Below are 136,403 nucleotides of genomic sequence, written 5' to 3'. Positions count from 1 at the left end.
CTGGTTGAATCACACTAAGTGGATGGGTGTTATTTCAAAATTAATAGGGAGCTTATTTTAAACCCCTTTGGCATCCCTAACAGATTTCTCAGAATCAAGGTTCTAAATTTTTTCACTTTGAGATTTCCAGCAGGAATCCTTGATGTTTCAAAGGATATATCCTATCTTGTAGAGGTAATACCTGATTATGCAATTTAGATTGTACATAAAAGACTGTCATGAAATTATGCTCGATTTTAAATTATATTAATATAGATATACCATTGATATAAATTTCCTAAAAGTTATTTAAGTTTTAAAATCTGGTAGTCCTGTTGTGCTGTATTCAGTCATGATGGTTATCTTGATAAAAAGGAGACCCAGAGGCCTAAGGGGGACAATAGGTTTGTAAAATCATTCAGTTTCTTTCTTTCCTTTTTAAAGATTTATCTATTTATTTGAAAGACAGAATTCCAGAGAAGAGACAGAGAGAGGGAGAGAGATCTTCTCTTGGTTCACACCCCAAAGGGCCACAATGGCCATGGATGGGCCAGGCTTCGGTGATCATGTCTGCTTTATTAACAACCATGTATTCTTTTTAAAGGGCAGGCAGAGGGAGCATAACTAATTCAGGGCAATACAAATTCTATCGGATGAAGCTGACATTGGCACTGCTATGCTTCTCCATTCAGCTTATAGAGTAGATTTCCAGGTGGGCCTGGGCCACACCCAGGAGCAATTTACCTGATTGGTGGTAGTTGGGGGAAATGTGCCCATGGATCCCATTGCCTGCCAGTAGTGAGGCCATGGGGTCCCTCCCGGGAGGCATGGAGCACCATGCCCTTTCAACCTCCTGCATGGGCAAGGCAGGCAGTCTGACGGGATCACCCATATCTCCCAAATGGGTGCAGGAGCCCAAACACTTGGCCATTTTCTGCTGCTTTCCCAGGTGCATTAGCAGGGAGCTGGATCAGAGTGGAGCAACCAGGACTCGCAGTATAACCCATACGGGATGCCGGCATCATAGGTGGCAGCTTAACATGCTATGCCACAATGCTGGCTCCCTCTATAGTTGCTTTGTAACATGCTGTATGAAATGAACGTAAGTGGCTATGTCAATTAATCAATTTCATAATTTTAACCATGTATATTTAAAGACTTGTGCCATCCATAATTTTGTATTCTCTAAAAACACTTGAAATCAGTTTAATAGAAAATATTCTTAAATACAGATCTTGGGCTACTTTAGACAATAATTTCCAGAACTCTGAGGGAAAGAAAAAACTAAAAACCCCATTAAACTGCTAGTAGAGGGGCCAGTGCTGTGGCACAGTGGGTTAAAGACCTGGCTTGAAGCTCCAGCATTCCATATGGGCACCAGTTTGAGTCCTGGGAGCTCCACTGTTGATCTAGCTCCCTATTAATGTTCCTGAGAAAGCAACAGCGGATGGCTCAGGTCCTTGGGCCTCTACATCCACATGGAAGACCCAGAAGAAGCTCCTGGATCCTAGCTTCAGATCAGCTCAGCTCCAACTGTTTCAGCCATTTGGGGAGTGAACTAACAAATGGAAGTGCTTTCTCTCTGTCTCTGTCTCTCTCTGTAACCGTCTCTCAAATAAATAAAATAATTCTTTTAAAAAACCTGCTAGTGGAATTTAAACAAGAATTAGTTAAATGAGATTGATTTAATCACATTTATGGATTTCTATGCTTTTATTTAAAAATTTTTTGTTCTGCATTTCAGTGTTTCATCTAGATTCAGGAACATTTTTATAATTTCCATTGGTTACTATACTTTAGTATAGTTTTGTAAACAGATGGAAGTGTTTACCTTTCCACATACTTAATTCCTCTAAAATGCAAAACTTTTATGATTTCTTGTGGCAACGTTATTATATGAGCTCAGTAAGAATCCATTATAAGGGCTGGCACAGTGGCACAGCAGGCAAAGTCGCTACCTGCAGTACTGGCATGCATATGGGCAATGATTCAGGTCCTGGCTGCTCCACTTCTGATCTGGCTCTCTGGTATGGCCTGGGAAAGCAATGGAAGGTGGCCTAAGCCCTGGGGCCCCTGCACCAGTGTGGGAGAACCAGAAGAAGCTTCTGGCTTCAGATCAGCCCAGCTCTGGCCATTGTGGCCATTTGGGGAGTGAACAAGTGGATGGAAAACATCTTTCTCTCCCTCTCTGCCTCTGCATCTTTGTAACTCTGGCTTTCAAGTAAAAATAAATAAATTAAAAAAGAATCTACTATCATTATACCACAATATCCTTGAAAACACTAGCATACACAAAAATTATGCACAGAATATCTGGCATCATGAACTCCTAGCCTTGCAATTAGTGAATAGTGTTGTCACTGCTTAGTGAACCCCAAAACTTGAAAATACCAGACACTGCAGTTAAAAAAGAAAATATAAGCCTGTCTTGGATTCGATTTTTAACTTTCAGAATTTTTGGATCAGATATTATACATATTTAATGTAAGTAGTTAGCAAACTGCAATACCTCTTCTTTCAGATCACAACTCTCTTCATTGTTTTTGTTTTATTTTAAGGATTTAGCTTTTCATTTATTTGAAAGGCAGAATTACAGACAAAGAGGGAGAGACAGAGAAAGAGAGGTCTTCCATCCATGGTATACTCCACAAATGGCTGCAATATATGAAATGGGACAAGGCTGAAGCCAGGAATCAGGAACTTCATCTGAGTCTTCCCTATGGGTGACAGGGGTCCAAGCACTTATATCATCTTCTACTGCTTTCCCAGGTCCATTAGCAGGGAGTCAAATCAGAAGTGACTCAAATTGGCACTCATATGGGATGTAGGCATCAAAGATGGCAACTTAACCACTGGGCCACAATACCACCCCATGTTCATGGGCCTGAAAACTTTCACTGAGGTTAATAGTCATTTCTTGTGTAGTTATATGATGTTAATTATGGTATTCTGCTATTCACCTGTAGCCTTGTTCATTGTTTTAATATGTAACTTCTGCACAGCTTATATGCATAGATGTAACTCAATTTGTAAAATTTGTAATCATCTTGTTGGTTTTCTTTTTGGTAATTTTTATTTAATGAATATAAATTTCCAAAGTACAGCTTATAGAGTACAATGGCTTCCCCCCCATAACTTCCATCCCACCTGCAACCCTCCCCTTTCCTGCTTCCTCTCCCCTTCCATTGACATCAAGATTCATTTTCAATTCTCTTTATATACAGAAGATCAGTTTAGCATATATTAAGGAAAGATTTCAACAGTTTGCACCCACACAGAAACACAAAGTGAAGAATACTGTTTGAGTACTAGTTATAGCATTAAATCATACTGTACAGCACATTAAGGACAGAGATCCTACATGAGGAGTAAGTGCACAGTGACTCCTGTTGTTGACTTAACAAATTGACACTCTTGTTTATGGCATCAGTAATCACCCTAGGCTCTTGTCATGAGTTGCCAAGGCTATGGAAGCCTTTTGAGTTCACTGACTCTGATCATATTTAGACAAGGTTGTAGTCAGAATGGAAGTTCTCTCCTCAATTCAGAAAAAGGTACCTCCTTCTTTGATGACCTGTTATTTCCACTGGGATCTCACTTGCGGAAATATTTCATTTAGGTCATTTTTTTTTTTTTGCCAGAGTGTCTTGGCTTTCCATGCCTGAAATACTCTCATGGGCTTTTCAGCTGGATCCACATGCCTTAAGGGCTGATTCTGAGGCCAGAGTGCTGTTTAGGACATCTGCCATTCTATGAGCCTGCTGTGTATCTCACTTCCCATGTTGGATCATTCTCTCCCTTTTTTATTCTATCAGTTAGTATTTGCAGACACTAGTCTTGTTTATGTGCTCCCTTTGGTTCTTAGTCCTATCATTATGTTCAATTGTGAACAGAAATTGATCACTGGGACTAGTGAGATGGCATCAGTACATGCCACTTTGATGGGATTGAATTGGAATACCCTGGTATGTTTCTAACTCTACCGTTTGGGGCAAGTCAGCTTGAGCATGTCCCGAATTGCACATTTCTTCCCTCTCTTATTCCCACTCGGATTTAACAGGAATCACTTTTCAGTTAAGTTTCAGCACTTAAGAAGAATTGTGTATTGATTACAGTATTCAACCAAAAGTATTAAGTAGAACAAACAAACAAAAATACTAAAAGGGATAACGTATTAAGTTGTTCATCAACAGTCAGGGTAAGGGCTGATTAAGTCATCGTTTCTCATAGTGTTCATTTCACTTTAACAGGTTTCCTTTTTGGTGCTCAGTTAGTTGTCACCGATCAGGGAGAACATATGATATTTGTCCCTTTGGGACTGGCTTATTTCACTCAGCATAATGTTTTCCAAATTCCTAACAGGTATCACTTTTCAGTTGAAATTTAAACACCTAAGAATAATTGTGTGTTAATTACAGAGTTCAACCAATAGTACTAGAACAAAAAAATATTAATATGGATAAAGTATTACATTGTACATCAACAGTCAGGACAACAGCTGATCAAGTCACTGTTTCTCATAGTGTCCATTTCACTTCAACAGGTTTCCCCTTTGTTGCTCAGTTAGTTGTCGCTGATCAGGGAGACCATATAATATTTGTCCCTTTGGGACTGGCTTAATTCACTCAGCATGATGTTTTCCAGACCCCTCCATCTTGTTGCAAATGACTGGATTTCATTGTTTTTGACTGCTGTGTAGTATTCTATAGAGTACATGTCCCATAATTTCTTTATCCAGTCTACCGTTGATGGGCATTTGGGTTGGTTCCAGGTCTTAGCTATTGTGAATTGAGCTGCAATAAACATTAAGGTGCAGACAGCTTATGTGTTTGCCAATTTAATTTCCTTTGGGTAAATTCCAAGGAGTGGGATGGCTGGGTTGAATGGTAGGGTTATATTCAGGTTTCTGAGGAGTCTCCAGACTGACCTCCATAGTGGCTTAACCACTTTGCATTCCCACCAACAGTGGGTTAATGTCCCTTTTTCCCCACATCCTCGCCAGCATCTGTTGTTGATAGATTTCTGTATGTGAGCCATTCTAACCGGGGTGAGGTGAAACCTCATTGTGCTTTTGATTTGCATTTCCCTGATTGCTAGTGATCTTGAACATTTTTTCATGTGCCTGTCAGCCATTTGGATTTCCTCTTTTGAAAAATGTCTATTGAAGTCCTTGGCCCATCTCTTAAGTGGGTTGTTTGTTTTGATGTTGTGGATTTTCTTGATCTCATTGTAGTTTCTGGTTATCAACCCTTTATCTGTTGCATAGTTTGCAAATATTTTTTCCCATTCTGTCGGTTGTCTCTTCACTCTCCTTACTGTTTCTTTTGAAGTACAGAAACCTCAGTTTGATGCAATCCCAAATGATAATTTTGGCTCTGACTGCCTGTGCTTTTGGGGTATTTTCCAAGAAGTCTTTGCCAGTACATATATCTTGCAGGCTTTCTCCAATGCTCTCTAATAATTTGATGGTGTCAGGTCATAGATTTAAGTCTTTAATCCATTTTGAGTGAATTTTTGTGTAAGGTGAAAGGTAGGGGTCTTGCTTCATGATTCTGCACATGGAAATCCAATTTTCCCAGCACCATTAATTGAGTAGACTGTCCTTACTCCAGGGTTGGTTTTGGATTCTTGATCAAATATAAGTTGGCTGTAGATGTTTGGATTGATTTCTGGTGCTTCTATTCTGTTCCATTGGTCTATCCATCTATTTCTGTACCAGTACCATGCTGTTTTGATTTCTTATACACTTTTCTTTTGAATGTTGGGCCTATTGAATGGCATATGTCTATGAAGTACAATTCCCAGCAAAATAATCCTGGCTAGGTACTTTGGGATGGACTTCTGTATATGGAACAGATAGATCTAAGTTTAACAATGGACTACAGATAAATTTAGCCTGAAGACCACTCCTAAATCTACATTGTTAATCAATTGTGACTAAAAACATTTACACTGACATCTTCTCATCAAATGTTTCTATCTTGACATGGGTCTTCAGGAAAACCAGGTCAAATACAACTTTGCATCAAGACACAGATGGAACATGATTGATCAGCTGTGATTTCAGAAATAGATCTTGATCACAAGGAAGAAACAAAAGTCAAGATGTGGTGAGTCACTGATGTGAACTCTAAACCAAATTAGATAAAGCAAAGAAATTATAAATAAAGATTTTTAATGAATGATTGATAGTAACTGCCACAAAAAGACTCTGCTAGCACTATAATCTCTAGAGTACTCTCCCATTTTGAAAAAGAGATGGGTACTGGATATGATACTTAATAATCTCACACTTAATGCTAGAATCTATATGTTATTTAAAACAATTGTTATTCGGGGCTGGCGCCATGGCTCACTTGGTTAATCCTCTGCCTGCAGCACTGGCATCCAATATGGGCACCAGGTTCTAGTCCTGGTTGCTCCTCTTCCAATCCAGTTCTCTGCTGTGGCCCAGGAAGGCAGTGGAGGATGGCCCAAGTGCTTGGGCCCCTGCACCACATGGGAGACCAGGAAGAAATACCTGGCTCCTGGCTTCAGATCGGCATAGTGCCAGCCGTAGCAGCCATTGGGGGGGGGGTGGTGAACCAATGGAAGGAAGACCTTTTTCTCTATCTCTCTCTCTCACTAACTCTGTCAAATAAATAAAAATAAAAATAAAACAATTGTCATTCTATGAGTCTGCTGTATGGACTTCTTCCAAACTCAACATGTCTTAAAATGCAATGTCTGGCCTCATTCTAAGTCTTGTTTATTTTTGCTAAATATTTATTTATTTATTTATTTGAAAGATAGCATTACAAAGAGAGAGAGGGAGAGACAAAGAGATCTTCCATCTGCTGGTTCACTCCCCAAATTCCTTCAACAGCCAGAGATAGGCCCATCCAAAGTCAAGAGCCAAGAGCTTGCCAGCACCATGGCTCAATAGGCTAATCCTCCACCTGTGGTGCCGGCACACCATATTATAGTCTTAGTCGGAGAGCTGGATTCTGTCCTCATCACTCTTCTTTCTGTCCAGCTCTCTGCTGTGGCCCGGGAGTGCAGTGGGCCCTGCACTCTCATGGGAGTCTGTCTTTCTCTCTTTCTCTCTCTCACTATCCACTCTGCCTGTCAAAATAAATAAATAAATAAAGACTTTGTGTGCATGGGGCTTCCACATAGATAAAGCCACTGCTTGCCTCGGCAGCATCATATGCACATGGGTTTGAGTCCCAGCTGCTCTACTTCTGATCCATCTTTCTGATAATGCACCTGGGAAATGAGTAGAGGATGGCCCAATCATTGGACTCCTGCAACCACTTGGGAGACCTGGAAGAAGCTCTTCACTCTTTTTTTTTTTTTTTTTTTGACAGGCAGAATGGACAGTGAGAGAGACAGAGAGCAAGGTCTTCCTTTTCTGTTGGTTCACCCCGCAGTGGCCACTGCGGCTGGCACGCTGTGGCTGGTGCACCACGCTGATCCGAAGGCAGGAGCCAGGTTCTTCTCCTGGTTTCCCATGGGGTGCAGGGCCCAAGCACTTGGGCCATCCTCCACTGCCTTCCCTGGCCACAGCAGAAAGCTGGCCTGGAAGAGGGGCAACCGGGAAAGAAGGGAAAGAATCCGGCATCCCGACCAGGACTTGAACCCAGTGTGCCGGTGCCGCCAGGTGGAGGATTAGCCTATTGAGCCGTGGCGCTGGCCACACACAAAGTCTTAATCAGTGACTATTAATGGTTTTAAAATGAAAGTTTTCTGGCAGAAAAATCACTAATTTCTCTGGTTTCATTTGAGGTACAGAAATATTAGCATGTTGCTTTTATTACTGCTGTAGAATGTTGATGCACCTGCAAGATAAAGCTATGCAGGAACTGGCTGTGTAAACTTTCTATTTATGAAGATCACTACAGCTAAACTCAGAACTAGGAAGTTTCTTCTTTTTTTTCTGCCAGGCAGAGTTAGACAGTGAAAGAGAGAGACACAGAGAGAGTTCCAGACAGTGAGAGAGAGACAGAGAGAAAGGTCTTCCTTCCATTGGTTCTTTCTCCTAATGGCCGCCACAGCTGGCACTGCACTGATCTGAAGCCAGGAGCCAGGTGCTTCCTCCCAGTCTCCCATGCAGGTGCAGGGACCCAAGCACTTGGGCCATCCTCCTCTGCCCTCCCAGGCCACAGCAGAGAGCTGTACTGTAAAAGGAGCAACCAGGAACTGTACCTGGTGCCCCAACCGGGACTAGAACCCGGGGTGCTGGCACTTCAGGTGGAGGATGAAGGAAGTTTCTTCTTAAACAAATACCTACAGCAGCTGCTGTTATGGCGTAATAGGTAAAACTGCCAACTATGACTCCAGCATCCCATATGAGTATTGGTTTGATGACCCAAGTACTTGTGCCCCAGTCACCCATGCAGGAGACCATGAAGAAGCTCCTGGCTCCTGGATTTGGCATGATCAAGCCCTGGCTGATGCAGCTATCTGGGGAAGTGAAACAGCAGGTGGAAGATGTCTGTGTGTGTGTGTGTGTGTGTGTGTTAATTAATAAGTAAGCAAATAAAGAAATGCCTACAACCTCCTCTCCTTTCATCCTTAAAATACCCCCATATTACCCTATAAATTTCATGAAACACTCTAGGCTCTCTCTCTCTCTTTCTTTCTTTTTTTTTTTTTTTGACAGGCAGAGTGGACAGTGAGAGACAGAGACAGAGAGAAAGGTCTTCCTTTTCTGTTGGTTCACCCTCCAATGGCTGTTGCAGCCAGTGCGCTGCATCTGGCGCAAGGCACTGATGCAAAGCCAGGAGCCAGGTTCTTCTCCTGGTTTCCCATGGGGTGCAGGGCCCAAGCACTTGGGCCATCCTCCACTGCACTCCCGGGCCACAGCAGAGAGCTGGCCTGGAAGAGGGGCAACCGGGACAGAATCTGGCACCCTGAACAGGACTAGAACCCGGTGTGCCGGTGCCACAAGGCGGAGGATTAGCCTAGTGAGCCATGGTGCTGGCCTCTAGGCTCTCTTGATGTTATCTGGATAATTTCTCTTCAAATGAAAAAAGAATTGTTTGACTTTTCCAAACATCTTATGTTGAAGAGACTACTCTTAATCATTATATAGTGTCCCTCTTTGTCTCTCTTAACAGTTTTTGTATTAAAGTTTATTTTGTCTGATGTTAATATGGCTACACCTGCTTTTTTTTGGTTTCTGTTGGCATGGAATATCTTTTTGCAACCTTTCACTTTCAGTCTGCATTGGCCACTATATAATGATTAAGGGTTCAATTCAACCGGAAGATGTAACTATTATAAATGTATATGCACCTAATTACAGGGCACCGGTCTATTTAAAAGATATGTTAAGGGACTTAAAGGGAGATTTAGATTCCAATACAATAGTACTGGGGGACTTCAATACTCCACTCTCAGAAATAGACAGATCATCCGGACAGAAGATCAACAAGGAAACAGCAGATTTAATTGACACTATTGCCCAAATGGATCTAACAGATATCTACAGAACTTTCAACCCTACATCTACAGACTTCACATTCTTCTCAGCAGTGCATGGAACCTTCTCTAGGATTGATCACATACTAGGCCATAAAGCAAGTCTCAGCAAATTTTAAAGAATTAGAATCATACCATGCAGCTTCTCAGACCACAGCAGAATGAAGCTGGAAATTAGCAACTCAGGAAACCCCAGAAAGTATGCAAACACATGGAGACTGAACAACATGCTCCTGAATGAACACTGGGTTATTCAAGAAATCAAAAGAGAAATCAAAAAATTTCTGGAAGTAAATGAAGACAACAACACAACATATCAAAACTTATGGGATACAGCAAAAGCAGTATTGAGAGGCAAAGTTATAGCAATAGGTGCCTATATCAAGAAATTGGAAAGGTACCAAATAAATGAGCTTTCAGCGCACCTCAAGGACCTAGAAAAACTGCAGCAAACCAAACCCAAATCTAGTAGGAGAAGAGAAATAATTAAAACCAGAGAAGAAATTAACAGGATCGAATCCAAAAAAACATTACAAAAAATCAGCCAAGCGAGAAGCTGGTTTTTTGAAAAAATAAACAAAATTGACACCCCATTGGCCCAACTAACTAAAAAAAGAAGAGAAAAGAACCAAATCAATAAAATCAGAGATGAAAAAGGAAACGTAACAACAGACACCACAGAAATAAAAAGAATCATCAGAAATTACTACAAGGACCTGTATGCCAGCAAACAGGAAAACCTATCAGAAATGGATAGATTCCTGGACACATGCAATCTACCAAAATTGAACCATGAAGACATAGAAAACCTAAATAGACCCATAACTGAAACAGAAATTGAAACAGTAATTAAGGCCCTCCCAACAAAGAAAAGCCCAGGACCAGATGGATTCACTGCTGAATTCTACCAGACATTTAAAGAAGAACTAATCCCATTTCTTCTCAAACTATTCAGAACAATCGAAAAAGAGGGAATCCTCCCAAATTCTTTCTATGAAGCCAGCATCACCTTAATCCCTAAGCCAGAGAAAGATGCAGCACTGAAAGAAAATTACAGACCAATATCCCTGATGAACATAGACGCAAAAATCCTCAATAAAATTCTGGCCAACAGAGTACAACAACACATCAGGAAAATCATCCACCCAGACCACGTGGGATTCATCCCTGGTATGCAGGGATGGTTCAACATTCGCAAATCAATCAATGTGATTCACCACATTAACAGACTGCAAAAGAAAAACCATATGATTATCTCAATTGATGCAGAGAAAGCATTTGATAAAATTCAACACCCTTTCATGATGAAAACTCTAAGCAAATTGGGTATAGAAGGAACATTCCTCAATATAATCAAAGCAATTAATTAAAAAACCACAGCCAGCATCCTATTGAATGGGGAAAAGTTGGAAGCATTTCCACTGAAATCTGGCACCAGGCAGGGATGCCCACTCTCACCACTGCCATTTAACATAGTTCTGGAAGTTTTAGCCAGAGCCATCAGACAAGAAAAAGAAATCAAAGGAATACAAATCAAGAAGGAAGAAGTCAAACTATCCCTCTTTGCAGACGATATGATTCTGTACTTAGAGGATCCAAAGAACTCTACTAAGAGACTATTGGAACTCATAGAAGAGTTTGGCAAAGTGGCAGGATATAAAATCAATGCACAAAAATCAACAGCCTTTGTATACACAAGCAATGCCATGACTGAGAAAGAACTGCTAAGATCAATCCCATTCACAATAGCTACAAAAATAATCAAATACCTTGGAATAAACTTAACCAAGGACGTTAAAGATCTCTACGATGAGAATTACAAAACCTTCAAGAAAGAAATAGAAGAGGATACCAAGAAATGGAAAAATCTTCCATGCTCATGGATTGGAAGAATCAACATCATCAAAATGTCCATTCTCCCAAAAGCAATTTATAGATTCAATGCAATCCCAATCAAGATACCAAAGACATTCTTCGCAGATCTAGAAAAAATGATGCTGAAATTTATATGGAGGCACAAGAGACCTTGAATAGCTAAAGCAATCTTGTACAACAAAAACAAAGCCGGAGGCATCACAATACCAGATTTCAGGACATACTACAGGGCAGTTGTAATCAAAACAGCATGGTACTGGTACAGAAACAGATGGATAGACCAATGGAACAGAATTGAAACACCAGAAATCAACCCACACATCTACAGCCAACTTATATTTGATCAAGGATCTAAAACCAATTCCTGGAGCAAGGACAGTCTATTCAATAAATGGTGCTGGGAAAACTGGATTTCCACGTGCAGAAGCATGAAGCAAGACCCATACCTTACACCTTACACAAAAATCCACTCAACGTGGATTAAAGACCTAAATCTACTTCCTGACACCATTAAGTTATTAGAGAACATTGGAGAAACCCTTCAAGATATTGGCACAGGCAAAGAATTTCTGGAAAAGACCCGGGAGGCACAGACAGTCAAAGCCAAAATCAACTATTGGGATTGCATCAAATAGAGAAGTTTCTGTACTGCAAAAGAAACAGTCAGGAGAGTGAAGAGACAACCGACAGAATGGGAAAAAATATTTGCAAACTATGCAACAGATAAAGGGTTAATAACCAGAATCTACAAAGAGATCAAGAAACTCCACAAAAACAAAACCAACAACCCACTTAAGAGATGGGCCAAGGACTTCAATAGACATTTTTCAAAAGAGGAAATCCAAATGGCCAACAGGCACATGAAAAAATGTTCAAGGTCACTAGCAATCAGGGAAATGCAAATCAAAACCACAATGAGGTTTCACCTCACCCCGGTTAGAATGGCTCACATACAGAAATCTACCAACAACAGATGCTGGCAAGGATGTGGGGAAAAAGGGACACTAACCCACTGTTGGTGGGAATGCAAACTGGTCAAGCCACTATGGAAATCAGTCTGGAGATTCCTCAGAAACCTGAAGATAACCCTACCGTTCGACCCAGCCATCCCACTCCTTGGAATTTACCCAAAGGAATTTAAATTGGCAAACAAAAAAGCGGTCTGCACCCTAATGTTTATTGCAGCACAATTCACAATAGCCAAGACCTGGAACCAACCTAAATGCCCATCAACGGTAGACTGGATAAAGAAATTATTGGATATGTATTCTTTAGAATACTATACCGCAGTAAGAAACAATGAAATCCAGTCATTTGCAACAAAATGGAGGAATCTGGAACACATCATGCTGAGTGAATTAAGCCAGTCCCAAAGGGACAAATACCATATGTTCTCCCTGATCGGTGACAACTGACTGAACACCAAAAAGGAAACCTCCTGAAGTGAAATGGACAGTATGAGAAATGGTGACTTGATCAGCATAGCCCTGACTGTTAATGGACAACTTAATACATTATCCCTCTTAATATTTTTTTTTGTCTGTTCTACTTAATATGACTGGTTTAATTCTGTAATTATCACACGGTTATTCTTAAGTGTTGAAAATTAACTGAAATGTGATCCCTGTTAAACATAAGAGTGGGAATAAGAGGGAAGAGATGTATAATTTGGGGCATGCTCGGGCTGACTTGCCCCAATTGGTAGAGTTGGAAACATACCAGGGGATTCCAGTTCAATCCCATCAAGGTGGCATGTACCAATGCCATCTCACTATTCCAAGTGATCAATTTCAGTTCACAATTGATCATAATGAAAGGACTAAGAGTCAAAGGGAGCACATAAACAAGTCTAGTACCTGCTAACACTAACCGATAGAATAAATAAAGGGGAGAGTGATCCAACATGGGAAGTGAGATACTCATAGAATGGCGGATGTCCTAAATAGCACTCTGACCTCAGAATCAGCCCTAAAGGCACTCGGATCTGGCTGAAAAGCCCATGAGAGTATTTCAGGCATGGAAAGCCAAGACACTCTGGCAAAAAGATCTCTGTGAGTGAGATCCCAGTGGAAAGAACAGGTCTTCAAAGAGGGAGGTGCCTTTCTCTGAAGGGAGGAGAGAACCTCCACTTTGACTATGACCGTGTCTAAACAAGATAAGAGTCGGAGAACTCAAGGGGCTTCCATAGCCTTGGAAACTCATGACTGGTGCATAGGGAGATTACTGATGCCATAAACAGGAGTGTCAATTTGTTAAGTCAACAACAGGAGTCACTGTGCACTTACTCCTCATGTAGGATCTCTGTCCTTAATGTGCTGTACATTGAGGCTTAATGCTATAACGAGTACTCAAACAGTATATTTCACTTTGTGTTTCTATGGGGGTGCAAACGATTGAAATCTTTACTTAATGTACACTAAACTGATCTTCTGTAAAAAAAAAAAAAAAAGAAAAGAAAAGAAATTATCAATTCCCAACTTGACTCTCACTGGGATTAAACATGACAATAGTTCTGATCTGATTTCATCATGATTTAAAAAAAAATCATCTATTATTTTTCACTTTATGTTTCTGTGTGGGAGCAAACTGTTGAAATCCTTACTTAAGGTATACTAAGCTGATCTTCTGTATATTAAGATAATCGAAAATGAATCTTGATGTGAATGGAAGGGGAGAGGGAGTGGGAAAGGGGAGGGTTGTGGGTGGGAGGGACGGTATGGGGGGGGGAAGCCATTGTAACCCATGAGTCGTACTTTGGAAATTTATATTCATTAAATAAAAGATTAAAAAAAAAGGAAGAGACTACTCATTTTTCATCATCTGTTCTAGACACCATAAAAATCAATTGATTATAGGTTAATGACTTGTTCTCTATTCTGCCCCATTGGTTAATGTATCTGGTTTAATGCCAGTGATATGCTATTTTGATTACTATAGCTTTGTAAAATATATTAAGTAGTGTGACCACTCCGGCATTCTTCTTTTACTTCAAAATTGACTTGACTGTTTATTATCCTTTACAGTTCTGTACAATTTCTGGGATTTTAAAATATTTTGTTAATGAGGGGCTGGCTGGCACTCTGGTTTAGTAGGTAGAACCACCATCTGCAGTACCAGCATCCCATAAGGGTGCCAGTTCAAGTCCTTGGAGACCTGGAAGAAATCCTGTTTCCTGGCTTTGGATCAGCAACCTCCCCCCCAGCCTTTGTGGCCATCTGGGGAGTGAACCAGTGGATGGAACCCTTCATTCTCTGTCTCTCTCTGCAATTCTTTTAAATAAATAAATCTTAAAAAATATTTCATTAAAGAATAACATATCTTAATACTATTCTATTTTTTTTTTTTTTTTTGACAGGCAGAGTTAGACAGTGAGAGAGAGAGACATAGAGAAAGGTCTTCCTTCCATTGGTTCATCCCCAAATGGCCACTACGGTCTGGTGCGCTGTGCCGATCCAAAGCCAGGAGCCAGGTGCTTCCTCCTGGTCTCCCATAAGAGTTCAGGGCCCAAGCACTTGGGCCATCCTCCACTTCCTTCCTGGACCACAGCAGAGAGCTGGACTGGAAAAGGAGCAACTGGGACAGAATCCGGCACCCCAACCGGGACTAGAACCCAGTGTGCCAGTGCCACAGGTGGAGGATTAACCTAGTGAGCCATGGTGCCGGCCAATACTATTCTAATTTATGAACTTGAGTAATGTTTCAATTATTTCTGTTGTATTCAATTTCTTTTATGAACATTATATAATTTTAAGCATTCAGGTAATTATCTTCCTAGATTAAATTCACTCCTATGTATTTATTTTTTCTGCTAGAATTTGTTTTTCAGAAAATTGGTTATATAAATTCTCTTAATTTTGTATTCTATAACAGTTGCAAAAAAAGCATCTGGCAAAAACCAACCCAAAGTCATTATTTAAAAAATTCAAGAGACTGGTCCAGGGGCTGACACTGTGGCACAGCAGGTTAATGCCCTGGCCTGAAGTGCTGGCATCCCATATGGGCACCGGTTCAAGAACCAGTGCCAATCCAGTTCTCTGCTATGGCCTGGGAAAGCAGTAGAAGATGGTCCAAGTCCCTGGGACCTTGCACCCAAGTGGGGACCTGGAAGAAGCTCCTGGCTCCTGGCTTTGACCTAGCCCAACACTCCTGTCAGTTGGGCAGTCATTTGGGGAGTTGAATTAGTGAATGGAAGATCTCTGTCTGTCTCTCCTTCTCTCTGTAATTCTGCCTTGTAAATGAAGTATATAAACTTAAAAAAAAAAGCCTATAAAAACTGCAAGAGAGTCAGCATTGTACAAAGCAGTTAAAACTGCTGCCTGTGATGCCAGAATCCCACATGGTGCTGATTCACATCCCAGCTACAACACTTCAGCTATCACCTTCATGGGACACAACAAAGAACCTCCTGGTTTCAGCCTTTAGCCTGGCCTAGCCCTGGCCATTTTGGCCACTGGGGAATGAATCAGTGGAGGAAAGGTTTCTTTTTCTCTCTCTCTATGCTTCTCTCATAACCTTGCCTTTTAAATAATTAAATAAATCATTAAGAAAAGAAAGAAATTAGGTATAGAAAAATATACCTTATTATAATAGAAGCCAGAAATGACAAGGCTAAAGGTAACACTGTACTTGGTGAAAAGTATCCCTCAAAGTTCAAGAACAAGGTAAAGATACACTCTCACAATTGCTGAATCTAACACTTAGATTCACATCAAATCAATTGAATAAGAAAGTAAAACTTGCAAATAAAAGGGCTAATTTTCTGCTTAGTGATAATATGATCTTAAACATATGAAAAATAAAAGGATCATTTACCACAACTTTTATTTATAAAATGCAAGCACATTTCAAGATATACAAATCAATAAGTGTGATGCGGGGCCGGTGCTGTGGCACAGCAGGTTATATCCCTGGCCTGAAGTGTCGGCATCCCATATGGGTGCAGGTTCTAGTCCTGGCTGCTCCTCTACCATTCCAGCTCTCTGCTATGGCCTGGGATAGCAGTGGAAGATGGCCCAAGTCTGTGGGGAATCCCACAGGAGTCTAAAAAAGAGTCACAAATCACCACTTACCTGGAAAGGAGGTGAACTGTGGAAACTCCAGAGTAAAACATTAAGTTAAAAAGTTACCACTAGCCTGCGCCAGCCACAGTGCGCCAGCCGCGCCGGCCATTGGAGGGTGAACCAACGGAAAAGGAAGACCTTTCTCTCTGTCTCTCTCTCTCACTGTCCACTCTGCCTGTCAAAAAATAAAAATAAATAAATAAATAAATAAATAGTTATCACTAGCCACAAAATAAAAAGTAAAGTGGAGTTGTTGATAATAAGTCAGGAGCTGATGCAATACCTAACGACTGTTAGGGAGTCGCTCCTAATCATACCAAGCAGACATCTCTGGTCAGATAACAGTGCGCTACAGGCAATACCCTCCTACCCATGCAGACTGGACTGTTCAAACATAAGTAAGGAGGAAACAGCATTGACTGGACAAGTCGGAGGATGGCAAGCTGGAGGACTGCCAGAAAATGGGGATAAAAGGGGGAGCCCTTGCACTGCTCTCCATCCTTTTAAGGATCATGGCCCGGTATGTGTAAATCACCGGGAGTGGAAGAAAGAAGAGTGGAGCTGAGACTAGCTGCCACTGAAGAGAGCTGACCCGAGCGGGAAGAGCTGGCCTCCCGAGCCGCAGCTTCCTGAGCTGCACCCATTCTAGAGCCATTCCAGCCACAGTTTCCTGAGCGGCCTTAGCCACATGAGCTGCCCTGTTCCTGTCTAGTTCCTGTCTAATAAGAGTTGCTGTAACACTTTCAGCTTTGCTGCCGAACCAAGGGCCCAGTGTGTGTGAACCTGTGGATCTCCCCACATCCAGAGCTGAAGCCAGAGCACAAGCCAACCTGCAGAGCTGTCCCTGAGCCATAACACCCACTGTCTGTGTGTATGGGGGGGGGGGGGGGGCACGGTGCATGTGAACCTCTGGATCTCCTTGCACTTGGAGCCAAAGAGCCAGGCCACTAGCTCTCTTGCTACGCAGCACAAGGCGATGAAGGGATCAAGAGGCCAGTGAGGCTGCTGCATTGCCACCATGCCTGCCCAGTGAAGCCGTCACCTCACTGCCTCACTGCCTCGCCATCTTGCAAGAGTAGCAGAGCTGTCATCGTGTTACCCGAGTCATCGTGCTACCCGAGTCATCGCCTCATCTCACCACCTCACCATCTCATTGCCTACCCATCGCCTCACACTTCCCTGTTTGTCCGAGGACTCCAGGCCTGCTGCCTGTAAGTGACTGATCCAAGATCCTTCCCTGCTGGGATGTTGAACCCTGGACACTGGACACTCCCCACAGGAGAAACACATTTGTGACAGTGATGCAAGCCTAGATATGTAGCAAACCAATGTTATGTATTGAATCGTTTGCTGTGCTTGTGTTGTTCATTGTGATAGTACTTGAGATTACTTTAATAGTGCTTGTTGTGACTTGTGGTATAAGAATATTGATTTTCTGGCCAATAAGTGATATTGTTAAGTTAGGTATATATTAAGATAAGTCGTTATGTTAAGCTAAGTAATTCAGCAAGTGTGTTAAGTCAGCTGTAAGTTATGCTAAGTGATATTATTGATAGTGATATTAGTTATATTGATAAGTGTGTTAAGTAGTTATGTTAACTTAGGTGATCAGGCCAAGTAGTTATGTTAAGTACTTATATTAAGAATGTTAAATGGAAAAATTGATAAGTATAGTGATATAGATGAGTATATTGATTAGTAACTAAGCAGTGGAATAATGTAATAAACCCCAGTGTGTCCCCAGTGTGTAAACAATAAAAATCATTTATACGAAAGGCAATCTTGTGTCAGTGTGTTCCTTTCTTCCCCATGACTGACAGGTCATACATCGCACTTGCTACTGTCGAGCTACGTGACAGTAGGTGCTCATGACAAAGTCCTTGGGCCCCTACATCTGCATGGGAGACCAAGAAGGGGCTTCTGGCTCCTGGCTTCTGATTGGTGCAGCTCTGGCCATTGTGGCTATCTGGAGAGTGAACTAGTGGATGGAAGACCTCTCTCTCTGTATCTACCTCTCTCTGTAACTCTTTCAAATAAATAAATCTTTAAAAAAAGTGATGCAACATGGATGTATTACATCTACATGTGAACTGCATATTGCAAAGTGTTAAAAATTATTAAATCTTGGGGCCAGTTGCCAACTGCAGTGACAGCGTTTCATGTAAGTGCCTGCTGCACCACTTTTGACATAGCTCTCTACTATGGCTTGGGAAAGTAGTAAAAGATGGCCCAACCTCTTGGGCCCCTGCACCTATGTGGGACACCTGGAAGAAGCTCCTGGCTCCTAGTGTTGAATCAGTCCAGCTCTGGCCATTATGGCCATTTGGGGAATGAACCAGTGGATGAAAGATCTCTCTTTTTCTCTCTGCCTCTGCCTCTTGGTAAATCTGATTTTTAAATAAATAAATATTTTTTAAAATTAATTGAAAATAATTCGTAAATGGAAAAAACGTGATCATGCCAATTGATGCAAAAATAGCATTTGATTAAATTCCTGTTTTCATGACAAAAAAAAAAAAACTGTCAAGAGATTAAGTGTACAAGAAATGTATCTCAGGGGCCAGCACAGTGGCACAGCAGGTTAACACCCTGGCCTGAAGCACTGACATCCCATATGGGTACTGGTTGGAGTCCTAGCTGCTCCACTTCCTATCCAGCTCTCTGCTATGGCATATGGGCCCCTGCATCTGTGTGGGAGACCTAGAAGAAGTTCCTGGATGCTGGATTTGGATTGGCACAGCTCAGGCCATTGTGGCCATCTGGGAAGTGAACCAGCGGATGGAAAACCTCTCTCTCTCTTTCTCTCTCTCTGCCTCTCCTCTCTCTGTGTAACTCTGCCTTTCAAATAATAAATAAATATTAAAAAAAGAAATGTATCTCAATAAAATAAAGGCCATAAATGACAAGCTCACAGCTAACACCACAGTCAACAGTGAAAATTTGAAAACTTTTCTTCTCAGGCAGACATTGTGGAATACTGGGTAAAGTCACCATCTATATGCCAACCTCTCATATGGAAGACACCCTCCCTGCCTCTCCTCTTTCTGTGTAACTCTAACTTTGAAATAAATAAATAAATCTTAAAAAAAGAAAATAAAAACATTTCCTATAACAACAAAAAATACAAGGATGTCTACTCTCATCACTTCAATTGTGTATAGGACTGAAACATCTAGTGGGAGCAATTAGTGACAAAAAGAAATAAAACTGGAACTTAGATATTTAGAAACCCTAATGATTCCATGAGAGAAAGCTATTCAGTGTCCTGGATTGTGTAGCATGTCAAGCCATTGTTTGTGTTGTCAGCTTTCCATTTCAGAGCACCAGCTCTAATCCCAGCTGCTTTGTTTCTGATCCAGTTTCTTGCTAATATGCCTGGGAAAGCAGCAGAGGATGGTCCAAGCCTTATGTGCTTGATACCCAATGTAAGAGACAATGATGTATTTTCTGGCTGCTGGCTTCAGCCTGCCCCAGATCTGGCTGTTGTAACCATTTAAAAAATAAACTCTCTCTCACTCTCACTCTCTCTCCTCATCTGTCTCTGCCTATTTCAGAGTCTCCTGCTTTTAAGACAAACAGGGACCAGCACTGTGGCAGAGGAGGTTACGTGGCCTCCTGGAATGACAGCATCTCATATGGATACCAGTGTGGGTTCCATCTGCTCAGCTTCCATTCCAGTTCTCAGGTAATACACCTGGGTTAAGCAAAGGTCCAAGTGTCTGGGCCCCTGAAACCATGGGAGAGACCTGGAAGAAGCTCCTAGCTCCTGGCTTTGGCCTGTCCCAGCCCTGGTTATTGCAGTTCATGTGAGAAGTGAACCAGCAGATGGAAGAACTGATTCTCTCTCTCTGTAACTGCCTTTCAAATAAATAAATCTTATAGCAAGCAAACATAGCAAACAAATATTTTTCAAGATTTATTTCATTTATTTGAAAGGCAGAATTATAGGGAAATAGAGAGAGAGAGAGATCTTTGATTCTGGTTCAGTGCCCAAATGTCTACAGTGGCATGGCTGGGGAGCCAGAAGTATAGGTTGCAGAGGCCCAAGCACCTGAACCATCTTCCATTGATTTTTCCAGTGCATTAGCAAGAAGCTGAATAGGAAGTAGAGGAGCCAGGACTCTCTAACCAGTGCACACATGGTATGTCCAAATGGCAGGTGGTGGCTGGACTATAATAGATATATCTTTAAAAAGAAAAATAAAAACATTAAATCAAAAAATGAATTCCATAGAGTTGCAGGATACAAAATCAACCAGTAATTCTGCTACATCAAAAATGTTTGAAGCAATGCAGATTTATCTTGGAGAAAGACAGACTGAAAGATTAATGCCTTACTAGTGAATAAATGTGGAATCTGATGTTTCAGAGTAAAAAATGGAAGCATTTGAATGTGTATTATTTCCTAGGCTGCCATAAAAAAATAGGTGACTTAAAATAACAAAAATGGTTTGGGCATTTAGCCAAGCATTTTTCTGCCTCCTACATCAGTGGGACTAGTCTTAAGTCCAGGCTCCACTATCACATCATATCCAACTTCCTGCTGATGTGCATCCCTGGGGGCAGCAAGTGAGGCTGGATCTTGCTACCTATGTGGGAAACCAAGATTGACTTGCAAGCTCGTGGCTTTGACCTGGCCCAGCCATGGCTACTGTGCGTTTAGGGAGTAAATCAGAGGATGGTTTCTCCCTCTCATTCTCTACCCCTCTACCCTTCTCCCTCCCTCCTTTTCCCCTTTCAAAATTAAATAAATATATAAAAATATGGAATAAAAATATATTCTTTTTCTCTTCTGGAGGCCGGAAGTCTGATATCAGGGTGTCAGCAGGGCCATGTTCCTTCTAATGGCTCTGGAGAAGAATGCCTCCTTGCCTCTTTCTAGCTTTTGATGATTGCCTGCAAGCATTGGCATTCAGTGGCTAGAAGCTGTATCTCTCTAATTTCTGCCCCTGTTGTCATTCTCCTTTCTGTGTATCTTCATAGGGCTTTCCTTTTTTTAATATTTTATTTTATTTATTTGATGGGTAGAGTTACAGACAGTGAGAACCAGAGACAGAGAGAAATATCTTCTCTTCCATCTGCTGGTTCACTCCCCAAATGGTGGCAATGCCAGAGCTGGGCTGATTTGAAGCCAGGAGTCAGGAGCTTCCTCCAAGTCTCCCACATGGGTGCAGGGGCCCAAGGACTTGGGCCATCTTCTACTGCTTTCCCAGGCCACCAGCAGAGAGCTGGATTGGAAGAGGAGCAGCCGGGACTAGAACTGGTGCCCCTCTGGGATGCCAGTGCCACAGGTGAAGATTAAACTTCTGTGCCACAGCACTGGCCCCTATATGACCTGCTTAAAAAAACAATACATATTGGGGGCCAGCACTGTGGTGTAGCAGGTAAGGCTCCCACCTGCAGTGCCAGCATCCCTTATGAGCACCACTTCAAGTTCTGGCTGCTCCACTTTTGATCCAGCTCTCTGCTGTGGCCTAGGAAAGCAGTAGAAAATTACCCAGGTCCTTGGGCTCCTGCCCCCATGTGGGAGACCTGGAAGAAGCTCCTGGCTCCTGGCTTTGGATCAGCAGAGTTCTGGCCATTGTGGCCATCTGGGGAGTAAACCAGAAGATGGAAGACCTCTCTCTCTCTCTCCCTCTGTCTCTCTGTAACTGTGCCTTTCTATTAAATAAAAAATATTTTAAAAATACACATTAAATTTAGGGCCCATTCTGATCTTGGATGATCTTGGCTTAGCTACTTACATATGCAAAGATTCTATTTCAGAATAAAATCACATTCTGAAATTCCAGGTATATTTGAGGGAAATAATATTTAACCCAGCAGAGTTTAATTTGCAAATCCAAACAACAAACAAACCAATTTAAGAAACAATAAGAAAGACAACATGACACCCCCAAAAGAACAGCATTTCAGTACTAGATTGTGAAGATGATGAGATGGAAGAAAATCAAGAAATGGAATTCCAAAAATTGATCATAAGATTACACAGAAGTAATCAGAAGCAAATGCTGGTTTTTTGAAAAAATAAACAAAATTGATACACCATTGGACCAACTAACCGAAAAAAAAAAAAAAGAGAAGACTCCAATCACTAAAATTAGAGATGAGAAAGGAATTGTAACAACAGACACACAAAAATAAAAAGAATCATCAGAAATTACTACCAAGAGCTGTATGCCAACAAACTGGGAAACCTTGAAAATGAACAGATTCCTGGACACAACAAACCTACCTAAATTGAGCCATGAAGACATAGAAAACTGAAACAGACCCATAACGAAGACAGAAATTGAATCAGTTATAAAGGCCCTCCCAAAAAAGAAAAGCCCAGGACTGGATGGCTTTGTTGTAGGCAGAGAGAGAGAGAGAGAGAGAGAGAGAGAGAGAGAGAAAGGTCTTCCATCTGCTATTTCACTCCCTAAATGGCCTCAATGGCCAGAGTTGAGTCACTTAGAAGCCAGGAGCCATGAGCTCCTTCAAGCTCTCCCATGTAGGTGCATGTCCCAAGCATTTGGGTCATCTTCCACTATTTTCTCAGGACACAAACAGAGAGTTGGATTAGAAGATAAGCAGTCAGGACACAAATGGGAACCCATATGGGATGCTGGCATAACATGCAGAGACTTAGCCTATGTCACATCACCAACCCCCAAAAGATTTGCATTTTAAGAGCCAAACTCTGGAAGGAGAATAGAGACATAGAGAGGAAGAACTAGAGGAGAATTAAAAAAAGAGACCTGACTATTAACTATTAGACAGAGTAGTAAGAATACTGAACAGAAAAGACAGGAAACAAGAACACAATTCAGTACTAATTGGTTGGGCAAAAGATCAAAAGTAGAGTTCAATTCCATGATGTATGCACAAAAGACTGCGTAGACACTGGCACAGGATATTGAAATTGGGGAAAAAGTCAACAAGAATATGATGAAAAGAAGTGAGACTGAAATTGGACACATTGTGTTTGAAGTCTCTGTTGTTAATTATGTCAGGATCAACAACGGGCAAGTAGAAATGTGAGGTAGAGCTCAGTGTAGAGATCAAAGTAACAGAATTTCAGTGATCAGAGTGAATGAAACATCATAAAGAACAAGATAATATACAGTGGAAAAGGAATGTGAACAGGATCTGAGGAAACTCTGACATCTACGGGTAGGGAAGGACATAATAAGAAAAGGACAGGAAAGAAGGAATTTTAATGTTATTCCAGGGATAATGAAAATCTCAATATTAAAAAATCTGGGGCAGCTATGTGGCATAGTGGGTAAAGCCACTGCCTGCAGTGCCAGCATCTTGTGTGGGTGCTGGTTCAAGTCCCGACTGCTCCACTTCCAATACAGCTCTCTGATCTGCACTGGGAAAGCAGTGGAAGATGGTCAAGTCATTGGGGCCCTGCACCCACATGGGACACCTGGAAGATTTCCTAGCCCCTGAGTTCAGATTGATCCAGGTCTTGCCCTTGTGGACATTTGGGGAGTGAACCAGTGGATGGAAGACTTCCCTTTCCTCTACCTCTGCCTCTCTGTAACTCTTGTGTTTCAAATAAATAAATCTTTTAAAAAAAATTTATTGGGTACCCCGGCCCGTGGGGTAATTAACTAGGACACGAGGAGGGCAGACCTGAATGGAGAGACAAACCAGACACGAGAAGGGAGACCAAGACAGTATTCTGATCAAGGTCCCACTTTATTGGAGAAGGAGGCAGCTTATATAGTACAAGGCAAGGATTGTGGCAGTCGAGGGCAAGCAGGGGTCATTTTACAACATAGTTTGAAGGAATGGTTTTACAGGAGTTTTAAATCAACATCAGCTTGACAAGGGGAGTTACCGTGGGGTTTTACAGCCACCAAATACACTTATCAAGATACAAGAGGTCATGAGGTCAGGGGGCACTGAAGCCAGAAGGCCAAGTGCCAACCATTATCAGTGATCTGTACAAATGGAGCTTTCTAGTGATTTGTAGTTGAAGGTTAATCTAAACAGAGGTGTATACAGGGAAACCAGCACAGTGACTCCCAACATCTTCCCCTTCTTTGTATATAGCAAGGTGAGGTTACATGTCATTAGCGCTATACCGCTACGTTTTTGTGAGCGGTGCTGTTTTTTATTTATAATGAAGCAAACAATGGTGCCTGTCTTAGGTTGTGGGATTTACCAGCACATTCTTACCCATCATCAGAATCCATTGTTATTGATGAATCCCTGTCTTAGGTTGATACGTGCGGCAACCCATTTTACCCGTCATTGACTACCCACCATCTTATCTTCTGAGGGAATTCCAATGCCTAGTCAGAAAATACACAAAACACCTGCCGACAAGACCAGCTGTAAGGAGGTGTATGAGGAAGATTACAATCCCCACAAACAGTTCTTTAAGCCAGGAGAAATTTGGCAGCCAGGATGTAAGCCAATTAAATAAGCTCTCGGACCCTTTGTCTTGAGTAAAGTGAGAAGCAAGTTCTGTGAGTTTTTGGATTTCAACAGCAATACTATGAGAGTTATCAGTAAGATTAAAACAACACATATTTTTAACTTGATTGCATTTTTTGTGATGTAATAAGAGAAGATAATCAATGGCTGCACGATTATCTAGAATACCTTGCTGTAATACTTGTTGTTCTTCGTTTAACAAAGACAAGGCTGTTGAGGTACTATTAATATTTTTTACCATAGTGCATGCAAGTTTTGTAACAGTATTATAAGCACCTAAAGCTAAACCAGGAACCCCTACTAATGAAAAGGCTAGAGCGTCTACTTCTTCCTTTGAGAGCAGATTTACTGCATCATCACAGGATGGATCTAATTGGTGTAAAGATTGACTCTTATGCCGATTACGTGTGGTATTCTTATAGTCTAACATCTCAGGGGAAGGAAGAAAGACAGTTAGTCTGCTAAGGCAACAATGAGTCCCATCAGAAATGTTAGCAGGGATATAATTAAAAGTAAAATTACCGCAGGAGAAAAACCAACCTTCTGGCAACAGAATATGTCCAGTGCCATAAGATATTTTTTGAGTCTTATTACAATGTAATCCATTACCCAATTTTTTACATTTTGTGGTACAATTTTTTATCACTGCACAAGTGTCATTTTTTGACACAGCCACATGAGGCGTCATTAACTGAATTATGTCCTTAGGTAATTTATAAGACGGAGTTCCCCAATTGTATGAGTCTGCATAAGAAACAGTCTTGCTTGGGAATTGTGAGAAGAAGGTAAGATTTTTAATCTCTTCGGCTGGATGACAAACAGGCAGCAGACAGGATCCCAAGATAGCTCCTATGTGCACATCCTGCTGGAGGCAGATATTATCTGATCCTGTGATATCTGCAAGTCGTATCCAAATATTATCATGTTTCAGGGGAACACCACAGATGATCACAAGACTGGAGAGGAAGATTAAGATTTTCATCTTCTCTGAGGTGGACTTAAATGCTATCAGGAAAAATGGCAGAGTCTTCAGGATACCTGAAAAGAGAAGGAGAGTAACCTCAGGAATAAGGGCTTTTCCTGGGTTTATTAGTTAAGATAATTACAGGGTGAGAAACCCATTAGGGTGTAAGAGCATTGTCAGGAAGGTGTTTGTTTTGACAAGGGAAATCTTCAATAGGCCTTATCAAACGTTCAGGCAACCATCAGGCAGCATTTTCTTTGTTGTCAAACACACAAACAGATCCTCTTCCCCATATTAGCACAGGATGGAGCCATTCCATTTTGAAGTGAGAGGATCTTTCCACATGACTGTTGCATATTGATCCACTGACTGCGCATGCCAGAAATGATCAGCTGCAGTCTTGCCCTTATTATCAAGTGTCAAAAAGTTTAATACAAATAACGCATGATGGAGAACATTTTTAGGCATTCCTAAAGTGGGATACAAAGTCTGTGTTTTGAGGTTTTGAAGCATGTTTTTAATTGTTTGATGAGCTCGTTCTACAATGCCTTGTCCCTGGGGGTTATATGGAATTCCTGTAATATGCTTAATTTGGAGCTGTTTATAGAAACATTGAAAATTTTTCCCGGTATAACCTGGGCCATTATCCATTTTAATTGTCTTAGGTTTTCCCATAACTGCCATACAATTGAGTACATGTGCAATAACATTTTCAGAGGCTTTACCAGGGTGGGCTGAAGCAAAAAGAAAATCGCTAAAGGTATCAATAGTAACATGAAGGTATTTAAGCTTACCAAAGGAAGGAATGTGAGTAACATCTATTTGCCATAGCTCATTAGGGACCAGCCCTCATGGATTGATTCCCAAATGAGGCACAGGTAGGAAAGTGACACAGTTTTGGCATTGCTTAACAATCTGTCATGCTTGTTCTCGAGTGATTTTAAAAAGAAGGCGAAGGGTTTGAGCATTAAGGTGATGTAGGGCGTGAGCCTCTTTGGCCCGAGTTAGCGAGTCAGCTTCCGCAAAAAATGTTAGTTGAGTGGCCTGATCTATGATCTCATTGCCCTTGGCTAAAGGGCCAGGGAGACCAGAGTGAGCACAGATGTGACATGCATAAAAAGAGGCAACTCTGGCATGAATATAATGTTGTATTAAAGAAAACAAAGGTGAAGTGTTAGTAGTTGGCTTGATATAAGGTACTGTCTCTAGCAGCGGAATAGATTGAGCAGTATAGGCACTATCAGTGTACAGGTTGAAAGGGGAGGAGGGAAATTGGATGAATACCTGCAGGACAGCAAGCAGTTCCACTAACTGCGCAGAGCGATATGGAGACATTAAAGTAGAAACCTTGCCATTAATGGAAAAGGCAGCTCGTCCATTAGAGGAGCCAACCGTGAAAACAAGGAGGGCATTGGAAAGGGGTTTTAGGGAGGTTCGTACTGGAAAAACAACAGGCTGATATCGTAGAAACTGAAGGAGATTGTCAGCAGGATAATGATTACCCAAGTTTCCCATATACGATATGCAAGAGACTGCCCAGTCATCATCATTTTGAATGAGCCATTGAATCTGTGCAGAGTTATATGGTACAATTATTTTATCTGGGTCCTTACCAAATATTTTTCTACTGTGTTCTCTTCCCATTTTGATAATATTAGCCACCCAGGTGGTATAAGGCATTAAAACTTTAGAGAGAGCAGCAGGTAGATGTACCCAATAAAGAGGTTCTTTTTGCCAAAAAACTCCAGTAGGTGAAAAGCTAGTAGCACATATAACAAACTGTAAAGGCTGATTGTAATCAATAAAGGTGATTTGTTGATTAGAAATAGCTGCTTCAACTTCAGAACGCGCTTCCTGAGCAGGGGCATTTAAAGAGCGCTTGGAAAGGGGATCGGAGTCTCCTGTTAGGATGTCGAACAGAGGTTTAAGCTCACCTGTGGTCAATTTTAAGTAGGGACGGAGCCAATTAATGTCACCCAAAAGTTTTTGGAAGTCATTTAGAGTTTTAAGGTGATCAGTTTTAAGATGAACCTTCTGAGATAATACTTTATCAGTGAATAGCTCAAAACCCAAAAATAAGTATGGAGCCTTCAACTGAATTTTATCTGGTGCTATTTGAAGGCCTGCATCCCTTAGGGCTTTTGAGAGTTGTTGAGAAAAACAAAGAAGGCAATTAGAGTCTGGACCAGCAAGTAGAATATCATCCATATAATGGATTATATATATAGAAGAATCCTTTGATCTGAAGGGATCTATGACTTGGGCAACAAATTTTTGACACAAGGTGGGGCTATTGGCCATCCCTTGAGGCAAGACCTTCCATTGGAATCTGGGCATAGGACCTTTAAAATTTATTACTGGTAGGCTGAATGCAAAATATTGACGATCTTCTGGGTGAAGAGGAATAGTGAAAAAACAATCTTTTAAACCAATGACTATTTTATAATAACCTTTAGGAATAGCAACTGAAGTAGGAAGGCCATTTTGAAGGGCACCCATAGGGATCATAACCTTATTAATTTCTCTAAGATCTTGTAAGAGTCTCCATTTCCCCAATTTTTTCTTTATAACAAAAATTGGGGTATTCCAAGGAGAAGTGGTTGGTTCTATATGACCAGCAGCGAGCTGTTTCTGTACTAACGCTGTAGCTGCGGTCAGTTTTTCAGATGTTAGAGGCCATTGATCAATCCACACAGGCTCTGTTCTCACCCAAGAGATTTTATCTGCATGGCATACAGGCATGTCAATGGCCACTAAGGAAAATTTTTATAACCAATACCGGTGCAATCTGTTTTGATTTTAATTGTAACGGGAGTCACGCATCCTTGAGAGTTTTTTCCTAGTCCTTGGCCTGGGCGGTATCCCTGGTTAAGCATCTGTTGAGTAATTAATTCACTTGGGCTGCACATAAAAAGTTTCATCTGAGAAAGAATACTCTGCCCCATAAATTGACAGGCAGGCCAGCGACCACATAGGGCTGCACTGTGCCTTTGTTTCCCTCTTCATCTTCCCACGAAATTATCTTAGAACTTTGGAGAGGATTAATAGTTTGGCCTATTCCTTTTAAATGGGTTAAGGAAGGATCAAGTGGCCAAGCTGAAGGCCAGTCTTTACCAGAAATAATAGTGGCATCTGTTCCCGTGTCGACTAAACCCTCAAAAGTTTTTCCGTCCAGTTTAAGTTTTAACAATGGCCTTTTTTCGGTTATCTGACGCACCCACTATCAGAGGAACCAAAGCTTTGAGAAGATCTTTGTTTTTTATAACTGGGATTATCATTAAGGAGAGGCAGTAGTATTAATTGAGCTATTCTTTGTGCCAGAAGAATGGTTACAGGTCCCTGAGGAGCAGAGACCACAAGCTTAATTTCTCCAGTATAATCATTGTCAACAACACCTGGAGAGACATGGAGGCCCTGGATAACAGAACTTCCTCATCCTAAAACCAAACATTTTTGGAGGCAGAGGGCCGAAAATTCCAGTAGGCAAAATTTGAGTTCCGGATTCTGGGGTTAATACTGTGCAGGAGGTGGTACAGAGGTCCACTCCTGCACTTCCTGCAGTTGCCTGCATGAGGGAGGCAATATTTGTGGAGTTGGAGGCTGGGGGACAAACCTGACAGCCCCAGGGTTTGATCCCATTGTTGGTTTGGGCCCTGGGGCGGGCCCCTCATCCAGTTTCCCTGTTTCTGGGGCAGTGGGTTGCCTTGGATATCAGTTTTAGACTTATACTCAGATGCCCAATGTTTGCCTCTCTTACAACGAGGGCATAAGGAAGAGGGGACCGGCTTTTCTACTTTTGGGGTGGAACATTCCTTTTGAAAATGTCTGGGTTGTTTACAGTTAAAGCACAACCCTGAGTTTGATTTCCGGGACTGAAGTTGAAATGCGGCCCCAACCGCCAGGCCAATTTGAAGAGATACTGGATCGACATCCGAGCACAAACAAATGTAATCAGAAAGTGATTTACTTTGTCTATGAGGACGTAAAACTGCCTGACACGCAGTATTGGCGTTTTCAAAAGCCAGTTGTCGAACAAGATCACTATCTGTTTCTTTTGGGCCCATAAGTCTCCCAATGGCTTCTGTAAGGCGTCCCACAAAATCACTGAACGGTTCCTGAGCTCCCTGTCTTATTTTGGATATAGAAGAAACAATGAAGCCAGGAGATGGAAGGCCTTGCCAGGCCTGGGTAGCGGCATGTTGAATTTGCAGCAATAATCCTGATGGGAAAGAGCCTGTTTCTCATTAGTGTTAAAGGGATATTTTCCTAGAAGTTTGTCTAAGGTCCAGGTCTTACAATGGCCTCTAGAGGCCGTATTACGATCAGCAAGTCTTGACAGCGTTGTTTACATTCAGCTCTCCAAGACAGATACTGTCCCCTACTTAGGGAGGCGCTAGCCAACAATTCCCAATCATTGATAGTAAGCCAGTCCTCAGTTAGAGATTCCAAAAGTGATAATGTAAATGGTGCAGTCAGGCCATATTGAGAGACAGCACTCTTTAATTCCTTTAGATATTTATTTTTAAGGGTCGATACCCCTGCCCTTTGGTTAACTGTGGCTCTGTTTCCTCATCCTCTTCAGAGGAATCTTTTGCCTGAGAGGAAGGTCGCTCAGTTTGTCCCTCATCTTCATTTTCATTAGCCACATTATCCTCATCCTCGCCATGCCCCTCCTCAATATCTTCAATAGATCTAAGACCACGACCCTTTTGTTCCCTGAGAGATATTTTTATCTTTGACTGTGCTCTGGTTACCGGGAAGGCTTGCAGTGTGGGTCTGTGCGCCTCACCAGCAGATGACTCTTGCAACTCCAAGTCCAACAGTTGCAACTCCTTAATTAAGCTATTTTTCTCCTTTTTTTTGCTTGTAATAACATTCTAAGTTTATTGGCCTCATTTGTAACAGCCATAATAGCCTGACTAGTAACATCAGTAGTGCCAGGAAGAGAAGGTACAGAGGCCATTACAGGGGCAAGTAAAAGGGTGGGTGGTAACGTATTGAGGTGGCAGGACTGGAACAGGTGGCCAGTCTGGATCATGGTATTTAGTGGCTTCTTCTTCTAGGGAAACTTGATCCTCCTGGGGTAAAGGACCCCCTACTTTCTCCAAAGACTTAGAGAGTGCTGGGTAAATATGGGATTTTTGACTGAAGGGCTCCTCAGGTACAGGATTAGAGACTGAAGGGCATGGGGAGCAAGCCTTATTAAGTGAAGTCTGACTGTCCTTAAATTTCCTTTTTAAGAACGATTCTACATCCTCCACTGCCTTAGAGGCATCAGTGCGCAGATGATGGATCTGAAGAATATCGTTTATAAGGTTCCAATAGGAGAAAACCTGCACAGGAATTTTTTCAGGACCAAATGTATGATAATACTCTTTTAAACAACCGCCCACTCTTTGCCATTGTTTCTCATCTATCGTCCCCTCCCTCGGAAACCAAGGACACACGTCCTCTAGGAGTATAAAAAATGCTATAAGGTCTTTCGTTTTAACCCTGGCTCCTCGTGTCTTGAGTGATGCTTTTAACCCCTTCACAAAGAGTTCCTGCTTACTTAGTGTTTGCCCCATAGTTTCGTCGCTCCACTTACCCTCATAGCCCATATCGCAGACGGGTCAGCACGCGGTGGCCACTATGCAGGTCTTTACTCACCTTCTTCAGGCCCGTATCACAGACAAATTGTCAGTGGTGGCTGTTATGAGACAAGGCGGCGACCTAAATGAAACAGCCAGCTCTTCCAGCGACGTTCAGCTCAATTCCCATTCTTTGTGCCCCAAGTTGGGCGCCACTTGACCCAGCCTGCGGGGTAATTAACTAGGACACGAGGAGGGCAGACCTGAATGGAGAGACAAACCAGACACGAGAAGGGAGACCAAGACAGTATTCTGATCAAGGTCCCACTTTATTGGAGAAGGAGGCAGCTTATATAGTACAAGGCAAGGATTGTGGCAGTCGAGGGCAAGCAGGGGTCATTTTACAACATAGTTTGAAGGAATGGTTTTACAGGAGTTTTAAATCAACATCAGCTTGACAAGGGGAGTTACCGTGGGGTTTTACAGCCACCAAATACACTTATCAAGATACAAGAGGTCATGAGGTCAGGGGGCACTGAAGCCAGAAGGCCAAGTGCCAACCATTATCAGTGATCTGGACAAACAGAGCTTTCTAGTGATTTGTAGTTGAAGGTTAATCTAAACAGAGGCCTATACAGAGAAACCAGCACAGTGGCTCCCAACAATTGGGTATGTATGGTTTCAAGATTTCCAGGACCAAAAATAACTCTCATCTCAATTCTATTTCCCAAACATTTATGAAGTACCCCTGTCATATTTAATGATATTCAGAGGTCTACTGAAAAAAAATTCCATGATCATCAACAAAGACATTGAGAAAATATATTTTAAAATATATCTTTGGGCCGGTGCCGTGGCTCAATAGGCTAATCCTCCACCTTGCGGCACTGGCACCCCGGGTTCTAGTCCCAGTTGGGGCACCGGATTCTGTCCTGGTTGGCTCTCTTCCAAGCCAGCTCTCTGCTATGGCCCGGGGGTGCAGTGGAGGATGGCCCAAGTCCTTGGGCCCTGCACCCCATGGGAGACCAGGAAAAGCACCTGGCTCCTGGCTTCAGATCAGCGCGATGCGCTGGCCGCAGCGCACCGGCCACGCCGGCCATTGGAGGGTGAACCAACGGCAAAGGAAGACCTTTCTCTCTGTCTCTCTCTCTCACTGTCCACTCTGCCTGTCAAAATTTAAAAATATATATATATCATTGGCAAAAAATTATTTATTTAATGGAAAGTCAGGATTAGAGAGAGAGGAAGCGAGACACAGAGAGAGGTCTTCCATCTGCCAATTCACTCCCAAAACAGTCGCAAAAGCCAGGGCTGGAACCAACTGAAGCCAGGAGTCAGGAGGCTCTGCTGGGTCTCCCACATGGCTACATGGGCCCAGGGATTTGGACAATCTTCCATTGCCTTCCCAGGTGCATTAGGAGAGCTGGATCAGAAGTGGAGCAGCCAGACTCAAACTGGTACCCATAATGGATTCAGGCTATAGCTTAACCTTTAACTCTTGAAAAAAATTATTATTTGCACACAATTTATACCTGCAAGACTCAATGAAAACTACTATTTGTGTGGTTCAATAAAATAATATTTGAGCCAACATTGTGGTATAGCAGGTTAAGCCACTGCCAGCAACACTGGAATCCCATATAGGTGCCAGTACAAAGCCTCTCTGCATGACTTCCAATCCAGCTCCCTGCTAAGGTACCTCAGAAAGCAGAAGATGAGCCAAGGGTGTGGTCCCCTGTACCCATATAGGAGATATGGAAGATGCAGCCAGAATCCTGGCTTCCAACTGTCATAGCACCAGTCACTGCAGCCGTTTGTGTAATGAATCAGCAGATAGACTCTCTCTCCTCTTTCTGTAACTCTTCCTTTCAAATTAATAAATAAATCATTAAAAAAGATGAAATATGACCACTGCTGGACAAGTAACAAGAGTCAGAGTATTCTTATTTTATATATTATTGTTTAAGTTTGCCTCCTCCAGTTCTTACAAAAAGTACAAGCAATCCTTTGGGAATCAAGAGCAATCTGTCATCTCTAAAATAACTGATAACTGAAGGTTATGACAATGACAACCACTGTTAAATATGTGAATGGATTAAATAGACCCCAAGTAAATGCTTTCAAATGCTCAAAATTGGCCAAAGGAAAGGAGAATGAACTATACATAAAACATGATTGTAAAAAATCAAAAAAGGCAAGATTAAAATATCATGTCTCAAAAAGTTGACCCCATCTAAAATTATGAAAACATATATCTAAGTCCACTTTTTATTTTGTTAGAAGCAATGTTACTGACAAAAAGTATGGAGGGTTTAAGCTGTAAAGAGGCCAAGGGTGATACAGAGGAAACACACGCCTAAGCAATCTAACCCTGAGTCTTTGCCAATGGGTACAGTGTGGATTGCAGAGGAAGGTCACTGCAGAGGGCAGAGATATGTGCAGCAAGGGTGCATAATCAAGGCCTCAGTGAAGAGTGTCTCGTGTGTACTTAGAGTCTCTCCCTACTTCTGCCCCCAAAATGGGCAGATTGCTATGATTCCCCTCCATGCTCTAAGCCTCTACATGGGGTACACAGAAAGCACATAACTTATTTCTCTGTGAGCAGGTCTATGGACCAAGGGTAGCTACCTCTGGGGATAACAAGGGCGCCTGGCATTATTCAAGATTCTGGATTTGAGTGGAATATGGGACATTATGACTATTGAATTACACCATAAAATATGAGTATCATTTGGATTACCATGAGAAAAAAAGGAAAGTTGGGAACCCTATGAATGTCGAAAGAAAACAAAAAAGAGAGGTCTGAAGGTTAAGTTCTACTAAAAACAGTGCCACAATGAGAAATACAGATGAAAAAGATTATGAAGAACTGGTGCTGTGGTGTAGTGGGTAAAGCAGCTGCCTGCAGTGCTAGCATCCCATATGGGCACTGGTTTGGTGAGTCTTGGATGCTCCACTCCCAGTCCACTCTCTGCTATGGCCTGAGAAAGCAGTAGAAGATGGCCCAAGTCCTTGGGCCCCTGCACCCACGTCAGAGACCTGGAAGAGCTCCTGCTCCCTGGTTTCAGATGAGTGTAGCTCTGGCCGTTGTGGCCAATTGGGGAGTGAACCATCGGATGGAAGACTCTCTCTCTCTCTCTCTCTCTCTCTCTCTCTGCTTCTCCTGTGTAACTCTGACTTTCAAATAAATAATAAATAAATCTTTTTTTAAAAGGGAACTTATGGGATATGTACTGCATGGAATACTGACAGAGGTTAAAAAAAATAAAATCATTTAATTTGCGACAAAATGGATAAAACTGGAAAACATCATGCTTAGTGAAATAAGCCAGTCCAAAAAGGACAAATACCATATGTTCTCCCCGATCTGTGATAGCTAATATAACACCTAAGGTAATCTATAAAAATGAAATTTACACTTTGAGAAGCAATGATTGAATAGCCCTTGTCTCAATTATTGAGGAAGAAGTTTTTTTTATATTGAAATCTTTAATTAGTATAGTTAATCATATGTGTATAAAGTTATTTGCAAATAGATCTTAGTGAAAAGTAAGAATGCAAATAGGAGGAGAAAGAGGGGTGTAGGAGTGTGGGTGGGAGGGTGGGTATTGTTGGAAGAATCACTATGTTCTTAAAGTTTTAATTAGGAAATGCATGAAGTTTGTATTCCTTACCTAAAAGGTTTCTGGGAAAAAAAGAAGAGCATTCCAGGAAAATTTTTGTTTTGATTATTTGAGTCAAGGCTACTTGGTAGCAATATTTAAAAAGAAAATAAATTATGTTTTTCATCTTATTTATTTTTAGTGATTAATTGATTTGTTTTGAAAGACATAGTTTTGGGAGAGAGGAGAAGACAGAGAAAGATCTTCCAGCTGTTGCTCTACTCCCCAAATAGCTGTAACAGCCGGAACTGGGCCAGACTGAAACCATGAGCCAGAAGCTTCATCTGGGTCTCAAACATGGGTGGCAGGTGTCGAAGCACTTGGACCATCTTCTGTTGCTTTCACAGGTGCCCAAGCAGGGAGCTGGACTGGAAGTGGAGCAACCAGGAAACAAACCAGAACCCATAGAGGATGCTGGCATCCTAGGCAGCTGTTTAACCCACTATACCACAATGTCACAATGTCAGCCCCAGGTTTTCAATTTAAAATTGTGTGGCATTAGGTACCATTTGGACAGCTACAAAGAAACACTCAACAGGGAGTAGATATAGTGGTAAACATGCTGTGCAAGAAATACAAGCTGGAAGGAAACAGACATGTCAGACCAGATCGGGTCAAACCTATCAAGGTAAATTGTAGAGTGGAATCAAAAGGATACCAGTAAAAAGAGAAGAAACCATCAGTGATGTCATGATACAAACAGGATAGCTTCCAGAAGGCTTTCTAGTAGTTTCAACAATGGCAAGGCAAAAGATTCTAGAAGTGAGGCAGTCATTTAGGCTAGTGCCCTAGTGCTACAATAGCATTTCTGGCTGTCTTTTCAGCACTGGCTCCTAATTCTAGATTTTTGCAAATCTAGACACCAGAAATCAGTGTTGACAACTCAAGCAAGCAGGCTTCTGCAACTCAACTGAGAGGCAAGGACTACATTGGCTCTCAGCTATGACTTTGTTCCAGCCTTGGCTGCTGTGGGCATTTGAAGTGTGAATCAGTGGATTAAAGGTCTCTCTCGCTCTCTCTCTCTCTCTCTCTCTCTCTCTCTGTGGCATAGTAGGGCTAAGACTACACCCATGGTGCCAGCATCCCATATGGGCACCAGTATGTGTTCCTGGATGCTATTCTTCTTCTTTTAAGATTTATTTATTTATTTATAAGAAAGTAGAGTTACAGAGAGGGAGAGACAGAAAGAAAGGTCTTCCATCCACTGATTCACTCCCAAAATGGTCACAAACACTGGAGCTAGGAGTCAGAAGCTTCTTCCAAATCTCCCATGTGGACGCAGGGGCCTGATGACTTTGACCATCATCTACTGCTCTCCCAGGCCATAGAAAAGAGCTGAATCATTAGGGGAGCAGCTGGGACTCAAATCAGTGCCCATATGAGATGCCAGCATTGCAGGCAGAGGTTTAACCTACTAAGCCACAGCACTGGCCCCAGTTGCTCTTCTTCTCATCCAGCTCTCTGTTTATGGCCTGGGAAACCCAGAGGAAGCTCCTAGCTCCTAGCTTTGGATCAGCCCATCTCCAGCAGTTTGGGCCATTTGGAGAGTGGACCAGTGGATGGAAGACTTTTCTGTTTCTCCTCTCCCTGTAACTCTGCCCCTCAAATAAATAAATAAAATCTTTTTTCAAAAAGGTCTCCATATATTTCCATCTACTTCTTGTTCTCTCTCAAGTGTATAAATATTTTAAGATGGCAAAATATTCAAGTAAAGCAAAGACTAGAGAATTGTCTTTGGCTCTGACTATGGTTTATGCCATTGATAAATGTTTCGAAAAATGGAATAATTTGGCCAGCCACCATGGCTCACTAGGCTAATCCTCCACCTACGGCGCTGGCACCCCAGGTTCTAGTCCCAGTTGGGGCACCAGGTTCTGTCCCAGTTGCTCCTCTTCTAGTCCAGCATTCTGCTGTGGCCCAGGAGGGCAGTGCAGGATGGCCCAAGTGCTTGGGCCCTGCACTCATATGGGAGACCAGGAGAAGCACCTGGCTCCTGGCTTCAGATCGGCAGAGTGGGCCGGCCATAGTGGCCATTTTGGGGGTGAACCAAAGGAAGGAAGACCTTTCTCTCTATCTCTCTCTCACTGTCTAACTCTGCCTGTCAAAAAAAATGGAATAATTTACCTGAAAACATAACTTTGAAAGTATGAAATATTCCTAAGTAATCTAACTATGGAGAGTTATTTAAGTATGTGCAATAGATTCTATCCTCCACACAATTTCTGATCTGATCCATGAAACAAGTTCAGCCTCCAAAAAGCTTTTAAGGATACCCTACATTAACAATTCAAAATATAACCATTTTAATTAATTGTTTCTGAGGTAGCAAATTCTGTAAGTTTCAACTCAAACCATGCATGTAAAAAGTCTTGTAGCTATGGCAATAAAAAATTGAGACCAATGTACATTCAGCTCAGATGGCTTTAAATCTGGCAGCCATGCTTACTTTATCTTATATAAATCCTGATTCTGAATTATATTTTTATGCTTTTCCAATTTATTTAACAAAATCTCATAAAGCTCTTAAAGCACAATGTGAAAGAAGCTAAGGAACAAATAAACAACTTGCTGGCAATATATTTATTTTCATTCATTGGACTTGGCCACATGTAGATGTCTCTAGAATCTTATCTGCAAGAGAAATTACTTGCAGGGAGGGGTGAGACAGTCTAGGTTCTTCCTAGATTCTACTGTGCTAGCAAGATATTGAAGGAAATGCATATAGAAAATTGGGCATATTAGCTGGGCAATAAAAATAAAGTACCCTCCCTATGTGGGAATATAGGCTTTACACATGGGAAGAGCAGAAAAGATCCTGAAAGAGCACACACAACTCTACCAATCACTCAGGTTAAACATAGACTATTGTTAGGCTAATTAAAATATTAATTTGTTACCAATTCTGTAAAAAAATAATCAATGCCTGGGCCATCACTGTGTAGTAGTGGGTAAAGCATCAGTTCCAGTACACCTGCTCCACTTCTGATCTAGCTCTCTGCTATGGACTGGGAAAGCAGGGGATGAAGACCCAAGTCCTTGGGCCCCTTGTACCCACATGGGAGACCTAGGAAAATCTCCAAGCTCTTGGCTTCAGATTGGCCCAGCCCCAGCCAATGAGGCCATCTGGGGAGTGATCAGCATGTGGAAGACCTTTCTCTTTGTGCCTCTGTCTCTCTGTAACTCAGCCTTTCAAATAAATAAATCATAAAAACATCAATGTCAATGCATAGAAATAATTTATAATGTTCATCACGATTGTTCTTATAAGTAGCAGTACAAATTATGCTTTCACTAGTATCTATATTACAAAGAAAATTACTCAGGCAATACTGTTTTCCTTACAGTATTTTATGTATCTAAAATTCCATAAAAGTATGCAGCTTGAAAATCAGTTTTTGGCCACAATTATATCTATAGGAAAAACTGACATAATATACTAGTACAGCTTTCTGTAACTGTTCCATGTGACACTCCCCCCTGTATATAAACCTTGATATAATCCTTAACCACAGGGAACCCCCTGACATTTTCCAGTTCACTTGTTCTAGTCCATGAGACAACAGTAAATATGATACCAACATAGTTCAAAAAGTATTTAGCCTTTGGGAGTTTGCCTTCTTGCATAGTAATCATGTGGAGAATCCTGAGACTTGCCTGTTGGACACATGGGGCCTAGGTCTCAGGCTGCACAAACCAGACATTGGAAGGGTAGGCTTTATGGTACAGTAGGTGAAGCCACTTCTCTGGACATACCACATCACATACCAGAGTGCTTGGTGTGTGTCCTGGCTGTTCCGCTCCTCCAACCAAACTTCCTGCAAGTTTGTTTTTAAGATCTATTTATTTATCTAAAACAGAGTTACACAGAGAAAGGAGAGAAAGAGAGACAGAGAGAGGGAGGTCTTTTATCCACTGGTTCACTCCCCAATTGGCAGCAATGGCTGGAGCTGCGCCAATCCAAAGCCAGAAGACAGGAGCTTCTTCCAGGTCTCCCACGTAGGCACAGGGGCCATAGGACATGGATGATCTTCTACTTTCTCAGGCCATAGCAGACAGCTGGATTAGAAGTGGGCAGCCAGGACTCGAACTGATGCCCATGTGGGATTCCAGCACTGCAGGTGGTGACTTTACCCAACACACCACAACACTGCTCCCACGAGTGTCCTTTTGAGTCAATAGCTCATGGCTCAAAAACTTAGTTTCTGCTATCTGTATGGGATACCCACATGGCATTCTTACCTCCCTCGCTGTTGTGGGCTTTTGTAGAGTTATCCAGCAGAAGGAGGGTCTTCTCTCTGCCTTTCAAATGAATAAATTAGTAAAACAGTATTGATATGTGATATGGAACCATGGGTTGCTACCACCACTGGTTAAAACCCTCATTCCGGGCCGGCGCCGTGGCTCACTAGGCTATTCCTCCTCCTAGCAGCGCCAGCACACCGGGTTCTAGTCCTGGTCGGGGCACCGGATTCTGTCCCGGTTGCCCCTCTTCCAGGCCAGCTCTCTGCTGTGGCCAGGGAGTGCAGTGGAGGATGGCCCAAGTGCTTGGGCCCTGCACCCCATGGGAGACCAGGAAAAGCACCTGGCTCCTGGCTCCTGCCATCGGATCAGCGCGGTGCGCCGGCCTCAGCGCGTCGGCCGCGGCGGCCATTGGAGAGTGAACCAACGGCAAAGGAAGACCTTTCTCTCTGTCTCTCTCTCTCTCACTGTCCACTCTGCCTGTCAAAAAAAAAAAAAAAAAAAAAAAAAAAAAAAAAAAAAAAAAAAAAACCAAACCCTCGTTCCTTCAATTCTGATCCAGCTCCCTATTAATACACCTGGGAAAATATCTGAAGGCAGCCCAAGTACTTAGGCCCTTTCTATCCACTTGGGAAACCTGGATGGAGTTCCTGGCTTCTGATTTTGGCCTGGTCCAGTCCTAGCCACATCCTAGCCACTGAAGCCATTTTTTTGGGGGGGGGGGCAGGCAGAGTTAGACAGTGAGAGAGACAGAGATAAAGGTCTTCCTTCCACTGGTTCACCCCCCAAATGGCCGCTATGGCCACCACACTGCACTGACCCGAAGCCAGAACCAGTTGCTTCCAACTGCTCTCCCATGCGGGTGCAGGGCCCTAGCACTTGGGTTATCCTCCATTGCTTTCCCAGGCCACAGCAGAAAGCTGGACTGGAAGAGGAGCAACTGGGACTAGAACCCGGGGTACTGGTGCCGCAGGTGGAGGATTAGTTTAGTGAGCCACGGCACCGGCCACACTGAAGCTTTTGAGGAGTAAACCAGCAGAGAGAAGATCTGTCTCTCCCCATCTCTCTATAACTCTATCTTTCAAATGAACAAATAAATAAATCTTTAAAAAACATATTGGTGTGAGTTAAGCAATCTTGAAGGCAGTAGCCTCAATTAAAGCACTAGATAACTAAAACCTCATTTTTGATCACAGGTACCAGCAGCATATGAACTGCCTAGCTACCCAAAAATGCTTATTAAGAATTACAAGCCAGTGCCGCGGCTCACTAGGCTAATCCTCCGCCTTGCGGTGCCGGCACACCGGGTTCTAGTCCCGGTCAGGGCACCGGATTCTGTCCTGGTTGCCCCTCTTCCAGGCCAGCTCTCTGCTGTGGCCAGGGAGTGCAGTGGAGGATGGCCCAAGTACTTGGGCCCTGCACCCCATGGGAGACCAGGATAAGCACCTGGCTCCTGCCATCGGATCTGCGTGGTGCGCTGGCCGCAGTGCGCCAGCCACGCCGGCCATTGGAGGGTGAACCAACGGCAAAGGAAGACCTTTCTCTCTGTCTCTCTCTCATTGTCCACTCTGCCTGTCAAAAAAAAAAGAATTACAAATAAAATGGATGTATTTCATACCTGTATAATTTCTATTTATTTGCTGAAAGTCAAATGCATATGTGTGTATATATATATATAATGTATGTATGTGTTTTTATGTGTGTGTGTATGTAAGAAATAATTGAGTTTTTTGCTGCTATCAACAGAACTTAATAATCACATACAGATTTCCTGAGCATGAAATATGTCAACTACATTTTTTGTTGTTGTTGCTATTTTTAAGTTTGAAGCCAGAGTTGAAGAAAGAATCTTCTATCCACTGATTCACTGCAAGTGCCCACAATGGTCAGCACTGGGTGAGGCCAAAGCCATTAGGTGCTCCATCTGGGTCTCCATTGTGAATTGCAAGAGCCCAAAAACTTGAACCACCTTCCTGTTTTTCCCAAGATACTAATAGGGGGCTTGATCAGAAGCAGAGCACTCAGGACATTAACTGGTGCCACACAGCATGCCAGGGTCACAGGCAGTGGCTTTATCTGCTACACCTCAACACAGGCTGCAAGACTTTGTTTTAATCTCATACATCTATTTGGGCACTGTATTGTGATTTATTTGTATTTTATCAACCAAAAAGCAGTAAAAGTGTGATTAATTCACATTTTAAATAATAGAAAATAAATTACACTAAATTTTGTACCATGTATTAAGTGTGGAACACTTGTATTCTGCCCATTTATGGATAAACAGTCCACAGAAATTATTAGGGAAAAAAGTGTAAAATATTTGTATTATGTTATTAAGTGTGAAAAACTTGTATTATACCCATTTTTAGATACACGATCCATAGAAATTATTATGGAAAAAGTATAGGCATAGCCAAAGCAAAGTCTTTCAAAAACAGTGTTTAGTCCAAATCAAGTGTGGTTCCTGAAATGGATTGAAAAATAAACATGACGGGGCTGGTGCTGTGGCTCAGTGCATTAACGCTCTGGTCTGAAGTGCAGGCATCCCATATGGGCACTGGTTCAATATCCAGCTTCTCCATTTCTGATCCAGCTCTCTTCTATGGCCTGGGAAAGCAGTAGAAGATGGCCCAAGTCCTTGAACCCCTGCACCCACATGAGAGACTGTTCTCCTGGCTCCTGGCTTCAGATCAGCACAGCTCTGGATGTTGCATTCATCTGGGGAGTGAACCATCTGATGGAAGACCTCTCTCTCTCTCTGCCTCTCTTCTCTCTGTGTAACTCTTTCAAATAAATAAATAAATAAATCTTAAAGAAAAAAAAAGAATGACACTGCTGCCTTGCCATAACAACAACAACAACAAAAAACTTAAACATGACTACATGACTTGTAAATTAACTGTGGTAAATTAAATAACACTACTCAAAATTAAATAAATAAATCAGGATGTGTGACATTTACAAATCATTTGACATGTCAATGTACTTCATCATAGTTCTAGATATTAAACATGACAAACTAGGTTTCAGACTAATTGTAAAACAATAAAATTAAAAAAAAAAATCACAGTAGGCAGGACACATTCTGGTATTTGATGTGAGCATCCCAAATAGCAGTTTAAACTGATGTAGTACAGTTCCTACCCCATCAGCTCCGAGTTTTGATTTAGTGTTTAAGCAACCAGCATATGAAAGCATTGTGTCAGTTTGTGTCTCTGCCTGAAAGAAATAAAATAATAAATAAATTTGGCCCCCTTCTGCTATCTTCTCCCTACTTCCAAACTTGGCAACACAAAGCCACCACAAATGTGCTCCATTAAAATAGATTTGCTTTCTGTGGACATTGTAGGGAGCTTTAAGGGTGAGAAATGCCCCTTGTGATAATGGCATTGCATACTGGAGTACCTTGTCAGAGCCTGGTTATTCCACCTGATCCATCTTCCTGCGAATGTTCATCCTGAGAGATGATGATCCAAGTACTGAGTCCCCTGCCTATCTATGTAGATGCAAATACAGCTTTTGGGTGCCGGCTCTAGCCTTGCCTAGCCATAGCTGCTGCAGGCCCCTGGGCAGTGTGCCCGCAGATGGGAAGGTCTTTCTCTGTCTCTACCTTTCAAAGAAATAAAAATAAATAAGACATTAAAGAAAATGACAGCTAAAATGTTATTTTAATAAATTCAACCATATCAGTTTAAATGTGAATTATCTAAATGCAACAAAAGACAGGAATCGACACAGGAAAAATAAAACCAGACACAACTTTTGTGTGATCCATAAGAAAAAAATTTTTTTTCACATCATACCATTGAAATATTTCATGCTCCATGAAGATAACAAAAATCTAACACTTAAATAATAGAACAGCATTTCTAAGTAAGTTGGCAAAGCATAAGTAAAAGGCAACAAGTGGGGCCAGTGGCTTAAACCTCACTTTGTGATAGCCTCTGATCCCACGTGCTTCACTTCCAATCCAGCTCCTTGCTAATGCACCCAGGAAATTAGAAGAATATGGCCCACATATTTGAATTCTTGTCATGCATCTGGGAGATCCAGGTGGAGTTCCAGGTTTCTTGCTTTAGCATGGCCCAGCTCCAATTTTTGCATTCATTTGGGGAGTAAGCTAGCAGATTAAAGTTCTTTCTCCCTTCTCTCTCTACCTCTGTCTTTCAAATAATAAATATTTTTAAAATAAATAAAAAGCAGCAAGTTTCTACAAATGTATTAGAGAATGAGCTCTGGGTAGCATTCTGCTTAACACGAAGTTCACAAGGGAACCCGTGTAACCATAATAAAGTCATGTTCCTTACCCTTTTCAGATTTTTAGCTTAATGCAGACATTTTCTCTTCTTCTGCTTTTGTGAACATTTGAATTCAGAATGTTGGGAACATACTGAAAGTTGATTTAGAATGTCAGGCTTGGAGCTGGCACTGTGGTGTACCAAGTAAAGCTGCTGCCTTCAGTGCCGGAATCCCATGTGGGTGCCTGTTCAAGACCCGGCTGCTCTCCTTCTGACCCAGCTCTCTGCTATGGCCTGGGAAAGCAGCAGAAGATGGCCCAAGTCCTTGGGCCCCTGCCCCAACATGGAGACCCAGAAGAAGCATCTGGCTCCTGGCTTTGGATCAGCACAGCTCCAGCCATTGAGGCCATCTGGGGAGTGAGCCAGTAGGTGGAAGGCCTCTCTCTCTCTCTTTCTCTGACTCTCCTTCTCTCTGTGTAACTGTGACTTTCAAGTAAAATAAATAAATCTTAAAAAAAAAAGAATGCCAGGCTTTTGATTCAGCTAACAAAGAAGCCCCACTTTAACTGATAATGACCTCCATTTTTAAGAAATACCCAACTGAATGATGTCGTTGAGTTCCTGATGGGACAGAGGGACAATCATCAACAAAGCCTGAAAATTGGCATAATAAATAGACTCATTTTTTTTATTTCTAACCTTACCTTGCATTTATTTAATTTTGAATCCTGAAAACAGTTGCCTTGGCAGGGCAAGACCAAATGATTTTGTAGGACTTACATGTTTTGCACCACGATCACGAATCACAGGCTCAGGGCTCAGTCCCACCACATAGCCCAAAGAATGCACTTGTTTCTCTGGCCACATGTCCCCATTCTGAAGTTATCTAGGGATCCCACCCAAAGCTATCTCTATAGCAAAATCTTGGCTGATGTCTGAAATGGGTGTGCTTTGCAGAATCAGAGTAACTTCTCCCAGTCAGGAAATTTCAAAGTGAAAAGGACAAGGGCTTGCATAGTAGGTTAAGCCTCTGCCTGTGATATTGGCATCCCATGTGGGTGCCGGTTTGAGTCCTGGCTGCTCCACTTCTGATCCAGCTCTCTGCTACGGCTTGGGAAAGCAGTAGAAGATTGTCCAAGGCCTTGGGTCCCTGCACCCATGGGGGAGACCTGGAAGAAGCATCTTGCTCCTTGCTTTGGATGTATAGCCAAACCTTGGTGTGTACCAAATGCATTTGCTTGTCAGATTTGGCAACACTTAGCTAAGGTGGATTTCTCTTGCCTTTGCAAAAGTTTTGTTCCCTACATAAGGAATCCAGGATCAACCCAGCTAACAAGGAAACTTTTCAGCTGATGCACCTGACACAATTCAAATTACAAACAAATGCTTGACTGACACCTTGGGCTGCCCAGTTAATCATCAGAACACAAAGCCTGAAAAATCTGCCAAATTATCAATTAACTAGACTCAAATTTTCTAATCTCACTGTAGCTACTCCTTTTCCATTTTTTTACTAGCTTATTGGGCAGGAAGAGCACATTTTGGATCTTGAGATCTCTTTCCCCAAGACTATTCAGTCCTTGAAATAAATCTTTATCCTCTTGCCAACTCTCTGGGGAATTGGTCTAGTAATAAAAATTATTTGATTAATAAAGAAATTACTTAAATATCTTAATAACAAAACTATCTTTCAACTATTAAATTTAAGTATGGAAACCTAACAAAAAGTAGAGAATGAAGGCACTGGTGCTCCAGCTTAGCAGGTAAAGCCACCGCCTGAAGGGCCAGCATCCCATGTGGGCACCAATTCAAATCCCAGATGCTCCACTTCCAATCCAGCTCTCTGCAGTGGCTTGGGAAAGTAGTAGAAGATGGCTCCAGTCCTTGGTCCCCTGCACCCATGTGGGAGACCTGGAAGAAGCTCCTGGCTCCTGGCTTTGGATTGGCACAGCTCTGGCCATTGCAGCCAATTGGCAAGTGAACCAATGGATGGAAGACCTCTCTCTCCCTGCCTCTCCTTCTCTGTGTGTGTGTAACTCTGACTTTCAAATAAATAAATAAATACATCTTAAAAAACAAAAAAAAAGTAGAGAATGAGATTTGACAAAACATAAAATGTCTTTTCCTCATTTAATAATCAGAAATGTAAAATATTCTCTTGTAGTCTGTTTATTTTAACAAGCTGCTCAACCAGATAACATGAAAATCAAACCTGATGATAAAGTACTAAAATTTAATTAGAAATTAGAATAGTGTTGTTACCAAAGGTTTGGACTCTGTCCCAAGTGCCAATTAAAATAACGAGGACATGGTTTTGGGGTGAATAAAACAGAACAGTTAATCTTTTACAAATGAGGACATAGAAGTCTATCAAATCTTGATGATAGTTACCAAATAATCAGGCCCTTGCTGCTTGCTGCTCAGATGGTCAATTCATAGAGTGTTGGTAAAAGAAAGGTTTAATTTAAAAAACCCAGTAGTCTTGGGGGAAAGAGATCCCCCAATCCAAAATGAGCTCTTTCCCAACAAGCCAACAGGACAGCTGCAGAGTGAGGTTAGAAATAGAACAATGAGTCTATTTGATTAACAATTATGCAGATTTTCATGCTTTGTTCTGATGAGGGTCCTGCCTTGGCAGGGGGGTGCAGCTTGGATCCCTCAGCTGGCAGTTTCTTGATAATGGAGCTCAACATCAGTTGGGAGGAGACTTTCTTTAGCTGGGTCAAAAGTCTGCCATTCCAAATCATCCCCTTTCAGTGGACTCCTGAAATTCTTATGAAAACAATATTCACAAGACTAGCATTAGATTAGATGCCTTCACGAAGGTAAAATGTGGGAAGGGAAGGTGCCTTTATTATTGCTAATAATTCCTCACTGTCAAGTTTTCTGATCCATATGTACGGATGGAATAGGGGAATTGACTCCATTCTGGCTACTTTCTGCTGAATGAAAGTAATGTAGGGGAATTTTTTGGAATGGAAAATTGACATTGTTTTGACCCTTGATTTATCCTTTTGAAGAGAGATAAAGGCAAAAACATTTGTTTAGCTTCTGGCTCATACGTTCATTTGTAAAGTTTCTGTAACATAATGACTTTAAACCCTAAGTAAATTCCCAATAATATTATTAGAATGTTAGTCCTGATTTAAAAATTCCTCCTAAGATAGACCTGGCTCCAGATAGTATCCAGGAAATGAATTTGAATACCAGTCTCTACCTCTTTGGGAAAGGGGAGTCACACAGGTAGTTTCTGCATGTTTTATCATGCAGGTGCCTTATCATTTCACAGTAATAATAAAAGCAACAACATATTAACATTACTCTACCTAAACAGCAAATCATAAAACTGTTAGCAGTTTTCACTAAGAATTTTTAACCTCAAGTAAGTAAAGCCATTGACTAGGGCTCAGTTTGTAGGTCAGACATAGTATTAAACTGGATGAGCATGTTAGAGCTATTAGGATTTTATACAAAATATCTTGTTTTGAAGGAGGCACAAATTTCTTCTTTGGATGGCCATGAGGGTGTTTAAAGCCATTTGGCTTTTGGGGGATTGCCTTCCTCAGTAGGGAAATTTAAGCACAATCATCTCTTCTTCACCATCCAATAGGCACCTGCATAATAAGAAAAAGCATAGTTTCCTACCTCTTTCTCTCTCTGTAACCCTGATGTTCAAATAAAGAAAATCAATCTTTAAAAAAAAATGAATTCCAGATCCGAATTTCTAAGAGGATGTCAATCACATACAGGCTTGCTGGACTACAGTGTTCCAAGCATCCATGCACATGTTCCTCGGAAGGCTTTAGAAGAAAGGTGGCTGACACTCATCATTTTTAGATTAATGAGCAGGTAGTATGACTGTGAGCTGGGAACCTCCCTGTTGTTTATGAGGTTACAATAGTGTGAAGGGCTGTCCAAGGGTGAACTGCTCTGCCTCTCCATAGTACATCATAAGTGGCTGTCATTCTTACATGCATTAGGCAGTCTTGGTTAGCAATGTCCAGGTTTTTAAATATTTAAATTTTCTAGATTTTTGAATGAGTATTCTAAGTCTTATTTCTTGCTTCTTGATTACCAAGAATTCCAAGACCTATCTCAGATCTGAAAACCCCAGTATGGGTGCTGTATATAGATTCTAGCAAAATGTGAGAGTATAAGATGAGAGAACTCCAAACATTGTATTTAGTTAGCATACCTTAGAAATAGTGGCATTCTGTAGAGGTTGCAAATCTACCTACCAGGGTGGTGAGATGTTTAAGGGATTTTAATAATTCCCCAAAATTTATTAAAAGGAAAAATGGCAACATGATAAAGGCTGGTTTCCCACGAGTCCTAACCCTATTCATCTTCCTGCACTACACACCCTCACCCATCCGTGATCCCTGCCCACCATGCATGGCTCGTCTGGGCCGCACCTGAGAGAAATTTGATGGGGAGCTGATGACAAATGCCCTAAACAGCACATTGACATAGGAATCAGCCCTTAAGGCCTTTGGATCTAGCTGAAAAGCCCATGACACCATTTCAGGCATGGAAAGCCAAGACACTGTGGCAAAAAAAAAAAAAAAATGATCTACATGAAGAATCTCTATGAGTGGAACCCCAGTGTAAAGAAGGGGCCATGAAAGGTCGTACCTTTCTCTGAAGGGAGGAGAGAACTTCCACTTTGTTTATGGTCCTGTCTGAATACTGACAGAGTTGGTGGACTCAGAAGGCTTCCATAGCCTTGGCAGCTCATGACAAGAGCCTTGGGTGATCACTAACTTCATAATTAAGAGTGTTAATTGCTAAATCAACAACAGGAGTCACTGTGCACTTGCTTCCCATGTAGGACCTCTGTCCTTAATGAGTTGTACTATGAGAATTAATGGTAAAATTTGTCATCTTCAAAAGTACTTTAGACACTGTGTGTCTGTGTACAAGCAAACTGTTGAAATCTTTACTTAACATAGAGTTAGTCTTCTGTATATAAAGATAATTAAAAATTAAACTTTATGAAGAATGGAATGGGAGAGGGAGTAGAAGGTGGGACAGGGAGGAGTGCGGGTAGAAGGGTGGGTATGGGGGGAAGAACTGCTGTATTCCTAAAACTGTATCTATGAAATTTGTATTCATTAAGTAAAAGCTTTATTTAAAAAAAAGGAAAAGTAAATAAAAGAAAAGAAAAAAAAGAAAAGAAAAGAGCCAAGAATGGGACAAAAATCCCTGAAGCTCCTGCATTTTCTAAATTGACAAGGACTCCTAACCTGTCTCCTTGGGCATCAACAGCCACAGACACAGTTGCTGGATGGTTTAAGGGATTTAAATGCTTACTCCATCCCATTTACCAGATCTCTCACAAAACCTTTACTATTGGAAATCCACTTAACGGGGCTGATGCTGTGGCATCTTCGGTAAAGCAGCCACCCGCAGTGCCAGCATCCCATTTGGGTGCCAGTTAGGGTCGGTCCCCGCTGCTTCAGTTGTGATCCAGCTCTCTGCTGTGGCCTGGGAGAACAGTGGAGGATGGTTCAGGAGCTTGGGCCTGCATCCTGGGTGGAGGGGGTCTGGGAGGTAGCTCCTGACTCCTAGATTCAGATCAGCCCAGCTCTGGCCAATACGGCCACCTGGGAAGTGAACCAGTGGATGGAGTACCTCTCTCTCTCTCTCTCTCTCTCTCTGCCTCTGCTTCTCTGTAACTCTGCCTTTCAAATAAAATAAGCATTTAAAAAATCCACTTAACAGCCACCTTCTCTTAAATTAAACACACACAGAGGCCATGCAGTATTACAATAGAACACCACTTTCTTCTTAGTAATAGGATTGTAACTATAAGCTGTTCAATCAGCCACAATACAACAAGGTGCTTTTGGATGGAAATTAAATTGAACCACTCGTATTTCACCAAATGAGAACTCTTCCAAACCATATCCAAATCTTCCTCACAGAGGGGCTGAGATAAAAATCTTAGAATCTTGTCTCCCACACACCAGTACCATAAAGAATGACCGAAGCCAGGTCCAAATGCCATGAACGCAAAGAGCAGAGACAGAAATTTCAGATACGCTCCTGGTTCAACTTACCCAGACTCAGAGCTGTTTGACTCCGTATACAAATGGAAGCCATTGTGCTAATAGGTAGCTAATGCTGCAGCAGGAAGAGAAAGGAAAGTCCCAGGAAAAAAGTGCTCTCAGCAGCTGCTGGGATGTCCCGAGTCCCAGCCACCATGTTAGCTCACATGCAGCTCTGGGGGTGGAGTACATCGGCCATTGCTCTCCTTGTTAGGAAACTGGCACAGTTTTAGCCAGGTAGCCGAATGGCCCAGATACCTGAGCCAGGCTCCACCCGCATCCTAATGGGATTCGCTGCTTCTGCTTCCCTGCCTGCCCTCAGGCAAAGTTTTAAAAGGGTCTGTTCCTGAACACGCACTCTCTTGGCTCTGCTCTCTGGGCTCTTCTCTCTTGGTTCTGCTCTCTCTCTCAGCTCCTCTCCTCCTCTCATCTCTCTTCTCTCTCCTCTCTGCTCTCCTCTCTCCTCTTCTCTGCTCTATCTTCTCTCCTTGCTAGCTCCTCTCCTCTCTGTTTCTTTCTTATACTCTCTCTCTCTTTCCCTTTGCTGTCCCTTCACTCTGGTCTGTTGGGTGTTCCCCAATAAACCCTTTCCCTTACTCCGGTGTTCAGTGTGTTTTGTGATGGCTAACATTAATATATAACACTCCTTACCAATGTAAGAGGGTCAGGCCACTTGAAGAATATACCCCAGACTTCTGGGCTAGCTCACCAATGTGTTTATTGAGCGAATAATCTGGCTCTTGATGCTCACTGCTTCAATTCACCAATTCACCTGGCCAGAGGAAAAGGTTTGTTGCAGGAAGGCAGCAGCAGCCTTGGGGAAAGAAAAAGAAGTTTCTCTCAATCCAAACAAGTGCTTTTTTACCAAACAACCAAGCACAGAGGATTTTTAAAGAGACAGGGCTAATTGGAGGGTGAATCTTCAAATAAACCAATGAGCCTATTCAATTAACAATTATGCAGATTTTCAGGCTTTGTTCTGAGGAAGGTCCCACTAGCCAGTCCGGGGAGGGGAGTCCAGGGTGTCAGGTGGGAGGTGCTTTCTGCCTCACTTGGGGGGAGGGTTCTTTGTCAGCTGGGGCAAAAGCCTGCCATTCCGAATCATCTCCTTTTTTCAGTAGGCTTCTGAAATTCTTATGCAAATATTATTCACAAGATTACAGCAACAGAGGGTGCCTTCATTAAGGCAAACATTTGAAAAGGAAAAATGCATTTATTGTGGTTACAGGAGTACCATTCTGTTGGAGGAGGATATTTTGGGAGCTTAAATAGAGGTTATAAGGAAGGGCATGCTGATGTGATGACCTAATGGGGAGTCCTTTTAAGAGTGGACAAGACACTTGCTTCTCCCCAGAACCTGTCTATTAGCAAGACAGAAGTGGAGAGCCCACTCCTCTGAGTTTCTAGTTTTATCATGAGAATAGAAAGGAAGTAAGGATCCCACCCTTCTGAGCTCCTAGTTTTACCCTGAGAATAGAAAAAAAAAAATTTGCCTATCTTACTGTTCCCAAGGTTTTTTTCTTTTAATAAGAGCAGGCTAGACAGGATTATGATTCTGGCCTTCTGATGGTTTTTGTCCCTGCCCTCTGATAGATTGTTAGCTGTTATTATTCTGCTCATCTGTGGAGAATCCCACAGGAATCTTAAAAAGAGTCATGGATCACCTACCTGAAAAGGAGATGAACTGTGGAAACTCCACAGTAAAGCATTGAGAAGTTACCACTAGCCACAAAATAAAAGTAAAATGGAGTTATAAGTCAGGAGCTGAGGCAATGCCTAATGGCTGTTAAGGAGACACTGCTAATCATATCAGGCAGACATCTCTGGTCAGTCAGATAACAGTGTGCTATGGACAATACCCTCCTACCCACACTGACTGGACTGTTCAAACATAAGTAAGGCAGGAACAGTACTGACTGGACTGTTCAACTGCAAGCAAGGAGGAAACAGCATTGATTTGACAACAAGTCAGAGATGGCAAGCTGGAGTACTGTCAGAAAATTAGGATAAAATGGGGAGCCCTTGCATCACTTTCCATCCTCTCGGGGATCATGACCTGGTGTGTGTGAACCTCTGGGTCTCCACACACCTGGAGCTGAAGAGGCAGCCTGCTACTCTGCATGGAGTATGAGACCTGAGCCTGGATCAAGGTGCAACTATTTTAAATTAGGCCTCCATCTTGTAACTTGGGCCTGACCAGGCCCTGAACCCTGAGCCAGAAGCTCCTTAAAGTAAATAAATGAACTCCCCTTGTGATAAACTCTCCTAGCAACAGCTGATTGGCAGATAACAGAGAAATACCTAGAGTTCCTGGTGTCTTCTCAGGGCAGATAAGGTGATTGATAGCTACCTGAGACCCTGAAGTTTGGCACGTACACCCCATCAGCTCAGACCCTACGCTTTGGCCAATCAATTCAAAAGGCATCAACCCCAAAGCCATCCAACCACCTTTAGTAGGTCCATTCCCGCCACTGGATGCACTAATCAATTCTAAGAGATGTCCTTTGAATTTCCCGCAGGATGAGATGATTTGCTAAATGGTACCATGATGTATAGAATGTCTCTGAAAACCCTATAAAAACCCTGTTAACTGAAGGGTCGGAGCTTTCAATTCAGACCCACTGTGTCAGTGTTGATCGAGAGACCAGGCCTGGACCTGCAATAAAACTCATGTGCTTTACAGCGGTATCGGCTCCTTGGTGGTCTTTGGGGATGACTGAACTGGGCATAACAGGAGCAGGTAGTGGCACAAGCTGACCTGCAGAGCTGTCCCTGAGCTGTAACCCCACTGTCTGTGTGAGTGTGTGTGTGTGCATGGGCCCAGTGTGTGCAAACCTCTGATCTCCTTGCACTTGGAGCTGAAGTGCCAGCTCACTAGCCCCTTGCTAAGTGACACAAGATGACTACGGGATCAAAACTCCAGCTGAGATGACACCTCACCACTTTGCCTGGAGTCCTTATCAGCCTACTGCCAGGGTTGACCACAGAACCAGACCAGGCCTCTCAGCAGGGGAACTCTCCAACTTCTCTTCACCTTCCACTACAGTTTAGTTCACAGGTACCAGTGCAAAGAAACAACCTGATATGTGTTAAATATCCTCCAAGAACAAATCTGACTGAAACCTACATTTGTTCTCAGGAAAATAGACTTTTCTTCACCTTCCACTGCAGTTTAGTTCACAGGTTCCAAGGCAAATATGGAATAGGAGATAATCATCAAGAACATGAACATAAAACTCACTTGCTGGGACTGGCATTGTGGTACAGCACATTAAACTATCACTTATTATGCCTGCATCCCATATCAGAGTGCCAACTTGAATCCTACCTATGTTCTTTCTGATCCAATCTCCTAACTTGTGCCTAGGAATTAGCAGAAAATGGCCTGATTACTTGACTCCTTGCCACCCACATGAAATACTCAGATGGGGTTCCTAACCCCTGGCTTCAGTCTGGCCCAGGCCCAACTGTTGAAGCCATTTAGGGGAGGGAACCAGTGAATGGAAATCAATCTCTCTCTCTCTCTCTCTCTCTCTCTCTCTCTCTTCCTCCTCTATGTATGTGTATCTTCTTCCCTCTCACTCTGCCTTTCGGCAAAATAAATGAATCTCTAAAAAAATCTCCCTTCAGGATAAAGCATCTGGGGGATACTACACTTTAGGGGGAAATGGATTGATTTGTTCAGAGTACTCAAAGCAGCTTCTTTATATCCCAGTTCTTTCTCTGTTCACACTTACATTTTTATAGCATTTATTATGGCATCAGTGTGAGTTTTCATTCATTTTCTCATATCTAGTGTGTGGCCTATTAAAAAGAAGCCTTCTTGAATGAACAAACTGAACTATTTATTAAATGTTAATGTATAATCAGTCCATTTATAAATTAAGCTCAGACAACTTTGAAATGTTTATATTGTATATAAAATATATATGAATTTGCAATCTGCCTTTGAACTTGGTCATAAGCATCAGCATCCTTGTCTCCTTAATTTGTTGTGGGCAGTAAGAAGAATTCTGTCTGCTCGGTTTAAAGATCCCCATGCTTCTCAGTGTTCAGAGAGCTTTTCTACTGGTGACCTTCCACGTCTACCTGGTTTCTCTTTGTACCAAGCCTGGACTTGAGGATTGTGATTGCAGCTATGGATCCCAGCTCAAAACTCAAAATGCACCCACTGAAATATTTTCTGATTTCCTTTTTAGTTTCCTCTTCAAGCCAATGGATGTTTGACACTGTGTAGATTGACATCCACATATGTGTGACTTTTCCCATTTTTCTGGAATTAATTTCTATTTTTATTCTATTGGAGTTATGAAAGACAATGATATGACTCTGATTTTCTAAAAATTGTTGACACATATTTTCTGAATTAACAGATGATCCCACCTGGAGAATTTTTGACAGCTGTTGAGAAGAACACATGTTCTGCTGCTGTCAGTTAGAATGCTCTCTGTGTAACTATTAGGAAAAGTTAATTTACAGTCTTGTTCAAATCTACCACTCTTGAAAGTGGAGTATTGATATGTTCTGTTTGTTCCATTGCTGTTTATCCCTTCAGAGCTCTCAACATTTGCTTATATATTCTGGTGTTCTGAGGTTGGGTATGCGTGTTGTTCAACTAGAAAAGTACACAGAGGAACACTCAAGAATAGCAATAATATGGGAACAAAATGAGGAATTCAAAAAACACATAGAACAATGAAGAATCAATTTTCAAGATGTAGAAAATGGTGAATAAAAACAAAAAAAAATAGAAAACTTCTACTCCAAACAAACCTAATAAAAAAAAAAATTGTTCTGTAGAAATGGGATTGGACTTGCATGATCCTCAAACTCTGATACTTTTCCCTGGCACAAGTCCATGTCTTCTACTGAGAGTATCATCCCAGGATTTCTTCAGAGAGTGATCCATCCCACCTGTCAGTGCAAGTGGTAAGTGAGGATAGAACTAGCTCCTGCTGCAGGGGCAAGGGTCATGCTTGTTCTTCCTGCTGTGGCAGTGTTGGTGCATGAGGAGTTGGGGCTCAGGTGTGCACATTTTATGAGGGAATGCGCAGGCCCCAGGATTTAGCCCAGGCTGTGGACACAACATCTCTCTGTTCAGCACAAGGTACACCTGCTTCCACCTAGTGTAAGATGCCCAGGGGTGACCAAATTATGTCTCCCTCAAACACAGCCAGGAGGGAGGGAACCCAGGCCACACCCACCTTGAACATGGCTTCTGCACTCTGTCATCAGTGTCTTTAGTGAGAGAGGATGGCATCTGATTCCTATTTCAAAAAAAAATGACATTGCAACTCAACAAAATGGAATCAGGAATGTTATTGTTGTGAAAATGGGCAAATATAAGATACTGTACAAAATTAGTAAGTATTAACTGCACTTCTGAGAAAACATAACATGTTAATTTTTATGAGATGTGTATTTGGCCACTTTTTTCATATCAACTTTTTTTTAAGATCTGTGTTATTTGTTTGAAAGGCAGAGTTAGAAAAAGACAGGTAGAGACAGAGAGAAATCTTCATTGGCTGGTTCACTCCCCAAATGTCCACAATGGGCCAAGCTGGGCCAATCTGTATCCAGGAGCCAGGAGTTTCTTCCAGGTCCCCCATGTGGGTGCAGGGGCCCAAGTATTTGGGCCATCTTCTACTGCTTTCCCAGGCATATTAGCAGAGAGTTGGATGGGAAGTGGAGCACCCAGGACTTGAACCGGCACCCTTGTTGGATGCTGACATTACAGGCCAGGGTTTTAGCCTGCTGTACCACAGCTCTGGACCCTATTTGACCACTTTTAAAATGTACTGTTATTGTGGTCCTGGAAAAACAAAATATAGCTGATGAATTTTATAATCTTAAGCATTTCTAAGTGTATGGCTGAGTAGTGTTGAGTATATGCACATTGCTGTGGGACCAATATTCAGAACTGTTTTTCCTTATGAGACTGAAACTCTCTATCCATTGAATGAAAGCTTTTACAATTCCACCACCACCAACTCCCAGTAACTGCCATTCTACTTGCCATTGCCCAGACTACGGAGCCTTTAGGAAGTACAATGATATTTCAGGGTCACATAACTGAGAGGGTAGAGGGAACTATGTTGGAACTCAGTTCTGTCTCTGCAAAGCTGGGTCTTGATTGTACCTGGGCACTCCCTGGGGTTTTGGATTGAGCTATGTGGCATACATGTGTGTGATTATGGACATGACATGAGGCAGATGGAGGATGAGACTTTGGAGAGGTCTTTTCTGCTGAGGAATCCCATGAAAGAGGATCCCAAGAAATGAAATCAATTTCTTGATGAAAGTCTACAATAGAACCTGGAACTCAGGGTGTGTAAGCTTTCTTTGCTGAAGCCCCACTGGAGAAAGCCATCTGTTCTGCTCTTCTGTCCTGACTTTCCAGCAGCCCAGCCTCAAGAAATCCTGGATGTGAATACTTTATAACTCTGAGATATTGGCTCAGTTCTTGATATTGATACCTCAGGCATTTGGGCGGAAAGGACCCTATGGTGACATGGGTTGTCCCTAAGAAGGAAATTCTAGGCAAGGTCACCACTCTGATCCCACCTGGGCATTGCAACACTATTTCCCCTTTTGTGGGTATTTTTTGGAGCCTCATATAGGGTGATCTATCCCATATAGGAACAATTTATTGGAAGAGTTAAAATCTGGGTCAGCCTGTTAGGTCTACACTCTAGGTCATGTCAGGCAGAATGGGTAGAGGAATGTTGTGATGGCACTCATCTTTTATGTGAATCCTAAGCTAGAGAAATGTTCAGACAGAAATCTGTGCTTGACCTTGCTAACAGAAAGTTACCTGGAACAGAAACAGTATTGATAGCCAGATGGGGTTATGATACCTCCAGACCTGGCTTTAGAACCACTGCAGGGGTTGGTCCTAGGTGTGTAGTGATCTGTTTTGCGAGTGCAGGTCGGGTCTGAGGGGCCGGACATAGTGCGGGAGGAGGGTCAGAAGGTCCAAGGCTGGGCCATGCTGTAGAGTTGACCTGCGCCAGGGGTGTGAAGGAGACCACAGTGCCTGGGTCCCCATTTCGCACTCAGTCCGATGGCGGAGACCGAGTTGAGAGTCCTGGCTCAGGGAGAGCAGAACTGTGAGATTCAGGAGTCAGTGGCGAGAAGCACAAAGGAGCTGAAGGCTGGGAAAGATGAACTCACAAGCACAGAGGTGGGCACAAGCCACTGGCATGGATTTACAAAGGAGAAGCAGAAAGTCAAAATGGAAGAGAGAGAGTAGAACAAGATAAAGGAGCTCACAAGCATGAGGATGGTGTGTGTGGCCCTGGCCTCACAGTGGGGCCTGGGAGAGAGGCAGCTGCTGTGTAGGTGCTGCACGCACCGCTTGTGCCTGTGCAAGACGAGGACCATGGAGCCACTGGCCCAGACCATGAGGCTCAGATTTAGTGTATCAAAGGACAAGAACATGACTCTGTGCAGTCTACTTAAAAATGAGCTTAGAATGTGGGCAGAGCAGTAGCCAAAGTTTTGTCTCATCACACTTATGTTTTTGCTATTTAGCAACTGAGTCATCTTCAAAGGAACGATTGTATTTAGCAAGAGATGCAGGATCCAGAGGAGGCTACAGCAGAAACAAATGGACTTTGGGGATCTTGTTGTGATGTGCAGCTGAGAGTAACTGGAGCAAAATTTAGTGGCCTGGAAAACACTCAGGAGGCAGGTGGTGCTGAGGGAAACCCCCCTGCCCACCCTGTGTAGGTAGAAGACAACTTTACATCCAGCATCATCCAGAAAATACTTCCATCTGAAAGCTGCCATTGTCTGCATGATCCCTCTGGAGAAAAGCACTGTGGAGTAGGCTAAGACCAGCTGGTTGAGAATCAAGTCTGTGGACCTCACCTGATGTCAAGTGAACAGAATGAAGTTATAGAGACAAAGCAGAGCAGAGTTTCCCAAGATTCCAGCTCCCGTCTGAGTAAGGAGGATGCTCCCCATTCCCAAGTAAGCTGAACTCATCACTTCAGTTTCTGGGTGATGCTGATTTTAGCAGCTGTCAGAGAGGTGGGCAGAGGAAGGAAAAAGCAGTACCACGATCATACCTGGTAACTGTGTGGCTAAAGGAAGATGGTTTCGCACCCTCTGTGATATTTGTGCAAATGGGTGAAGGATTAATTAGTGAAGTGCTGTGTTACAGGCAATCTCTTTGTCTCTGTTAATCAGCTAACAGAGACACATCCACATAATGTGCAAAGTTCTTATTCTGATAGACAGTTGTTTTCAGAATTTGTTCATAAGATAAAAACAAAGATGTAAAAAATTGGAAAAATTCCCTTCCCTAAAATTGTAGAACTTTAAATGTGTTTATGTACTTGTTTATGAACAAAGGGGGGCTCATACAAGAAGTTATTAATGTATTTCCCAATAGCAGCTCACAGCAGCAGGAAGGGGAGGAGCAGGATAGAAACTGCACCGCATGAATTAATCCCATGCTGCTATTTTAATATTTCAACAAATGTAAATGTTTTATGTAATTATAAGACAATATTGAATAAAATATTTTAAAATATTAAAAAACCACTGCAGGAAGTTGAAAATGTACTTAATGGAGTCATACACTTCTCCCTGGGTGGTGGGCAATTTCACCACACTGACAATGAAGCCCAATGCTGATTCCCCTTGAGTGCAAGTTGTCGCTCCCCCTCTTCGTGGAGGAACGACACTAAACCCTGCCTAGGTTTCCTATCTGAGTCACGGCACCATTATGTCGCTCCCCCTCTTCATGGGGGAACGACACTAAGCCCTGCCTATCTCGGGCTGGAAATTTCGCCCTACATTCCCTCATTAGATGCCCTTCTCGACCACATCTAAAGCATATTCGTCCCCTCATGTTCTGTCTAAATTGTCGGGTTACAGCTACTGCAGCATGTGATCCAGAAGCTACATCATCCATGACATCCCTACACAAGTGCAGAGGGATGTTCATAACCATGGCCTGGTAATGGCCAATAAGACCTCCTGTTCCTATTCTTTAAAAACAAACAAAAAACCCAATTGCATAATTTGATGAAGATATAAAAATTCTCAGCTACATTTACAGTGTTGCTGGTAAAGTAAAATGATTCAACCACCACTGAAAACAGTTTGTTCTTCATTACATTGAAAATAAAATTTGTATATGATCTGATAATCTCAGTTCTTATTAAATATCTAAAAGCATTGAAAGTCCTATGTAAGTAAAGTATTAGCACTGTTCACCACAGCATATTGCACTGGAGCCGAGACTTCTAGTGTGGCCTGCACGCTCAGTGGAAAGTTAAGCAGGCACAGAAGAAAAGAAAATCCTGTGCCATGGATGAACAGCGAGGTTACTTTCCTAAGTGAAATTAGCCACAAATATCAGTCCCCCAAGGACAAATACTGTAAGATTCCAACTTATGAAGTATGTAGGGGACAGCGCTGTGGTACAGTAGTTTAACGCCTGCAGTGTCAGCAATGCCATATTGGTGCCTATTCGATTCCTGGCTGCTCCACTTCTGACCCAGCTCTCTGTTATGGCCTGGGAAAGCAGTAGAAGATGGCCCAAGTCCTTGTGCCCCTGAACCCATGTGGGAGACCCAGAGGAAGCTCCTGGCTTTTGGCTTTGGACTGGTGTAGTTCCGGCCATTGCAGCCATCTAGGGGGTGAACCATCAGACAGAAGACCTCTCTCTCTCTCTGTCTCTCCTCTCTCTGTGTAACTCTGACTTTCAAATAAAATAAATAAATCTTTAAAAAAATAAAATATGAGAAGCATAAATTAGAAGGGTAGTTATGGATGGTAGGAAGGGTATGCTATTCAGTAGAAATAGAATTTTTAGATGAAAAAAATCTTAGAAATCTTGTGTGTGTGTGTGTGTGTGTGTGTGTGTGTAGACACATGTATATGTCACTTACCTTAGAGTGACAACTGCCCTTGTGAGATACAGTAATCAAAGCTCTCTTCTACCTGACCCTGGATAAGAAAAGGGCTCCCTCTGTTGGTCTTTGGTCACTCTTCAGGTGCTTGTGAGTAGGGCTGGTGGCAGGCTATTCCCAAATGAAGTGGAGCTTCATGACTGGTGTCATCTAGGAATGTTGGGAAAGACCGCAATGCCGTATCTCTTTTCTCTCCCCAGCTTGGTCTCCTTAGTTACCATACTGTATTTCAGTGAGAATACAGGAAGATACAGCAGTCTCTGCTGAGTCTATGACAATGCAATTGTAATTGAATCCTATGAATGGATCCTCCTTTATAAGAAAATGGGCAGCCTCTCATATTGGCCTGAGACTTCTAAATGCATCCAACAATATTAGTTCCAGCTTTACTTATTTTATTTTTTTTAAGATTTATTGATTTATTTGAAAGTCAGAGTTACACAGAGAAAGGAGAGGCAGAGAGAGAGAGGTCTTCCATCTGATGGTTCACCCCCCAATTGGCTGCAATGGCCAGAATTGCGCCCATCCAAAACCAGGAGATAGGTGCTTTCTCCAGGTCTCCCACATGGGTGCAGGGGCACAAGGACTTGGGCCATCTTCTACTGCTTTCCAAGGCCATAGCAGAGGGCTGGATCAGAAGTGGAGCAGCCAGGTCTTGAACTGGCACCCATATGGAATGCTGGTGCTTCAGGCCAGGGCATTAACCCCCTGTGCCACAGTGCTGGTCTCTTCAGCTTTATTTTGGTAGGACCCTTGTCCAGGTATAGCAGGCCAGAGAATAATCAATAATGTCCTTCCAGCTGGTGCCACAGCTCACTAGGTTAATCCTCCCCCTGTGGTGCTGGTACTCCAGATTCTAGTCCTGGTTGGGGTGCCGGATTCTGTCCCAGTTGCTCCTCATCCAGTCTGGCTCTTTGCTGTGGCCTGTGAGGCAGTGGAGGATGGCCCAAGTGCTTGGGCCCTGCACCCACATGGGAGACCAGGAGGAAGTACCTGGCTCCTGGCTTCAGATCGCCACAGTGTGCCAGCCATAGTGGCCATTTGGGTGGTGAACCAATGGAAGGAAGACCTTTCTCTCTGTCTCTCTCCCTCTCACACTGTCTATAACTCTCTCTCTGTCTCCCTCTCACACTGTCTATAACTCTCTCTCTGTCTCTCTCTCTCACTGTCCAACTCTGCCTGGCAAAAAATAATAATAAAATAAAAAATAAATAAATTAATAAATAAAATGATGTCTTTCCAACATTTACATTAACATTTCTTTCTCCATGAAAGGTTTCCCTACAGAGAAGCAACATGAAAGACTTGATTTTTCTCTTCTATATCATGGAGTTGCTAAGGAAATAATTTCCTCATTAACCATTGGAGTGATTGCAGTGAATTTAAGTGAGTGGTGAACACAGGAGATGGAGCTGAGTGAAGGCAGAAGTTCACAGTGCAGTGAGGAGACAGAAACTTCTGCAGTGAGCACAATCAGTGTTAGAGGTACTGGGAGAGGCTGAGCAGCACTGAGTGAGGGATAAATGAGAGGGTTGGATAGAAGAGCAAGAGGAAATTATTAATTTGTGGTCACCATTTTATACTTAAAAATTTTTTTCTGGGATACACTGGAATATTTGGATAAATTATTTTTTTCTCTTTCAATATTTTGCTTATATTTTCAGTTTCTATTCAATGATAATCAATTCCATAAAAAGTTGAGTTACTATGAATCAAAGCACAATTACAAAACACATATATAATCCAAAATAGAAGGACAGTATTTAGATATGAAGCAAAATCACGTTCATTCACACACACAGTGGACTCAGATCTGGTCAACCTGGTTGCTCATAGGAAGGTTTGTAAAGATGGTAAAATGTGACTGTGGAGAATAAGATTTCTGCCAAAGCACCCTTGGAGAAGACATTTTCTTCCTAGTACAGAGTGTGGCTGCAGGGACTAAGTATAGTTTATGGCCCACTAACAAGAAGAGCATTGAGCCTTGTGGGAATGTTGGCTTCCCAAAGACATGCAGCTGCTTCCCTAGACATGTTTATCTAATATGTCTTGCTAAACATGTTTCAGAGAAACCTTAGAGTTAGATGAGCACATGCATGAGCTGTACAATATGCGGCTGTAATCCTTATCAATAAAGAAAACACACTGGTTAGTCCGGCGGCACTTTTCAGAGGAACAGTTCCCATGTCCTGTCTCTCCTTTCACTTGCACACCCCAACATCTGGTGCCCAAACAAGGACCCTTGGCACAACACACAGGGGGTGGCTCACCACACCTGGCAAGGGTACAGAAACATTGCTCATCTCTTCAAGATCCTGGTGAGTCATAAAGATGGAGAATTCCCTGTACTTGGGCAATGGAAATACAAAGCTAGGCTGCTTTATCTCCTTTAGAAAGAGGGACACTCTTTTTTTTTTTATTTCACAGGTAGAGTTATAGACCATGAGAGAGAGAGAGAGAGAGAGAGAGAGAGAGAGAGAGAAATGTCTTCCTTTCATTGGTTCACTCCCCAAATGGCCACCACAGCTGGCGCTGCACCAATCCATAGCCAGGAGCCAGGTGCTTCCTCCTGGTCTCCCATGCAGGTGCAGGGGCCTAGCACTTGGGCCATCCTCCACTTCCCTCCTGGGCCACAGCAGAGAGCTGGACTGGAAGAGGAGCAACCTGGACTAGAACCCAGTGCTCATATTGGATGCTGGCACTGCAGGCAGAGGATTAGCCAAGTGAGCCACGGTGCTGGCTCCAAGAGGGACACTCTTTACCAAAAAGTAATTGGATGCTTGCTGTAAAAAATTAATAGTTGCTATCTTTGGAACCCTGATGAAGGTATTTTAAAAGTAACTGATTGTTGGGTAGGCACTGTGGTGTAATGGGTAAAGCCACCACCTGCAGTGCTAGCATCCTGTATGGGCACTGGTTGAAGTCCTGGTTGCTCCACTTCTGATCCAGCTCTCTGCTATGCCCTGTTATGGCAGTAAGAAGATGGTCCAAGTCCTTGGGCCCCTGCACCCATGTGGGAGACCCGGAAGAAGTTCCTAGCTCCTGGCTTCAAATCAGCACAACTCTGGCCAATTTGTCCAACTGGGGAGTGAACCAGTAGATGGAAGACCTTTTTCTCTTTCTCTCATCTCTCCTTCTCTCTCTGTATAACTCTGACTTTGAAATAAATAAATAAATCTAAAAAAAAGTAACAGAGAAAGTTGGTCAAAAGTAACATCAGGAGCCTTGAGCTCCTCTTCTGTTTTTGCACATGTGATATCTCTGCTGGGATGCCATTAGTAAGGTTACAATTCCCTTGGCCACTGTCCCCGGCCAGGAAGGTCGGTCAATGGGCTTGCCCCACTGTGTCACAGAGAGACCTCTGCACTCTCAGCATCTGCTGTTGTGGTGGTGATATCTGAGTCCCCTTCAGGTGTGTCAGTGTTGCTAGGTACGCTTCTGCAAGCCAAGGAGCAAGGGGAATCACCAGTGTTAACTGTTTGTCCTTTAGCTTGACCCCAAAATGCAGCTCCCTGGCATGAACATCTTCCTTATAATGTTTCTAGAGGGTTAAAAAAGGGTTTAACGGAGTACAAGATACAGAGTTCTTATACAGTGGGCATACTGGAGGGAATTGGAGAAGGATGTGAGATGGTGCCATGGAACTGGAAAACTTTAGTTAAAATCTTGATTACTCCAGCCCAGTACACTGTTTGGGCTCAGGAATACAGAATGGGCTTCTGTACAAGCCATAGATTAACTAAATAACAATGTCCCTGCCACTTTTGAGTAGTTGTGAAGAAAGGATCTTGGTCGACAAGTTGCTTATCCTTGAAGGAAGGTTTATGCAAAAAGTTCTAACATTAATTAAAACCATGGAAAAAGATTCTTGATGATAAAGACCTGTCCACTTCCTTTTCTTCAGTCCATCAGGGGCTGACTGAGGGCTATATGTCCTTTGTGGATAGGCTAGAAAAAGCTATTGGACATCAGGCAGATAATCAGGAAGTGGCAAAATATTACTAAAACAAATGGCTTATGAAAATGAAAATCAGGATTAAAAAATGTTTTAAAAGCTGTTGTCTCCAAAACCTGAAACTACAATGGCAGAAATGATTAAATTATTTCAAAGAGTACAGACTGAAACTTACAAAACTAATTTACTGGTTGCTGCCCTTAAACATCCTGATAAAATAAAAATACTTTGGCTATGGGAAGCAAGGTCATTTTATTATTTCTTTTTCTTTCACTTTTTTAAAAATATTTATTTATTTACTTGAAAGGCAGAGTTACAGAGAGGCAGAGGGAGAGAGAGACAGAGAGAGAGGAAGAGAGAGCTTCCATTTGCTGGTTCATTCCCTAGATGGCTGCAATGGCTGCTGCTGCGCTGATCCAAATCCAGGAGCCAGCAGCTTCTTCTGAGTCTCCCAAGTGGGTGCAGGAGCCCAAGGACTTGGGCCATCCTCTACTGCTTTCCCAGGCCATAGCAGAGAGCTGGACTGGAAGAGGAGCAGCTGGGACTAGAACCAGCACCCTTGGCGCAGCTATGGCCATTGCAGCCATCTGAGGAGTCAATCAGTGGATGGAAGACCTCTTTCTCTCTCGCTCTCCTCTCTCTGTGTAACTCTGACTTTCAAATAAATAAATACCTAAATAAATAAATCTTTTTTAAAAAGTGTAAATAAACCAAAAAGCATATCACTGCACTAATCAGAGCTGCTCAGTTCTCTCATTTTAAACTGAACCATGATTCTACTGAGGTGAAGCTTCACTGAGGCTTTTATAATAAGGAAAGGGAGGGTAATTTCCAGCTTTGCATTCTTTGAATATACACAGGGTAGGGTGAGTGCACTGGTTTGAATTGATGCAGGAACTAGCATGTGATTCAATAGTTCAAGCTGCTCTTCTGACATTGACATCTCATACTGAATTGCAGGTTTGAGTTCTAGCAACTCCTCTTCCAATCTAGATTCTTGCTAGTCTGTAGAGAAGGCAGTGGATATTGGCTCAAGTATTTGGTTCCATGCCAATCATATGAAAGGCCTGGATGAAGCTCCTGGCTCCTGTCTTTCATCTAATTCAGCCCTGATTGTGGAGGGCATTGTGTAGTGAGCCAACAGATGAGTGATTTCTGCTGCTTGTCTTCCTCAGTCTCTCTGACTTTCAAATAAAAAATTAATTAAAAAATTAAGGAGTGGCCATTTGACATAGTGGTTGGACTACTGCTTGGGATGCCTGCATCCCATGTCAGAGAGCCTGGGAAAAATCCCAGATCTGCTTCTGATTCCAGCTCCATGTTTTTGTGCATTCTGTGAGATGGCAATGAGGGTTAAAGGAGCTGAGTCCATGCCACCCTTGTAGAGACCCAGATTGTATTTCAGGTTGCTGGTTTGGGCCTGGTCCTGCCTCAGCTGTGGCATAAAGTTGGGGAGTGAACCAACAGATTTGAGACATACCCTCATCTCTTCTTTTCAAGTACAAAAATAAAATAATTATTTTTAAAGAGCAAGAGAGTTCTCAAAATCTTTAAAATAAAAAGACAAAGCTGTTTCAAAACTATCACAAATGTATTCAGAACAGGAAGCACATTGTTAATATTATTGTATTATTTCTACAGTCCCCATACAGGCACATAGATGCTTAGAGGGGGACCAGTTTTATAACTTTGGCCTAATGGGAATTGGGTAAGGTTTAGCCTTTATAGTATTTGATGCTGTCCCTGTTTTACTAACATGATGTGGATGTTGTCATCTTAAAATCTGGTCATTTTAACAGTTTATTTTGAAATTATTTCAAACTTACAGAAATACTATCAGTGAGTCCCATCCACTGTGAATGCCCAGTTATCCTTTTAGCACTTGCCCCTGACCCAAGATATTTCTGCTAACTACAGGGTGGTCCCCTGATAAATAGCATATGAACCCTAATTTAGGAAACCAACATTAATTCAACACTATAACCCAATCCACAGAACTATCACATCTTTTTCCAACCCTGTTAAAATATCTTTTCTCCCATTGTGATTCAATGTTATTTTTCTGGAATTCTCCTTGACACTTTCTAATATGTAAACCCTCAATAGATATCAAGAGCAGAGATGACCTCAAGCTGGGTCTGTCCAGTGTTCCTCTCTGAGAAAATGTGGGCCCTGTATTCTCATCAGAAGCACCCTGGTTCGATGCTGAGCTCTCCTGTCTTCCATCTGTGCTATGATGGATGATACCAACCTGGTACTTAGTGAATTTCTGCCAGATTGGTTCACATACAACCTTTTAAGGATTTATTTACTTATTTTGAAGGCAGAATGACAATGAGAGAGGGATCTATATCTATGTCTACATCTATATCTTTTTAAATGATTTTTTTTATTTATTTGAAAGTCAGAGTTGCACAAAGGGAGAAGGAGAGGCAGAGAGAGAGAAACAGGTCTTCCATCTGATGGTTAACTCCCAAATTGGCCACAACAGCCAGAGCTGCATTGATCCAAAGCCAGAATCCAGGAGCTTCTTCTGGGTCTCCCATGTGAGTGCAGAGGTCCAAGCCCTTGGGCCATTTTCTACTGCTTTCCCAGGCCATAGCAGAGAGCTTGACCTTTCTCTTTCTCTGCTGGTTCATTTCCAAAAGAGTTGTTTAAAAGTTCTTTGTCAAGCTGAAGCTGGGATGAACAACTATTTCCTGGTCTTCTACATGTGTGGCAGGGCCCAAGGACTTGGGCCATGTTCTGAAGCCTTCCCAAGTGCATTCACAATAATCTTGATCAAAAGCAGGGAAGCTGGGACTTGAAGCAGCACAACAGCACTCTGATGTGGAATGCTGGTGTGGCAGGCAGTGGCAAAACATGCTGCACCACAGCACTCATATATGCTGTGCTATATACAAATTTTTATTCCTTTTTGGAATGTGTGGACTTTTATTAATAATCATTCTAATATTATGCCAGCATCCTATTTCTTATCAAATTTTTATCCAGTACCTTTGATATTCATTATTTTTAAACATCAACACTATATGAAATGCTGGTGTTTTAATTCCCAATATTATTTCTTCCTTTATATTTTGATCTAGCATCAAAGCTAAGGGCTCACTCTTCTGTCCTAGTTAGTGCGTCATTATGTACTATATCGTTATGAGTTCATAGAATCTTATCTTGTTAAAGGTATTATAGTCTGAAATTATGTGTTCTGATGCTCAAGTTATTCCAGATCTTAGAGGAATCCTCTTCAACACACCAAATTAGGGCCTTAATATCTACAGTTGGTGTAAGTACCATCCTAGGAGAAAAGATTCACTAATTCTTATCTCTCTTCCCTGAATTACATTTTCCTTAAAGGTGCCATTTCTTTCATCAAGTCTTGATACTATTAATGAATATTTATAATTCAGCTCTACTCTCCAATGTTTTCTCTGGAGATGTTCTTTAGGACTTAATTAAGAGGCCATTTTACAAACAAAAATCTCAAGTCACACTCCTCTTTCAACCATGTGGATGGTTTCCTACTGACCTTTGAACAGGGACCACAGGCCTTACTGTGGTCTTCAGAAAAGCAATGCTATGGGTTGTACCCTAGTAAGCCTTCTCTACCAGCTGTCTGCTTGCTATTCTCTTCTTACATGCTAGGACTCAGAAGGCTCTCAGTTGTATCACAAACTTTGCAAATTCTTCTCAACCCATCAAAAATTAATAAAAGTTCCAAACTTGAGGCTAAACTCTTTTTTTTTATAAAAAATATTTTATTATTTTATTTGAGAGGTAGAGTTACAGACATAGGGAGAGACAGAGAGAAAGATCTGTGCACTGGTTTACTCCCCAAATAGTCACAACAGACTGAGCAGGGTCAGTCTGAAGCCAGGAGCCAGAAGCCTGGATCTTTACTCTTCTCCCCAACATGGGTATAGGAGCCCAAGCATTTGGGCCATCTTCTACTGCTTTCCCAAGCCAAAGCAGAGAGCTGGATTGGAAGAAGAACAGCTGGAACTCGAACTGGCACCACAGGCAGAGGCTTAGCCCACTATGCCATAGAACTGGACCCTAAGCTCTTTTAAAATAAGATTTACAATATTTGTTTGAAAGGCAGAGATAGAGAGAAGGTTGCAGGGAGAGATAGAGATCTTCCATCTGCTGGTTCATTCCCCAAACAGATGCAGTACAGGGAGATGGATCATAAATGGAGCAGCTGGGACTCAAACCAGTGCTCACATGAGATGTTGGCATTACAGGTAGTCGCTCCATGTGTCAACTACTTCATTTCTTCTTTCAAAGGAGTTCTCATCTCTAAGTGATTCAGAAAGATGTACCAAAGGACCTTTGTGGTGGTTATGATAAATTATCTCTTTTAAACTTTAAATTCCACAGACCACACAGTATAACTGAATTATTTACCAACACAACCTCATTCCTTGATACTTGCCTAACTCAGATGAGATGTGTAATGAATACTTATCTCTGGGTAAAAGGTAATGATAATGTCCATAAAGAAGATTGGATAGCTCAGCTGAACATGCTGATAATAGGCAAAGGATAACAGGAAAAGGATAACATGATACTGTGAGTTAGTCAATAGCAACACCAAAATACAATAAGTGATTATTTAAAATGCATGATATTAAAATAATTTCATCATGACAGCCTCCATTTTGGACTACACCTTCAGCACTATAAGTTTCTACAGCACCAGCAGCAATGTGGACCATGAAAGATTCTTGCTGAGAGAGAGAGAAGACAAGAAGCAACTTTTAGCATCAGTGACTCACACATTAGCAAGACAGAATTGCTGCAAATAATTGAAATCCATAATCATCAGCTTTGTTCAAAACTACATTTTTTTTAACTGTGAAAGTGAAATTAAGGGAAGAGATTTGGGACAGAATCCTTAAAGATACATGAAAGAAGGTTATTGAGTGGTACATAACTTGGCAAACCTGCATCAGTAGGTTTTATATAAGGAACAGATCACCCATCAACAGCTCACTCACACCACCAATGTGCCCAATCTTGTCTTCCTTCTCTTCAGCTTCACCTCCACTATCAGCAATTTTACTCCTGTTTTAGAATTTAGGCTCTCCTTAGTTCAATTTGAAGGTATAATCAGAGGATATCACTTGCTAATACTAGCAAGCAAAAACACAGTGCCCTATTCTGGGTTTGCAGCTGGAAGGAGATGCAGAGGTCCCTGATCCTCTTCATGATGACTTTTACCCAATCAAGACAGTATTCTTAGTCAATCTCACATGGAAGAAAGTGTCTGTATGCCTTGACCTCAGCTGTGGGCTCTTTCAATTATGTTTCCACCAGTGCTGGACTTAAGTATCCTGCAAGTGGAGCAGATTTTCTTCCCCAGAAGAGCAGCTGGAGACAACAGTGGGGAATCTTGCTGGGAGAGACAAGAGGAAACTTTTATCATCAGTGACTCACACATTAGCAAGACAGAATTGCTGCAAATAATTGAAATCCATAACCATGAGGCTTGTTAAAAATTGCATTTTCTGTAACTGTGAAAGTGAAGTTAAGGGAAGATATTTGGGACAGAATCCTTAAAGATACGTGAAAGAAGGTTATTGAGTGGTACATAACTTGGCAAACCTGCAGCAGCAGGTTTTATATAAGGAACAGATCACCCATCAACAGCTCACTCACACCATCAATGTGCCCAATCTTGTCTTCTCCTCAGCTTCACCTCCACTCTCAGCAATTTTACTCCTGTTTTAGAATTTAGGCTCTCTTTAGTTCAATTTGAAGGTATAATCAGAGGATATCACTACTCCCAATCTAGCTAATACTAGCAAGCAAAAACACAGTGTCTTCAGTGTCAAACACCTTTCAGTATTATGCCAAACTTATTAAAGGACAGGATACTGGCATTTTTACAATGATGGAATAATAAAAATCGTTAGGGCAATTTATCAGATTTATAATGCACATCAAGAGAAAGTGCTGGCAGGGCGTGCAGGTATAAAGCACAATGTGCAATTTGTTGAGTATTGTCAGGGAGAAGTGAAAAAATCAATATAAATCATGCTGGGTAACAATATATGGGAACAAGAAGAGTTCAGCAAGCAAGGTTAAGCAGAGAAGCACCACATGGAAGTATGGAATCATTGTTTATTCGTTGGATGCCCTATTCTGGGTTCACAGTTGGGAGGTAGAAATACACTTGGAGATGCAGAGGTCCCTGATCCTCTTCATGATGACTTCTACCCAATCAAGACAGTATTCTTAGTCAATCTCACATGGAAGCAAGTATCTGTATGCCTTGACCTCAGCTGCGGGCTCTTTCAATTATGTTTCCACCAGTGCTGGACTTAAGTATCCTGCAAGTGGAGCAGATTTTCTTCCCCAGAAGAGCAGCTGGAGACAACAGTGGGGAATCAGGTGTCAATGATTGTGAAAATTTCATTGACCCTACAGAGCCCTCTAGTGGTGAATAGTCACATTCAAATGATTCATGACCCATGATATATCCCGATGAGGACCCCAGCAACACTCAGACCTCCCGGAGTTAATTAAACCAAACATGCTGTCCAGTTAGCACACCTTCTCTCGCTTGTTATTGAGAGAGGCACTTGAGGACTTAATCTAGGAGAGTTTCCTTGCCAGATGCTTTGACCCCCAAGAGGAGAGTTCTTGCACATAGTAATCATAAACCTCTCTCCCTGGTCCATGTCCTTGGATGCAATGTGCAAGCTTCATAACACAGGAAAAAAAAAAAAAAAAGAAAGAAAGAAAATTGCATTCTGGTTCAACTTATGGGTTTATTGTAAATTTAGATAAATTGGAGGTCAGTGCAGTGCAACAGTCATTAAGCCTCTGTCTGTGGCACTGGTATCCCATACAGGTGCCAGTTCATGTCTCAGCTGCTCTACTTCCAATCCAGCTCTGTGCTAATGACCTGGAAAAGCAGTGGAAATGGCCCACGTGTTTGGACCCCTGCACCCATGTATGAAGAAGCTCCTGTGGCATAACAGGTAAAGCCACTGCCTGCAGTGCCGGCATCCCATATGGGTGCCGGTTCAAGACCCGACTGCTCCACTTTCGATCCAGCTCTCTGCTATGGCCTGGAAGATGGCCCAAGTCCTTGGGCCCCTGCGTCCAAGTGGGAGATCCAGAGGAAGCTCCTGGCTCCTGGCTTTGGATTGGCACATTGCACCATCTGGGGAGTGAACCATCAGGTGGAAGACCTCTCTCTCTCTGCCTCTCCTCAATCTGTGTCACTATGACTTTCAAGTGAAATAAATAAATCTCTAAAAAAAAAAACCTAAATATACAGCAAAACATTTAAAAAAAAATAAGCTCCTGGTTCGTGGCTTTGGGTTGGCCCAGCTCTGGCCATTGTGGCCATTTGTGGAGTGAACTAGCAAATGGAAGACCCCTCTTTCTGTCTCTCCTCTTGTCTGTGACTGCTTGTCAAAAAAATAAATATTTAAAAATATTAGACAAAGTGAAATTTATCTATGTAATTTTTGTTCTATAAAGTAAATCAGAAATTAGAGACTAAGCATAATTGTTTTTCAAATGTCCTATAAATCAAAAATTTAACTCTTGCAGTAACATGCAATAGAATTTATTTTTCAAAGAGGAACAAGTTTAACAACAGTCTTCAAAGAACTTCCTATGATAAGCCAAATTCATTGTTGCCAGAAAAAAAAATTGTAAATTTTAGGAAGGCTGATTAGAATAAATCAGATATGTTTTCTATACACACGACTTTGTGAGATTAAGAGAGAATGCTTTGTTTCAACTTTTTTCTACTGATAAATATTGTCATTTGAAATTTTTTCTTTTAAAACTAAATACTAATTACCAATAATCAATAATCCAAATAAGTACATGATAATATACATTAATTATTTTTCATTTAGCACATCACAGTGACAAATGTGCAGTAGCAGCACATTTATAATCTGTTCTGGACTCTATTAATTTTTTTATTTGACACATAGAGTTATAGACAGTGAGAGAGAGAGAGACCGAGAAAAAGGTTTTCCTTCTATTGGTTCACTCCCCAAATGGCCATCACAGCTGGCGCTGCACCAATCCGAAGCCAGGAGCCAGGAGATTCTTCCAGGTCTCCCACATGGGTGCAGGGGCCCAAGGACTTGGGCTATTTTCTACTGCTTTCCCAGATTATTAGCAGAGAGCTGGATCAGAAGGAGTAGCCGGGACTTGAACCGGCACCCATATGGGATGCCAGTACTTCAGGCCAGGGCGTTAACCTGCTGCACCACAGTGCTGGCCCTTCTTAATTTCTTTTTTTTTTTTTTAATATTTATTTACTTACTTATCTGAAAGTCAGACTTGCAGTGGAGGGAGAGGATGAGATGGGGGTGGGGAGAGGGAGGGAGAGAGAGAGAGAGAGAGAGAGAGAGAATCTTCCACCTGCTGGTTCACTCCCCAAATGACTACCATGGCTGGGACTGGGCCAGGCAAAAACCACGAGCATGGAACTACAACTGGTTCTTTCATATGGGTGGGAAGTGCCCAAGTACTTTGGCAATGTTCTGCTGCTTTCTTAGGCACATTAGTAGTGAACTGGATCAGAACTGGGACTTGAACCTGAGTTCATATGGGATGCCAGCATTGTGAGCAGCTGCTTAATCTGCACCAAATGCTGACCCTTGTTCTTGATTCTTAAAGGGAGGACACAGTAATGTCTACCTGAAGAGAGCTATGTACCAGACTTGAGTTTTACTATGGACAGATTACAGACACTGTAGATGTAGCTGAGTTTATATCTAAGGAGTATGACTTATTTAATTTTTTTTTTTGACAGGCAGAGTTAGTGAGAGAGAGAGAGAAAGGTCTTCCTTTTTGCATTGGCTCACCACCCCCAAATGGCCGCCACAGCCAGCGTGCTGCGCCAATCCGAAGCCAGGAGCTAGGTGCTTCCTCCTGGTCTCCCATGCAGGTGCAGGGCCCAAGCACTTGGGCTATCCTCCACTGCACTCCCAGGCCACAGCAGAGAGCTGGCCTGGAAGAGGAACAACTGGGAAGAATCTGGCGCCCCAACCAGGACTAAAACCTGGGGTGCTGGTGCTGCAGGCAGAGGATTAGCCAAGTGAGCCGTGGTGCCCGCCCAGTTGTTTTTTTTTTTTTAGATTTTTTTTTTATTTTAAAGTCAAAGTTACACCTAGATAGAAGAGGCAGAGAGAGAGAGAGAGAGAGAGAGAGAGAGAGAGAGAGGTCTTCCATGTGCTGGCTCACTCCCCAACTGGCCTGAACAGCCAGACCTGCGTTGATCTGAAGCCAGGAGCCAGGAGCTTCTTCCAGGTTACCCAAGCCAGTGCAGGGGCCCAAGGACTGAGCCATCCTCCACTGCCTTCCTGGGGCCACAGCAGAGAGCTTCACTGGAAGAGGAGCAACTGGGACAGAACTGGCATCCCAACCGGGACTAGAACCCTGTGTGCCAACGCCACAGGTGGAGGATTAGCCAAGTGAGCTGCAGCACTGGCCAATTTTTTTTTAAAGATATATTTTATTTATTTGAAAGACAGAGTTACAGAGAGAGGTAGAGCCAGAGAGACAGAGAGAGAGGTCTTCCATTCCACTGGTTCACTCCCCAACGACTGCAATGGCCAGAGCTGAGTTGATCCTAGCCAGGAGCCAGGAGCTTCTTCCAATGTCCCATATGGTGCAGGAGTCCAAGGGCTTGGGCCATCTTCCACTGCTTTCCCAGGCCACAGCAGAAAGCTGTATCAAAAGAGGAGCTGCCAAGAATCAAACTGGTGTCCATATGGGATGTCAGTGCTGCAGGCTAGGGATTTAACCTGTTGCATCATAGCAATGCCCCCCATTTCGATTTTTTTAATAAATCCTGGTGTTAGTTTGACTTGTAAATACAGACAATTAATAAATTGCACAATAATCTTGGTAAATAATAGGGATATCTTTTGTTTATTTAGAATAAGACTTTTAAAAGTAATTTTATAAAGAATATAAGGGGTCAGCACTGTGGCTCACTAGGCTAATCCTCCACCTGTGGCACTGGCACTCCAGGTTCTAGTCTCAGTTGGGGTGCAGGATTCTGTCCCAGTTGCCCCTCTTCCAGGCCAGCTCTCTGCTGTGCTCCGGGAGGGCAGTGGAGGATGGCCCAGGTGCTTGGGCCCTGCACCTGCATGGGAGACCAGGAGGAAGCACCTGGCTCCTGCCTTTGGATCAGTGCAGCATGCTGGCTGTGGTGGCCATTTGGTGAGTGAACCAATGGAAGGAAGACCTTTCTCACTGTTTAACTCTGCCTGTCAAAAAAAAAAAAAAAAAAAAGAATATAACAAGGGGCTACCATTTAAGCCACCATTTGTGAGAATGAAGTCCTATATGGGTGCCAGTTCAAGTTCTGGCTGCTACACTTCTGATCCAGCTCCCTGATAATGGCCTGGGAAACATCAGAGAATTGGCCAAGTGCTTGGACTCCTTCATCCACATGGGAGGCCTGGAAGAAGCTCCTGGCTTTGACCTAACTCAACCCCTGCATTTGCAGCCACTTGGATAGTGAACCAGCTGATGGAAGATCTGTCTTTCCCTCTTCTCTGTAACTTTGGCTTTGAAATAAACAAATAAGTCTTTTATAAAAAGAATATAAATAAAAATAAACTCTTTAGAAATAGGTGATTTTAGGAGGTCATCAATGTGGCTGAGGAGGCTATGTCCTATCTGCAATGCTGGCATCCTATATGGGTAGCTGTTCAAGTCCTGGATGCTCCACTTCCTATCCAGCTCACAGCCAATGGCCTGGGAAAGCAGCTGAAACGACACACATGATTGGGTCCCTGCCACCCACATGGAAGACCAGGATGAAGCTTCTTTCTCCTGGCTTTGGTTTTACCCAGCTCTGGCCATTGCATCCATTTGGGGAGTGAAGCAGCAGATGGAAAGTCTCTTCGACTCTGTTTCTCTATCCTTATAAATCTGCCTTTCAAATGAGTACAATACATTTTTAAAAAGAGAAAAAAATAGGTGACTTTATCCAATGTTAAAATGAGTTATTTAGTGTTTCTTCAAAAGCATTTTATTCTTCTGTATTGTAGTTGAAAACATTTAAACCCATATCATAAAGATTTTTTTATTTATTTGAAAGAATTATAGAGATAGCATTAGAGATAGAGATATAGAAAGATACAGAGATAGAGAGATAGAGAAGGAGAGAGGGGGAGAGAGAGAGAGAGAGCGAGAGATGAAAGACCTTCCATTTGTTGGTTCACATCCCAAATGGCCACAATGGCCAGGGCTGGGCTGATCGAAATCCAGAAGCCAGGAGCTCCTTCTGGGATGCCCACAAAGGTGCAGGACCCCAAATACTTGTACCATCTAGGAATTGAACTGGTGGCCGTATGGGGTGCCAGCACCACAGTTGTTGGCTTTACTCACTATTTCCGCAGTGCTGGCCCTCAATTTTATTTTAAAAATAATACAAAATAAGTTGCATATTCTACTTACAATCAAATAGATTAAAAATATGTACATTTGTTTTGGGAACCTCTAACATTTTCAATTATGCCAATTTAAAAATCTTAGTACATCAGCTTGAACAGATATGGAGGTCCAGGTTGGGTAGATTTTTCTCTTCTGTGGAATTAATATACATACTATAATCCTAATGATTTTTAGTTCTTTAACTATGTTTTATATAAAAGCATTCAAAATTTCATGGTTATAAAATTAAATGATAATGTGTATTTCCCATGAACCTTTTGAAATACCTTCTTATGAAATATAGGTTCTGGCACTGTGGCATAGTCACAGCCTGCAGTGCCAGCACCCCATATGGGCACTGGTTTGAGACCCGGCTGCTCACTTCTGGTCCATCTCTCTGCTATGGCCTGGGAAAGCAGTAGAAAATGGCCCAAGTCCTTGGGCCCCTGCACCCACATTGGAGACCTGGAAGAAGCTCCTGACTTCTGGGTTCAGATTGGCACAGCTCTGGTTCATTGAGGCCAGTTGGGGAGTGAAGCAGTGGATGAAAGACCTCTCTCTCTTTCTCTCTGCCTCTCCTTCTCTCTGAGTGTAACTGTGACTTTCAAATAAATGTTTTTTTTTTAAAAAGAAATATTACATACAATTATCACTATGCATCTGTTATTATATGGTGCCACATTGAAGCACACAGCCTGAGTGAGTGTTACTTGCTTAAATCCATTTAGAGATAAAGAGTAATGTTCTCATGATACAGCACTGACTCCTATACCCTTGCACAGAAAAATAGCAGGAACATACAGGTCACAATCTAATACCTCTGAATAGCAGCAAGTGACAGCAAAATACAGAGTGAAGGAGTTTGGAGAAACTAACTTAGCTTCATTTGATATTTCAGGTGAAACTCAGTCCTGTATTAATAATCATTATGAGCTACAACTTCTTGCATGTCATGTTAGTGTGTGAGACTTTTGTAAACTAGTTATGCCCAATAAAAACTGTTAGTAATTAAATATATGGTGTAGATAAATGGTGAGCATGCATCACAATTAGGAGTAAGATTAACTCACTCTTAAAATCATGAAGTTCCCAAAAGAAAAACAATAAAATAAATCAAGGGGCTGGCACTGTGATGTAGCAGATAAAGCCACTGCCTGCATTGCTGGCATCCCATGTGGGCACTGGTTCAAGTCCCAGCTGCTCCCCTTCCAATCCAGCTCTCTGCTATGGCCTGAGAAAGCAGTAGAAAATGGCCCAAGTCCTTGGGCCCCTGCACCTGTAAGAAGCTCCTGGCTCCCGGGTTCAGATTGGCACAGCTCCAGCCATTGCGGCCAATTGGGGAGTGAACCAGCAGATGAAAGACCTCTCTCTCTCTCTCTCTCTCTCTCTCTCTCTCTGCCTCTCCTTCTCTCTCTGTGTAACTCTGAGTTACAACTCTTGTTATAACTCTTGTTATAACTCTTGTTATATTCTTTCTCTGTGTAACTCTCAAATGGATGGCTAAATCTTTAAAAAAAGATACAGACTAGCTGAATGTATTAAAACACAAGACCCAGTCATGACTGGTGCATAGGGAGATTACTGATGCCATAAACAGGGGTGTCAATTTGTAAAGTCAACAACAGGAGTCACTGTACACTTACTCCTCATGTAGGATCTCTGTCCTTAATGTGCTGTACATTGAGACTTAATGCTATAATGAGTACTCAAAGAGTATATTTCACTTTGTGTTCTATGGGGGTGCAAACTGTTGAAATCTTTACTTAATGTATACTAAACTGATCTTCTGTAAAAAAAAAAAAAAAGAAGAAGAAGAAATTATCAATTCCAAACTTGACTCTCACTGGGATTAAACATGACAATAGGTCTGATCTGATTTCATCATCATTTAAAAAATCATCTATTATTTTTCACTTTATGTTTCTGTGTGGGAGCAAACTGTTGAAATCTTTACTTAATGTATGCTAAACTGATCTTCTGTATATAAAGAGAATCGAAAATGAATCTTGATGTGAATGGAAGGGGAGAGGGAGTGGGAAAGGGGAGGGTTGCGGGTGGGAGGGACGTTATGGGGGGGAAGCCATTGTAATCCATAAGCCATACTTTGGAAATTTATATTCATTAAATAAAAGTTAAAAAAAAAGAAAAAAAAAAAGAAGTTAAATGTTTGCTCCAACAAGGGCTTTGAGTAGGTGGGTTTTGCCCTAAGGGAGCATTTGTTTTACTTTAACGGGCAGAATTTCCATACAAGGAAGCAAAAGTTATGTTGCTTTTCATAAAATGTCTTAAGGCTTAGAGATTTTTAAAAAGATAAATAAAATCAAATTACTTTCTTAAAAAAAAAAACCACAAGACCCCTCTTTTACTGCCTATAATAAACATATCTCTGCCACAAAGATACATACAGACTTTGAAAGTTAAAGGATAGAAAATGATATTCCATGCTAACAAAAAGTGAAAAAGAGAAATATTAGACATGATAATATCATGCAAAACAGACTTTAAAACAAAAACTATTAAACAAGACAAAGAAAGGCATTATGTATTAATGAAGGGATCAATCCAACAGAAAGATGTAACTATGGTAAATATATATGTACTCAATGCCAGGTGCATGATTGTTTTACATTTTTTTAAGATTCATTTATTTATTTGAAAAGCAGAGCTACAGAGAGGCAGAGGCTGAGAAGGAGGCGGGGGGTGGAAATAGATAGAGATAGGTCTTCCATTTGCTGGTTCACTCTTCAAATGGCCACAGTGGCCAAAGCTGAGCCAATCAGAAGCCAGGAGGCAGGAGCTTCTTCTGGGTCTCCCACATGGATGCAGGGGCCCAATGACTTGGGCCATCTTCTACTGCTTTCCAAGGCCCCAGCAGAGAACTGGATCAGAAGTGGAACAGTGAGTTCTCAAAGCAGTGCCCACATGGAATGCTTTACCTGTTTTGCCACAGTGCCAACCCCAGTGCCTGATTATTTAAAACAATGGTTAATGAATCTAAACAGAAACATCAACTTCAATACAGCAGTAATGGGCGACAGTAATATCACAGATTCATCAATACACAGGACAACTAGACAAAGAAAAATCAAAGAACACAGCTAATCTACACTATGAACCAAAATGACAGAAGCGACATATACAGAACATTTCATCCCATAGTTGCAGAATACACATTCTTATCACTAGTGCATGGAACTTCTTCTAGGACAAATCATATGTTAGGCCATAAAGCAAATCTCAGCAAATTAAAAGAAAATGAAATCATACCATGTATCTTTTCTGACCACAATGGAATGAATCTGAAAATTAAGAACAGAAGAAACTCTAGAAAGCATGCAAACACGTGGAGTCTGAACAGCCTGCTCCTGAAAGAACAGTGGATCACAGAAGAAATCAAAAAGTAAATCAAAAAATTACAGGAAAGAAATGAAAATGACAACATATATATCAAAACTTATATACAGAAAAAGCAATTCTGAGAGTTAAGTTTATAGCAATTAGTGCTTACCTCAAAATTGGAAAAGGATCAAACAAATGATCTAACAGTCCATTCAAAACCTAGAAAAGCAATAAATCAAATCACAAATTAATATGAGGAAAGAAGTTCTTAAAATTAAAGGAGAAATAAAATTGAAACAAAAAAGAAACAAAAGATCAGTGAAATGAGCAATACTTTTGAAAAAATTAACATTGATACACCACAGACCTAACTAATCAAAAAAAAAAAAAAAAGAGGTAGAGGGGAGATGACACACATTAATAAATTCAGAAATAAAAAAGGAAATGTTAAACAGACACCACAGAAATAAAATTCATCAGAAATTGTGAAAAAAAAGCTATCTGCCAACAAATAGGAAAATTTAGAAGAAATTGATACATTCCTAGATAAGTACAAACTACCAAACATTGATGTATGAAGACACTGAAAACCTAAACAAAACAATAAGCAAGATGGAGACTGAACAAGAAAAAAGACCCTCCCCACATAGAAAAAAGCCCAGGAGTGGATGGTTACACGCTGAGCTCTACCAATCTCATACAGAAAAACTAATTCAAATTCCTCTCAATCTATTTCAAACAACTGAGATGGAGGAAATTCTCCCAAAATCCTTCTATGAGACCAGCATAACCTTAATTTGAAAACCAGAAAAACATACAACAAAGAGAATTATAAACCAGTACCACAGATGAACAAAATATGAGTGTTCACTTGGACCAAGTGGTATCCTTGATATGCAGGAATGGTTCAACATATGCAAATTAACAAATGTGACACATCACAATAACAAATAGAAGAATGAAAATTATTTATTTATCATGAGAGAGTATTGTATTTTATCAAATGGTTTCTGCATCTATTGAGATAACTGTACAATTTTTTTAAAGTTATTCTTTTTTTAAGCTTTATTTTATTTATTTGAAAGACAGAGTTAGAGAGAGGTAGAAACAGAGAGAGATCTTTCATTCGATGGTTCACTCTCCAGATGGCTGCAATGGCTGAAGCTGTGCTGATCTGTGGCACAGCAGTTAAAACTCTGGCCTGAAGTGCTGTCATCCCATATGGGCACCAGTTCGAGTCCCAGCTGCTCCACTTCTGAAGCAGCTCTCTGCTATGGCCTGGGATAGCAGTAGAAGATGGCACAAGTCCTTGGGCCCCTGCACCCATGTGGGAGACCCAGAAGAAGCTCCTGGCTCTTGGCCAGGAAATGCAAATAAAAACCACAATGAGGTTACACCTTACCAGAGTTAGAATGGCTCTCATACAAAAAAAAAAAAAAAATATGAAGCAATAAATGCTGGTGAGGATGTAGGGGGAAAATTTCCCTAGTACACTTTTGGTGGGAATGTAAACTAGCGCAACCTTTACTACAGGCAAAATAGAGATTCCTCTGAAATCTGACAGTATATCTACAATATGACCTAGCCATCCCACACTGTGAATGTACCCAAAAGAAGTTAAATTGTCATATTAAAGCTATCTGTATGACCATGTTTATTACAGTTCAATTCATAACTAAGATATGGAATCAACCCAGATGTCAATCAAGTAATGACTGGATAAAAAATATGGTATCTATGCACTATGGAATACTACTCAGCCACAAAAAAGAATGGAATTCTGTCTTTTGCAATAAAATGGGTGCAACTGGAATCCACCATGCTTAATGAAATAAGTGAGTCTCAAAAAATACAAATATTGTGTATTTTCCTTAATACATGTTACTAATATACGGAGTATAAAAGTTGTAATGTGTAGGAGCAAAATTTACATTTTGAGATTATTGCTTATAACATTTTCTTTACTCTTTGAAGAACAGTGGTTTTCTTCTACTTTCTATTTGTTGAATCCTTCACTTTGTGGAGGGTCAAACATGATTATAACATAAACTTAAAGTATGTCTTGTAAAAATTAAAAGTAAAATCATAATAAAGGAGGGAGAAAGGTTGGGAGCCTGGGCAGGGGAGGGGGTAGGGTAGGAAGTATCACTATGTTCCTAAATCTGAATATAAGAAACACATGAAATTTGTTCACCTTATATAAATAAAAAATTGAAAATAAATAACTAAAAGCAATAAAGAGAACAATTCAATTTCAAAAAGCACCAAAGGTAATAAAATACTTAGGAATAAACTTAACCAAGGAAATAAAAATACCTAAACATTGAAAACTATAAAGGATTATTGAAATGAATTAAAGATCACACAAATAAATGTATGTGTATACTCTGTTCATGGATTATAATACATATATATAATAAATCAATGTTCCTAGTGATCTATAGATTCAAATCATTCTTCATAATATCCCAATAGTTATTTTTACTCAAAAATTTAAAAACTATACAGAAAATTAATATGGAATGTCAAAGTATTTAAATACCCAAATATTCTTGAACATAAGATCAAAGTTAAAGGCCTCCCATTCTCTTAATTCAAAAACAAAAGTAGTGTAAACAGTGTGATATTTGAAGAAAACCAGACATACCAGCACGGATTTGGTCTCAGTTGAGAGTCTGGGTAAGATATCTGCATTGCATACTACAGTGTTTATGTTCAACTCTCACCTCTGGCTTCTGAATCCAGCTTCCTGCCAATGGAAAATGTGGGAAGCTGTGGTGATGGGACATGTAACTGGGATCCTGTCACCCACATTAGAGGCCAGGATTTTGTTTCCAGTCCAGACCTGTCATTGCAGACACATGTAGAGTGAACCAGAAGATAGGGGCTCTAGCTCTCTCTGCCTCTCAAATTAAAAAATAAAAATATTAAGGGCAAATATTTAATGTAATAATCACAAAATCAAGATTTGATAACCTCATCAATAGAGAAAAAATTGACTAAATTCAATTTATGATTACAACCCTAAATAAACTATTAACTGAGGTGAATTTCCACTACAGGAAGGGCACCTATGGGAAATTTACAATAAACTCTTATAAAATGGGAATAAGACTGCTACTTTTAACACTTCTATTCAACAGTGTAGTGGATGATTCTACTAAAAAAGATGAACAAAGCAAAAAATGAAACTCCAGATTGCAAACAAAAGAGTACACTAAACTGATCTTCTGTAAAAAAAAAAAAAAAAAAAAAAGAAAGAAATTTTCAATTCCCAACTTGACTCTCACTGGGATTAAACATGACAATAGGTCTGATCTGATTTCATCATCATTTAAAAAAAATCATCTATTATTTTTCACTTTATGTTTCTGTGTGGGAGCAAACTGTTGAAATACTTACTTAAGGTATACTAAGCTGATCTTCTGTATATTAAGATAATCGAAAATGAATCTTGATGTGAATGGAAGGGGAGAGGGAGTGGGAAAGGGGAGGGTTGTTGGTGGGAGGGACGGTATGGGAGGGGAAGCCATTGTAACCCATGAGTCGTACTTTGGAAATTTATATTCATTAAATAAAAGATAAAAAAAAAAAAAAAAAAAAAAAAAAAAAAAAAAGCAAAGTTGATTTGTAACACTCAACACATAGTCTTGTATATAAAATATATCCTGAGGAAGTCACTAAAATCCCACTCCAAAAATACAGTAAAATTCAGTATTTTTGTAGAATATAAAGATGTAAGTATCAACTGTATTTCTGTTTAACAGTGATGAACATTCTAAAAATATAATTAACAATAACATTCAGCATCAAAGAGTGAAAATACCACAAGAAATTTAAGAAAAAACCTTGAATTTTATACTAAAAAATTACAAAAAATAACATACAATTTTTATTGATTTCAGTAAGATATTTTAATATTGCAAAACTATATGCTTCCAGGGCCAATTCTGTGGTGCAGCGGGTTAAAACACTGACCTGAAGTGCTGGCATCCCATATGGGTGCCAGCTCTAGTCCCAGCTGCTCCACTTCCAATCCAGCTCTCTGCTATGGCCTAGAATAGCATGGAATATGGTCCAAGTCCTTGGGCCCCTGCACCCATGTGGGAGACCAGGAAGAAGCTCCTGGCTCCTGGCTTTGGATCAGCTTAGCTCTGGCTGTTACAGCCATCCTGGGAGTGAAACAGTGGATGGAAGACCTCTCTCTCTGTCTCTACCTCTCTGTATAACTCTTTCAAATATATAAAATAAATCTTTAAAAAATATGCCAATTCACATATTTCTAGATTATGTTAGATCATAATTTTAGTTGTGATACCAGTTTAAGTATTTTAATACCCCTTAATGTTATACACCAAGAATGATGTTCTGAGTTTTTTGTTGTTGTTGTTGACAATAGTTATACATACCTATGGACTGCAGTGTGAGATTTTAATTTATGTGTACAATGTGTACTGAATAAATTAGTGTAAACAACATTTTCCCTTCTCTGACATTATACTTCAAAATCAGGGCCTTGGGGCACATTTCCTCTATTTGTTCATAAAATACGGGATAGATTACTGTGGACTATAGTCACCTGCAATGCTATGTAACATAAGGAACTCACTATCATCTCACTCTGATTTGGTACCAATTACTCCATGAAGTTTTTAAAGAATTTCTGAATTAATTAGTTTCAAAGAAAAAGAGACACACAGAGAAATAAATGGGGGGGGGGGCAAGAGAGAGAGAGGACATTCCCATCCACTGACTCACTTCACCAATGTCTACAACTGTGGCTTTGCCAGACTTTTATAATGATGATAGGTATGACACCAAATGTCCAAGTGACAAAAGCAAAAATAAGTAAGTAGGACTGCAAAAAAAATTTTTTTAAAAATCTGCTTACTAAAGGAAAAGCTGAAAAGTGAAGCAAGGAATGAGAGAAAATACTGGCAAATCATAGCTGATTAAAGGATTAATATAAAGAACAGACACAATTCAAAAGGAAATATTGCAATAAAAAATGGGCAAAGGATCTGATCAGTTTTTCCATAAGCAGCTAACAGGCATTTGAAAAGGGGCTCAGCACTGCTAATTAAGACCACAATGGTTATGACACATATGTAAAAATAGCTATTATAAAAAAGTAAAGAACATAAATATTGAACCAGCTTTGGAGAAAAGGCAATATATAAATCATTTCTAGAAATGCAAATTAGTACATCCACTATGGAGGTGTCTCAAATAAAATTAAAAGTGGAACTAACAAATGGCAAAGCATTCCCACTATTGGATGTGCGTCTAAAGAAATAAAATTATTATCTCAAAGATACATTGGCACAACCATGTTCATGTGAGCACTATTCACAAGAACAAGATATATAAATAAACATTGTCTATGAAAGATGAATAGAGAAAATGCCATACACACACAATGGAATCACATTTAAACTTAACAAGGAAATTCTGACATTTGGCACAATCTGGATTGAAAAGTATGAATATGGACATCAGGCTGATTGAAATGTCACAGAAAGATAAATACCACACAATCTCCCTTATTTATGGAATCTCAGAGAGTCAAACTGAAGAAGAGAATAGTGGTTGCTAGGTGCTGAGAGTGAAGGAATTGGGAAGATGTTAGTTGAACGACACACATTTACTGTTAGGAGATAATGTACAGCCCAGAAATGTTATGAATATACAATTAGATACTCACAACTTGTTAAGGCATTAGGTTTTCTTTTCAAAACTATGCAAGGTGGGCCGGCGCCGCGGCTCACTAGGCTAATCCTCCGCCTAGCGGCGCCGGCACACCGGGTTCTAGTCCCAGTTGGGGCGCCGGATTCTGTCCTGGTTGCCCCTCTTCCAGGCCAGCTCTCTGCTGTGGCCTGGGAGTGCAGTGGAGGATGGCCCAAGTCCTTGGGCCCTGCACCCCATGGGAGACCAGGAAAAGCACCTGGCTCCTGGCTCCTGCCATCAGATCAGCGCGGTGCGCTGGCCGCAGCGCGCCGGCCGCGACGGCCATTGGAGGGTGAACCAACGGCAAAGGAAGACCTTTCTCTCTGTCTCTCTCTCTCACTGTCCACTCTGCCTGTCAAAAAAAAAATTTAAAAAAGAAATAAATTAAAAAAAATAAAAAAAAAACTATGCAAGGTGATGGATATATTAGTTTGTCCTAATCATTTCAGAATGTATATGTACAAGGGAACTCCAAAACGTTTGTGAAAAGCAGGATTAAATAGTGAAATTTCCATAAATTTTTAAAAAGTCTCTTCACATATCAAAACATCAAGTTGCAGGCCTTGAATATATACAAATTTTGTTTGTCAATTATACGCCAATAACTTTGAAAGCAATCACCCTATATCAAAATAAAAATTAAAACTAAAGAAACTAGGTTTATATCTTTGGAGTTGTGAAGGTTGTCATGGAACAGAAACAGTTTTAAAAACATTGATATTTAATGTGACTAGCTAAAAGTTCTTATTTTAAAGTTCAGAGACAGATGACAGCCTGTAAAAGGAACATGTAAAGGCTCAGATGACATCCAAGATCAAAATACAGCGTCCTCTTGTCCCCCCTAAAACCTAGACCAAAGCCCTGATCAAAATAAAACTGTTTCATTAACTTACCTGGTCTGTGACACTGTTGTTACCAACAGAAAACGTGGTCAGACTCCCAGAAAGAGCTACGCTGAAAAGTCAGGGTCCACGAGCTGAGACTCAGCTTCTGAACTATTCAGAAAACTTGGGGAATCCGGTCACCCCGGGGAGAAGAGAGGAACTGAGGATCCTGTAAATGACAGCTCTTCGCTGCAGGAACCCAGCACACAACCCGTATGCTCCATAATGGCCATCCTGTCCCCACTGCACAATAGGGGAAGACAAAGGGATGCCACCAACAGCTGCCCAGGGATGGCCCCTGGACTGTGAGCAGGAAAGGAACAGGGTGCCCGGGTCCCGGGTGCCAGTCCATCCTGCAGACCAGAAGGGGTTGAGTGAAGGGTCCTGTCAGCAATGAGAGGGGGCCTACAGGCTCTAGCGACAACCTCTGGGAAGCCCACATCCTGCCAGACTTTTCTAACAACTTCCCCACTCTGCCTTCCCCTCTCCTCAAGCTCGGCCCCACACACCATGTCCCGAGGTCCAAGGTGAGCAGCTTCCAGCGATGGAAGAAGGTATGAGAACAATGGACGTGGGCTACATTCAGAGTTCCGAGTGTTGGAGCCCCTCCTAGGGCCTCTCCACCACGGAACTGGTTGACTACTATGGCGTCAAGATTCTGCAGGATTACGTAGCGTTTATGCTACCACGCCTGATTGGACAGCTTGCATAGCTGTGAGGACACACAACATCATAAAAGATGCAGCCAATCAGCGTGCTCCATAACGCTGATGCATAACTCCAGGTCTTGCTGGACGGCAGAAACAAGAAGGAGTCTTGGGTTCATTTCTGAAACTCCGTCCTCTTGTGCGCCACCCTTCCTGCAGGGAGGGGTGGGAGTTTTCTCTCTGGTCCTGCTCACTGCTGGGCCCCCACCTGCATCTTCCTGAGAGGATCCTACTTGGAGGTTGCAGTAATCTAATTCAGGTCAGTTACCATTTAATGGCTGTTTATTGGCTTCAGAGCCTTTTTCATCATCTATGTGACACTTTTTTCTGTTGAATCATCTGTGGTTTTTTAAGTATTGATTTAAAGAATATTTAAGGATATCACAAAATTTAATCCTTTTCTCCAATTTCACTTGTTTTTTTTTTTTTTGTAGTCTGCCTGTTGTCCTTTATTATTATTTTCTGTTTCTTGCTAGTACTTAGTAATTAGTAGAACACACACACACACACATGTATATATAATCCTTCCAGTAATCTCATTTATTAGTTTTTACATTTTTATGGATTATCTCCATATATAAGCATCATCCAGTATATTCACATTTTATGACTTATGAATTGATTTTTATACCATATAATTACTTTTTGCTGTTTTATTTCCTTTATTACACCTGTAGTAGAAAGTCTGAGAGATAGTGAAGGAATCATGGCCTAGGTTTACTGTAAGGAAAAAAAAGCTTTCAATGACCCTTTATTATTTGCGTCGTTTATTGTAGGTTCATTTCACTCTTAGTCACAGTAAATAAGTCACTGCCTTTTTTGTTGTTGCTCTGCTAGCAGTTTTCTTTTTCCTAGCTGCTGAACTTTGCTAAATGCTTTCCAACATGGAATCTAAATGACCATAGGATTTTCTTCTTGTGTTTTTTACCTGCCTGGATGGCTTGTCTGTGCATTTTTTATTATGTTCCTGCTTCCTATTGATATATTTTCTTAGATGATTTCATTTATTACATGAATATTTTGCTTAGGATACTAGTAGCTCTATTTATGAAAGAGATGCTTTTAATAAAACTTAATTTTTATTTCACATCTTGATCCAAACTTAATTTTTTTAATTTCTTTTTTTAAAAGATTTATTTTATATATTTGAAAGACAGAGTTACAGGGAGAGGTAGAAACAGAGAGAAAGGTCTTCCATCCACTGATTCACTCCCCAGATGGCTGCAACAGCCGGAGCTGCACTGATCCAAAGCCAGGAGCCAGGAGCTTCTTCTAGGCCTCTCACATGGGTGCAGGGGCCCAAGAACTTGGGCCATCTTTTACTGCTTTTCCCGGGCCATAGCAGAGAGCAAGATCAGAAAAGGAGCAGACAGGACTAGAATCAGTGTCCATATGGGATTCTGGTGCTTCAGGCCAGGATTTTAACCCTCTGTGCCACAGCGCCAGCCCCCTTTTTTAATTTCAAGTCCTGGCCTGCTTGCACCATCCTCACTGTAATGGTGGTTTTCCAAAAGAAACTGAAAAATAAGCTTTGCTTATTTTCTCTTTGGGTAGGTCTTTGAAATGTAAATTTGTTTTTCTTCTGTAAAATTTTGAAGTATTGTCAAATTCTGGACCTGAAAGTGTCATTGTGTGACTTTCTGGAGTTTTCAAAATGTGATTCAATTACTTGGGTTATATAGGAGTTTTTCTATTTTATGTTATGTTTGTTTTTTGGAAACCTGATTTTCAAAATAGGGTGGATATTGATCTCTGTAGTCAAATTTTACTCCTAAGAATTTCGTATCTTTCTCTAGTATCTTGGTCAAAGCTATTATCTCTACAAAAGAATGATTCTGTTTTAATTCCTAAACTGGTTATTTGTGTTACTTTCCCCATTGGTTCCTTAATTGATTTTTCCTAATGGTTTGTTAACTTTGTTAACATTTTTTTAAAAAAGTCATTGTGTCCTTGTTTATTTGTGGTACATTTTATAGCATTTCATACATGTCTGCTGTTCTCTTTTTTCTTTTCTTCAATACTCTGATTTTTTTTTGTTTATAATTAACAAGGAAGCTGTAGTGATTGATTTCCAGTGTTTTATCCTAACATAATCATTTAAGGTTATAAACGATCTCTAAGCACTGGTTTACAGCATCCTCTTTATTCCTTCATGTGCTTCCAACCCCTGTTTCCATCACAGGTCGCATGTGTCTCCAGTTCTGAAACCCATATGTATTGATTGGTAAATTAGTGCTCCAGCCATTAGAGACCCATTTTTTACACTTGTGTGCCCAGGTAATCACAGCCCATCAACTACCCTTTCCATGTCTGCAAAAGGGCTACGGTCCCTTAAAATATATCACATCTTGATTGCTTTTAGAGAAGCAGATGAAATTTCCCAGACAGCCTAAGTTAGACATTTCTATATATACTGCTGGCTACGTCTGAGTTGTTGCTTCTAAATCAATCCTTCATAGCAAATAGAACTGCTCTGATTGTCAGGTTTTTTTTTTTTCTTTATGGGGTTATCTGCTAATTACCAACTTGTGTTGATGCTAGTGAGATTCACGTACCGGATTTTTCTATTAATTAATTTGACATTCTGGAGTGGCCATAATTCTGCCCTCATAGAGCATATTTGAAGAAAGTGGTATACATTATAGCATTGTGTAAAATAGTTTAAATATTTGAAGTGCTTTGGATAAAAAATAAAATAATGTGCTAGGTCCCAGTGGAGAGGACAAGGGTTGCTTTAGCCAGAATATTTGAATGTCCTCACTAATAGATAATACATGCTCTTAAAACATAACAATGGTGGGTAACTTTCAGTGCAGAAGCTAGGAAAAGAGCAACTAAACTGCAGAAGTGAAAAGCAAATTTAAAGATTTTAATGAGGGGAAGAAAAATATAGATGTATAATTAGTTGATAAAAAGGAAAGATTTGGAAGATAAAGAAAAAAGTGAAACATGGTGACTATACTTAAAAATGTTTTCTCCAAAATTTTTGAGAAAAATTTAAGGAATTTTAACTTTTAAAAATATGCATTATGGGCCGGCACCGCGGCTCAATAGGCTAATCTTCCGCCTAGCGGCGCCGGCACACCAGGTTCTAGTCCCATTTGGGGCGCCAGATTCTGTCCCAGTTGCCCCTCTTCCAGGCCAGCTCTCTGCTGTGGCCCAGAAGTGCAGTGGAGGATGGCCCAAGTGCTTGGGCCCTGCACCCCATGGGAGACCAGGATAAGCACCTGGCTTCTGCCTTCGGATCAGCACGGCACACCAGCCATGGCGGCCATTGGAGGTGAACCAACGGCAAAAGGAAGACCTTTCTCTCTGTCTCTCTCTCTCACTGTCCACTCTGCCTGTCAAAAAAAAATGCATTATGGCCGGCGCCGCGGCTCAATAGGCTAATCCTCCGCCTAGCGGCGCCAGCACACCGGGTTCTAGTCCCGGTCGGGGCACCGGATTCTGTCCCGGTTGCCCCTCTTCCAGGCTAGCCCTCTGCTGTGGCCAGGGAGTGCAGTGGAGGATGGCCCAGGTGCTTGGGCCCTGCACCCCATGGGAGACCAGGAAAAGCACCTGGCTCCTGGCTCCTGCCATCGGATCAGCGCGGTGCGCCGGCCGCAGCGCGCCGGCCGCGGCGGCCATTGGAGGGTGAACCAACGGCAAAGGAAGACCTTTCTCTCTGTCTCTCTCTCTCACTGTCCACTCTGCCTGTCAAAAAAAAAAATAAATAAAAAATAAAAAAAAATAAAAAAAAATGCATTATGATATATATGTTAATCCACTTTATTTTAAACCATTGCACAATGTGTATATATTTCAAAACAATATGTACAATGGCAGTTCAAGAAATTCATGTAAAATGCATTGAGATTATTTTGATTCAAAAACACTTAACATCCATGTATAGATTTTCATAACAGACATTTTCAATGAGTTTTTAAAGATCCCCCAGATTCATGAATTTCAAATTTTAATGCACCAAAATAAACTTGCCTTTGAATTCCATTCACATCATACTTTTTAAAATACACATGGTTCATAATAAGTGAATGTATGATGTATATATTTTATTTTTAATTGAAATCTATTTATTTTTTCCAATAAATAACTAAGAAACATAAATGAAACTCTATTAGTGAATTTTAAGGATGGAGATCTTTCTTTGTCTCTGGTGATTTTAAGAGATCACTTCTCTTGTTGACACTGGACTGTAGGATTCAATGTGTAGACTAATCCTGTTGGGTGTTCCAATAATGACTTATAGATTGTTTTCTCTTTCTTTCTTTCTTTTCTTTTTTTTTTTTTTTTTGACAGGCAGAGTGGATAGTGAGAGAGAGAGACAGAGAGAAAGGTCTTCTTTTTGCCATTGGTTCACCCTTCAATGGCCACCACGGCTGGCACGCTGCAGCTGGCGCACCACGCTAATGCGAAGGCAGGAGCCAGGTGCTTATCCTGGTCTCCCATGGGGTGCAGGGCCCAAGCACTTGGGCCATCCTCCACTGCCTTCCCTGGCCACAGCACAGAGCAGCCTGGAAGAGGGGCAACCAGGACAGAATCTGGCGCCCCGACCGGGAATAGAACCCGGTGTGCTGGTGCCGCTAGGTGGAGGATTAGCCTATTGAGCCATGGCGCCGGCCGATTGTTTTCTGATAGAGATTTGAATTTTTCCCCTGTTGTTTTCCTGCTTATTTGTTGATTGGTTGCTATTTTAAGAAACCCTGGGAAGAACATTATGTGCTGATGTCTTTGTGGTCTATTTGTTTTATTTCCTTAGAATAAATTCCTAGAGATGAAATTACTGGGTAAAAGAACATAATCATTCTATTCTTTCATCAGACAAGATACTCTGTTCTTGGGAGTCATGGTGCTTGGGCTGTGGCCATTTGAGAAAAATGAAATAGTAGTTCTTGTTATGAAGTATTGATCTTACCTTCTTGTTTTTTGATTAGGAACCATAGTTTGGGAATTATTAATACATCCAGCTGATGAGGAAAACTTTTCCCTTCAGTAGAATGTTACTACAACAATGTAAAATCAAGATAGGATTATAAAATAAGGAAAATTAAATGAAATATTTAAAAAAGATAAAGAATAAGAAATGGAGAGAATGATCCAACATGGGAAGCAGGATACACAGCAGACTCAGAATGGCAGATGTCCTAAACAGCAACTCTGGCCTCAGAATCAGCCCTTAAGGCATTTGGATCCGGCTGAAAAGCCCGTGAAAGTATTTCAGGCATGGAAAGCCAAGACACTCTGGCAAAAAAAAAAAAAAAAAAAAAAAAAAAGACATAAATGAAAGATCTCTGCGAGTGAGATCCCAGTAGAAAGAATGGGCCATCAAAGAAGGAGGTACCTTTCTCTGAAGGGAGGAGTGAACTTCTACTTTGGCTATGACCTTGTCTAAATAAGATCGAAGTCAGAGAACTCAAAAGGCTTCCATAGCCTTAGCAACTCATAACAAGAGCCTAGGGAGATTACTGATGCCATAAACAAGAGTGTCAATTTGTTAAGTCAACAACAAGAGTCACTGTACACTTACTCCTCATGTAGGATCTCTGTCCTTAATGTGTTGTTCAATGTGAGTTAATGCTATAACTAGTACTCAAACAGTATTTTATACTTTATGTTCTGTGTGGGTGCAAACTGTTGAAATCTTTACTTAATATATGCTAAATTGATCTTCTGTATATAAAGATAATTGAAAATGAATCCTGATGTGAATGGAATGGGAGAGGGGGAGTGGGAGTTGGAAGGGTTACGGGTGGGAGGGAAGTTATGGGGGGAAAAGCCATTGTTATCCATAAGCTGTACTTTGGAAATTTATATTTACTAAATAAAAGTTTAAAAAAATGTAAAGAAGCCATTTTACAAATGTATAACAACTATGGACTAAAAGAGTGTCCTGAAATACCTTCATTCAGTTCAGCAACTAAGTCATTTCTGGAATGAACAATGTGGATAATTAAGTTAGGATAGTGCTTCTGTTAGGACTCTGGTCAAAGTCACAAGGTATGTAGTAACAATTTACACATTTTATGAGGAAAGATTGACTCTGAAACAGGGACTGTTTAAAAATCACATACTGAGATATAGCCAACATATTCAACATGGGCAGATTTTGATGGAATGAAAACTTCAGTGGAAACAAAACTGAAAGTCATAATCCTGGGGATGCCACTTACTTTTACCAATGTAAAGAGAAGAAACATTATTTCAAAGTGCAACACACATTGATAGGCTAAAATGAGAAACTATAAGCAATTCAAATATTAAAATGCTCCATACTGAATCACAAAAACAGGATTTTCAGATTAATTTAACTTGTAATGTGTCTCATAGAATTTAGGAAGTTGTTCTGGTTCTGTGGACTCTTCAATTGCTCTTCACACAAAATATTTTCTTCTTCTTAGAACAGTGTCTTCTGAATGGCCCTGTAGTCAGCGTCAAAGGGTAGGAAACGGCTTTTCAGAGTGGCTGGGCAAACATGCTTCTGAAGTGATTCATTGTATCATTTTATAATATCTCAAGATTTACACATGGAACTTCAGGATTTCATATTTTACTTCATGCTCAAGTCTATGGACTTCTGTTCCTAAGGTATCAATGATATTTTTTCTATCTTTAAGTGCAAAGGTCTCTAGTTCTAGTGTTTCACATCTTCAATTTCATATATCACTTAGTCAAAAATCTTGTCCTTCCAAATAAAGTCTTGTAACAACTCATCCATCAAAATGCACCTCTGCATTAAATCTCATTTATCTAATCTGATATCTGTGGCTTTGATGCCATGAACTGCCCTTACAGATCGATCTTTCTCCAGGAGTTCAGTAAGCCGTTGTACTTGTTCTGGATGTCAGCATTGCCATAAGAGGCCTTCTGTGTTAGCGTGGATAAGGATTGCTGAGAACACACCTAATAAGTTGCACACACCCAAAGAACATAGGCTGACAGAGTGAATTGCCTGCCATATTCATCAAATAAAGATCACTTTAGGGATGCAGTGGGACTGAAGAAAATGAGGCCAAGCAGAATGACTACTGCAAATAACTGATAAAAGTACCAGGGAATCTTGCTAATGAATGTGACAGTGCCCTGAGGCAAAGAAAGTATCCACATCTACTAATTTGATGTTCTCACACTAACTGGTCAACGTTCTTTGTTAAAGGGGTTGCTGGCAAATTAGAGGGAGGTAAAAAAATTTCCTTGATGACTTTGATTTTCTCCCAGAACTCCTACACCTGTTGCAGAAATATCATAGGTTCTGACAAGTCTTGGAAAGCCTTAGCAATGTCAAAGGCCAATCATTTTTCTTTTTTTATCTTTTTTTTTAACAGACAGAGTTAGAGAGAGAGACAGAGAGAAAGGTCTTCTTTCCATTGGTTCACCCCCAAAATGGCCTCTGTGGCTGGCACACTGCACTGATTTGAAGCCAGGAGCCAAATGCTTCCTCCTGGTCTGCCATGCGGGTGCAGGGGCCCAAGTACTTGGGCCATCCTCCACTGAAAGGCCAATCATTCTTCCTGCAAGGTGGTGTTGAGTTGGTTGACCTCTGGGTCATAGGCTTGCAGAACTGCAAAGTTCATGGTCTCAAAATCAGATAGGATTTCATTATTCTTTTGATCCAATGTGTGTTTCAACTTCTCAAAAAATTCCTTAATTTTATCTTAATCATTAGTAACTGGGTATTTTCTCTTGCTCATTTCCAAGGTTTCCTAGTGAGAAAAAGCATCTCCCTGACACATTGTCTCAAAGCTCTGGAAGAGGTAATCAAAGGCATTCCTTTCCTGAGCATAGGCATCTTCTTCTTTTTTTTTTAGGATTTTATTTATTTATTTGAGAGGTAGAGTTACAGACAGTGAGAGGGAGAGACAGAGAGAAAGGTCTTCCATCCATTGGTCCACTCCCCAGATGGCCGCAACAGACAGATTTGCGCCGATCCAAAGCCAGGAGCAAGGAGCTTCTTACCAGTTTCCCATGTGGGTGCAGGGGTCCAGGAACTTGGGCCATCTTCTCTTGCTTTCCCAGGCCACAGCAGAGAGCTGGATCAGAAGAGGAGAAGCTGGGACTAGAACCGGCACCCTTATAGGATGCCTTCGCTGCAGGCAGAGGATTAACCTACTGCACCACAGTGCCAGCCCCAGGCATCCTCAATAGATCAGAAGACATACTTGATGTGGTCACCAGGAATAGCACAGATCCCACAAATCAGCTGCATATCAGTCAGGCAGAAAAAATTGAGAGACTGCTGCAAGTGTCCTTTGTACACTGGCATCTTGGGAGAAATATTGATCTTGTTCTACTTTTCCATAATACCCTTCAGGGAATAATTAACCTGCAGCCTGCTAACTCCAGCAGCTGACATTTCCTTATGGCAGGAGGGGCACTTGAATGATGATAGTCTCCACAATAAATTCTTCACATTCCCCTCTATGAGACCTTCCAGGTGCTTTTCGCAGAAGTTATGTGAGCAAGGCAAAACTTGAGGATCATCGAACAGATTGCAACAAATTGGGCACATGAGATCTTCAAGCAGTACATCACATTCAGGGAGTCTTCTGTAAGTCAGAGGGCACCAAAGACAATGGTATTTCTAGGGAAGGAATGTATCTTCTGGTTGAGTAAGAAGTACGAGCAGTTAGTCAGCAGCTCCATCCAGCTCTACCAGAAGGAGTGCCTCCGGCATTGTGAGGGATATGCCACACCCCCTCCAGCCATGGGGGCCACATGATATGTGCCAGGAATGGCTGCAAGATGGACTTGTGGCCCCACATTGCTTCTTTATCATTTTTCAAATTTCCTCAGTCATTAGGTGATTTAGTGTTGTAAGAAAAGAACATGTTTTAAATTGGTTAGCTAAATGAAGATGTTTTCCCTGTTTCTTCCAGTATGATATATCCTACAGATACCAAACACTAGACTCTTTTAGACAAAATAAAATGTAATTAAAATGTCAGTAGTTACAAGATCTATTTTTTGATTTACATCCTTATTTCACTGTTTGTCAAACATTTTTCTTCAAGCTTATTTTCTCCAAACCCTTGTATAAAATAAAACCCTATGTCCAATTCTCATTGATCATGCAGATAATATCAACTGGTTCAAACAAAGAGAGCTCTCAAAACCATAACAGTTTAACCTCACCACACCTGCACTGCATTCAGTTCCTGAGGAACTATCAAAGTCTTCAAACATCATTGCTTGGAAACTAGTGGTTTAGATGACATGTTTTAATCTGTGTTTACTTTGCATAGTGTGATTGGCCTCCTGTTACTGATATGCCCATGTAGGAGCCAACTTCTTGAACCATTTTCTTTGATAATGAACATTAGAAAAGTAGAAAATGTTAATGAAATTTTTTTCTAATCTAATCTGTCTCTCTAATGGCTCAAATATTTTCAGCAGTGGAACACTATTTTAAAATAAAAATCTTAATTGAAAATCTAACATGTAAAACATATTAAGCCATTTTACATGTAAAATCATAATTTAAAATGTTAAAATTCATGAGTGACCCAACCATTAATTAAGTGCAATGTAAGACATTTGCAGATTTAAAATTACCAAACATATTTGCATCAGATGTTATGGTAAGTACTAAAGTTACATTGTGGTGAACAAAATTAACATAACTGCACCCATTTCAATCTGATAGTCCAAAAAAGAAAAACTTAAATAACCAAAGAAAAACCTATAAATCTTATGAAAAGTCAATATGTTAGACAGCATTAAATTTATTTCTACATTTTAATGATCTAACATTAAAAATCCAAGTGTAAATAAATAAGTAAAAATTATTTTTTAAAAAGTCAGTCCCTGGTATTCTCTAAGACCATTTTTCATTTAAACAAATATGAGAAAAGAAGTGTTATTCTTGAATTTATAGTAAATTCATTTACCTTAACAACAGACATTAATATGATAGTCAATGTGTTAAAAGCATTTCAATGTATACTTTCATTAGCTTCAAAAATAATTTCATAGAAAAAGAATGTCAGCAAATATTTTGAACATTTTTGATAAAACGAAAATAAATGCCCCTAAACAATTTAAAATATAGTCAATATAGTGTAAGGTTTTATCTTAAAGAGGTACAGGGAAGAGATTTTATTCCATCCTGAAGTGACAGGTAATCTCTTAGTGTTAAACTCTTACAGTAAAAATAATGCTTGTGTTCATATATGCACTCTTGTACATATAAATGTAATGTATTTCTTCCAAAAATATGCATACTATACATAAGTAAATAAAAATAAATATTATAAATATTCATTACATATACATCCATTTTTTAATGTTTTTGTTTAATTGGTGACTCTCAATTTTCTTTTTTTTTTAAAGATTTATTTCTTTTTTGAAAGTCAGAGTTACTCAGAGAGAGAAGGAGAGGTAGAGAGAGAGAGAGGTCTTCCATCCACTCCCTAACTGGCCACAACACCCGGAGTTCTGCTGATCTGAAACCAGGAGCCAGTAGCTTCTTTCAGGTCTCCCACATGGGCACAGGGGCCCAAAGACTTGGGCCAACTTCTACTGCTTTCCCAAGCCATAACAGAGAGTTGGATTGGAAGTGGAGCAGCTGGGACTCAAACCAGTGCCCATATGGAATGCCAGCACTGCAGACAGCAGCTTTACCCACTACATCACAGCACTGACCCCACATATACATCATTTCTATATAGCTTTTTTTTAATCACAGAAAACAAATATTTTGTCTTTTGTATTAATATGTAGTACTCATACAACTTATGGAGTATAATACAATATTTCAACACATGTATAAGTAGCTCAATCAAGTAATTAGTGTTTCCATTTCCTTATAGTTTTTTCCTAAGCTCATCAACTCTTTCCCTGTAGTTGTTCATACAGTATATAATGCATTATTGTGACCTATAGTTACTTTGCTGTAATGGGAAAGCCAAGAACTGATTATTCCTTTATAACTAGGTTTTCATAACTATTACCTAATGTTATCTGCCCCTTTTCCCTCATCTTTATTTTAATTAAAATTATTTTAGAATTAAAACATTTTAATTTAAAATTGTTTATCTTCTGTAATGACTCCAATTCTAACTTTCTCACAAGCATACTAGTATTTTAAAGCTGAATATCATATGGTTATTTTATATATGAAAAACATAAAGATACCATTGGTACTCCAAGATGTGCAATAATTATGTCATTCTGTTTGCATTTTTAAATATAAAGACATATAAACATGTAATTTATCCATTTTCTACTGTGAGGCACACATCTTATCCTAGAAGAAATAGATAAATTCTTGGACACTTACAACATACTTAAATTGAGCCATGAAGATTTAGAAAACCTAAACAGATACATAACAAAGACAGAAATTGAATTAGTAATAAAGACCCTCCCAACAAAGAAAAGCCCTGGACTGGATATTAAAAAAACTAACCAATTCTTCTGAAATTATTTAATAAATTGAAACGGAGAGAATCCTCCAATATTCTTTCTATGAAACCAGCATCACTTTAATTGCTAAAGCTGAAGATGTACCAGAAAAAGAGAATTACAGACCAATTTCCCCGATGAACAAGACACAAAAATTCTCAACAAAATTCTGGCCAATTGAATCCAACACCTCAACAGAAAGATCATTCACTTGGACCAAGTGTGATTCATTCTTGGTATGCAGGGATGGTTCAACATTTGTAAATGAATGTGATACATCACATTAACAAATTGAAGAACAAAAACCATATGCTTATTTCAATAGATGCAGAGAAAGCATTTGACAAAATACAACACCCTTTCATGATGAAAAAATCTAAACAAATTGGGTTTAGAGGAACATTCTTCAACACAATCAAGGCAATTCATAACAAACCCACCACCAGCATCATATTGAATGGGGAAAAGTTGGAAGCATTCCCACTAAGATCCAGTACCAGTCAGGGATGCCCACACTCACCATTTCTATTCAATATAGTACTGGAAGATATAGCCAGAGTCATAAGGCAAGAAAAGAAATCAAAGGGATACAACTTGGGAAAGAGGAAGTCAAATTATCCCTATTTGCAGATGACATGATTCTATATAGAGGGGAACCAAAAGAATCTTCTAAGAGGCTACAGGAACTCATAGAAGAGTTTGGCAAAGTAGCAGAATATAAAATCAATACCAAAAACCAACAGCCTTTGTATTCACAGACATTGCCATGGCTGAGAAAGAACTTCTAAGATCAATCCCATTCACAATAGCTACAAAAAAATTAAATACCTTGGAATAAACTTAATCAAGGATGTCAAAGATCTCTACAATGAGAATTATAAAACATTAAATAAATAAATAAAAGAAGACATAAAAAATGGACAAATCTTCCATGTTTATTGATTGGAAGAATCAATACATCAAAATGTCCATTCTTCTGAGAGCAATTTACAAATTCAGTGTGATACCAATCAAAATACCAAAGTCACTCCTCTCAGATATAGAAAAAATATACTTAAATTCATATGGATCCAAAGGAGACTTTGAATAACTAAAATAATCTTATACAACAAAAACAAAGTTGGAGGCATCACAATACCATACTTTAAGACATAATAAAGGACAGTTTAATCTAAACAGCCTGGTACTGGTACAAAAACAGATGGATAGATCAGTGGATCAGTGGAACAGACTAGAAACACCAGAAATCAATCCAAACATCTACAACCAACTTATATTTGACCAAGGAGCTAACCAATCCCTGGAGGAAGGACAGCCTCTTCAACAAATGGTGTTGGATAAACTGGATTTCCATATGCAGAAGTATGAGGCAAGACCCCTACCTTACACCTTACACAAAAATCCAGTCAACATGGATTAAAGATATAAATCTATGACCTGATTTCATCAAATTATTAGAGAACATTGGGGAAACCCTGCAAGACATTGGCCAGGCAGAGTTCTTGGAAAAGACCCTGGAGGCACAGGCAGTCAAAGTCAAAATTAACAAACAGCATTACTTCAAATTGACAAGTTTCTGTATGGCAGAAGAAACAGTCAAGAAAGTGAAGAGGCATCCAACAGAATGGGAGAAATTATTTAAAAATTATGCAACTGATAAAGGATTAATAACCAGAATCTAAGAGATCAAGAATCTCCACAACAACAAAACAATCAATCCAGTTAAGAGATGGGCCAAGGACTTAAACAGATATTTTTCAAAAGAGGAAATCCAAATGACCAACAGACACATGAAAAAAGGTTCAGGATCATTATCTATCAGGGAAATACAAATCAAAACCACAATGAGGCTTCACCTCACTCCGGTTAGAATGGCTTTCATATAGAAATCAACAAACAATAAATGATGGCAAGGATTTGGGGAACAAGGTACACTAACCCACTGTTGGTGGGAATGAAAACTGGTAAAATCCTTATAGAAGATAGTTTGGAAATACTTCAGAAATCTGATTATAGTCCTACCATATGAACCAGCCATCCCATTCCTCAGAATTTACCCAAGGGAAATGAAATCAGCCATCAAAAGAGTTATCTGCACTTTCATGTTTAACTGCACTTTCACAATAGCTAATACATAGAATTAACAACTTAATCACCCATCAATGGAAGACAGGTCGTTTGCAATAAAATGGATGAATCTGGGAAAATCATATTAAGTGAAATAAGCCTGTCCCAAAGGGACAAATTCTGTGACAACCAACAGAGCACCTAAAAGGAAACCTGTAGAAGTAAAATTGACACTATGAAAAGCAATGACTTGAACAGCCTTTGTCTTGATTGTCAAGGAACAGCTTATTATCTTATTTTTTCTACTTAATACCATTGGTTGTACTCTTTACTTAACATAGAATTAATCATAGGTGTATTGATTCAATGGAAAATATATCCCAGTAAAAAATAAGGGTGGAAATAAGAGAGATACAAGCTGTACAGTTTGGTGCACATTCCCACGGACTTACCCTAAGGGTAAATCTAAAAACTTGCCATGAGACTCCCAACCTCATTAAGCTGGATGGTTTTAATGCCATCTTATGTGTTACAGTGATTATATTAAGTGTATAATTGATCATATAGATAGGGTTAATTGTCAAAGGGATCACATAAATAAGACCAAGTGTCTGGTAATAACAATAGATAGAGTTAAAAAGGAGAGATGTTCCAACATGGGAAGCAGACCACACAGTGGACTCATAGTATGAGAAATGCCCTAAACAGCACTCTGACCTCAGAATCAGCCCTTAAGGCATTCAGATCTGTCTAAAAAGCCCATGAGAGCATTTCAGGCATGGAGAGCCATGGCACTGGGGCAAAAAATGTTCTTAATGAAGGATCTCTGTGAGTGAGACCCCAGTGGAAAGAAGAGGCCATCAAGGAAGGATGTACTTTTCTCTGAAAAGAGGAGAGATTCCACTTTGCTTATGGCCCTGTCTAAATATTGCTGGAGTTTGTGGACTCAGAAGGCTTCCATAGCCTTTGCAGCTCATGTCAAGAGACTCAGGTGATCACTGACACCATAAATAAGAGTGTTAATTGTTCAATCAATAACAGGAGTCACTGTGCACTTACTCCCCATGTAGGACCTCTGTCTTTAATGAGTTGTACTATGATAATTAACTGCAAAACTTGTTTTCAAACAGTACTCTATACTGTGTGCATGTGTGTACAAATTGTTTAAATCTTTACTTTACACAGAGTTGGTATTCTGTATATAAAGTTAATTAATAATGAATTTTAATGAAGAATGGGATGGGAGAGGGAGTAGCCAGTGGGATGGGAAGGTGGATATGGGGAGGAAGAACCACTATATTATTAAAGCTGTACCTATGAAATTTATTTATTCATTAAATAAAAAAAATATTTATTCATTAAATAAAAGCTTTCTTTAAAAAAGAGACTATTGGAACTCACAGATGTGCTTGATAAAGTAGCAGGATATAAAATCAGCACACAAAAATTATCATCCTTTGCAAACACAGCTGAGAAAGAACTTCTAACATCAATCCCATTAGCTGCAAAAAAATCAAATTCCCTGGAATAAATTTAACCAAGGATTTCAAAGGTCTCTATGATGAAAATTACAAAACATTAATGAAATAAACAGAAGAAGATACACAAAATGTAAAAATCTTCCATGTCAGGTTGGCAGAATCAATATCATAAAAATGTCCACAGTTCTGAAAGAAATGTACAGATTCAATGCAATGCTAATAAAAATGCCAAGGACATTCTTTTCAGATACAGAAAAAATGATGCTGAAATACATATGGAAACCCCAAATAGCTAAAGCAACCTTACACAACAAACACAAAGCTGGAGGCATAACTATGCCAGATACTAAATGGAAGTTATATTCAAAATAGCCCAGTACTGGTACAAAAACAGGTGGATAGACCAATGGAACAGAACAGAAATGCCAGAAATCAAGCATTTACAACCAACTGATCTTTGACAAAGGAGGTAAAAACAATCCCTGGAGCAAAGACAGTCCCTTCTACAAATAGTGCTAAGAAAATTGGATTGTCACATGCAGAAGCATGAAACAAGACCCCTTCCTGACACCTTTCACTAAAATCCACTCAAAATGGATTAAATACATAATTCTACCACCAGACACCATCAAATTATTACAGAGCATTGAGGAAACTATGTAAAACATTGGCACAATCAAAGAGCTCCTAGAAAAGACCCCAGAGGAACAGGCATATAATGTTAAATTTACTATCTTTAACATTCTACAAGTACAGTTCAGTAGTGACATAGAATGCAAACACATTAATCTACAGCACATCTTGGGAATGTCTTTGTCTAGCAAAACCTTTTCCCACTGAAGAGAAAACCAGTCCTGTCATCCTTAAGCACCTTTCTACTTTCTAGGATTTTGACTGCTTTAAATACTTTATATATGTAGAATTGAATCATATTTTTCTTTGGCTTATTATCATGATGTCCTCAAGGTTCATTCAGTCACAGGATTTCCCACTTTTTATTGGGTATATAACATTTCATTGTGCATAGATCACATTTCTTTACAAATTCACCTGTAGATCTTGTCTAAATACTGACAGAGTTTGTGGATTCAAAAAGCTTCCTTAGCCTAAGCAACTCATGTCAAGAGCCTTGGGTGATCACTGACATCATACATAAGAGTGTTATTTGTTAAATTAACAACAGGAGTCACTGTGCACCAACTTCCCTTGCAGGACATCTGTTCTCAAAGAGTTGTATTATGAGAGTTAACAGTGTTCTGAAAGATTTATTTTGTTTTAGTGTATTAAGTGGAGGATATTCTGATGTCTCATAAGTTTTAGTTAAGCCTAAGTGTCCAACTCCATTGCTTGTTTTCTTAGCTACTTCATTAATTTATGATAAAACTTGTTCTCAAGGACTTACTTTATTTGAAGTGGAGGATATTCTTATGTCTCATAAGTTATAGTTACATCTAAGTACTAGCAAAAGATGTATCCTTCTTGGGTGCTTCTTTAAATTTAATTAAATTTCTAAAAAAAAGAAGTGAAATTAACTTAGCTATGCAATGACTTTGAACAAGCCTTGTCTCAAATGTTTAGGAGCAGGTTGTGTGTGTGTGTGTGTGTGTGTGTGTGCAAACTGTTGAATTCTTTACTTATTATAGAGTTGGTCTTCTGTGTATAAAGTTAATTGAAACTGGATTTTAGTGGAGAATGGGACTGAGAATGGGAGAATGAGTAGGAGGTAGCGTTGGAGGGTGGGTATGGTTTGAAGAATCAGTGTAGTCCTAACATTGTACTTAGCAAATACATGAAGTTTGTATTCCTTAAAAATGTTTTCTTTGGGGAAAAAACAGATTGTAATTGCTATTGTTAAGATTGTGATTGGTATTGTGGAGAACATTATTGAAGTGTTAAAGTGACCATATAAATAGGATTAAGTGTTTGGTAATAATAATAGAGAGAATTCAAAAGGAGTGAATGCTCCAACGTGGGAAGTAGTTCATACAGCAGACTCATAGCATGGCAATTGCTTTAAGTAGCACTCATCTCAGAATCAGCCCTTAAGTCATTCTGGTTTGACTAAAAGGCCCAGGGGAGCATTGCAGGCATGGAAAGCCAAGACACTGTGGCAAAAATGAGCTTCATGAAGGAGCTCTATGGGTGAGACATCAGTGGAAAGAATTAGTCATCAAAGAAGGATATATTTGTCTCTAAATGGAGGAGAGAACTTCTACTTTGCTTATGAGCTTGTCTAAATATTGATGGAGTTTGTGAATTTAAAAGGCTTCCATAGCCTAGGCAGCTCAAGTCCAGAGTCTTGGGTGATCACTGATGTCATACATAAGAGTTTTAATTGTTAAATAAACAACTGGAGTCACTGTGCACTGACTTCCCATGCAGGACTTCTGTCCTCAAAGAGTTGTATTGTGAGACTTAACAGTAAAACTTGTTCTCAAAGATTTATTTTGTTTTAGTGTATTAAATGGAGGATAGGAAAAGCCCTTTTTGTGCAAATTGTTGAACTCTTTACTTAATATATAGTTGGTCTTCTGTGTATAAAGTTAATTGAAAATGGATCTTAGTAGAGAATGGGACTGAGGATAGGAGAAGGAGTAAAAGAGGGGGTGGGAGGGGGGTATTGTTGCAAGAATAACTTTATTCCTAAAATTGTACTTATGAAATGCATGAAGTTTGTATTCCCTAAATAAAAGGTTTCTTTAGGGAAAAAAAGATTGTAACTGATATTAGTTTTTCATATGCTTTAGGTCAGCTTAACCCTAACAACCATGTATTCCCCCTCCGCTCCTTGTGGTTTTAGCCTATATAAGCCCTGTTGCTATGTGTTTTGGGGTCAAGAGTTCTTTAGGGCTTGAGCCCACTTTCAACCACTGGCTCTAAAGGACTTCAAAGTCTAAAAATACTCCACAACGAGGTTCCACCTCACTCCAGTTAGAATGACTGGCACACAGAAATACACAACACTAGAAAACATCATAATTAGTGAAATAAGCAAATCCTAAAGGGACAAATTCTATATGTTTTTCCTGACCTGTGATATCTAATAGAGCACCTAAAAGACAACCTGTAGAAATGAAAATGATGCTTTTAGAAACAATGAATTTGAACAGTCTTTCTCTTGACTGTTGAGGAACAGTTGTTGTTGTTGTTGTTGTTGTTGTTGACAGGCAGAGTGGACAGTGAGAGAGAGACAGAGAGAAAGGTCTTCCTTTGCCGTTGGTTCACCCTCCAATGGCTGCTGCGGCCAGCGCACCGCGCTGATCTGATGGCAGGAGCCAGGTGCTTCTCCTGGTCTCCCATGGGGTGCAGGGCCCAAGCACTTCGGCCATCCTCCACTGCACCCCCTGGCCACAGCAGAGAGCTGGCCTGGAAGAGGGGCAACTGGGACAGAATCCGGCGCCCTGACCGGGACTAGAACCCGGTGTGCCAGCGCCGCAAGGCGGAGGATTAGCCTAGTGAGCCGCGGAGCCGGAGAGGAACAGTTGTTTTTTAATTTTTCTTTTTCTTTTCTTTTCCTTTATCATGTTTTCCTTAGTTTTTCTTTCATACTAATTGTTGAACTCTTTACTTAACATAGAATTAATCATATGTGTAAAAAGTTAATAGAAAATAGATGTTAATATCCTAGGCACTATTCTCATAGGTTTCCTGTATCGTCACTACACGTCAGAAAGCAGATCCTCCTGAGGAGACCTTGCTGATGTCCACAAAGCATGTCCACTTAGGAGCGAAAACTTGAGGCTTGCTTTGGGGTCTACAGGAGTGCCCGCTCCTCAAATCCCACCAGTTATATTCATCCTCCTTGGAGCCAAGATGGTCAGGCAGATACCCACCTCTGGGACCAGAGTCCTTCATCTCTCAAGAGCTTTACACCCACAGCACCCGCTCACTCTGTGTCCTTGCTGGTGTTTCCTCTCTGGTTTCCACAAGCACCTTGTCATTTTTATTAATTCCTGTTAATAACTATGGTTCATGTGTGATAGTGACAGTTGCTTTTTGGTAAAAATATCTGCTTTCCAATATTTTGAGTGCACATTAGACATCTTAACAGGACAGTACTTGAGTTTTGGAGCTCTTCATTTTCCATTTTTCTTTAACCAAATTTTTTAAAAGTCTGATTTAATTTTATTATTTATTATAAGGAGCATAATTCATGAAGTAAAGGTGCCTACCTATTAGTGAAAATAGAACTGCCAAATGATCTCATTCCTCATTTATATTTGTTAAAACTAGGGAAAAACTCTGTTGACATCTCCTCCACCCAAATCATTGTAGCAGGAAACTCTTCCAATCCCAGGAGTCCAACCCCTTTTATTCCTGAGTGGTGCTGGACAAAACTGTGCTTCACTTTAAATGGGAAGAGACAAAGGAAGGGAGGAATGAATTAAGATGCTAAGACTTGAATGTTTCAAAGGAATCTGTCTTTCAAAAGACACTGAAAAACACTACGCTAGGATAGGAGTTTAGAAAAAGCTCCAGAGCATTCACTTTGGTTTCATACCAGTCTCTAGTCATTGCTCTCCCTGGGCTGTCTTTTACTGGTAAAATATAAGTGTATAATTATGTGTACAGAATAGCTTTACCAGGGATTCTTGCTACTTTTTTTGTTTATTGATCAGCAGGTTTTTGATTCCCCATTTTACAAAAGTAAGAAACTCCAATTTGATCTTCTGTTTGTCCCAGTAAAATCACTTCCATGCAGAATGACATTTGAAAGAGGGAAATCATGACAAGAGAGTATTTTCTATTTCATCTGTATTTTCATTCCATGGCTCCAACTTGTGGTTTTGTTCTGTTTTTCCATCAAGAATAAAAAATACTGGTAGTTTTTTTCCATCAAAAAGAAAGAAAAAAGAAAATAGATGTTAGTAAAAAATAAGGGAGAATAAAAAATGGAAGAGGAAGGGGGTGGGGATGTGGGTGGGAGAGTGGGCACAGTAAGAATTACCATGATTCTAAATATGTAATTGTAAAATGTATGAATTTTGTAACTATAAAGCAATACAGTTCTGCATACATTCATATGGACTTACTTCTAAAGGTACAGTATAAAAACTTACAATGGGACCCCAAATTCCCTTAAGCTGCTGATAGAAATAGCAACTCAAGTTTTATAGAGATCATATGGATAGGCTTAAGTGGTAAAGTGATCATATAGATAGGATCAAGTGTTAAACTGATCAGATAAGTAGTATTAAGTGTTCAGTAATAATAATAAAGAGAATTCAAAAGTTGTGAATGCTCCAACATGGGAAGTAGTCCATGCAGCAGTCTCATAGCATGACAATCACTTTAAGTAGCACTCTGATCTTAGAATCAGCCCTTAAGTCACTCTGGTCTGACTGAGAAGCTCAGGAGAGCATTTCAGCCTAGATAGTGTGGAAAAAAAGTTCTACATGCAGAAGCTCTGTGGGTGAGACATCAGTGGAAAGAAGTGGCCATCAAAGAAGGATATATTTGTCTCTGAATGGAGGATAGAACTTCTACTTTGCTTATGGCTTTGTCTAAATACTGATAAAGTTTGTGGATCCAAAAAGCTTCCATAGCCTAAGCAGCTCATGTGAAGAGCCTCGGATGAGTGCAGCCAAGTGAAAGCTCCAGGTTGACCCAAAACACTCAGACATTCTTGTGAGCAAAGTTCTCCCAGCCAGCCCTGCACTCACTGGGTGTTGAGGTTCTTCTCTCCCTGAGCTGAGATTCTTCCTTTTTGAAGCCCAACACCAGCAAGATGCTGAGACTCTAATCTCCTTGGAGATCTGTGCTTTCTGGCTCAGAGGCACCACCCCTGCAGACTCTGCAATGCCTCTCTCTGGGTCTAAGGCATGTCATGAGGAGCATGAGAGGTTCTTTGGGAGCCTTAGGTGGTTGGTTTTTACACAGTATGTTGTGTTATACAAATTAAAACTTGTGATTTACTATTACATAATAAAAAGCCTTATTGGAACGAAGACCAGCTTAATGCCATTACTACGTTCATGATAGTTAGCATAGTCAGCAGGATTTCAAAAATATCCACTCACAAAATCTCTTCCAGGTGATTTTAAGCTTGGTATGAGTGTCTGGCAAGAGACGTCTCCAAAAGGCACCCAGGGCTAAAGCTACATGGCTGAGGCTGTGGTAAGACTGACTCTGGCAGGGGCTTCTTGATACTTACCCAAATTTAGTATTTGGCAAGAGTCACCTCCAAAAGGCACTCATGGCTAAGGCTAGGTGGCTAAGGCTGTGGTAAGACTGGCTCTGGTAAGGGCTCACCAATACCCACCTAAATTGAGGCCTTGATGAAGGAGACCCAAATTAGTGACCTCCAAAATGTACACACAGCTAAGGCTAGGAGGTCAAGGCTGTTAAAAGACTGGCTCAGGTAGGGGCAAAATGGATTCCTAGACTCAAGACTCCCATACTAAGTCGCTTGACCACAGGGGCACCAGACTAGTTGCCTCCAAAAGTCACCCATGGCTAAGGCTAGGAGAGCAAGGTTATGGTAAGAGCAGCTCTGGTCGAGGTAAAATGGGCCTTTGATGCTGATCTCATGAGAACTAGGTTTTAAATGTGTGGCTGGCTGTCTAAAAGGCTATATAATTACCTAGAATGGGAATTTCATTACCTAGTAAGCATTAAAGATCGGTGTGGGAAGGTTAGGAGGTATTTGAGGGAAAAGTGGGTTAAAGTGCATATCAATCTGGCCATCCATGTAGCTTAATTAACTTTGGTAAAAAAAAAAATCTGAAATATCAGCATAAATATGTATTTATTTATATCGGTATAAGCAAGTCACATAGGTAATTTGTACTTTCTATAGATATTTACATAAGTATAGGTACAAATTGCCATATTGTTTATAAATATAAGACAAAATTAGTGAGATCTGGGAGAAAATCAAAAATTGGAAGAAAAAAGAGGTAAATGAATTAATGGTTAATAATCCTTGATGCAAGTTGGAATTAATTACTCAAGAAAAATTCACTAAGTGTAAAAAGGGGACTGATGTTTACAATTAACTTGCACTCTCCAGAAGTAGTGGAGCCAATCCTGGGAAGAGCTTCCCCTCATGAAGTCTCCAAGATAATATGCAGATACTGACTCAGATTTATCTAGGGGAAAGGAATTAGCCAGACAGGTATTAGACAAGACCCAAATTAATCCATTCTTAAATACCCATTCTTAGAAAATAAAAAACCTCGGATGGCACTGTAGTGCAATGTGTTAATGCCCTGGCCTGAAGCACTGGCATCCCATATGGGTGCTGGTTCGAAACCTGGCTGCTCCACTTCTGATTCAGTTCTCTGCTATGACCTGGGAAAACAGTACAAGATGCCCAAGTCCTTGGCTCCCTGCATCCACGTGGGAGACCCAGAAGAAGCTCCTGGCTCCTGGCTTCAGATTGGCACAGCACTGGCTGTTGTGGCCAATTGGGGAGTGAACCATTGGATGGAAGGCCTCTCTCTCTCTGCCTCTCCTCTCTCTGTGTAACTCTGCCTTTCAAATAAATAAATAAATCTTTAAAAAAAAAAGAAAAGAAACAACCTAAGTCCAGGTTACCAGTAGCTGCTAAAAAATAAAATAGGACTCAAAGAATAAGAGATCCCAAAGTCAGCATAGAAATCAGAGTTTACACAAGCTGAACTTCAAAAATACAGGCAGGACTTTGCCCAAAAAGAGACTTAAAATCTTGAGTTCTTATACAAGCTCTGGACTAAAGGATCAAATGGCATTTTAGTTAGTGGGTGATAAATGAATATTTTAACTGGAATAGTGGAAAATTGGGTAATACATGACAAACTTTGTCAAATAATGGATGACTGTATGATGAACAGTCAATTTTTGACTGGATAATGGAAGCTTGGCAGCAGGCTTTTCCAATATTAGATTTAGCATCTCATTGCCCAAATTAAATGTAATAATATCAACAAAGCCATAAGGCTATGTAGAAAAATTGGGGTGTTAATGATATGGTCCTGAGAGGCAACCACTCCAATGATAGTGTCAAGGGATTAAAAATTTAATTATTAAGGGTTGACCACAACACTTGCGTCTTACCATGATCACCCTGATGAGGGCCAGAGTAATGTAAGAAATTGTGGATTACTTCCACCAGGCTGGAGACCTAGAAGGGGGCCAAAATTTATCATTTTTAATACCCAAACTCAGACATCTGCCTCTATTTGAAAATCCTAATGGGGAAAGCTTTAAAAACATCCAATGGGAACCCAGACTGAAAACAGAAAATAATTATCAAAGGGGAAACAGCGAAAAACTCCAACAGGGGACCCCAGAATTACCCATGTTACAATAGAAATCTGTTGGGCTCCAAATTCCCCCCAAACTCTCTAAGGCCAACAAATCATCCCTCATACCATCAAAACAGGAAAGAGTCAGTGAATGGCCCAATCAGCTCTACAGCACCCCTCAATTGGGATACAGAAAATTCAAGTTCCAGAAATGGAAACCCAAACCCAAAAGGCACAATTAAAATGTAACTATATAGATAATAGACTATTTATGAATTTAGTAATTAACTTTAAAAATATAGATTATAACTTAAAATTCTTAACAGATACTGAAAGCCAAGTAACCATAATTAGAGACATAGGCACTAAAATTAAAAATAAGATAACTATTGAAGGCATTAGTGGACAGACTATAGAGGTGTATAACATCCCAATTAAAATAAAAAATTATGATAGGAAAGATATTTTAGGTAAAGCAATTCTAGCACAATCCCCATATAATATTTTGGGAATGAATTGGATCCCAATGATAATTAAAGACCACATTCATCTTAAAAATCAGTAAAACAATCATTACTAGCAGCTATTAATATTCAACTAATTGAATTACCTATTCCAAAACCAACTTTTATTGAACAATACCCCCTAAAAGGAGGACATAAAGAAATAATAACAAAATAGGGAAGCTTTAAAAGGAGGGAATAATTGAACAAACCCAAACCTTTAATTTCAATAACAGGGTATGGCCTATAATAAAACCCCAATGGTGATTCACAGTAGATGTTAGAAACTTAAATAAAAATGAACCTGCCATACCAGGAAACATACTAGAGGTAGAAAAAATTATCAATAAAATTACTATGGACAATCTTAAATATTTTGCCACAATAGACCTAATTGATATGTTCTTTTGCATTCCATTATCTAAAAATTCAAGAGAACAAACTACATATACTTGGAATAATATTCAATATCAATTCACCAGGCTATGTCAGGGATATAAAAATAGCCCAAATATTGCACATACAATAATAAATGGATATTGAAAACAAATTAAAAATAAAAATCCTGATATGCAAGTTTTAAGTTAAATTGATGATTTAAAAATTTATGGAGATAAGAAAGAGTGGCTAACACACTTTAGATAAGCTTATCAAACATTTAGTAAGTAATGGATGGACAATAACCCAATATAAAATACAAAATTCAAGCCACCAAGTAAAATTTTTAGGCATAGAATGGAACAGTGAGGATAAAACAATCCCTAATATTATAATAGATAAATTAAGAAGTTTATCTTCTACAATGGAAAAAAATGGAGCACAAAAATTAATTGGATGTTGGAGGATTCACATTCCATATTTACAAATTATATTTAAAGCAATATATCAAATTACTAGAAAAGCATCCAGATTTACATGGGGCAACAACAAGTCCTCCAAACTTTAAAAGAATATGTAGAATATGTTAAAACATACCAAGAATTACATAATATAAAGGGAAACAATAATACTATAGACATTATATTTTTGGAATGGTATGGTAATTGGGCACTTTATAAAATTATTGAAAAACACAGTATACCAACTGAATTATACTGCAAGTGCTTTCCACACTCAGTTTTCAAGTATTCGTTGTTCAAAAAAATAATATGGACTTTATATGAAGTGCTGAGAAATGTGAACCTCTATGCCAGGATCAACCCATAGAAATCCAAACCACAATACCTGTACTACCATGGGTCAATTTGGGTAGGCAATCTGCAGAGTACATCTGAAACTAAAGGTTTTAACTTGGAAATGGCATATCCAAGAATTCCTGAAGAACCACAAGGCAAAGACAGGTGGCAACATATCAAAAGTCACTAAATAGGTGGCTGAGATGACAACTCCACCACCATAAACACAAAAACCACCACCTTAACCCATTGGTACATGGGGACCAACATGGTCAGAGCAACTCAGGAATGCCTGGTTTACAGATAGTTCAGCCTTCGTAGATCCTCGAAAGGTGCAGCCTGTAGACCCTCAGAGGGAATGATCCTGACAAAAGAGGGAATAAACAAATCAGCACAATTTGGTTAGCAGTAGAGAAAACAATCCAAGAAGAACACAAACTTATTTACATTTGCAATAATTCATAGTGCTCATGCAATGGAGTCACAATTTTGTCTAATAAATGGAAAAAAATAATTGGCAAATCTATGGTAAAGATATATGGTCCAAAGATACATGTACTAAGATATCTGAGTCCAAGCTTAAAAAAATGATTACTCATGTAGATGGCCATACTAATAAACCCAATCATGAAGCACAATACAATGAGGTGGTAGACAGATTTAGTAAAATAGGTCAAGTAGCAACTATTAAGCTAAAAAAACAAACACCTAATAATTGGGAAATTAATATACCTAAATTGAAAATCACTAAACAAAATTGAGAATATAAAGTAAAAATACACTAAAATTAAAGAAAAATCCAACTGGAAAATATACATTGCATGTGTTCCTATGTGTCCTGACCATAGAAAAAGAGCAAGGCAGGGACAGGCTGAGGTCAGGATCCAGCAGCTTTATCTGGGTCTCCCACATTGGTAGCATTTGCCCAAATTCTACATGAGATTGTGAAGTGGTATTAATTGTATAAATTCTCATGTAATTCAGATTTCTCCCCAGCTCACACACTATGTATCAGCATTGGGTGTAGGACAAATCTGAAAACACAAAGCTTTGCAAATAGCCATTTGATTTGTAATTCTGTTTCAGTATTTTGGGATGGGCTCAGCTGGGCAGTTCCTATGATCATTCTGGGACCAGAAATAATTCAGTCATCTGAGGTATGGATTGAGGCTGGAATCTTAGAGATGGCTTCATTTAGATGTCTGGTAGTTTGTGGTGAATCTTGGCTAGATCCTATCTCTTCAACTGGCAGGTCCCAGGGTTTTCCAGATAACTCTCAAATAAGGAAAACCTGAGAAGGCAAATACTTTATAAAATATCTCTTTCTATCACATTTACTGATGTATCATGGGGTAAAGTGAATTAAATTGAGTTCCAGGGACTTGTGAAGGGACGAATATAAGCAATGACATTATTTGGAATCATTAATGGAACAGTGTATTACATTAAATATACATTATGTATACTTGTTCCAATGCAATTTTGGCCAAAAATGCAAAGCTGTAAGTTGCATACTTTCTATAGAATTTCACATCTCCACAATGAAGCTGATGTTTTCTCAGTTAATATATTCTTTGTTCTTTATTCTTTCTATTATTTTATTTTTTTTCCCCACAGTTCAATGTAGAAGAAAACCAGAGGAGTTTTCTTTTTTGGCAGAGTGGACAGTGAGAGAGAGAGACAGAGAGAAAGGTCTTCCTTTTCTGTTGGTTCACCCCGCAATGGCCACTGCAGCCAGTGCACCACGCTGATCCGAAGCCAGGAGCCAGGTGCTTCTCCTGGTCTCCCATGCGGGCACAGGGCCCAAGGACCTGGGCCATCCTCCACTGCACTCCCGGGCCACAGAAGAGAGCTGGCCTGGAAGAGGAGCAACCGGGACAGAATCCGGCGCCCCAACCAAGACTAGAACCTGAGGTGCTGGCGCTGCAGGTGGTGGAGGATTAGCCTAGTGAGCCACAGCGCTGGCCAAAGTTTTCTTTTAACTCCTTTCATTCACCTTCTCTTCCAGGTATCATTCTGGGCACCTCCACATATTTCCAAGAGCAAAGAAAATCAATATATCACCTGTAAGTGGTGTTCTTTTTGTAAAAGATTTATTTTATTTATTTGAAAGTAAGATTTACAAAGATAGGTAGAGAGAGACAGAGAGGTCTTCCATTTGCTGGTTCACTCCCCACGTGTCTGCAATGGCTGGAGCTGAGCTGATCTGAAGCCAGGAACCAGGAGCACCTACCAGGTTTCTCATGTGGTTGTAGGGGCCCAAGGACTTGGACCATCTTCCACTGCTTTCCCAGATACAATTTTAGGTAATTGGATCAGAAGTGGAGCAGCTGGGACTTGAATTGGTGCCCATATGGGATGCCAGCACTGTAGGTGCCACAGTGTTGGCCCTGTAAGTGGTTTTCTTAATTATTCCTCAGCTTTTTGTCCTTTTTCATTTCAGGAGATGTGCAATGTTTATTAATTAAAATGGAAAAATAAGCATAAAGTTTATTCTCAGGGAGTATGCACAAATAAGATTGCTGATTAATTTGGAATGATTATGAAACAGAGTTATCTAAGATAAGGCAATTTGGTCTCTTTCTGTTGCCATGGAAAAACATACATTTGTTACTATGTTTTGAGTTGAAACTTAGAGTACATTATGCTAATTTGGGGGGGTCATGATGTCTGAAACATAGATGATGTAGTGGGCAGTGCTTTAGTGCCACCCTGAAAATAAACACTTAACATTCTGCAAGGGTAAGAGTTACCTAGTGTTAAAACACAAATTAGTTAAGTTTGTTTTTGAATTGTTAGGATAATGCAGTCCTTAATAATTTTGAGGAGCTGAACTGGATTCAGGGATAGAATAAGGAATATATGCAGAAAAGAATCTACTGCAGGTTGTTTTTTATGACTTATTTATTTGAAAGGCAGAGTTACAGAGATTGGGAGAGACAAGCAGAAAGAGATACCTTCCATCTATAGGTTTATCTCCAAATGGCCACAGTAGCCAAGACTGGGCCAGGCCAAATCCAAGATCCTGAAACTTCATCTGAGTCTCCCACATTGATGGAAGGAACCAAATATTCAGGCCATCTTTCATTGTTCTTTCAGGCACATTAGCAGAGAACTGGATTGGAGCTTGGTAAGCCATGACTCAAACTATCTGTTCACCTGGGTTGCCAGCATTGCATGTTGAGGCTAAACCTGCCACACCACAATGTTGCTGCTTACTGTAGGTTCTTAAACAAATCTCTATGAATTTCTTTCAGTAAGTCATAAATGCAGATTGTACTGCAGATTTTCCCAAGCTCTAATTTTGGGCAAATAATTACATTGTTTTCACTTTAATTTGGTATAATGTATTTTTTCTTTTTTGATATTTAAGCTTTAATTTTATTTGAAGCCAAAGAGTTAGAAACCATGTAATATCTTTATTTTTTATAGAAACCTTTTGTTTAATGAGTACAAATTTCATAAGTAAAACTTTAGAAATATAGTGATTATTACCACCATACCTGCCCTCCCATCCTCACTTCCACCCCACTTCCTCATCCCTCTCCTATTCCCAGTCCCATTTGCCATTGAGATTCATTTTCAATTAACTTTATACACAGAAGATCAATTCTATACTAAGTAAATATTTCAACGATTTGTGTGCACACAGACACAAACACACACACAATATAAAAACTATTTGAGAGCAAGTTTTACAGTTAATTCTCATAGTACAATTCATTGACAGAGATCCTGCATAGAAAGTAAGTACACAGTGACTCCTGCTGTTATTTTAAAAATGAACACTCTTATTTATGATGTCAGTGATCACCTGAGGCTCTTGACATGAACTGCCAAGACTATGGAAGCCTTTTGAGTCCACAGTCTCCGTCAGTGCTATTATGTGTTTTCATTTCTTCAAATGTTTCTCAGTAGAACAATCAGAGACAAAGCCAAAAGCTATTGTCTATTCTATGTCTTACTTAAATACCTCTCAAATAAATAGGGAAATTATAGGTTGCTGGAAACATTTGAAGAGTGATCCTGTGGCTGGCAACCCTCTGTTTCATTCTCTCTTTGTGTCTCATTCTCTGTCTCTCTGACTCTCAGGTAAGTAAATAAGTAAACAGTAAGAGATGGTCAGAAGTACACTTCCCTGCTGTGACATCAGAAATCATGAAGTTAAGCAAGAACTTGTATAGGAACATGAGAATAAGTGATCCAAGACTCACTACTTGACCCAAGGTCAAGTAACCTCATAGGTTTATGTTGAGTGGCTCAGATTTGTTAAAGAGTGGAGTTTGAAGTATGAATTCTCTCTTATTTTTCAGTATCACTTAAAAACAAACAAGAAGATAAGAAAGGCACAGTAAATGGGGTTTTCTGTGAAAATAGGAGACAACTAATCAAAAGCCTCCAGAAACACAAATTGTCACAGATTAGCGTTTATAGAAAGAATTTAGAAGAGATAACCAGGGCTGGTGGTTTCAGAATGATATATAAAACACCTTTCAAAGAAGGTGAATATATCCTGGATTGCAGAAACAGACTCTTTAAACTGGTAGAGGGACTGGCGCTGTGGCACAATAGGTTAAAGCCCTGGCCTGAAGCACCGGCATCCCATATAAGTGCCAGTTCTAGTCTTGGCTGCTCCTCTTCCAATCCAGCTCTCTGCTATGGCCCGGATAGCAGTAGAAGATGGCCCATTTCCTTGGGTCCCTGCACCTATATGGGAGACCAAGAAAAAGCTCCTGGCTCCTGGTTTGAATCAGCACTGCTCCAGCTGTTGCAGCCAACTGGGGAGTGAACCAGTGGATGGAAGACCTATCTCTCTGTGTAACAATGTCTTTCAAATAAATAAAATAAATCTTTAAAAAATAAAAATTAAAAATTAAACTGGTAGGGAGTGTAAACCCAAGGCAGTATATTAGGACTTTTCTGTACCTGTTGTAGTTCTGAGAAGCTGAAGATGTCAGGTTTCCTTAAGAATATGGGGAAGCTGTCACTGAATGCAAATAAAAGTGAATTTTTCATTTGAAAAATCACATAAATGCTGTTTCCCTGGGAAGACTGAATATGAGAAAATCATAGATTCAGATCTTGTTCATCAAATATGGTCCTGCCTAGAGTACAGACATATTTCATTTATTTTAAAGATTTATTTCATTTATTTCAAAGACAAAGAGAGATAGAGCCAGACAGAAAAAGAGGTCTTCCATCCACTGGTTCTCTCCCCCAATGACTGCAATGGTCAGAGCTGAGCCAATCTGAAGCCAGGAACCAGGAATCTCTCCTGGTTCTCACACATGAGTGCAGGGGACAAGGATCTGGGCCATCTTCTACTGCTTTCTCAGGCCACAGGAGAGAGCTGGGGCAGAAGTGGAGCAGCCAGGACTCAAACCAGTGCCCATATGTTATACCTGTGTTTGCAGGCCAGGGCTTTAACTTGGTGCACCACAGCATTGGCCCCACATTTCATTCTCCATCTGCGAGTAAATGAACAAATAAAAGCTTTCCACATTTATGGTTAAAATATCGGAGAAGCACAAAACACAATTTTTATAAATATATGCTGGAAATATAAAATATATATATATATTTTCTATATATGTAAAAATATACATATTATATATATATATGCTGGAAAAAAAGAACAGGGAATAATTGGCTGCTAGCCAGTTGGTGAATATTTCTACTAACTATTTGTTTATTCTTTAAAAATCTTCTATAGTTGTTTCATTTTTGTGAAAGGCAATGACAGTGAGAGGGGAAGAAGATCTTCTATTGGCTCACTCTCCAAATGCCAGCAAAACTTAGGTCTTACTAGTCTGAAACCAAAAGTCTGGAATTCCATTTAGTTTTCTCTGATGTATTACAGGGTTCTAAGCACATGATCCATCATTTTCTGCCTCCCAGTTTACATAAGTAGAGCTGTATTGGAAGCAGAGTAGCCACAGCTCAAAGTTTTGTTATGCAGGCATCCCAAGCAGTGTATTGACACATTTGACCACAAAAGCCATTGTGCCATACTTGTTAAACAGGATCATGAGTGAACATTGGTAAATCTATTGGTACAATTGAATATATTAATATGTTAAGGAGGGGCCTGTGCTGCGGCTCACTAGGATAATCCTCCGCCTAGCGGCGCCGGCACACCGGGTTCTAGTCCCGGTTGGGGCGCCGGATTCTGTCCCGGTTGCCCCTCTTCCAGGCCAGCTCTCTGCTGTGGCCTGGGAGTGCAGTGGAGGATGGCCCAAGTGCTTGGGCCCTGCACCCCATGGGAGACCAGGATAAGTACCTGGCTCCTGCCATCGGATCAGCGCGGTGCGCCGGCCGCAGCGTGCCAGCCGCGGCGGCCATTGGAGGGTGAACCAACGGCAAAGGAAGACCTTTCTCTCTGTCTCTCTCTCTCACTATCCACTCTGCCTATCAAAAAAAAAAATATGTTAATGAGAAAAAAAAAACAAATAATGATCATAAATAAGTAACTTGTACTTATTTTGTTAAAATCTTACACCACTTATTTAACAAGTAACTTCATTTCTTTATATGAGTATGCCAGGAGAAACAGTTATATGTGATTAAGTGATATGGTTTTTTTTTTCTCATTTCAGTTACCATGAAAAGGGATGACTTGATTTGGACCCACTAGGAAAATCAGGACAAAAATCTGAGTTAACATGTTATGAAAAATAACAAAACATCAACTTCAAGAGAGTTGAATTAAGAAAAAAACTTAATTTAAGTTCAAGCCATATTCCAAAACTGATTATCAAAAAGGGAAACTATTTAAGAATGAAATCTGAGGAATGCAATGTATGTCACAGTGGGCGTGATCAACTACAAGCTGGTGAAAAATGTGATGCCACTAAGGTACCTGGGAACTCACTCCAGTTCTGTGAGCCTATTAGCATCACAAGAGTCAGACAGTGAAGAAAGCACTTGAAAATATTGGACCAGTGAAAGTTCACAAGAGAGAAGATACTCTGTAAATCTGAATGGATTCATATGGAAGAAACCTATAATATATCAACTGTCACTGTTGAAAAGACAACTCCAATAAAGAAAAAACTTTCTATAAAAATTCTAATCTTAGTATGCATCAAGAAACCCATACAAGAAAAAAATTATATGAATATATTAGGTATATGGATCTCAACACTTACCAATCACATCCTGCAATAAATCAGAGACCACATACAGGAAAAAACCCTATGCATGTAAACCTTATGAAAAATCAGTCAGTTGTAAGTGCTGTCACAACATCCATTACAGTACTCACATATAGGAAAACTGCAATGTGTGTAATGAATATGGAGAGACCACTTATCAGATGTCAGATCTCATTACACATAAGAAAATTCACAAACAGAGGAGACCACATGAATGTAAAGAATATGGAAAAGCCATTTTCCAGAAATCATAGTTCATAACACATCAGAAAATTCACACAGAGGAGAAACCTTATGAATGTAATGATCGTGAAAAAGCCTTTTAGAATAAGTCAGAGCTCAGAAAGCATCAGATAACTCACACAGGGGAGAAACCTCATGAACGTAATGACTGTGGGAAAGCCTTTGGATGAAAGTCAGACCTCATTTCACACCAGAGAATTCACACACGGGAGAAACTTTACAAATGCAATCACTGTGGAAAATCCTTTTGCTCTAAATCACATCTCATTTCACACCAGAGAATTCACACAGGGGAGAAACCTTATGAATGTGATGATTGTGGAAAAACCTTTGGCTGTAAGTCAGCCCTCAGCAGACATCAGAGAATTCCCACAGGGAAGAAACCTTACAAATGCAATCACTGTGGAAAATCCTTTTGCTCTAAATCATATCTCATTGCACACCAGAGAATTCACACAGGGGAGAAAGCTTATGAATGGGATGACTATGGAAAAGCTTTTGGCCATAAATCATCCCTCGTCATACATCAGCGAATTCACAAAGGGGAAAAACCTTATGAATGTAATGACTGTGGAAAAGCCTTTGGCCTTAAGCCACAGCTCAAAAGGCATCAGAAAATTCACACATGGGAGAAACTATGAATGTAATGACTGTAAAAAAGACTTTGGCCATAAGTACAACTCAAAATGCATCAGAGAATTTACATAAGGGAGAAGTCTCATGAATGTAATGACTGTAGAAAAACCTTTGGCCAGAAGTCAAACCTCATAATGCATCAGAGAATTCACACACAAGAGAAAATCATGCATGTAATGACTGGAAAATATTTTTGCTATAAATCACAGCTCATGAAACACCATAGAATTCACACAGGGGAGAAACTTTATGAATGTTATAGTGTGGAAAAGTCTTTGGCCATAAGTCACATCTCATAATCCATCACAGAATTCACACAGGAAGAATCCTTATGAATGCAAAGACTGTGGAAAATCCTTTTGCTATAAATCATAACTCATAACACAGGAGAATGCACACAGGGAGAAACCTCATGAACCCATTAACTGGAAAAGCCTTTGGCCAGAAGTCAAACCTCATATTACATGAAAGAATTCACACAAGAGAGAAGTTTTATGGATGTAATGACTGTGAAGAGTCTTTGGCCATAAGCCAAAGCTGATAATCCATCAGTTCACAGAGGAGAGAAATTTCATGAATGCTACTTGAATTCTGGAGATAACTAAAGTGCTATGAAATAGAAGAGCACAATCTCTGGTGGTAGAAGTCAAAATAATGATCTGATCTGGGGAGCTAGACAGAGTGCTAGTAGGATCAACAACAGATTGATAAGGTAGCTTCCTGATACAGATCTAAGTATTAATACATGGCAATTCTTTCCTTAACACCATCAATGTTGGAAAATACATGATGTGGTACATCTTTAGAAGCCATTTCTTAATCAGTGATTATAGTAGCATCAATCAGCAAACTAACAAGTGCCCCACTCACTGTAAGTCATAATCCATGTAGGAATCAAATACCAAAATTAAATTCTGAGATATTAGAGAATTTTTGAAAATATCTGTCCTCTTCCTGCCACTCAGGATTATTTGTAAACAGAATATATGCCAATGAGCTTTAGAATATAGAAATTTATTGAGGCATTAGTGGTTAAAAACATTGGAAAAGCATACACACACAAAAAGCATTCCACCTAGATTAAGAAATGGCTTCCCATGTGGGCACCAGTTTGAATCCCAGCTGCTCCACTTATTGAGCTTTATGTTATGGCCTGGGGAAGCAGTAGAAGATGGCCCAAGTTCTTGGGCCCCTGCACCCATGTGAGAGACCTGGAAGAAGCTCCTGGATAGGCCCAGCTTTGGCCATTGCAGCCACTGGGGAATGAGTCAATGGATGAAAGATCTCTCTCTCTCTCTCCCCGTCTCCCTCTGCCTCTTTGTAACTCTGCTTTTCAAATAAACACATCATTTTTTTTTAAATTTAGTGAAATTTAAACCTTGAAATTTTCACATCAGATTTGTACTAGAATTTTGGATATTTGAGTGGCTTGAATACTAGTATGGATTTATGCCATACTTTAAGTATCTATGTGCATAGACTATTTATGATGAGAATATAAAGAAGAAGTACAAATAGAAGTCTTTCTTTTTTTAATTTTATTTAAGGTATAGAAATTTCATGTACTTAATACATAAAGATTTAGGAATTTAGTGATCCTTTCCACCCTATCCTCCTTCCTACTTATGCTCTCACACTTCTTCCTCCACTTTATTCTTTCCTCATTGTTATTTTTTACAAAGGTCTGTTTTCAGACTAATTAATGCTTATAAGATTAACCCTAGACTAATAAAGTGTTCAAAAAATTGTATGAAAAACTATTCCTCAAGACAAGGACTGTTAAAAATCATCACATTTTTATTTATTTATTTTACTTGAAAGTCAGAGTTACACAGAAAGACTGGGAGAGGCAGAGAGAGAGGTCTAACATCCACTGGTTCACTCCCCAGTTGGCCACAATGGCCAGAGCTATGCTGATCCAAAGCCAGGGGGCAGGAGCTTCTTCCAGGTCTCCCATGCAGGTGTAGGGGCCCAAGGGCTTGGGCCATCCTCTACTGCTTTCCCAGGCCATAGCACAGAGCTGGATAGGAAGTGGAGCAGCCAGGACTAACTGGGGCCCATATAGAATGCTGGCACTGCAGGTGGAAATTTTACCCACTACACCACAGTGGTCTCTGGGTTTGTCATAAATTGCTTTGATTGTGTTGAGAAATTTTTTTTTTTTTGACAAGCAGAGTGGATAGTGAGAGAGAGAGACAGAGAGAAAAGTCTTCCTTTTGCCGTTGGTTCACCCTCCAATGGCCGCCATGGCTGGCACGCTGTGGCCGGCACACCACACTGATCTGAAGGCAGGAGCCAGGTGCTTCTCCTGGTCTCCCATGAGGTGCAGGGCCCAAGCACTTGGGCCATCCTCCACTGCCTTCCTGGGCCATAGCAGAGAGCTGGCCTGGAAGAGGGGCAACCGGGACAGAATCCGGCACCCCAACCGGGACTAGAACCCGGTGTGCCGGCGCCACAAGGCGGAGGATTATCCTAGTGAGCCGCGGCGCTGGCCAAGAAATGTTCTTTCTATACCAAAGTTTTTTAAGCTTTCCATCATGAAACGATATTGTATTTTGTCACATACTTTCTCTGAATCTATTGAGATAATCATGTTTTTGTTCTTTAGTTTGTTACTGTGATATAGCACATTTACTGATTCACAAATGTTGAACCATCCCGGTAGACCAGGGATGAATCCCACCTGGTCCAAGTGAATGATACTTCTGATGTGTTGTTGGATTTGATTAACTAGCATTTTGTTGAGGATTTTCTGTCTCTATGTTCATCAGGTTTATTGGTATGTAATTCTCTTTCTGTGTTGTATCTTTTTCGAGTTTGGAGGTTAAGGTGATGGCGTCTTCATAGAAGGAGTTTGGGAGAATTTTCTCTCAATTGTTTTGAATAGCTTGAGAAGAATTGGAATCTATTCATCTTTAACTAGTAAAATTAAGGAATGAAGTAATCTAGTTCTGGGATTTTCTTTGTTGTGAGGTCTTCATTACTGATTCAGTCTCCGTCTGGATACTGGTGTGCTTACATTTTGCATGTCTTCATAATTAAATTTTTGTAGGTTTCATGCATTCAGGAATCAATCTATTTCCTTTATGATTCCTGATTTGTTGGTGTGCAGCTCTTTGTAGTTATTTCTGATTTTTTAAATTTCTGTGGTATCTGTTGTTACATTTCTTTTTTCATCTTTGATTTTATTAATTTGGGTCTTCTCATCTCATTTTTTTTGGTTTGTGGACCATTGACATATCAATGTTTTTTCAAAAAAAATCCAACTCTTCATTTCACTGATCTTTAGTATTGCTTTTTTGGCTTCAATTTTATTTATTTTTTAAAAAAGATTTTAGGTATTTATTTGAGAGAGTTACAGACAGAGAAGGAGAGACAATTTGTCTCTGCTGACAATATGGTGACTCTCCCCACCAGCTGCAGCTGAGCAGCTGCAGTTACCTCCACTGTTCCCCCCAGTTGCTGGGTGTGTGCCCAAGACCTGCAGGAGCTGTTGCCTATCTATATACAAAATGGCACTCTCCCTATCTCAGCCAGTTGCCAGGTGCCATTATGGGCGTATAGGAAGAGAGAGATGTGCTTATTTTCTTTTTCTCTGGGTCAGCAGGCATCCATCAGGGCTCTGGACTGGTCTCAATGACAGTGTAGTTTGCTCATCTCTCACTCCCTCTGGCAATATCACCAGTGGAATTGACCACTACAGTCTGATTTCATCTTGCTTTCCAAAGCTGGCACTTTCTCAGGTTCAGAGATGCTGGGGTCATTTGTTATGTCAGTGTTCATTGCTGTGCATCTATACCTTCTACACAGATTCATAGCCCCTCCTTCTACACAATGTCCTCTTCAACTTTCTCTCCAACTCTCCCCTGAAAGTGCACTTTCTCTATATATAGGTTGAACCTTTTACCATTATAACAATCTGTGGGCCCTACCTCAAGAAATAATCTGAAGGTATTCACCTGCCAAAGTCTTCTATAAATTCCATCACATTGGGGATAAAATCTTCAATGTATAATTTGTTGAAGAAAAAATTAGTTTGTAATCTTCTACAGCTGCTGATCCCACAAATTCTTCCATGAGAACTACATTCATTCCATTATAGTAGTCTGATAGTCTTAATATTTAAATTAATTCTAAATCTAAAATCCAATCTCATTTAAGCATCCTCTAAATTGAATATGACAGAAATGAGATATATGACTTCTTCTGGACAAAAATTCCTGTAAACAACTAAACCACACAAGTTATGTGTTCCCATAATACAATGGTAAGGTCACCAAAGGATAGATATTCTCATTCTACATCAAGAAATATTAAAGAAAGTGAGAGAGGTAGGTCCCAATGAAATTCAAAACATAGCAAAACAAATGCCGTCATGTATTAATGCTGAAGAATAATGCTGTTTAATTGGAGACTCCATTTTCCAGAAGTAGAGGTGACAGCATTATTATCATGGCTCTGCATGAGAAACCATGGCTCCCAAAAACTGTATGGCTCTGCACCATGTATCAAGTTCTTCCAAGCTCACAGTTCTCAAGGGTAGTATTGCCCCTAAACCTTTGATTATAATGCATTTGACCTTAAACATGAGAAGGTAGCCCTCATGATGTCTAATTAGTTTTGGAGTCTTTCTTACCTGTTATTTAATAAGAGCACATTTTCACATTCTACTTGCTCCCATATTTCCACCTAGTGGTATCCAAAAAGGCTGACATCTTTTCTTTAGTTCCTTCCATATTTCCCCTTTGTGGTGGAATGAGAAGGCTATGCCAAGATGGCCACTGGCAAGTGAGCACCAGTTACTCAGGAATGGCTTTGAAACCCACCTGGCAATGGAGCCTGCCTGGTAACAGGCTGTGATTGGTTAGGGCATAAACTGCCCCTTGACCAGATTGGCTGCCTTGGCTATATAAGCTGTTGTACCAACTGAAATAAATGAGTCTGCGGGCTGCTCACCTCTGGCCTGCTTTCACCTGACTCCCGGGGTCTGCGTGGTGACTCTGCCTCTTGCCCCCACCATGCTCCTCCTCTCAGGAATGAATCCTCACAGAAGAAATCAACAGCAACATCTGGCATGTCAATGTGACAGAAAGACAGTGTGTCAGACTCCATGAGGTCCCCCCTGGATTTCGACAAGTAGGCCCCTCAATGTTTTGTGTGCTGTTTGGTTCTGTGAGGGTGAGTACAGAACCCCCTGCTACGCCCCTTTCCTTGTCCTTGTCCTCGATCTAAATGACCCTAGGTTAGGCACATGCCGCTCAGAAGTGTATGCTGCTTCTCGGCTCCTCCTTTTACTTTCTGTTCACCCAGTGAATTCACATAAGGGACTGATCATCCCAGAATTCAGAAGCAGCTCATCTTCCCTCACTGGAGAGAGGTGACACTCCAGAGACACCGTGTGGGCATACGGCCTTGACCTAATGAATCAAGGAAGTCCCCCACTAAGCACAGGACATATGTACGATCTGATACACCACTGTCTATTCTTCTAAGGAAGGGAACCCCCTGCATAATGCCATCAGCCGCTGAGTTGCTAGGGATTTGCTTTGTATGGCAGCAGTGCTGTGGGTGTCTTTCCTTTGGCTAGAGTTGGTGTGGTGCACTGCTCTTAAACACTCAAACATGGGAAAGATATCCCCCTCTCAGAAGTGCATGCAGATTACTAAACATAGTCAATCTGTGAGTGATCAGACCTGACACTCCAGTTCCCTGTCTCACAGGCAACAGTTGATAACTTAGGGGGAGAGAGCTCCAACAGTGAAAATAGCAATGTAGCAAACAATGAAATAAACAATGTAGCAATGCCTAGTCAGCCACCTGCCACATACCTGTGGGATGAACTTAGAGGACCTCGAGGCAATAACTCATGGGAAGTCATCCCATCCGACCCAGTGAGGATCCTCACATTTGTGGCAGTACTCAGGCACCCCAGGCTCTCAGGGCAACCGTTAGACCCCATCCCACCCGCATGTTTGCAGTAAATGTAGGAGTGGATGCAAAATTCAGGCCCTGGATTCCAACACCTGTAAAAAGCCTTCTGCTAACCAAGGGTCGAGGATATGCTTGTGTCTTTCCAGAGATTATGGGACAGCCCATTTGGGTACCAACCAGAAACATCAAGCCTGCAACTGACAGCCAACCAGAACCAGCTGAACAAGACTGAGAGTCTGCCTTGTTAGCAGATGCACCTGCCCTATCATCCTACCCTGAGAATCTGCAACTGCCCATAGCCACATCCATTACTGATTTAAACCCTACTAGCTCTGGTCAGCCACTCAAATGGCCCACAGACTGTGTGCGGTCATGCCATTCCTGATAACCATTATTCCTCATTCCTACCCCTATCTGAGCAAGCAATCCTGTGGTCTCTCGATTTGAGTGCTGGTTAGTCAACAATGGGTAAGATCCCCTGGGGGACAACCTAAGACAGGCACAGCTGTGTACAGAGACCACTTGGAAACAGGGTCAACAATTATATGGCCAAAATTCATGCCTCTCATTGCTCAAAAATAAACAAAAATGGGGAAATGTGATGGAATGAGAAGGCCATGCCAAGATGGCCACTGGCAAGTGAGCACCAGTTACTCAGGAATGGCTTTGAAACCCACCTGGCAATGGAGCCTGCCTGGCAACAGGCTGTGATTGGTTAGGGCATAAACTGCCCCTTGACCAGATTGGCTGCCTTGGCTATATAAGCTGTTGTACCAACTGAAATAAATGAGTCTGCGGGCTGCTCGCCTCTGGCCTGCTTTCACCCGACTCCCGGGGTCTGTGTGGTGACTCCGCCACTCTTGCCCCCACCATGCTCCTCCTCTCAGGAACAAATCCTCACAGAAGACATCAACAGCAACACCACTTCTTTTAAACATACCAATTATTCTCCACATAGAATATAGTTTACTCGTCAGTGATGTTCCAGCTACGGCATTTGTTCTATTCTAAATATTCATTCTCTTATGATATGGACAGGCTTTCTTTATCAAAAATTTTCACATTTGTTCTGTTTTAGTATCCTTTACACCCTCAGTATATTGCTCTCCTTTTCCACTGTACTATAATATTAGGAGAAACTAAGCCATTCTGTCGATATTTTGTTTAGAATTCTGTTAAATTAAATTTGTTATTTCATTTCTCATAAGTTTTTCTTGAGACCAGTGCTGTGGTGCTGTGGGTTAATGCCCTGGTTTGAAGTGCCAGCATCCATATAGGGACCAGTTTGAGACCCAGCCGCTCCACTTCCAATCCAGCTCTTTGCTATGGCCTGGGTAAACAGTAGAAGATGGCCCAAGTCCTTGGAACCTGCACCCATGTGGGAGACCTGGAAGAAGCTCCTGGCCCCTGGCTTTGAACCATCACAGCTCCAGCCATTGCAGCCAATCGGGGAGTGAACCATTGGATGGAAGACCTCTCTCTCTCTCTCTCTCTCTCCCTCTATCTCTATCTCTCTTTCTCTGCCTCTCCTCTCTCTGTGTAACTCTGACTTTTGAATAAATAAATCTTTAAAAAAAGAGAACATTTTCTCATTCTGTTGGTTGTATCTTCACTTTGCTGAGTGTTTCTTTTTTAAGATTTATTTTTATTTATTTGAAAGAATTACAAAGAGAGGTAGAGATAGAGAGGTTCTTCCATCTGCTGGTTCACTCCCCAGATGGCTGCAACAGCCATAGCCATGCCAATCTGAAGCCAGGAGATTCCTCTGGGTCTCTCATGTGGGTGCAGGGGCCCAAGCACTTGGGCCATCCTCCACTGCTATCCCAGGCCACAGCAGAGAACTGGCTTGGAAGAGGAGCAGCCAGGGCTAGAATCAGTGCCCATATGGGATGCCAGTGCTTTAAGCCAGGGCTTTAACCTCTGCGCCACAGCTCTGACCCCCTTGCTGAGTATTTCTTTTGCAGTGCAAAAGCGTCTCAGTTTGATGTAATCCCATTTATCAAATTTGGCTTTGATTGTGCTTCTGGAGTCTTCTCCAAGAGTCTTTGCTTATGCCAACATCTTACAGTGTTTCCCAATGTTCTCTAGTAATTTGATGTTATGGGGTTGTAGATTTAGGTCTTTGATTAATTTTGAGTGTATTTTTGTGTAAGGTAGGAGTCTCATTTTATATTTTTGCATGCCTAGATCCAGTTTTCTCAGAATCACCATTTGTTGAAGAGTTTGTCTTTGCTCCAGGAATTTATTTTAGCTCCTTTGTAAAAAATAAGTTGGTTGTAGATGTGTGGATTGATTGCTGCATTTTCTATTTTGTTTCACTGGTTTACACATTTGCTTCTCTACCAGTACCAGGCTGTTTTGATTATAATTGCCTGTAATATGTTTTTTTAAGATTTATTTTTTTTGAAAGTTGGAGTTACACAGAGAGAGGAGAGGCAGAGAAAGAAAAAGGGAGGGAGGGAGGGAGAGAGGGAGAGAGAGAGAGAGAGAGAGAGAGAGAGAGAGAGGTCTTCCATCTGCTGGTTTACTCCCCAATTTTCTTTAATGGCTGGAGTTGCACTGATAGAAAGCCAGGAGCCAGGAGCTTCTTCCAGGTCTCTTACATGGGTGCAGGGGTCCAAGGACTTGGGCCATCTTCTACTGCTTTCCCAGGCAAAACAGAGAGCTGGATCAGAAGTGGAGCCGTGGAGACTCAAACCAGTCCCATGTGGAATGCCAGCACTGCAGATGGTGACTTTACCCACTATGCCACAGTGCTGGCCCTTGCCCTGTAATATGTCTTGAAATTTGGTATTGTGATGCCTTTGTTTTGTTTTTGTTATTGTTGGAGAAGATTATTTTAGTTATTTGAGATCTCTCGTGCTTCCATATGAATTTTACCATAATTTTTTCTAGATCTGAAAATAATGCCATTGATGCTTTTTTTAGGATTACATTGAATCTCTAAATTGCTTCCAGTAGTATGGATATTTTCGTGATGTTGATTCTTTCAATTCATGCTCATCAATAACTTTTTTCATTTTTAGTGTCTTCTTCCATTTTTTCTTTAATGTTTTGTAATGTTCATCATAAAGATCTTTGATATCCTTGTAATCAAGGATATCATTGCTTTCCAAGGTATTTAATTATTTTTGTAGCTATTATGTTTGTATTTCTTGTATGTTCATTAAACCATGCCATTCTGCAATCCATTATCCAGTTCCATATCCACTTCCACATGTTTAAGTAGTTGTTAAAAAATTACCCTGAATTTTATGCTACCATGTCTCTAATTGCTGAGGATACCATAGGAAGATACCACATATGATCTCAGTTACACAAAGTAAAATTATTATTCACAGTTCTGAAAGCTGGAGTTCCAGTATCAAGGTGCTTGCTTCCTTTTTTTCTGGTGATGGGTGTCTGTGGACTCAAGTTTTCTTGCTGAGTCTTTATATGGCTTTTCCTCGGCATGTGCATGCAGAGGAGTAATGCTCTCTTTTCCACTTTTTATAGGTCCGCTACTGCTAACAAGAAGGCTACACCTCTGTTGCTAACTTTTAACACTGATTACATTCCAATGACCTCATCTACTAATGTCAACATGGTGAAGGGACAGCTTATATATGAGGTCACTAAAAAAATTGATGAGAAAGTAAAAGTAAAAGATAACTTTATTTTCATATGGATAGTTTTGAAACTAAAATATCACATATTTTTCATGAACTTTTAAAAATTATGTACATAGGCTTAAAACACTTAGAGCATAACAAACATTTTAAATTACTTCTTCCACAAATGTATTTAAGTGGTTTCATGTTTGTGGGAGACATAAACATTATGTTTATCACATCCAGGAAATACATGTTTGTGATAATTATAATAGGAGATTCATGAAGCTTATGATAGAAAGCTAGGGCAGGATTTTAAAGCATGTCATTTAATAAGATCAAATGCTACTAGGGTATCATGTTGTCATTGAAAATATCTATGTCCAATATTGTAGCTTCATCATTAGTTTGAACCTGTAACTAGGTCTGTTTTGCCTTAATTATCATTCTAGGTGAAAAATCTTTTCCTAGCAAGGCTTGAGTTAGCCAAAACCAATGGGATTTATGTCACACCCTTTGTCACCTTTGATTGCTTACCTATAAGCTTTGAGCTTCTGGACTGCAAACTCATGCATATACCCAGAAAAACCATAATAGGAGAATCTAATTTAAATAGCTTTTATTGATTGGTGTTGGCTATTGATGCCTACAACATTGTCAGTGGGTCAGAGAGTAGACATTGGAGGCCACCCTCTGGAAAGTGGACTATTCCAGAATCTGGGTTTGGTTCCACCATATATTGAGAAAGCCTCAGTATGCATGCTGAGATATTAATGTGTTACTTCAAAGCCCAAAGTCACAGTAGACAACTGGGTGTGGAAAGTCACAGGCTCAGTGCTTATAGAAGGTGCTACTTCCAGGAGAGCACAGGAGGTAGGCAGTAAATTTTATTTCACTGGTATCATGGTTCCAAGGGAGAGTCTCTAACTTCATAACATTTGAGAACTAGTGGTTGTCATAGAATATTTAGAGAACTCAGAAAACAGAAGAGAATGTTGTTGAGGCCCCAAAAGTGAACAAATCTGAGAGCAATGAAGACTGATTTTCATTTAGATTGATCCTAGAGTTTTTTTGCTAGGGGCCCTGGTTAGCATGTAATGATTTGTAAAATATCATCATGAAGATTAATCAAAATTTATGAATAAGGCATACATTGCCTTATTACCAAGATGCCTTGTAACAAAGTACCTTGTTACCAAAAGGTATCAGATTGTATGAAATGGATCTCCTTGGGTGAGGATGTCATTAGTATGATGTTATACCTGTGTCCATTATGTAAGGTGGATGCAGTTAATATCTTTGAAAATGTTGTGAATTATGACCAGGCTGTTGAGATGTCCCGTGTGTATCTTGATGAGATATACTATGGCCATTCAAGGTAAAAGCAAACAGACTGAGTCTATAATAGATAAAGATAAAGCACTGAAGAATAAAGATAATAGATAAAGATAAATATATATAAATAATAGATAAATATATGCAATATATAATAGATAAATATATATAATATAATAGATAAAGATAAAGCACTGAAGAATAAATTGGCCACATTCTCAATGGATGACAACTGATTTAATTATTGAACAGAATAAAAATATTTGCTATAAGATATGGAGCATAATAGATGACAAATAGCATTAAGATTATAATCCACCATGAAGTGCCATTTATTCTTTCTAGGTTTTGCAAACAGGCAACATTGAACTATGAAATGTGGAAGAAGAGGCATAATCACCCCTATGTTAATTAGGCCTTCTGTAATACATTAAATTTTTCTTTTTTAAAAAAGATTTATTTATTAATTTGAAAGGCAGAATTACAGATAGGCAGAGAGAGAGGGAAAGAGAGAGTAAGCTCTTCCATTCACTGGTTCACTCCTTAGACAGCTGCAACAGCTCCAGCTGTGCCCATCCAAAGCCAGGAGCCAGGAGGTTCCTTCAGGTATCCCACATGGGTGCAGGAGCCCAATGACTTGGGTCATGTTCTGTTGCCTTCCCAGGCCATAGCAGAGATCTGGATGGGAAGTGGAGCAGCTGGGACTCAAATTGGCACAATATGGGATGCCAGCATCACAGATGACAGCTTTACATGCTATACCACAGTGCTGGCTCCTAATGCATTTTAAAAAAAAGATTTCTTTATTTGAAAGGCAGAGGTACATAGAGAGAAGAACAGAGACCTTTTATCCTCTGATTTGCTCCCCAAATGGCTGTAGTGGCCATGGCTGGTCTGGGCCAAAACTAGGAAAAAGGAGACTCACAGGGTTCTCTCACATGCGTACAGGGGCCCAAGTACTTGGGCCATCTTTCACTGCTTTCTCAGACACATTAGCAAGGAGCTGGATTGGAAGAGGAGGAGCCACATCTTGAACTGGCACATATATGGGATGGTGGCTATGCAGATGGTGATTTAATCCTCTACGCCATAACACTGTCCCCATGTAATACATTTCACTTCTTGAATGATTTAATTTTTTTTATATTGGTCAATTTTATTTAACTTAATTTGGGCTTTATAGGGTCCCATTTTATCTAGCCAATTTGTCACTTCCAAAAATTGCTTTAGATTTATTACTCATGCAATTGGAATCTCAGCCACCAATGGGACATTTGGTCACATTGAACTGCGGAAAATTGAAGCAGTGTTAAAGTGAAGTGACTAAGTGATGTCCTTGTTTTATATTTATTAATTATTTTAAGAGTAAAAGTGACACTCTAAATTTATTGTAATGCCTAGTTAAGATTCTGATTTCATCCACACCATTCATTACACCCATAAATCTGTAGATATATGGCTTTTTAGAAGCTGTGAAAGGTAATTTAGATCTTATGTTGTAGGAACACAGAATTCAATTAGTGTCATTTTTATATTTTTATCTAAAATAAATTTTAGATTTCTAATTATTTCAGAATATGGGGCTTTCAAAAATATATACATATACATGGCTAAGTTACTATTTTTTTTGTATTTTCTTCCTGTTTCTAGTTTATTTTTTCCTGGACAGTTTTTGGTTCACAAAAAGTTTTCTTAATTTGGAAGTCACAGTGACTAAATGGAAGACAGATATATAGAAATCTTTTATGGCAGATTCACTCCTAAAATGGCCACATGGCCAGAGCTGAACCATGCCAAGTCCAGGAGTCTGGAACCCCATCAAAAATCTACTACGTAGTTGGCATTGGCCCAAAAAGTTGGGCCACTCTTACTGCTTTTTAGTCATATTAGCAGGGACTGAATTACAAACATTACAGGTGGGACTTAACTAGTATTCTGATATGAGATGCCAACATCAGAAGTGTTGCCTTAACCTAGTGTGCCACAACACCAGCTGTGATTTTTTTTATTTTTTTAATCTTTTGGGTTTTTTTTTTCTTTTCTTTCCTTTTTTTCCTAGTTTTTTATTTAGACACATAAAGCCACTTTTTTTTTTCTAATACCACGCTGTGTGAATCTTCCAGGCTTTTGCAGCTAACACAGGAAGAAATGAGAATGTACCACTTTGCCATAGTCTCCATAATATATTGCCCCAGTTGGGATAGTCTCTCATCTTCCATAGCTGTTTACATTGGAATTCCAAGTTCAAAGTGTAGATGTGATTTCTTTTGGGGCCTCTTTACCTGATTTCCAATCAGCCACCATTTTGCTATGTGCTTGCATGGTACTTCCTCTGTCTTTGTGCATCCCTAGTGTCTTATAAAGACCCCACTCATTTGAATTAAGGATTCACCTCATGATATCATTATAATTTAATTACCTAATAAATGGTTTTATTGGTAAACAGTTTAATTTGGGATTAGTGTTTCAAGATATGAATTTTGAGAACAAACAATTCAGCCCAGAACAATGAACAGGGACCCAGTGCTCTGTCTCAGAGGCAGGCAGTTCTAAGGAGGACTAAGTATTTGAAGTTAGGAGTAGGGCTCCTCACAGCATTTTCAATACAATCACCATCTTATATGGGCACCTGCATGAACACACATACACACACAGACACTTACACTTATATACACACACACAAACTAGCATGGGATGTCTAAATGTTTTGTACAGGTAAAATCAATATAGTATCTGATAGGATGAAAATTAGGGAACAATTAAATGTGATGAGAAGTAGAAAAATGGTAATAAAATCTGCAGTTACACAAACATATATCACTCTCTTTGTGTTTACCACAGCAGCTGTATTATATACATTTTTATAGATTTAACACAAAATATATATTAGTACTCAGTTCATTGATAAGCAGCTTGAAATTACAAGCTCTAGTCATAGTGTGAGAGGTATAACATTGATTCAGACAGAGAAATTGAGTTGACAAAGGGAAGTCAGCAACAATTGAGTGTGACTTTCCCACTTTTTCTCTTCTCAAAGATCCCCATTGAATCTATATCTCCAACTTCAAAATAAACAACTCCAGCTGGCACATTGTGGGGAATCTCACAGGAGTCCCAAGAGTTACAGAACACCACTAGCCCAAAAAAAAAAAAAAGAGAAAAAGCAAACCAAGATGGAGTTACTTAAGCTAAAGCTACTAAGCACCAGGAACTGTCCAGACCTTCTGCCAGAAACAGACACAGCTGGTAAGCACGATAAGGACAAGGAAACATTACATCATTAAGAAGCAGCCAACCAGCTGGCAACTACATTACTTCACCCACTTTACCGTATCACAATTGCGTACACTCAGAAGGCTTCTATTGCACCATTGGCCACACCCAAAAACCAACTTCTGATTGGTGACACCCAAAAAGGATGGGCCTGTGATTGGTGACACCCAAGATCACAATCACTGCCCACCTACGCCAGAGGGGGGATAAAAATCAAGCCTCACAACTGCTTTCCATCCTCTTGGGGAACAATGGCTTATTGCAAGTGATGGCTGAGTGGGTCTGCTGCATCTTTCCAAAGCTCTGCCAGATTGTTCACTGGCCAAAACTGCTTGCTACTCCACTGGACCCGACCTTGTCTAGACGTCCTAGCTGCTGCCAGAGCTGACATTGAGGCAAGACCAAATTTCTACCCAACCCCATCCCACTCATAAGACTGAGAAGCTAGTATTAATTTCTAGTCATTTTATGTATTAGGAGTTGGCTCTGCAAAGTCCTGTTGAGTTAAATGTGAAGTTAAGCTTATTTTTTCCAATTTTGTAACTTATAGCTGTGTTGTTATCAGTGATTGTATATATATTTTCATTTGCTTGAAGTTGAACAGTTTTATTAATCTATTTTGTTGTTATGTTTTGTCCAAAGTAGTTTGTCCATTTAATATCTGGAAGGTTATAACTGGGAATATTTGTTAATCATATATTAATTCATGGGAAGCAAATAATAGCAATGGATGGCATCTAGTCTGTCGTATTTTGACTATTATTAATAAGTCCTGGTACATTTAATCCAAAAAAGCAGTAATTAGTGATCTGTGTACATAGGGATATTTGTTTATTGTCTAGTCCATAATATATTTTTGTTTGAAGACTTGTGGGATGGTTTGTGTTAGTACTACAGGGTATGTCCAAAATTTAGTTCTTAGTGCAGTAATTTTCCATGAGTCTTCTATGCTTGTGAGATATTTATTACTGCCAGGTCCCAGTTGTTATTGTGACCTTTTATTTTAAGCTCTCCATTATATGGCAGGTTTGGAAAATCGACCATGCATAAGATTGTGGTGTTTGTGTTGTTGTATTGTCTTATAGTATCTTCTGGCCATGGAAGTCCATATGGGAATGGTTTTGATTAAGTTGAGGATGAAAATCTAGGATGTCTCACTGGCAGTGTTGGTCCTTTATCTTGGTTTGTCTCAGTTGAAGTGGTTGAAGTAGAAGAAATAGTATTTTCTTTCTCCTCTTCTTCTGTTTGTTTTCCCTCTTGTTGTTTATATTGTTGTTTGCCATAGTCCTCACAGCCCTCATCATCCCCCATGTCCAGTTGGTACCAGAATTGGTTCCAGGGCCTGGCGCTGTGGCATAGTGGGTAAAACTGCTACCTGCAGTGCCAGCATCCCATATAGGTATAGGTTTGAGTCCCAGCTGCTGCACTTTCAATCCAGTCTCTGCTATGGCCTGAGAAGGCACTAGAAGATTGTCCAAGTCCTTGGGCCCCTGCACTCACATGGGAGACCCAGAAGAAGCTCCTGGCTCCTGGCTTCAGATCAGTTCAGCTCAAGCCACTGTGGCCAATTGGGAAGTGAACCATTGGATGGAAGACCTCTCTCTCTCCCTATGCCTTTCTTTCTCTAACCCTTTCAAATAAATAAATAAATAAAACTTAAAAAAAGAATTGGTTCCAGGCTGACAAGTTTAAAGTTCATAGCGTTTTGGCAATAAAACTGAGACATGTTGTGTCACTGTATCCTCTTGATCTGTCTATTTGATACCTTTATAGAGTTCAGTTATTTTTGTAGAAATTCATGGGTTTCATTTACTTTTAACACTTACATTATGTCATTTCCTACTATCTACCTGTAGTATGGTTATATTGATTTGGATGCCATAACTTGTCTCCATATTTCCATTTTTTCATATGTATGTGGGTCAGCTGAAGTTAGTTCTGGTGTATCAAAGTGTGTGTAGCACCAGATGCTATATCTTCTATTTGCTTTGTAGTATTCTTTGCATTGTCTGTATAAACATATTAACTTAAATGGAAGCATAAGGCATATTTGGCATTGAAGTTATTAATGTTATAAGAGATGATTTTGGCAAGCTATTTATGATCAAAATATCTGGCAATTTTGGTAATATTTTCATCAAGATTTTTCCAGATTGTCAGTATGATTGTAGGTTGGAGTACTAGGGTTGGTGGTGAAATACTTGGCGGGGGGAGAAGCTTTGGGATTGTGATTTGAAGAAATTGATGGATAATATAAGAGATGATAAGGAATTCATATTATTCTGTTTCTGTCTCAGGTTGTAAGCAGTAGTAAAGTTTGTCAAGATGTCTTCTCATTGAGCATGCCAATAATTGGTATAAAATGGTGAGATGATGAATATTTAATTGTGGAAGTAGGTCATCGATATAGGTTATTATATTTTTGATGAACGGTTCTTGATTTGTATCAATGCTATCTATTTCATCATCAATCAAGATTATGCTTTCATTGGTTTTATCTGTTTCCATACACTATTGGGCTCTTTTTTTCACATTCCTGGATTGTGTATCCAGCTAGGAATTGATCTGGTGTAAAAGGTGATGAATGGAATCTTTGTATAAATCCATCTGGGCTCTGCAGGTCTACCATATATGTATATGGGTTTGTAGTGATTATAGTCCAGTTATTAATATCCATTTATTTTTATTCTTTTAAGGTTTAAATCAAACAGAAGGTGCAGTTGGAGATGAGCTTTCTCTACCAGTCACTGCTGTTCACTCACTGTTCATAAAATGTTAATATCAAGACAGGACAACTGCAGTAAAGATTAAACAGGTTGTATATATTGTAGAGAGTAAGGTTTTGAAGAATCTTGAAGTTGATTTCATGGGGTTGCACAGGCAGATTAGCATCCCATCATCAGGATAGATCAATGTTATTGAATGTTAATGTTAATGTCTGTGTCAGTGTAAGTGTTGAAGATGTTGGACTCAAACTCTGAGGTTGGACTCTTGTCCAGGATACTCACAAGGACGTCTAGTAGTTGGTTGTCATAAATCCATCTGAGGGCAGCAATGGTTTTAGTGAAGGTAGTGATGGCTTGTATTGTTGATGGATCCAGGTTGGGTTGGCAATTCGCAGGCATGGTGCTGTTCCAGATAAGCACAAGAGTTTTGACCTAAGTTTACAGAAATATTAGTTGATCTCTCCTTGGGAGTTTTAATAGTCCTTTTTTGCCTGTGGTCCAGTATGTATTTCCTGGTCCACTGGCTATAATTTCTTGTCAGGATAATGTTTGATCCTTAAGTGTTTTTTTTAAATTAACTTAAAAGGTTTAACTTTGTGTTTTGAATTTTCTTATGGTGTTACTTCTAACTTAAAATCTTCATTGAAGTAATTAATATTCCTGAATAACTCATTTTAATCCTTTAAAATTATGCTTGATATTTCCTACAAAAACAATTTGTTGGCCATCAATGGATTATACTTCCCAGAGAGGAAAATTATTCTAATACATTTAATGGATTAGTATAGCTGGAAAACAGAGTATTCTTTAATAACTTTGTGAATATTTAAAATTGTACTATCTGATATTTCTTTACCCAAAAGTTCCTGAAATTCATCTATTCATCAGCTCAACTGATTTTCTGTATATATCTAACAAAACTTTTTTTAGATCTGCACTTAATTTCTGGTTTCTCCCACAAATTAGGCAATTAGACAAAATAAGAGTGTCAAAGATCTCCTACTTTTCCTCCTTTTCCTGTCTAAATAAGAATAGTCATGAAATTATTATCAAATTCTTGTCAATCTGACTAGTAGTGTCATGGGCATTGATGCTTGGCCCACAGCAATTGGTAATTTTTGGTTTTTAAGTACAATGTGTGAATTATGCTGTTCAAAT

At 40.4% G+C, this 136,403-nt stretch overlaps 1 protein-coding gene, 1 long non-coding RNA gene and 1 pseudogene across 21 annotated transcripts; 1 reads left to right on the top strand and 2 right to left on the bottom strand.

Annotated features, from left to right (window-relative positions):
- Positions 1–16,765: 16,765 nt before the first annotated feature.
- On the bottom strand, positions 16,766–85,451 carry LOC103345346 (endogenous retrovirus group K member 11 Pol protein). Of its 20 annotated transcripts, none has more exons than XR_011378684.1 (9): positions 85,306–85,447; positions 84,806–84,965; positions 78,355–78,404; positions 54,743–54,805; positions 50,190–50,352; positions 42,656–42,860; positions 39,248–39,307; positions 31,426–31,609; positions 16,766–25,850 (listed from the first exon to the last, which is right to left on the bottom strand). XR_011378684.1 is itself a non-coding variant. In XM_051835611.2 (9 exons), exon 9 carries the CDS (start codon positions 28,516–28,518, stop codon positions 26,695–26,697), a length of 1,824 nt encoding a protein of 607 aa, XP_051691571.1. In that variant the 5' UTR covers positions 28,519–31,609; positions 39,248–39,307; positions 42,656–42,860; positions 50,190–50,352; positions 54,743–54,805; positions 78,355–78,404; positions 80,833–80,934; positions 84,806–84,965; positions 85,306–85,450; the 3' UTR covers positions 16,766–26,694. The 20 variants fall into 20 exon arrangements, 19 of the variants coding, with proteins under 19 accessions (XP_051691571.1, XP_051691574.1, XP_017193511.2 ...); XM_051835611.2 differs by adding an exon at positions 80,833–80,934 and having other exon boundaries at positions 16,766–31,609; positions 85,306–85,450; XM_051835614.2 differs by adding an exon at positions 78,114–78,145 and having other exon boundaries at positions 16,766–31,609; positions 85,306–85,450.
- ORYCUNV1R-PS1646 (vomeronasal 1 receptor oryCunV1R-ps1646 pseudogene) lies at positions 56,655–57,527 on the bottom strand (annotated as a pseudogene).
- An 81-nt stretch (positions 85,452–85,532) lies between the features above and the next one.
- On the top strand, positions 85,533–126,759 carry LOC127488073 (uncharacterized). Its single transcript, XR_007915480.2, has 3 exons — positions 85,533–85,762; positions 112,366–112,423; positions 116,954–126,759. It is a non-coding gene; the product is annotated as an uncharacterized lncRNA (long non-coding RNA).
- The last annotated feature ends 9,644 nt before the right edge of the window (positions 126,760–136,403 follow it).

The sequence above is a fragment of the Oryctolagus cuniculus genome, chromosome 1 (genome assembly GCF_964237555.1).
Source record: "Oryctolagus cuniculus chromosome 1, mOryCun1.1, whole genome shotgun sequence".
In the NCBI taxonomy this organism is placed as follows: Eukaryota; Metazoa; Chordata; class Mammalia; order Lagomorpha; family Leporidae; genus Oryctolagus; species Oryctolagus cuniculus.
The sequence above is the reverse complement of the archived record's forward strand: the minus strand, read 5'-3'. Positions and strand labels throughout refer to the sequence as shown.

Excerpts from the sequence above, each read along its gene's own strand:
- LOC103345346 (XM_051835615.2), bottom strand. The coding sequence starts at position 28,518 with ATGCCTGTATGCCATGCAGATAAAATCTCTTGGGTGAGAACAGAGCCT.